The sequence below is a fragment of the Pan troglodytes genome, chromosome 1 (genome assembly GCF_028858775.2).
Source record: "Pan troglodytes isolate AG18354 chromosome 1, NHGRI_mPanTro3-v2.0_pri, whole genome shotgun sequence".
NCBI lineage: Eukaryota > Metazoa > Chordata > Mammalia > Primates > Hominidae > Pan > Pan troglodytes.
Window position 1 is genome coordinate 18,351,592 of NC_072398.2, and position 102,893 is coordinate 18,454,484.

The following is a 102,893-nucleotide window of genomic DNA, read 5'->3' on the forward strand; positions in this document are numbered from 1 at the left end:
GTGGGCAACCCTGGATATAAGATAAACTTTAAAAATTAAGAGCAGGGCATTGGTTTGCTAGGGAGGCATAACAAAATGCCTCAGGCTGGGTGGCTTCAACAGAAGCTTATTTTCTCACAGTTCTGGAGGCTGGAAGTTCCAGATCAAAATGTCAGCAGGGTTGGTTTCTGAGGCCCCTCTTCCTGCTGTGTCCTCACCAAGGTCATTCCTCAGTCTGTGCTGTCTGTGTCCAAACCTCTTCTTATCAGGACATCAGTCGTATTGGGTTAGGACCCACCCTAGCCACCCCATTGTAACTTAATTACTATTCTAATGGCCCAGCCTCCAAGTAGTCACATTCTGAGATACTGGGGGTTAGGACTTCAACATAAAGGAATCTGGGGTGGAGGTGGGACAATTCAGCTCCTAACAAGCAGTAATTTGAACTAGAAACAAAAAAATACCCCTCATAATGGCAGGCACAAATACAGTGTCCAGGAATCAACGTAAATGCACAGACTTCTTTAAGGAAAACCCTAAAAGTTAAATAGAAAAATTAGAAGAAGATTTGAATAATTCTGGATGGGAAAACAATATAAAAAAAGTTACTTCTTCCCAAATAATTTCATAAAGTTAGTGCAACTTTTTTTTTTTTGTTCGAGGTGGAGTCTCGCTCTGTCGCTCAGGCTGGAGTGCAGTGGCGCGATCTCAGCTCACTGCAAGCTCCGCCTCCCGGGTTCACGCTATTCTCCTTCCTCAGCCTCCCGAGAGTTAGTGCAACTTTAATAAAAATTCCAGTTGGATAATTTGAGAAATCTGATAAATTACTCTAAGTTATAAACAGAGAAATAGTTCACTAAAGAAGTGAGGTAGGGGTGGCTTGCTGTGTTATGAAAACATGTTACAGGGCCATGGAATTACAGTTTGTGGGTATTGGTACAAGGACAGACAACTAGAGGAATGAAACAGGATGGAGAGCTCAGGGACAAAGCCATGTATCTTTGGGAACCTAATTTACAATCAAAATGGCACCACAAACTGGCAGGGAAAAGGAAGGATTCTCACTATACGGGTGGATGCATTTGCACAGAGAAATGTAATGTGAATTCCTACCCAACACTATGTAGAAGGTGAGTTCTATGGATTAAAGACCAGATTGTAATAGGTAAAAGTGTAAAGCTAATAGAGGAAAATAGCTTGTGACTTAGGGCAAGAAAAGTCCTTAATAAAACTTCAAAAGCACAAACCATAAAGCAAAATAACCTGATTACATAAAAGTTTAGATTTCTGTCAGTGAAGATGGATAGAGTTAATTAGCTGAGAGAATGGAGAAGATGTTTGCTATGTCAACTCCAATAAAGCACAAGCATCAAGAATATAGAGGGCACTCCAGTAAATTAACAAAAGGAGGTCAGTGATCTCAATAGAAAATTAACAGAGAAAATCCTAAAAACCATCAGTCTATGAAAAGGTGCTAAAAATAACTGGTAGAGAAAAAAAAATAGAGAACTGGATCATGCCAAGTGTTGGCAAAAATGGGATAAAGCAGTGGTTCTCAGCTGCAGAGACTCCCCCCACCCCAGGGGATATTTGGCAGTGTCAGGGGACATTTTTTATTGTTACAACTGGGGAGGGAGGTGCTACTGGCATTTGGTGGATAGAAGCCAGGTATGCTGCTAGATGTCCTACAGTGCACAAGGTACTTCCCCACAACCAAGAATTATCCAGCTCCAAAGGGTAACAGGGTCAAGGCTGAGAAATCCTGAGGTGGAGGAACTGTGCAGCCAACGTGTCAAGAGTAATCTGGTACTATTTTGCCAAATTATTTATACGTATATCCTGTGACCCCGTAATTTCCCTCCAGCATATATATATATATATATATATATATCCCTTAGAAGTTCTCACACAGCTACTTAAGGGACCTGTTCATTGTACAGGGCTGTTCACTACAGTGCTGTTTGCTTGTGGGAGTTGGAAGCAAGCTGGATATCTATCATTGGAAGGAGGGCTAGGTGCAGCCACACCATGGAGTATTATGTAGCAATTAACAGCAATGAATTAGATGTATACGTAGAAATATGGATGGATCTGGACAAGCATATTATTGGAAAAAGGAAAACACAAAATGGAATATTGTCTTAGTCCCTTTTCTGTTGTTTATAACAGAAGAGCTGAAATGGGGTAATTTATAAAAGAAAGGTATTTATTTCATACAGGTATGGAGGCTGTGAGGTACAAGGTTGAGGGGCTGCATCTGGTGAGGGCCTTCTTGCTGGTGGGGACTCTCTGAGAGTCTCAAGGTGGTGCAGGCTATCACATTGTGAGGGGACTGAGTGTGCTACTGTGCTAGCTCAGGTCTCTTCCTCTTCTTATAAAGCCACGAGTCCCACTCTCATGGTAACTCATTAAATTAATCAATTAATCTGTTAATCCATGAGATTAATCCACCATAAGGACAGTGCCCTCATGATCCAATCACCCTTTAAAGGCCTCACCTCTCAATATAGCCACACTGGGGATTAAATTTCAGCATGAGTTTTGGCGGGGGGGACATTAAAATCATAGTATATATAACAACACCACTTGCGTAATTTTAAATATATGCAAATAAGGTATATTTAACAGAATAGAATGGTAGCCTATGGAAGGAATAGGGGTGGAAATAAAGGTGACAGGAAAGAAATATAACAGAGGAGTCTTAAGTGGACCAATGGTAATCACGTGCCAGTAGGTGCCCACTTGCAAAGAAATTTGATATTGTGCGTCACCTAAGTCTGTTACTGAGCTCTCACATCAGACAGGAGTCTCATTTATTTAGCTGGCTTCTTAGATCAGAGGTGGTCCTTGGCCAACATCGATTCACCGTTTTGTGACTCGGTTGTTTGGCTGCAGTTGGTGTCACTCTCGATAGTTGTGTGACTCTATAGTTCATCAGCTGACATGTATAAACCTTCTGGATCAATGCAAGTGGGTGAACGCGCAGGTTGGGAGGAGAGTGAGAGTAGGAATTAGGGACACCTGGTGCCCTATTCCTTGGAGACAGAAGTCACACAGGCTGTGTGAGGTTGGGGAGGGCACTCTGCAAAGGAAGAAATGATTTCATCCATTGGCCAATGGCTTCAGCAACCTGAAGTTTACTCCAACGAAGTTTGTCATGCAATAAAATCATAGACAATAATGTGTGAGGATTTCTAAAATTATTTTAAGTTTCCTAACTACATCACAGAAAGTGTTGGAAAATATAGTCGAGTGCTTTAACACAATACCAGCATTTTAAAGCATATTTACTTCCAATCTTTTATTATGAAAATAGTCAAGTCCAAGTGGAAGGCCTGTATCTTACAGGGACAGCCCAGATTGGAAATGAGATCCAAATGCAAATCCGGAAACCACATGGGCCCTGGCAGTTCTCTTTGTGTCATACTCTCTGTTTCCGTCCCTCCACCCCCTCATTTTGTTCTCCTTCCCTGATTCATGCCAACATTCAGTCCCAGAGCTATAATATTGTAATGTATTTTTTCTTCATAGTTCTTACTATGTTGCAGCCTGGTGCTGGGCACTGGGGATTCAGCACTGTATAATACAGACATAGCTGCTACCCTCATGGGGCTTATATTCTAGTGGAGGAGACAGACTAAATATATGACTACACAAACAATTTTATAGTTGGAAGTTCTTAAAAGAGGATTTCTGCTTCTGGCAATGATAGAGCAACTGGGACAAGGCTTACCCTCTTGTTATAAACAGCTAGAAGAGTGTACAAAGTATGTGAAACAACTGTTTATAGACTTTGGACAACAGGCAATGTCGAACTGTGACCCTTGGGAGAGAGGACATGAATGAGATAAGCTTTATGATTATCATGGCTTTCTGGCTTGAGGCATTTTCTAGATTGTGTTGTAGGAGGTGGGGATTCTAAGCACAGCACGCAAATTTCTCTGAGCTGAGGAGAATGAGTTTGGAGACAAAAAGGCTGGAATTTGCATGAGGGAACTGTGCAGAGAAAGAGCTCCAGAAATATGCATTGGAGTCTCCTTGAGAGTGTTGGCAGTAATTTCTGGACTATAGCACAGAGGTGGGGGAGAAGTACAGATAGAGCCTGGCAGTTTTGCTTTGCTAAGGAGGATGAGTTTGAAGTTGGGGAGGCCAAAGGGACTAGAACTGACAGGGCAGAGTTCCAGAAAGGAAGGTTTCCAGAAATCTGCATAGAGATTGCCTTAAATCTTTGGCCAAAGACCAGTCTGTACGTGTGTGAAACTTTAGTGTCTGGACAAGATCAACTTCCAAAGAAACAGCAGTTATCAGGGAGCTACAAAAATGAATAATTCCCAGAGTTTACATGAGGCCAAGAATCACTCAACTTTCCTCCAGCCACAGTGCAAACCAGGTTGCATATGTGGAGCTCTCACCAGAGATGCTAGAAGGGCCATGCATTAGAAGTGGGGTTAACTTTGCCTTAGAATAAAGAGTAGTCTAGGTCTGCCCTCAAACAATTTTAAAACAAGGCATGAAAGGATCAAACCGACTCATAAATGACGTAGCTGCTACCAGAATAGGCCCAACGCTATAAAAATATCACAAAGGGCCGGGCACGGTGGCTCGCGCCTGTAATCCCAGCACTTTGGGAGGCCAAGGCGGGTGGATTGTTTCAGGTCAGGAGTTTGAGACCAGCCTTACCAACACGGTGAAATCCTGTCTCTACTAAAATACAGAAAAATATTAGCTGGGCATGGTAGTGGGCGCATGTAATCCCAGCTACTAGGGAGGCTGAGGCAGGATAATTGCTTGAACCCAGGAGGTGGAGGTTGCAGTGAGCCGAGATTGTGCCACTGCACTCCAGCCTGGGCAACAGAGTAAGACTCTGTCCCCCCGCCAAAAAAAAAAAAAAAATCACAAAATCTAGCACTAAACAACATTAAATTCACAATGTTCAACAACCAATCAAAAATTACTTACTAAGCAAGAAAATGTGACTCATACACAGGAGAAAAATCAGCCGATAGACCAACCCAGAAGTGACAGAGATGATGGAATCAGCACACAGGAGATTAAAACAACTGTGATAAACATTATGCAAATGCTCAAGGATGTGAAGTAAAATGTGAAGATGATGAAGAGGGTAATGGAAGCTAAAAGGACAAAACAATATATAAAATAAAAATTTCCTGTATCAGATTAAAATTAGATGACACACTGCAGAAATTATTGAACTAAAAGACATAGCAGTAGAATCTGTCCAAAGTGAAGGAAAGAAACAAAAAGATTGGGAAAAAAAGGAATAAAGCCTCATTGTCATGTGGGGAAATGTTATAAGATCTAATGTATGAGTAATGAGAGTCCCAGAAAGAAAAGAGAGAGAGGAAGGGATCAAAAATTTGAAGAAATAATGGCCAAACATTTTCAAAATGTGATAAAATTATAAACTTACAGATGAAGTTCAATGAACCTGAGGTAGGGTAAACACACACACACACACACACACACACACCCCACACCAGAGCATTCCACAAATGACTGAAAATCAATAATAAAGAAAATCTATAGAATAGCTAAAGAAAAAAAAGACATGAAATACAGAGAAGGAAAAAAAAATACAAAAATGACTACAGATGTTTCATCCCCAAATATACAAGCTTGAAGTAAGTGAAACATTTCACTCTGTCACCCAGCCTGATGTGCAGTGGTGTGATCATGGCTCACTGTAGCTTTGACCTCCCTGGACTTAGGTGATCCTCCCACCTCAACATCCTAAGTAGCTGGGACTACAGGTACAAACCACCATGCCTGGCGAATTTTCTTTTCTTTCTTTTTTTTTTTTTTGAGATGGGGTTTCACCATGTTGCCCAGGCTGGTCTCAAACGCCTTGGCTCAAGCAATCTCCCACCTCAGCCTCCCAAAGTGCTGGGGTTACAGGCATGAGCTATGGTGCCTGGCCTGGAACATTTTTAAAGTGCTGAAAAGGAAAATAGAAATGCCCACCTAGAATTTAATGTCCAACAAAAAATATCATTCAAAACTGAAAGCAAGCTAGGCACAGTGGTGCATACCTGTAGCCCCAGCTACTTGGGAGGCTAAGATGGGAGGTCACTTGAGGTCAGGAGCTAGAGGCTGTAGTGTGCTATGATCGCTCCTGTGAATAGCTACTGGACTCCAGCCGGGCAACATAGAGAGACTCCCTCTCTAAAACAAAAACAACAACAAAAATTGAAGGTAAAATAGAAACTTTAGATACACAAAAGCTGAGAAAACTTGTCACCAGCTGACCTGAATTACAAAAAAAAAAAAAAAAAAAAAAAATTAAAGGAAGTTCTTTAGGCAAAATGAAAATAATACTACACAGAAGGTTGGGTATCCACAAAGGAAGGTAGACTGAAAAAACGATAAATATGTGGGTAAATATAAAAGCCTTTTTTCAGATTTTAAGATGTTTAGTAAGATAATCAACTGTTTAAAGCAAAAATAATAACAATGTTTCATGCTGTCCATACCATGTGTTGGAAAGAGATCAAACTAGAGCTCTCTAGCTGAAGGGGTCAGACTTTGACAAAATCCAAATCCGATGCATAGCATCTGTAGAAGTAAAATGTATGAGAATATTACAAAGATGTGGGGGCGAAGTGGAAGTATATTGTTTGAAAGATTTTATCCATGAAGTGGTATTATTATTATTTAAAGTCAGACTGTTACAAGTAAACATATGAATTATTAACTGTACAGCAACTATTAAAATCATAGCAAAGACATCTAGGTAATAAGTCCGTTGTGAAAATAAAATGTAAGCTAAAATTTAATCAACAAGAGAACAGGAAGAGAGGAAAAATAGAAACAAAGAAGAAATGGGACAAGTGTAAAGCAAACAGCAAGGTAATAGCTTTATGCATAACTACTGCATATCGATAATTACATCAGATGCAAATAGCCTAAACACTCCAATTAAAAAGCAGAAATTGTCAGGATGAAAAGCTGAGCACGGTGGCTCACGTCTATAATCCCAACACTTTGGGAGGCCAAGGTGGGTGGATCACGAGGTCAGGAGTTCGAGACCAGCCTGGCCAACATGGTGAAACCCTGTCTCTACTAAAAATACAAAAATTAGCCAGGTGTGGTGGTGCACACATGTAATCCCAGCTACTGGGGAGGCTGAGGCAGGAGAATTGCTTTTACCCAGGAGGCGGAGGTTGCAGTGAGCCGAGATCGTGCCGCTGCACTACAGCCTGGGTGACAGAGCAAGACTCTGTCAAAAAAATAAAAATAAAAAATAAATAAATAATTTTTTAAAAGCCCTACTATTTGATGTCTATAAGAAAAACACTTAAAATTTCTAGTGGGAGCTTTGGGGGACAGCTTGGAGAGGCCTGTTGGCTGGTCTGAGCCCTTCCACTGGAGAGCTCTGGGTTCATTTGTTTCCTACATTGAGGGTTTGCATCCAATTAAGGTTCTGGTGAAAAGACATAAATAAAGGTGGAAGACCCCTGGGCAGTGAAAGTGTTCGAGTTGCTTCCACTGTTCTTGTTCTTTGTCCCTGAGCAGTTCTCCAGCTCCTTCGAGTCGGCCTTGTGGATCCTCCTAGCTGCCCTAGCTTAGGAGTAGCTTGGCAGGAGGTACCTGCCCTGCCATTTGTTTCTTTTTACACTTTAAATGTGGTTGCACATAAGTGACAAAAATCACATTATGTGACTTGCATTTATTTCTGCTGGACAGCACTGCACAGAGCTTCACCCCCTTTCGGAAGGCCTTCTGTACATTCTTTCATTTGACTTGTATCACGGCTCTATGTTAGGGTTAAGGTATGTATTGTATGAAAATGAGTCACGTAGGCAGAAGACTAAGGTCTTGTCCCCACTTATTTCTGTGACTTTGAATAGGTCTGTTTTCTTCTCTGTAACACAGATATAATCATCCCTTCCCTGCCAGCCCCACTGAGTTCTCAGGAGACCAAGTTAGGAGACTGTCAGGGAGTAGAGTTGGTGTTCTTATTCTCATGAGGAGGAAGGGAGAGCCTATGCCCCAAGAAGTGAACCGGCCTGTCCAGGCTGGGCACAAGGCACATCCCCCCTGGGCCAGCATCATTTCTCTCCAGCAGGGATTCCACTGCTAACCTTACGGGGCCATGTTCTCTTCCACCCACTGCTCCATCAAGCCATCAGATTAATTTGACAGGAGAGGCCCCTGCAAAGGGCAGGTTTGCCTTTTGGCCCACCCCAACCTTTGGGGATTGTGAGCCAGGAAAATAAACAAGATTGACCTCAAAGAAGCGTACAAAATGGGCCTTGGGTCAAGCAGCTTATTTATGCAGCAACTTTTCTTCCAAATAGCCGATGGGTTTTGAATCTTCACCAGGCTATTCCTTCCAATGACTCCTTTACCCCTTGAAAAAAAATGATGACCATATTTCTCTCTGTTTTCCAGTTGAAGAAATAGAAGAACATAGAGGCTGAATGTTCTATTCAGAGGCATCCAGCCAAACAGCTGCAGAGCCAAGAGCAGCATCCCAGGGCCAGAGGAGCGGGGCCAGTGAGGTGAAAAGGCAGGGCTATACACAGGAGGAGAGACGGAACAGCTGGCCGAGAGCAGCCCGTGGGGAGGGGGTGGACAGGCTGGCTGCTGCCCAGACCCAGGGGCCTCTTCAGAGACATGGTGCACAGATGAGTGGCCGTGACTTTCACATGAATGAGTTCAATGAATGAGTTCTTATTCAATGAATGAGTTGTCTCCTAACCACAGATAGGTTGGGCACATTCTCTGCTTTGGGGGTCAGAAGTCCTTTTCCTGGGTGAGATGGCTTCCCTGTGGTAGGTTCAGGCCTTATGCTGTACTCAGCTTCTCCCATGTCTAATGGCAGTGCTGGCCGCTGACTGTGCCAGTGTCAGGGCCTGGAGGACCACGTGGCCTTGCCAGAGCGTGATGTGGGTTTGATTGTTGTTGGATAGCAGGTTGAAGCCATCCAGAAAACAGCCACATTCTGTGTAGTGTGGTTTCTAAAAGAGCATCACTGACTGCTCACAGTTGGGGTAGGAGTGGGGCCGTGGATGGGGAAGACTCAGGGAGTGGCAGGAGGGGTGACCCAGCCTCAGTGACCAAAGAGTGCCTGGGCCCTACACATCTTGAATCTTAGATCTGAGCTCCAGGGGCCTTGGCACGGTGTATGCCTCCTCCACACTCAGCTCTCATTCCTTCTGGAGCACAAGATTAAGAACACAGGGGTCTCTGATCTTCAGTTGCTTGTGGGACCCTCCTGGATAGCACCTCTAGTCTTGGCTTGGGGAGCTTCAGGTGAGGGTGTGCAGGAGGGTTGGGGATTAAGAATGGACTTTGAGTTGCACAGACTGAGATTCCTTCCCAGCCATATGATGTGATGGATTCTATTATCTCTCTCAACCACACAGGGTTGCTGAGAGGATTGAATAAAACAGCTGTTAACATAATGCCTGGCACGCAATAAGCATGCCATCAATGACAGCCATTATTTTATCAGCAGTTGCACAATGAATCAGGGGCAGCTGGAGGTGAGGGGGCAGAAGGTGGCTCCCTGTCCCGGTGCCCCAAAATGCTTCTACACAGCTAGCCAGACTCCTGTCCTCCTTCCTTGCCACCACCTCTGAGGCCATGCCCGTCCACTGAAGAGGGTGCCGTGCCTTTGATGACTTTGCTCCCATTTCCAGGCCCCTCTTGCTGTGCTCTTTCTCCTGCTTCCTCCTGCATGCCACCTGACTCTGCCATCTCCCTGCAGTGGGATTTGCTACCTCTGTTTTTCTGACTCCCCGAGGGCTGACTCCATAGAGGGGGTGTCGAGTGCCTGGACCTAAGTCATACTCAACTTCCCTCCAACATGCAGCTCCCACCCTCCAGCTCTCGTTCTACTCAGTTCTTCCTCCAGGTGCATTCTGTGCCTGGCAGCACCAGAGCAGGAGTAGTGGATGAGGACAGTGGTTGAGAAGCTCTCCTGGCCTCGGGCAGCTGGAGAAGCAGGTGCCCAATGTTGCTTCTGGCAGACCAGCCCTGCGTACACTGGTTTCTGTCTTCCAGCCCTTGCATATCCAGCTCTGCTCTCCCCGGGGCCTTTGCCCTCCCTCCTCCAACATGGGCTCTTGCACTGGTAGTGCACTGAGGCAGACGGTGCAGTTTTAGGGCCCCATGGGAGGCAGGCAGAACAGCTGATTTCTCCCGGAATCACTCACCGTCCTTGCATCAGCCTGCATCCCAGACTCAGTCAGCACTGATGCAGGGTTTCTGTGATCAATAAATAGCCTGCACTTTGGACAGTTTCTCTCCACTTCTCCTCATTGCCAGAATCCCAAATCCCTTGGGATTCTAGCCACAGCCACTTTTGTAATGCCATTTAGGAAAATGTGCTATTACATGAAAGACCTGCTTTCTAGAACTGGACCACTCACGAAAATCCTCCCCTACCCATTGGTTATGTCCCGTCAGGGGCACAATTACAAATTGCTTCAATTACCCCCAGGAAAGAGTTTCCGTTTCTAAGTGCCTTCTTATTAGTAAGTCACATAAGACATGTTACTTAACTTTTCTCTTTCCCAAGTTCCTCATCTGTAATATGAGTAAAACAATAGTTTTATGTCATACGGTTGGTATGAGGACAAAAGGAATAACACTGGCAAGCACAGTCAACAGAGACTGGCACATAGCAGAAACCTAACCTGTGTTGTTTGTCATTATCAGGGAACTCATTATCAAAGCAGCCCGAAAGCAAACTCTGGTGCCCTTTCCTTCCCCTGAAACTCGGTGACAGCTGCATCCTATAGCTTGGAGAGTTGCTTACAGTTTTGTTGTATCAGTGTCTGTCTCATGTAGCAAATGCGAATCAGAAGCAGGGATAGAGGTTTAGTGCCCTCCAGGCACTAGGGTTACAACATGTCCTTTCTCCCCATAGCCTCCTGGTTCTTTGCTCAGCAAACTGCCATCTACCCTGAAACACATCTCCTGACTGGTGACTCATGTAGCTATTTTTAGATTTTCTAGATTAAACTGTAATAAAAATCGACATATATAACCGTCTCTGCTCTCTATGATCTTAATAATTGAGTCATTTTACAAAGCACATTCACCTTCTTGCTGCCAGATGAAAGCATCCTTCACTTGCATGTCCATTAGACTACGAGCTCCTTGAGAGTCAAGGCTCTGCCAGGCTTGCAGAATGTCTGGTCTCTGGAGCAGCGTCTGGCACCTGGTAGGCATCACTTCTGCTGGCTTCACCGCTTCCAGGTGGCTCTGGCAATGTATGTCCTCCCTCTGCACATCCTTGAAAACCCCTTATGATGTGGGGGGCTATCTGGGGCTGTCTCCATGGCAGGGCAGCAAGAGAGACCATGGTGGGAGCCCCTGGCCCGTCCACCGCCTGGAGTGCAAACTGGACACCCAGAAGCTAGCTGGGCCTGAGCTGGACATTTAGTGCCAGAAGGTGAGTCATTGCCCTTAAGAAGAAGGCCTTAGGGAATGGTGGAGATACTGTCCAAAGAAGGGAAGAGGAATTTCATAGGTAGTATAGTTGGAGAAAAAAGAACATTATTCCCCCAGTGAATACAGTTGACCTAATAAGCCGGTTTCATTAGTTTAGTTCAGGCTATAATTTGGGCCTGAAAAATACCCCTTCTGTTTACTATGCGACTTTTTTGGGACCCTGTGGCCTGGTGGAGATGAGACCTTGAGGATGAGACCTGCTGCTCTGTCTCCAAGCTCAGTGCTTTCGTGGAGGCAGCAGTTCCTAGACAAGTCTGTTGGCATCCAATACCTGGCTGACCCTGAGCCACCCTCCCAGGGGCATGGGACTTCAAGCCATGAATGCAAGTCTTAAAAGTGTGAGGGGGGGCAGGGGGCCTCACTGGGGTTATTGATTCAGGGTTGGATGAAGTCCAGGTTAGAATCAACACAGGGAAGTTTCCATTCTCCAAGGCTCTCCAAAGGCTCTGAAATCTGTCAGGCAGATGGAGGCCGTGGGAGAGAGATAAAAAGGCTCTGGGTTTGGAGTTCTGAAGTCCAGTCCTGCTCTGAACACTATTAGCCATGTGTCACCTGCTCCAGGGAGACAGAGGAGACAGGAACTAACCTGCAGTCCACAGGCAGTCAGGGAGTCTGCCCACGCTCTGAAATGACACACATGTTCTTCTGTGTCTGTGCATGTTCTGGAGGAACAGACTCATAACTTTTTTTCACCAGATTCTCAAAGGGGTCCCTGATTCAGAAAAATAAGAACCACTCCACAGAGGGACTGCTGAGATTCTGAGCGTCGCAAGCCTTCTGGAGTTCTAAATAGTGCTCCTGGCAGTCCCCTCTGTGGGTCTCTATGCTGCAGAGGCAAAGCCATGTGTCCTCATCCCGCCCTGCACCTGGCAGTGTGACTGAGAGGGGAAGCCAGGATGGGGTTCCTGTTGGATCCCACATGTGTTTCCTCCCTGGCTTGTGGAAGAAAATGTGTTCTCCAAAGTGCTGTGCTCTTCCTAATTGGAGGCAGATGCTCTGTTAGAACCGTTTCCTTTGGCTCGCTGTCCAGAGGCTCTGGGTGTCTCCGAGGATGGATGCTAGCTGGCTCAACATCTCCAGCATCCCGTTACTGGGGCATCTGGTCCGACTTTGGCACCACATCAGGGGTGGTGGCTGCCCGAGCCTCAGGGCCCATTTGCTGGAGGAAAAAGACACCACCTGTGACCTTTCACAGCCCATGACACTATCTGTCTTCTGGATACACAGAGACAGTTTTGTCAGCTTTCTCTCCGATACCTTATTGTCTTTAGGTCAGGTCAGAAATTCATAAATGGGCAGTTTGGGTCCTGGGGAATTCAGTCAAATGAACTGGGCGAGGTAGGCAACAAATCTCTGGTGATGGAACCCTTTGACTTCTTGCCCTCTTGCCCCAGCCACCTCCAAACTTTTCGGGGGAAAACCCTGACCAGGCTACCAAGTCAGCCACCAGGATATGGAGATAGAAAAAGAAATGCTTAAATCTCCAGAGGCAGGCGAGCTGAAGCATGTGGTCCCCCGGCTTTTCCTGAGATAAAGGTCCCTGTGGGCAGACCTCACTATAGGCTATTTCTGGAAATCCAGGCCAAATCCGTCCTCGGTCCACCGGGCTGGACTGCACCACTGCCACGGCTTCTGCTGCTCCGAAGGGTTCACGCTCTTGGACAGCTCATTTTTTGGTATATACTTTGCTTCTTCCGGGCCTCTTCTCCCCTCTTTTAAAAAAGGCCTGCTTATTTATTTAGAGATGGAGTCTTACTCTTTTTGCCCAGGCTGTAGTGTGGTAGGGCGATCTCGGCTCACTGCAACTTCTGGGTCCTGGGTTCAAGTGATTCTCCTGCCTCAGCCTCCTGAGTAGCTGGGATTGCAGGCCCGCGCCACTACGCCTGGCTAATTTTGTATTTTTAGTAGAGATGGGGTTTCACCATGTTGGCCAGGCTGGTCTCTAACTGAACTCCTGACCTCAAGTGATTCACCTGCCTCGGCGTCCCAAAGTATTGGGATTACAGGGGTGAGCCACAGTGCCCGGCCACCACGCCTGGCCCCAATTTAAATATTCATTTGGCAGGACAGGTGGGAAGTTTTAATTTCCCACCCAAAGGCATCAGAGTTAATACCCTGTCAGCTGCAAGTGGCCTCCCCAGCTGCCGGAACCCAGCTCTTCCTGTGGACAGAGGCAATATTTTCCCTGGACAAGATGAACGAGCAGGGTTCTCCCAGAACATCCAGGCCCCTAAGCCCTGTGCCATGAACGACCTCCGCATCACTGACACTGGCTTTTCCATCCGCCTGGCCCGGCCCTGGCTGAGTCACGGAAGGAGGAGTCAAGTTTCAGAGGAAAATAAATGGAATGAGTGCTTTTCCACCACATGGACGTAATTATGTCTTGGATGGATTTTCCCATTTCCATCATTGCAAAAGATCTTGCAACGATCTTGAAAAGACAAATTGCCAGTGTCTTGATGCCTGCCGTCACCTGGTCCCGGGAGTGGGATGCTGGGGAGTCATTATCCCTGGTATTTGTAGACAGCTGTACAGTTTGCCATGACAAGCCTCCTGTGACTTGGACAGTATAGGTAGTGGGCAGGGGCCTTATAAGCGTCCCGTGGTGCAGAAGTCCCCTCTGCCCACATCCTCCTTGTTCAAGACTTCATCCCCTCCCCCACACCCACTTGGCTCTTCTGAGACCCTTGGTTCACCTTCTTTCAATTGCCAGGCCCTCCACCCTCTCCTGGATTTCCTGGTTTCTTTCCTTCCCCATCTATGTCTTTCCTCCCATCTGAAATCCCTTGGCTGCCGGGGTCTCCTGCTAAAGCTTAGTGTGAACATTTCACACCCTGACTCTCCTACTGTCCGCCTGCTCCTGCCTCCTGGCTGCTGAGCAGAGCTGGAGAGAGGTGTGGCCCTGATCTGTTTCTTAGGAAAGCCTAGCCTCACTTTCCATGGCAGGTGGTCACTCGTGTCCTTCCTAAGCCCCCATACCACCCTCAGCAACCCCTCTCTAGGACTTTCCTCTCACCTTTCCTCTAGAAATGGAGGCTCCAGACCGGCCTGGGCCCTCCTCTCCTGCTCTGGTGCTCTCTGTCATGCCTGCACCGGGTGACTTGGGCAAGCTGCCTTGCTTCTCATGGTACACTTTCTTCATCTGCAACGTGGGTGTGATGATGCTTCCGACTCTTGGGCTCTTGGGAGGGTCACACAGGAAGCAGGAGAAAGGCCTGGCTCCAAGAACAACAGCTGCTTTATTGGGGCCACCTTTGGACACAGTGCTATCTGTTCAAAGCTGGTCCTCCATGCAGCCTCTTCAGCTTCTCTCTCCCATCCACGAGGATGGCTTCTCCCCATTAACCCCAAAAAGCCACCCACCTGCCAGCCTCATGCCTGAGCTCCCCTACTCTACCTCCTGCCCTGCCTTACATGCTATATACTCTTTTCCTTATTTATGCAAATGTCTGGGGGCTCTGCTGCCCCAGGTTCTTCCTTGTGTAGCCTTGAATCCCTTCTCTTTTGTTTTTTTACTCTTTTTTTTGTCATCCCCAACACCCCAAAGTAAACTGAAACAATGCTCCCTTCTCTTCAAATAGTGTATCAGTTATCTATTGCCACACAACCCTGCCTCAAAACAACATCAGAATTCCATGGCTTAGAACAATAGGCATCTATTTAGCTCCTAGGTCCATGGGCCAAGGACTGGGGGTCTCAGCAGAACTGTTCTGGACTCAGACTCGGTCATGTGTCTGCAATCAGCTGGCACAGGGCCATCAGGGTGAATGAACTGTGTGTCCCTCTTGTACTCTGGTCAAGTTAGACTGCTGTGTTCTCATGGAAGTGGTTGAGAATGAGAACGAGGTTTTTCAATCCTCTAGTTGTGTCCCATTGGCCGACACAAAGCAAATCCCAAGGCTGGTCCCAGAGTCAGAGGGGAGGCACTCCAAAGTGATAGGACAGGGACTATGGCACAGGCCAGGAGAAGGGTAGGGCCACATGCAATCAATCTGCCACAGATGGCACCAGGAGCACTCACTCCTCTATCACAGAGGTCTGTTCCTGCAGCTGCCTCATTCCACCTCCACCACGCTGCAGCTCCTAGTAGCAGGAACTGCATCAAACTCATGGCTGTGTCTCCAGCATTTAATTTATCACCGTGCCTGGCTCATAGGAGACCCTCAATGGTAGTGGACTTAATTGAATGTTTCCTCTCATCTTAAACTCAGTCTCAAGGAGCTCATTATGCATTTTTTTAAAGCCTACAGCATCCAGTATTCCCATGTGGTCTCCCATCCTAGTACTAACCAGGCCAGACCCTGCGTAGCTGACAAGATCGGGTGCATTCAAGGTGGTATGGCCGTAGACTGTGCTCCACTTTTAAACAGCTGTCTTTGTGCCTCTGTAATCAAATGCCTTGCCTCATTCCAGGGCCCACTTAGCCCCCAATAGACCAAGCTCATGCTCCCTGTGGTCAAGATGCTTGATGGAGCCATTTATAACAGCTGTTCTCCCCTACAACCTTACCCGTCCATATCTGTACTTTTGAAAGCCACTGTTAACCTTTGGGCACATCCAAACCATTCATCAGCATCTGAAGCCTCTCTGACTTTTCAGTAACAAGCAGGTATCTCTTCTTCAGAACATTCTCTTCCCAGCAGTATAGGACCATGGATAGAACTTGGCCTTCAGTCTCAGAGAGACCCAGGTTGCATCACCTTTCAGTGGTGTGGCTCTAGGCCAGGGTATCTGCTTCACTCCACTGCAGAGTTGGCTTCTCTCTGGGTCTTAGCTATCGGCCCTCTCCATCTCCTCTCTGTAGCCTTGAATCAAACTCCTTTTCTGAAGACCTAGAAGAAAACTGCACTTCTGGAAGCCTTTGGAGCCCAAGAAGAGGGAGGGTTTGGGTTGAGGGGATGTGTTTTTGTTTTAGAAGTAGTGGTGGGAAAAGCATGGACTTCAGATTCAAACAGGCCAGAGTTCAAATCACTCTCTAGTCCATGCCAACAAAACTCTGGGCCACGTGATACATCTGATAACATCTCTGACATCTCCTTTATTTTACTATTATTATTACCATTTTTTTGGAGTTGCATGTTACTTTTTTATTATTATTTTTAAAAATTCTTCATTTTTCTCTGTCCTAATGCCGGGCTCCTGTAAGGCTCTATACCTTTAGGTGTTCTCTTTTCACACTTGCTTTCTTATGAAAGCTTGGCTTTTAAATGACTTACCTGAATTGGCACCTTTTAAATTCAAATCACCAGCTCCAAAATCTCACGAAGAATCCACTCCCACACTCTAATTTTCTGTCAGGATGTTTTTATGTTGATATTCCACAACGATCTCAAATCTCAAACTAAAATATACTCCTCGTCACAATGACCGATTTTGTTTTTGGTTTTGAGACAAGGTCTCACAATGTTGCCCAGGCTGGTCTTCAGCTCCTGGACTCACATGATCCTCCCAGCCTCCGGAGTAGCTGGGGTTACAGGCTTGTGCCACCACGCCTGCCTCCAGTTTACTCACTTGTGTTAGTGGGACTGTTTTCTCTCTCTGTCCCACGGTCACATCAGCCATCTTTGCTTCATCCTTCCTTTTCATGGCTCCTACCATTCTTTCTCTTCTATCGGGCTTTAGGCTGGCCCGCCACTGTTCCTCCAGAAGGTTGTATGGACATGAGTAAGTATTCCTCTCTCTGCGCCTGTTCTACCTTCTTTCAAAGACAACATTAGAATTCCTGAATTTATAAAGTGAGGAAATGAAGCACTGATTGGTTTTCATTTGTCTGGGCCACATGTTCCCGGGCACAATTAAGGGCAGTGTCTAGATACTTCAGACACGAGAAGAGGGTGAGAGAGGCAGACTGAGAAACAAAATTCTCTGTGCTTCTCTTTCATCCTCTCTGAGAACCAAAAGTAGTATCAACCCCACACCCCTGGTGAATGCATGTGAGAAGCCTTGGCCTCTGGCCTCTTCACATCCTCAGATGCAAAGGCATGAACAAGGATGGTGGGATTTCTTCCATGCCTGGCTGAGTTCTTTCCAAGAAGATGATCTCATTTGTCTTGGTGAAAGGCTTATTTTTAAAATGCACATTCCATTTTCCATTATTTAATAGGCACATAATGTCTTGCAGCTTCCTTCGAAGTGATTTCATGCATGGTGATTCCATATGTTTCTCCAGTTCCTATATGCACCTCAATGAATCTCTATATATTTCTTTCCACACTATGGTAATAAAAACACATTGGGCAGTGTGTGGCTGTGGTTTCATTTCAGAAAAACTTTAGTCTAGAACATCAATGCCCTGTGACTTAGGAGCAGGGGCTGAGAGGGAGACTGTATGGCAGATGATCCTGTACTGCCTCTTCCAAAAAGAGTTAGACAGGGGAGACTCTGGGGTGTAAGTGTGTGTAGGGTGGGAGGGGCAGGAATAGAAAATAATGTTAAATAAACAAAAATCATGACATTTATTAAAGATGGCAAGGGAGGCCAGGCTCGGTGGTTCATGCCTGTAATCCCAGCACTTTGGGAGGCCGAGGCGGGCAGATCGCAAGGTTAAGAGATGGAGACCATCCTGCCCAACATGGTGAAACCCCGTCTTTCCTAAAAATACAAAAATTAGCTGGACATGGTGGCACGAACCTGTAATCCCAGCTACTTGGGAGGCTGAGGCAGGGGAATCACTTGAACCTGGGAGGAGGAGGTTGCAGTTAGCCGAGATTACGCCACTGCACTCCAGCTGGCGACAGAGCGAGACTCCATCTCAAAAAAAGAAAAAAAAGAAAAAGAAAAAAAAGATGGTAAGGGAGACTTTATTCAGGATCATCAACATAGGTGTAAGGATCACAGCAGTGGTGTTCTGCAGTTGGGGAGAGAGACTGGGCTCAACTTTGAATACAACAAGGAAAAGTGAGAATTTATAGCCAAGGAGTAGAGTGGAGGGAGTGGTCACTGGATGGAAAATTAGTAAGAGGAAACATTAGGGCTGAGGGGGATTCTGGCTAAACCAACCCAATAGGATTCTTGCTGAAGGCAGGCCAAGGTGATCAGACATCACCTGGCAAATGGTGGAAGATGAGGAACCTGATCAGATATCAATGGCGATCAGATATTGAGTGTGGACAATCTAGTTAAACTGACTTAGCAGTGTTCTTGATAAAACTGGACAATGCAGACATGAACATGGAAGTCCAAAAGTTGTGTCCATTTAAAAATTTATGTTTGCAAGAGCTTTCAGAACCATGTTGTAAAAATCATAGACAAACATGAAACCGGGAAGCTTTCAAAACCCAGGATTCAGAGAACACTGACAACTCTTTGCAGGAGGTTGCAAATTCAACCTCAGAGATGTCTGGAAAAATATTCTACTCAAGCTTGGTCTTGATTTCCAAATATCTACAAATCTAGTGAAGTTCTTGCTGAAGTGAAAATAGCCACCAGCCAACTGCAGCTAGAGGTTGAAGCAAAGGAACTTTGAAGGCTGATGGCTCCTCAGTCTCAGAAACCACCCTGTGATGAGCACACCCACCAGTGATGAACACGCCCACCTTCATGAACAAAGGGAGGCATGAGCTGTCTGGACAGTCCTGATCAAGGGGCCATGATAAGAAGTCAAAGGCACGAGAAAACAGTGATAGTGATTTTTAAGGAAATGGATTTCAATTTAAAAGTAATCAGAACAAAGTTACAGTTTTAGTTGTACAGAAAAATTGAACAGCAAGCAGAGATGGGTCTCATATATCCCATTTTCTCCTCTCTTCCTCCACAGTTTCTCCTATCACTAACACACACACACTCATGCAAGCACACACACACACACACACACACACATATTAACACTGATGTGGTACATTTATTGCAATTGATGAACCAATATTGACACATTACTATCAACTGAAATCCATCATTTACATTTGAGCTCACTCTTTGTGTTGTACAGTTCCAAAAGAACCTTCTGATTTTTGTGGAAAAATGCAGAAGTTAATTTAGAGAAAAAAAACTTTATAGTTAGAAAAAATGGCTAAGGCGATTGACTACTCATTAATCTGAATTATATATTCTTTAGAAAGATTTATTCTGTGCAGCGTGTAAGTATAAAATTTGCATTACCTCTGGTCTTTCCTATAAGAGTTGTATCAAGAATTTCATCATTACAATTAATTGCATGCATATATACTTTTCTATGGGAAATAACTTTTTACTAAAAACACATTACATGTTACCTCTAGACAACCTATAGTCATGGCACAAATTGCATCTTTGCTTTCTCAGATTCCAAAAGTCTTTGTGTAACCACTGTCCTCAGCAATTGTCACCATTACTTGGCCCAGTGCCATTGTGCAAGGGAAGGAAGGTTTTGTCTTGGCTCAGTGGTAGAAGGACTAACACACCCTCTTCCCACATGGAGACATACTAGAGAGGATATTCTGGCCTCTCTGCAGCCTCAAGTTCTCTCCTCCATGGGAGAATAGCTACTCCACAGATCTGTATCTACATGGAGAGGTCATGCATGTGTTCTATGCACTTTCAGCACCACCTAGGTACAGAGTTTGTGAGTCTTAGGTGCTAACCTCTCAGCTCCACACTCACCCACATATACCCTGCACTGTAGCACTGAGGCTGGTTCTATGCAAAACCCATTTCTGTTTTATAGCTGCTCTTTGTGAGGCCATGACAGTAAGAGGCTTAAAAGGAGACTGAGAGGCTTGAGGAGGAAGAGGAGACTTGCTCCTTCTTGTCTGCCTTCTGTCCACTTACTGTTGCTATGAGCATCACCCTGAATTCTCCACCCCAGCAGCAGTAGAACCTTCCTATAGCTGCAGCAAAAGCCAGTCTGCAGTTTTTCTAACCCTTGTGGAGCCAGCCTAAAGGCACTCTCTTCAGAGCTGCCACATTGCCCTCAGGACTAACCCATTCTCCACAATCCAGATTTAAGCAGCACTTCGGAGGAGTTTGCCCAGTAATGAATACATCTGATTCTTTGTTCAGCATCTGGCTATTGCTATTTGTGCATTGACTCCACTGGTCAGAACCAAAGACAGCAGGAGAGGTAAGTGCAGCCAAATTCATCTAGCCTCACAGTGACCTTCCTATAATCCATACTGCCAAGTGAGGTATCTGCAAACTACAGATACTTTGCCAACTGGCTTACTGTTAGGTACTGTGAATAGGAGAGAGGGCCTGGGAGAAAATCAGAACACAGAAAGAAGAGAGAATCTTCTATTTCTGGTTTGACAGTGGGGTAGTTTCTGGCAGTTGTAACACCAGCAAGAACAGGGTAACACCTGAGCAGAAGTAGGATTGATCTAGACTCTTGGATCCTGGACAAAGGTAGTATCTTTTTGACAATTTCCAATCTCTGTGGTGCCTTCAACCATGCAGCAGTACAAACTCAGGAGCACCACTCTTTTGTGTATGGAACAGACATGAATATTACAGGGGGGAGGGAGCTTGAGGGTGAACTGTGTAAGGCCTACTAATGGCCCCCTAAATTATTCATGCCCTAATCCCACTGTGAGTGCATTATGTTATCTGGAAAAAGGGATTTTGATATGTAATTAAGATTATAGACCTTAAAATAGGCAGATTTTCTGAATTTCTGAATTTTCCGGGTGAGTCCAGTTGTGGGGAAAATGAAAACTACTAAAATGCTGCTGTGGTCCCACCTAACAAAACTTAAAAGCAAGGCTCAAAAAGATCAAACTAATTTCAAATAACTGTGTGCCTGAACAAAGTTTGATGATATTTATAGGAATACAAAATATCCAGCAACCATTGTCTGGCATTCAATCACAAATCACCAGTCATGCAAACAAGCATGAAAACACAACCCATAATGAGGGGGAAAATCAGTCAGTTGAAACTGACCCAGAACTGACACAGACAATATATTTAATAGACAAAGACATGAAAATGGTTATTACAACTGTATTCCATGTGTTCAAGAAGCTAGAAAAAAGACTGAACGTGTTGTTAAGAAATGGAAGAGATAGGCTTGTGTGGTGCCTCATGCCTATAATCCCTCCCTTTGGGAGGCCGAGGCAGGTGGATCACCTGAGGTCAGGAGATTGAGACCAGCCTGGCCAACATGTTGAAACCTTGTCTCTACTAAAAATACAAAAATCAGCTAAGCGTGGTGCATGCCTGTAATCTCAGCTACTTGGGAGGCTGAGGCAGGAGAATTGCTTGAACCTGGGAGGCAGAGGTTGCAGTGAGCTGACTGCACTCCAGCCTGGGCAATAGAGAGAGACTCCATCTCAAAAAAAAAAAAAAAAAGAAAAAGAAAAAGAAAAGAAAAAAGTAATGGAAGAGATTGAAAAACCCAAATTGAACTTCTAGAGATGAAAACCACAAGGGCTTAGATAAAAGATACAGAAAATGTGATTAACAGCGGAGTAGACATTAGAGATAAAATTTAGTAAATCTGAAGACAAACTAGCCTATCAAACACAGAAGGAAAAAAGACTGAAAAATAAATGAAGAGAGCATGTTAGCTATGGAATAACTTCAAGTGGCCTAATATACATGTAATTAAATTGCCCAAAGCAGAAAGCAGAAGCAGGGGAACAAAAATATTTGAATGAATAATGACAGAGCATTTTCCAAATTTAATGAAAACTATAAACTCACAAGTCCAAGAAACTCAGTGGACACCAAGCACAAGAAACACAAAGTACAAAGGCACATTATAATCACATTGCTAACTACCAGGAATAAAGTAAAACTCTTAAAAGAAGCCAGAAAAAAAGACCCATTATATACAAAGGAACAAAAATAAGAATGGCAATGGATTTCTCATAAAAAATATTGTAAGTTAAAAGAAAGTGGAGCAATGTCTTTAAAATATTGAGAGAAAAAAGAACAGTCAATCTAGAAACCTATACTCTATATCAAAGATACTATAACAAAGAAAAATAATCTCAAAAAAATTGGAAAATACACTGAGGTAAATGAAAACAAAAACACAACATAATAAAACTGATGAGATGCAGTGAAAGCAGCACTATAAGGGAAATTTAGAGCTATAAATGCAAACATTAAAAAATAAGAACGATTTCAAATCAATAACTGAACTATACACCTCAAGGAACCAAAAAAGGGAAAAACAAAATCCAAAGATAGCAGAAGGAATAAAATAATAAATATTAGGACATTAATAAACAAAACAGAGATATAAAAACAATACAGAAAAACAACAAAGCCAAAAGGCAGTTTTTTGAAAACATCAATGAAATTGACAAGCCTTTAGCTAGACTGACCAAGGGAAAAAAGAGAGAAGATTCAATTTACTAAAATCAGAAATGAAAGGGGGGATTATAATCAATTTTATATCACCTATACAAAATAAATGAGTGCCTAGAAACACACAATCTACCAAAACTAACTCTTGAGGAAGTAGAAAATCTGAACAGACCTCTACTCAACGAGGAGAGTGACTCAATAACGAAACAAATAAAAAATCCAGTACCAGATGTCATCTCTTGTGAATTCTACCAAACATTTGAGTAAGACTTAGCATCAATCACTCTCAAACTCCTCAAAAAATTGAAGAGAGAACACTTCCTAACTCATGAGGCAAGCATTAACTTTGTAACAAAGCCAGATAAAGATACTAAAAGAAAACTACGCTCCCATATCTCTGATGAATATTGATGTAAAAATCTTCAGCACAATACTAGAAAACTGAATTTAGCAGCATAACAAAAGGATTATATATCATGATCAAGTGAGGTCTACTCCTGGAATGCAAGGATAGTTCAACATACGAAAACCAATCAATGTAACACACCATATAAATAGAACGAAGATACAACCTACATTATAATAGCAATTGATGCAGAAAAACCATTTGAAAAAATTCAATACTATTTCATAGTAAAAATACCCACCAAACTAAACATAGAAGAAGCTACCTCAACATGATAAAGGCCATATATAAAAAAACTCAAGGCTAACTTCATATTCCATGTCAAAGGCTGAAACTTTTCTCCTAATATCAGAAATAAGATAAGAACACCTGTTATCACCACTTCTATTTAACACAGTGCTGGGAAGTCCTAGTCAGAGGACTTAGGCAAGAAAAAGAAATAAAAGGCATCCAAATGGGCAGGAAGAAGTAAAATTATCTCTGTTTGCAGATGGCATGATCTTATATGCAGGAAACCAGAATGATTCCACAAAAATCTGTCAAAAAATGAATTCAGCAAACTTGCAGGGTATAAAATCAACGCATGAATATCAATTGCATTTCTACACACTAGTAATGAACAATTCAAAAAGAAAATTTAAAAAATTTAATTTACAAGCACATAAAAAACCCTTAGAAATAAATTTAACCAAAAAGGCAAAGACTTGTACACCAAAAACTATAAAACATTGCTGAATGAAATTAAAGAAGGCATAACTGGAAAGACATCCTATGTTAATGATTGAAAGACATTAAGATATCAATATTTCCCAAAGTGATCTACAGATTCAATGCAATCCTATTAAAATCTAGGTGCTGTTTTTTTGCAGAGCTAGAAAAGCTTACCCTAAAGTTTATATGAAATCTCCAAGAATTCCATATAAAACAATAAAGTCAAAACAACCCTGAAAATGAAGAACAAAGTTGGAGGACTCATACTTCCTGATTTCATAACTTACTATAAAGTTACAGTAATCAAAACAGTGTAGAACTGGCATGAAGACTGAACTATAGACCAGCGGAATGGAATAAAGAGCCCAGAAAAACAAAAAAACTCACGTATACAGTCATTTGATTTTGATGACTACCAAAACCATTCATTGGGGGAAAAGACAGTCTTTTCAACAAATAGTACTGGGCTAATTGGATTATTCACATGCAAAAGAATGAAATTGGATCCTTACTGAACACCGTATACAAAAATGAACTCAAAATGGATCAAAGGCCTAAATTTAATGACTAGAACTATAAAACTCCTAGACAAAAACATAGGAGAAAATCTTCATGACACTGGTTTTAGCAATGGTTTTTTGGTTATAACTCCAAAACCATAGGCAATAAAAGAAAAAAAATAGATGAACTTCATCAAAATTAAAAAATTTGTGCAACAAAAGACACTATTAAGAGAATAAAAAGACAATCCATGGAATGAGAGTAGAGTTGTAAATCATATATCTGCTAAGGGATCACTATTCAGAATATAGGAACTACAATTCAACAATAAAAAACAAGCCAATTCCAAAATGGGCAAAAGACTTGAGTAGACATTTCTCTAAAGAAAACATACAAATGCACAATAAGTGCATGAAAAGTGCTTAACATTATTTGTCATTAGGGAAATATAAATCTAAACCACAACAAGATGCCACTTCACACCCATTAGGATAGCTGTTATTGTTAAAAAATAACAAGTGTTGGTGAGGGTATGAAGAAATTGGAGCCCTGTGCATTTCCAGTAGGAATGTAAAATGGCACAGCTGAAGTGGAAAAAAGTTTGGTGATTCCTCGAAAAGTTAAAAAATTATAATATGATCCAACAGTTCCTCTGCTGGGTATGTACCGAAAAGAAAACAGGACCTTAAACAGCTATTTGTACACCAATGTTTATAGCAACATTATTCACAATAGCCAAAGGGTGGAAATAACCTAAATTCCATAAACAGATGAATGGATAAACAAAACGTGGGATACCTGTACAGTGGAATATTATTTCGCCTGAAAAAGGAAGAAAATATTGATACATGCCACAACACGATGAAACTTGAAAACATTATTCTAAGTGAAATAAGCTAGATACAAAAGGATGAATATTGTATGAGTCCACTTATTTCAGATACCTGGAATAGACAAATTCATAGAGATAGAAAGTGGAATAGAGGTTGCCAGAGGCTGGATGGAGGAGGGACTGGGAAGTTATTGTTTAATGATTACATAGTTTCTGTTGGCTTGTTGAAAACATACTGAAAATGGATGATGGTGATGGTTGTGCAACATGGAGAATGTACTTAATAACACCAAACTGTACATCTATAAATGGTTTAAATGGTATATTTTGTTGTACATATTTTATCACGATAAGATTTACAAAATGATTGTTGAAACTGATGATGATATTTGGGAAGATTTTGAAGTGTTTTCCTTATATTTTTATGACTTAAACTCGTTATAATAAATATATCACAAAACACCCCACTGTTTATAAAGCAGTTTAGAAATAGCAGGGCTGATAATTGGTGGATAGAGTTCAATGAGGACTTCATGGGTTATTATTGTGCACATTCCCATGAAATGCCATCCAAAGTAATATATAGCTCTGTGATTTCAGCTAAGGAAAGTTCTGTTTCTGCAAATACAGTGACCAATTCCTAGCAAAAAAAAAAAAATCAGCTTTGTAAATAACTGATTTGTTTTATATTTCTAGCAAATGAAATAATAGATCATGGTAAACATCATATAGGGTTTATGTGGGAATCTCAACCCCACATTCTCTAACATTTCCAGAGACTTTACACCAACTGAGTGCAGCTTGGGTTGGTGATGTTTTTAAAGTTGTAATAATTGTGTACAGCAGGCACGTTCTATGAATTGCACTGATTCTTTTGCTTAGCAAAAGGGTGTGCACCTGTTTTCTCTCACAGGTTTTAACCATAATGTTCATGGCTCCTATGAGGGCCACCCTGTGTGCTTGCAATTTCTATCTGGAAGGCATAATGCCACCTCCAGAGCCAAACACCCTGGATGCTTTTGGAGCAGTGACAGAGCCAGTTTCATCTGCCAGCAAATGGCTGTTGAGTAAGCAACCCTTCACAGAGCCACAAAACACAAGCCTATTCTGACCATTCAAAGGGACTGAAGGGGACAGGAATATATTCTGAATCCAAGATTTGCTTTCATCCACACTTTTGTTCCACAAACATTAATCAACACCTCCTGTGGGTCGGAAGCTGTGCTGGGCACCTAGGATACATGACAATGAATGTGGCTTGACCTCGCCCCTGCTGTTGAGCTGCTCCTCGTCCCTGGGGGAGACCTGCAGTGGGCGAGCATTGAGAGGCCAAAGGCAGTGCTGTGACCCAGCAAGGCTAAGGGCCTCGGTTCCAAATGGGAGACCTGTCAGTCCCAGTCCAGGGCTGCATCCTGAAGGGCTTGTCTAACCACGCTAGAGGTAACCAGGGCTTTGCTGGCTTTCTTGGCATTTTTCTGGGAGCAATGGGGAGGCAGGAACTATTGTAGGCAACAGAGTTACTCAACAGGCTTCCTGCGCTGGCAGAATGGGTATCCAGTATCCACAGAGTGCAGAAGCAGAGGCCCCTGGGGAAGACCTGGTGGAGCTGAGAGTGAGAGCAGACCCATCTCTCCTCTACCATGCGTTGTCAAGAAGCCCAAGGAGGCCAGGGTGAAGACACAGACATGGGAGGAAGTGACATAGAGATGGAGACATAAAGTCTCCATGCTTCCTCCCATGCCTGTGACTGCAAGGAGACGTCCGGGTGGGTGACTCTCTTTTTAGAATGTAGAAGGTAGACTGGGAAGGACAAGAGAGAACGCTAAACCCATATGGACAAGTGGACAAGCCAGGTTCTTGTATGTGTGTATAATGGAGGAGTTGAGTGTGTTGAGATGTTGAAAGGCAGGAGGAGTACAGCTTTATACTCCTTTATACATGCTTTATACTCCTTTATACATGCTTTATACTGCAAGCTGATTCACAAGGAGACTAGAACAGCAAATGTGAACCAGGAGCAGTGTATAGAGTGAGATGAGAAGAACACCAATAATTAGGTATAAACCCAGGGAGAAAGCATGATGAGACTATGAAAGAGCAGCCAGGGAGGCAGGGGAATGCCAGGGCAGGGTCAGGCCTAGAGCAGGAATCAGTCTTATGGGGGAAGGCGTGGTCCATGGCATCTCACATTGCAGACACTCCACACAGGATGCCCTCTGATGCTGTCCCCTGAATTGGGCCATTTTCAGGGGGCTGTTGAAACTGTGCCCCAAATAAAGAAACCAATGACTAACAGAAACTTGAGTTCGCAGCATTGCAGGTAAAAAAATAACTTGCTGAAACACTGAAACTCCCTCTGCCTATGAGATTTTTAAAAAACTGGCTGAAATCAGTTGTAACCAACACGGCCAATTGGAGTCTGTGCAGGACGAGCTTGCTGATGACACAGCCTGAATTTCCACCGCATGTTTCATATTAATTCTCCTGAAATTTGCATAGGGGACCCATGAGGAGGCATGGAGAGATAAAAACGCATGCCCAAGGACTTTCTAGACCTCCTCTTTCCTCCACCAATCACCTACTGATCTCAGAATACAGCCTCTGAATCTTTTCTAATAAAAATACTGCTTTGGAGCCAGCACAAGAAGACAGATTTGAGCTCGATGTTCTAGTCTCCTTGTGAAGCAGCTTGCAGTATAAAGCTTTTCTTTTCTCAGAAACACAGTGTCATAGCATTGGCTTCTAGCACATTGGGCAGTGAGCCCCTTTTGTTTGAAAACACACTGTTCACTGTTCCAACTAAGGAAGCTGTTCTGGTGCATTGAAAAGTGACTGCAAGGAGATCGTCTGGATGGGAGACTCTCTTTTTAGAATGTAGAGGGTAGACTGGGAAGGACAAGAGAGAATGCTAAACCCATACAGACAAGCTGGGTTCAGGTAAGTGTGTATAATGGAGGAGCTGAGTGTGTTAAGATGTTGAAAGGCAGGAGGAGTACAGCTTTCCAAGAAGCCTGGTCCTGATGTGGCCTACAGAGAGTCTTCTGTGTGACCACATTCTTCTCAGAACTCTGAGCTCTGTCAGGGAGTAAGATGAATTCTCAGGCTTGCTGGGCCCACCTCTGCTACCTTCTCTCCATCCATCCAATTAGACCAGGACTGAGCCACACTGACCTGGCCTTCTAGTTCCCAGAGTGAGAGAAGGAATCACATAATTTCAAGGTGCAAGGCAGCCCAGAGAGGTAAAGTGATATGGTTAAGTCCACACAGCTAGCTGGAGGTAAGTTCTAGACTAGAATACAGGACTCAAACTCTAAGTTCAATGCTGCTTCTATTACATGATCCTGCAGTTGCTCCATATGGTTCAGCTGTTCCCTTTCCTTGGAGAGTCCTACTGATAATGAACCAATAAACCTCCTTGGGAATATCACTGAGCTACGTTCTTCCATCAGAGGCACTGTTCAGGCACCAAGGAGAGTCTCACCCTCTGCTTCTCCTTCTCCCACTTCAGAAAAGCACTGTGGGGCTGGGAAAATGCCCCAGGCTGGCATCAGTAGCAAGCACAGCCTACTCTTGATTCACAGCTGTGGTGACGAGGCAGCCTTCGCACTGGTACTTGGCAGGCGGTCTTGGCTCTCAGTAGAATGGTGCTTTGTTTCTACTAATGATCCAGTACACTGAATTGGGCTGGCACCAATGACCCTGGTACCTCTGCCAACCAGGTCACATGCTCTGGGCTTTCTGAAGCCCTGGCCCCTCAGCGCACTGCGTAGCTCTGCACAGGACAGGGTGGAGAGGAGTCTGGAGGTAGGCTCTGTATTCCAGATAAACATGACTGTGGCCTGAGGCTCTCTCCAGGCACTGTCCAAAGGATTTGGTCTCAGGACCAAAATATTATAGGTTGATATGGTATGATATGTTTCATGTTGTAGGTTGATATGGTTTGGCTCTGTGTCCCCACCCAAATCTCACTTTGAATTTAATCCTTATACTCCTCATATGTCAAGGGCAGGACCAAGTGGAGGTTAATTGAATCTTGGGGGCAGTCTCCCCCATGCTGTTGTCATGAAAATGAATGAGTCTTATGAGATCTGATGGTTTTATAAGTGTCTTGTATTTCCCCTGCTGGCACTTCTCCTTCCTGCCGCTTTGTGAAGAGGGTACCTTGCTTCCCCTTCACCTTCCGCCATGATTATATGTTTCCTGAGGCCTCCCCAGCCATACTGAACTGTAAGTCAACTAAATCTCTTTCCTTTATCAATTACCCAGTCTCAGGTATGTCTTTATTAGACTGTGACAGTGGACTAATGCATAGGTCTATTCAGATTTTCAGTATTCTCTGAAGGTAGTTTTGGTAATTTATCTTTTTCTAGGATTTTTTCCATTCCATCTAAGTTGTCTGATTTGTTGACATAAAGTTGTTTAAAATATTCACTTATCATTCTTTTAATTTCTGATGGGTCAGCAGTGACGGCTGCTCTTAGATTCTTGATTGTTAATTTGTGTTTTCTGTCTTTTTTCTTGGTCAGTTTAGCTAAAAGTTTATCAATTTTGCAATCTTTTTAAAGAATCACCTTTTTGTTTCTTTGATGTTCTCTATTATTTTTCTCTTTGCTAGTCAATTGATTTCTGCTTTAGTCTTTCTTTCTTTCCTTTTAAGGTTTAATTTGCCTCTCTCTCTAATTTCTTAAGATGGAAGCTTAAATTATTGTTTTGAGAACATTCTACTTTTCTAGGTCCTGCTTTAGCTTAATCCTGTTAATGTGGATGTGTACAGACATGTGTAAATACATAGTTTATTTTTGTTTCATTCAGTTCAAAATCTTTCTAATTTCCATTGTAATTTTTCTCTTCAACTCGTAGTTATTTAGAAATGTGTTAATTTCTAAAATTTGAGGATTTCCCAAACTTATTTTTGTTTCTAATTTAATTCCTTTGTGGCTGGAGAACATACTCTGAGTGATTCAAATTCTTTTAAATATATTAAAAATTAGTTTTATGGTCTAGTATATGGTCTAACCTGGAGAATGTTCTATGTGCTTTTGAAAAAATGTGTATTCATTACTTGAGGGTAAAGTATTCTATAAATGTCAGTTAGTCAAGTTGGTTGATAGTGTTGTTCATGTCTTCTATTTCCTTGTTAATTTTCTGAATAGTTGTCCTATCAGTTATTAAAAATGGGTTATTGAACTCTCTAACTGTAATTGTTAAGTCTGAATAATCTGTTTCTTCTTTCAATTATATCAATTTTTGCTTCATAATTTTGAGACTCTACTATTAGGTACCATCACACTTGTAATTATTATATATTCCTAATGTATTGACCCTTTATGATACTGTAATGTCATTTCTTCTCTCTAATAATATTTCTTGTCTTAAATTTTATTTTCTCAGATATTGATGTAGGCACTCAAGCTCTCTTATTGCCAGTATTTGCATGGTACTCTCTTATTCATCCTTTTACTTCCAACTTTTGTCTTTTTGTATGAAGTATCTCTTGTAGATAGTGTACAATTGAATCTTGCTTTTTTATCCATTTTGACAATCACTGCCTTTTGATTGTAGTGTTTATTCATATTTAATATTATTATCAGCATGGCTGGATTAAGGTATGCCATTTTGTTTCTATGTCTTATTTTTAAAATCTGTTCTTCCCTTATGGCTTTTGTGCTAAACATTTTTTTTAAGTATTCTACTTTGATTCCTCTGCTATCATACTGTATTTTTGAGTTATTTTCTTAGTGGTTGCTCTGTAGATTATAATCTGCATCTTAATTTATAACCATCTAATATTTAATATCTAATATCATTACCTGAGGTAATACTGACTTAATTCTAAGAAAATATAGAAATATTGCTACAATACTTTGTTTCTTCCTCTCTCCTTTATAATATATCTCTCTATTGTTATAAATCCAACAACATAGTACAATAATTAATGCTTTATATAATCTAATGTCTTCAAACAAAATTAGAATGGAAGATAACATGTTTATATAGTCTTTTACATTTACCCACAGATATCCTTTTGAGTGCTCTTCATTTCTTTCTACAGATCCACAGTCTCATCTAGTTTTATTTCCTTTCACCCTGAAATACATCCTTTAATATTTTTCCAGTGGCAGGTCAGCTAATAATGAATTCTCTCAGTCTTTGTTTAACTGGGAATATCTTTATTGTGCTTTCATTTTTGCAGTTCTAGTGGAAAAACAGAATTCTTGATTGAAAGATTTTTCCTTTGGCACTTGGAATGTCATTCTACTGCCTTCTGTCGTCTGTCATTTCTGATGAGAAGTCAGTTGCTAATTGCATTGTTCCCTGTTCATGATGAGTCATTTTTCTCAAGCTGCTTTTCAGATTTTCTCTTTTTTTCCCAACAGTTTGACTTTGATGTGTCTAGGTGTGTATCTCTTTGTATTTCATGTGATTTTGGTGTGAAGCAGTAGCGTTAGATAGCTCGTGTATACTATTGTTTAATTAATTAATTTTTATTTTTATTTTTGAGAGAGTCTCGTTCTGTCACCCAGACTGGAGTGCAGTGGCACGATCTCGGCTCACTGCAACCTCCGCCTCCTGGGTTCAAGCAATTATCCTGCTTCAGCCTCCCTAGTAGCTGTGATTACAGGCATGCACCACCACACCCAGTTAATTTTGTTTTCTCTCTCTCTTTTTTTTTTTTGTATTTTTTATTTTTTTGAGATGGAGTCTTGCTCTGTCCCCCAGGCTGGAGAGCAGTGGCACGATCTTGGCTCACTGCAACCTCCACCTCCTGGGTTCAAGCGATTCTTCTGCCTCAGCCTCCTGAGTAGCTGGGATTACAGGCACGCACCACTACACCCAGCTGATTTTTGTATTTTTAGCAGAGATGGGGTTTCACCACATTGACCAGGCTGGTCACGAACTCCTGACCTCGTGATCTGCTCGCCTTGACCTCTGAAAGTGCTGGGATTACAGGCGTGAGCCACCATGCCCAGCCACTGTTTAATTTAAAGGTAGTAGGGCAGGAATATTTTGGTGCCAAGACCTAAAGCATATATTATGCAGGTGGTGATAGACATAATGTGAATGGCTATAAATCGCAATTTTCCTAGGACAGCTCCAGTTTACATCTATTGTCCTGGTGTAATAACTAATATTATTCCTTTCACACTCAAAAGCTGTTGGTTTGAATTATAAGCTACAAAATCACTTTAATTATAGTTAATCAAACTCATGCATGTGAAACATCTTCCTTTGTTTCTGGGTGTCAGTATCAGACCATGTAATTCAGAAACAAATAGAAGCTAAATTCATACACTTTTTTTTGTTCTCAACTCATGATCGTATAATAGTCTGTAGAGCTCTATTGAACTCTCCTTCAAGACTGGTTCTATAATTCTTGGATTCTTGCAATGAAGAACAGAGGTAAACCGAAAGCATGTGATAGTATCTAACTCTTTTAGACATTTAAGAAAACACTGGTTCACAACAGTGGGCCTTAGTTACACTGAGGGCCTGTTATGTGTCAAGTACTGTGCCTGGCACCTTCTACTTACAATTTCATTTATTCATCATAAGATCTCAGTGAGGCAGAAATTACCATCCTTGTGAGTGGAGGAAACTAAGTCTCAGAGAGGTTAATAACTTTCCCAGGGACATATGGATGGAAAGAAAACAGGACGCCCAGTTCATAAACTTCATTTCCTGGGTACCTTTCAAGCAGAGGAAAAATCAGTGAGAGACAGTTATGTGCTCCTGGACATAAAGGCCTAAAGGCACCCTGTGGGAGTGACACTAGACAAAGGAGCTCATATGGTGAGTCCCCTTCCAAGTTTTACCTGTGAGCAGGGCTAGTGTTCATGACATCTAACAAACAATATGGCAGCAGTGTGCATCGATGAGAGTGGGCACAGGCCGAGCACAGGAGATGGCATGTCTGGGGTTGTACTGGCGTGCCCCAGCACAGAGCCTTGGTCCTAAGCCTGCTCCTGAGAGAGGGCTCTTGTCCTGCATCCACTGCTGCGTGAACCCAGGGAAGGGCTGGAAGGTAAAGGAGAAGATCATGGTACCTTGGCCACGATCAGGGACAGGGTTCTGATGAAGCTCCACTTCTTTTTTTTTTGAGACTGAGTCTCGCTCTTGTCGCCCAGGCTGCAACCTCTGCCTCCTGGGTTCAAGTGATTCTCCTGCCTCGGCGTCCTGAGTAGCTGGGATTACAGGCACCTGCCACCACGCCCAGCTAATTTTTGTATTTTTAGTAGAGATTGGGTTTTGCCATGTTGGCCAGGCTGGTCTTGAACTCCTGACCTCAGGTGATCCTCCCACCTTGGCCTCACAAAGTGCTGGGATTACAGGTGTAAGCCACCATGCTCAGCCTCCACTTCTAACTTGATCTTCATCCCAACCATTCTCCCTCTTTCCCTCTCGGTATCTCCCGCTCCCATCCTCCACCTCATCTGCCACAAGTGTACCAGTAAGAATGTGGGGCTTGGCATGTATTGAGCCAGTATCTTCTCATGTTACCTCCCATTATTCCAGTTCAGTGGATACTCCTGTTCAGCACTAGTGAGCTATAATGAGGATTCTCTGGTCTGTTTTCCCCCATGATGTTGGGGATGAGTAAGATCAAACCTCACCAGAATCTGAATCTGGACTCCTTGAGAAGAAATAATATCATTCAGCTTTTCTGACCCAAAGTCTTCAGACACAAAGAAAGTCTGGACTGGATAGTGACTGTTTTAGTTACCACCTCTCGTAGGAGGAGGTAGAGATTGTCACCTTGATCCACTCTTATCGGAGATGCACTCTTGTCCAATTATCGGAACTACCTGAAGTCTTCCCCGATAAGGAAGCACACTTATGATGCAGAAATGCTAAATTATGACCTCACTCCTTTTCCTCCTCATCTTATTCCACATACACATTTATAAAAACATGTTTTATAAAGGATGTCTGATCACAATGACTGGAGCTACATGGAAGTCAGGATTCTGTGCGTTAGAACTCTGAGTAATTCTTAATGGAAGGAAATAAGGAAAGTAGAGTGTGGGAAAGCTAGTGATGCCTGAACCTGGATGTAAGGCACAGGTGGCGCCATCAGCCCCCTTAAGGCAGTGACTTTACAAAGGAGTAGCACAAAATCAGAGAGTGTAGCTGAGTTCATTTCATTCTTCCCAGATCAAGATGAAGGGAGAAGGCCGGACGATGAGAGGGGAGTGAACCCTGGGCGTAATGGTTTCACACCAAGAGAAGTTCTGAAGGTCAAGGTCCAGAAGCCAAGATTCAGCTGGGCAGGCTGCATCTCTACAAGGCAGCCTCAGATGTTCATTGTCAAATGGATGAACTGGGAAGAGAGAGAGAGAGATGAAGGGTCGTTGTCCTTCCATGTCCCTTCCAGCCTCAGCCTCAGGAGTGGCCCCAGTTTGCTGATATCACAGGAGATCTGCTATTTGATCATTTTGCCTGCCAACTTGGATGTCTGTCTCAGCAGGAAACCATTTAAAGAAAATAAATGAATTCTCAGCACTTGACATTTTCTGGAGGACCTGAGTCCTTTCCAAGTGAGCTCATATCAAGCACAGTTGGTAAGACAGAGACGGGAAAATGTGCTTTCTCCCTGTTAAGAGGACAGCCTCGCTGAAGCATCTTGGGCAGGGCAGTATTAAGTGACTTTTCCTTGTTGATGAGGGGTCTTCTCACTTTTGGGAGAGAGGTGACCCTCCACCATGGAGGGGCTGCAGGAAGTGGAAGCAGGTTCCATAGCTGGGGGGTGTTAAAAGTGAGCTGAAGGAGAAGTAGCATGGAATTCCTCCTCATTTTCTCTCCCGAGTCCACCCTGCCTCCTCCTTCCCAACAGCTTGTTTATTACAGCATGGTGACTTGGGGCAACGTGATTATATGAGATGGTTTTTTTCTCCCTTCTCTGTCCTCCTTCCTGGGCACAGTGTATATAGTATGAGAGCTACTGTAATGAAAGGTGCACAGGCCCTTTTAGGAAAGTGATTGCGGGTGAGGCCAACTCAGCCAGGAAAATCTCCTGTTGCTTCCTAGGATGGGTCACGGGAAAAGGAGAGGGACTTTAAAACATGGATACTTCAGACCTGGCTGCACACTGGACTCACCAAGGGGATTAAAGAAAAACAATGCTTGGGCCTCACCTCCAGAGATTCAGATTTAATTGATCTGGGGAGTGGCTGGGGTATCAGGATTTTTAAATCTCCCCAGGTGATGCTAACATGCAGCCAGATGTAAAGATGGTAGGTTTAGAGGGAGAGAATGCAATGGTTTTCACTGTTGTACTGCAGGGTGACGATATGGGGCAGGGCAGGAGCCTATTCCAGCTCCTACACCTGTGGACACTTGCGTTAGAGGTGTCCACACTTCTACCTTGAAGCTGCAGCACTGGAATACTTCCTCCACACTGCTGGTGCTCTGGAGCCTTTGACTAGCCAGGGGGCCGCTGAGTAACAAACCTTCCCACTGTCTCCTTCCACCATGGACCAGGGGCAGCCATCACACTTCCTCATGTTTTTCAGTGACATTACTTATCATTTACCTTAAAGTAAATGACAAATAAAGGTGGACCTAGGGGTCTCTCTTGTTTTCTTTCTTTCTTTCTTTCTTTCTTTCTTTCTTTCTTTCTTTCTTTCTTTCTTTCTTTTTTCTTTCTTTCTTTCTTCTTTATTTTTCTTTCTTTTCTTTCTTTTCCTTCTTTCCTTCTTTCTTTTGATGGAGTCTCACTCTGTCGCCCAGGCTGGAGTGCAGTGGCACAATCTTGGCTCACTGTAAGCTCCACCTCCCGGGTTCATGCCATTCTCCTGCCTCAGCCTCCCGAGTAGCTGGGACTACAGGCGCCCGCCACCATGCCAGGCTAATTTTTTGTATTTTTAGTAGAGATGGGGTTTCACCGTGTTAGCCAGGATGGTCTCGATCTCCTGACCTCGTGATTCACCCGCCTCAGCCTCCCAAAGTGCTGGGATTACAAATTCCTTTCTTTTTTAAGAGACAGGGTCTTTCTATCACTCTCATCCAGGCTGGAGTGCAGTGGCGAGATCATAGCTCACTGCATGCTCAAACCCCTGGCCTCAAGCAATCCTCCCGCCTAGGCCTCCCAAATAGCTGGGACTGCAGGTGCACACCACCATGCCCAGCTTCCTCTTATTTTCATAAAAGAATAATTTGTGTGTGCACATCTTTCTTTGGAATCTTGGATTGATCAAAGGAGGTATAGTTATTACATGTGTCCTACATGCTGAAGTTGAAAGACAAAACTAGAGAAGAAAAATGCCCAGTTTCTGTGGGAGTGATTATAACAAAATAGCTAATATTTTTGAGATACTATTTATCAAGTAATCAATTAAGCCATTACAATAATTCTGTGAGCTAAGTACTAATAGTATCTCCATTTGACTCACCGTAATAATACGTAATTGGCTCAATGAAATAATAATGCGTCCAGGGATCTGAGATACACACTTGAGAAAATTAGTGGTGAGTCAACATAATTGCCAAATTATATGATATTATTATAAAGCAAAGCTTTTGGTGTAATATTAAGGCCTATGTCTCTTTCTGTAAATGGTTAAACTGAGGCACCGAGCAGCCTGCTTAATCGAAATCAGAGCACAAAAGAGGGGAGGAGGTACAATCCTCTAAAACACATACTGTCATCAACCTCTTCATCTTGAAATATTCAATTAAGTGTTATCCAAACCCAAAGTTACTAATGAATTTGGAAATGAGCTGGCTGTGACTGTGAGTATGGAAATTGGTGGAGAGGAGAAACTCCAGAGACTGGGGAGGAGCCACAGGCTGCCTGGCTTTAGAGTTGTTAGGTAAAAGAGAAAGCAGACCTGGAAAGAAAGATATAGGGAGGGAAAGAAGGAAAAGGGAGATAAAAATTACAGAAACCATTGAAGGAAACTGCTCCACAGTTTCCCCTCTGCCTTTGGGCAGGAGAATGTCTCAAGAGCGTTCCCAAGCTTCATGTGCACAGGAATCAGTGGGGTCCTGTGAAAGACGACTTCCATTCAGCAGGTCTGGGGCAGGGCCTGGCACTCTGCATTTCCAACGCTCTCTCCTTAGTGATGCCTATGCTGCTGCTGGCCCATGGACCTCCCTGTGAGCAGATGGGGTCCACTGGGATCCTCTGGGGAGAGGGTGATTGAAACCCCCTGGAATCCTTCTCCCATACCTCTGACACTCAGACCCATGGTCTCCCACCCCCGTCATTGCTACAATGGCCCCGGTAACTGGCCAGTTTTGTACTTATTGGAGTCTGGGGGAGCGTCATGGGAACCACGGGACAACATGAGCAAGGGAGAGTGAGCAAACTGGCAGCTGGAAGGCAGGCAGGCTAAGTTACCCAAATGACAGAAGGAAGAGAAGGACAAGAAGGCAGAGTCTGCTCACTCACTCAAGTCAAGGTGATTAATCTCTCTATGCCTCAGTTTCCACCCTGCAAAATGGGGATACTATTGGTACTTAGCTCACAGAATTATTGTAATGGCTTAATTGATTACTTGATAAATAGTATCTCAAAAATATTAGCTATTTTGTTATAATCACTCCCACAGCTAGATGTCAGCCCTTGCATGAAATCAGGCATTCGGCAAACATCTATGCAGCGTGGACTCTGCCGGGCCCCAGCTGGGTCCCTGAGCAGAGGGTCTGGATTGGCCATACCTCATTTATATTGAGATGAATGAACTCCTTGTTCTTTGTACTGAGAGCCTGGAACACCCCTGATAGGAGAGAAGGGGGAAAGGCATCCTTTTAAAGACAATTCCTTTACCAAGTTTGTTTCCCAGCGACCGAAGGGCCTTCCAGTGGAGCCTGTGGGGAAGCTGCTCCATCTGGTGGTAAACAAGGACTTTCATCAAGGGCGGCGATGGGACTCGGGCCGGCTGAAGGGGAACTTCTCTGAACGGATGGAGGCATCCAGTCCTGTAGCAAGCCAGTGGTCACCTAAGCCAGTCAGCCGGCCAGCAGCTCCTGGAGCCAAAGCAACGCCCCTATCTTAACCTTCTGGGGGGTACAGGGCCCTTGAAATCCATGGGCCCCAGAAAAAAAACACATGTACGTAAAGTTTTGCATGAATCTGAAAGTTGTTAGTCTCGCCCTTGTAGGAAGGTGCCGTGGGTGCTGTCAGAGGACAGAGCAGCACAGGAGAGCATGCCAGCACTGAGCTGGGGGCTGGGTCTACCGCATGGTGTAGTGACGTGAGTGCACCTGAGCAAGTCACTGCCCTCTTGGGGCCTCAGCCTCCTCACCTTCAGAAGACGAGGTCAAGCCAATCAGCCCTGGCTTCACTTGAGAATCTCACGGGTAGCTTTAATAATACAACCCAAAGTGGGGTGGGGGACCATCACTGGACACAAGAAATGGAAGAGACCCAACAACCAAACATGATGACTGGGTCTTGTGTGGATCCTGAGTCAACCAAGCAACTGTAAAAAGGTAGCCTGGAAGACTTGGGCATGAACCGGGCACTAGAGAATGTTGAGGGTTTGCTGAGAATTTCGTTAGGTGTGCAAATGGTATGAAGATGATGCTAAAAACAAGTCTATCAGCTGGAGATACTCAGATGAATGGACAGAGTTTCTGAGATCTGCTATTAAATTATTTAGGGGGAAAATGTATGTGTTGCGGGAGCACAAGGGAAAAGTTAGCAAGATGGTAATTGTTGAGGTTGGGTGTAAAGGTCTGGAAACACCTGGCGAATTTGCATAACTCCCAATGCTGTGTGCCACCCCTGAGATTCTAACAGAATTGGTCAACTGTGCAGCCTGGTCATCAGCATTTCTTTAGGCACCCCTGGAGATTGTAATGTACAGCGAAGTTTGAGAAGTGCCGATGTGGAGTGCACGGGAACCTATTATGATTCTTTATATCTAACTGGAGGGTTGACATTCTTACAATAAAAAGTTAAAATAATACTGCAGCAAAGCTCCATCCTTGGTAATTCTAAAAGCTCTCCAGGCAAATCTAATGTGAGGATCCCAGAGTGGATGGTGTTAAGCCTAAAGGGTCTTCACCCTAATATTCCTCTATTATAAGAAAAGCTGAGGCACTCCCACCCCCCGTGCTGGGAAGGATTACACCTGGGTGGTTTAGAAAGGGAAAGAGCAATGGAGAGAAGAGAAACTAGCAAATCTCATTATTTCTAGGGTCAGCTCTGACCACCCTGTAAGTCTAATAATGGATTCTGTTTCAGGAGGGGTCTTTCTAGAATGCACCTCTCACTAGCTACCAGTAATCCCCTAGGGAAAGCCGGCTTCCTGGCTTGATATACTAGACCGTTTGGGGCCTGCTGGTCTGTCTCTGATTTTCTCTCATCATTCCTTAATCAACACATACTCATTGATTGTCCAGAAATTACGGCTCTCCTGGAGCTTAGAGTCTAGAGGGGCTGTGCTTCAGGCAAGTAATTAGTGTTCTGTTACCAAAGAAGCAGAGGGAGCTGTCATGCTGATAACCGAGGGTCACAGCCCTCACCTTTTTAATTTAATTTAATTTAATTTTATTATTTATTTATTTATTTATTTACTTACTTATATTTTTGAGATGGAGTCTCCCACTGTTGCCCAGGCTGGAGTGCAGTGGCAAATCTCAGCTCACTGCAACCTCCACCTCCCAGGTTCAAGGGGTTCTCCTGCCTCAGCCTCCCGAGTAGCTGGGATTACAGGTGCATACCACCACACTTGACTAATTTTTTGTATTTTTAGTAGAGACAAAGTTTTGCTATGAGCTGGTCTCGAGCTCCTGACGTCACGATCCAACTGCCTCAGCCTCCCAAAGTGCTGGGATTACAGGCGTGAGCCACTGTGCCCAGCCCCCTGCCTTTTTTTTTTTTAAATCAAGTATTCATACCTCGAAGTGGCCTATGGAACATAGATTAGAAAATACCAAGCAGGACAAAATGGAAATGCGGGGCCCCCTGCTCCTAAGTTGTGAAGACTTTCAAGATGGAAACGCCAGAACATTAAACCAAGCACGAGGCACCCTTGAGGGCACGGGTCCTTTGGCACCTGCACACAGGGCATGTCCTGGTAGCCACTCCAGTACTGAGTTACAGGCCCTGGACATGCTTTACTCAGCCTCACCTTCAAAACCACCTTTGAGGGGCAGGATGGCTATGACAATAAACTGCAAACACTGAAGCGCACGGGCACATAATCCCTCTCTATTTGTGGTGTAACAAATCTTATTTGAGATAACTGGGTCAATGTCTAGGGCTTACAGGGCGGGGAAGGGGGGAGGAAGGGGGACTGAGACTCTCCTGTTTCTATATGCTATGATGGGATTTGACCTGCAATTGAACCTTTCCTCAAACACAAGGCACAAACCTGCCCCAGCCCATCATCCTCCCACACAGGCACTGTGAATGTATAAAGAAAGGCGATGCTAAGAAACGCGCTGCAGGGGAGGCTGGCACATTCTGCTCCTTAGCTAACCGCACAGGCCCACGGGTCCACACACATCAGACCATGGCTCTCTGTGGTCTATCTTTGCCATTACTTTAACCAGGCTGTTTCTCATGCGCTCATGGAGGGTGACTGAAGATGCCACCCCGAGGTGCACCCTCAGCCTCGCTGGACACTTACGGCTCGCATTCTCCAGCCGGACCAGGCAGTTGAGGAAGTCATCGAAGTCCAGCTGGAGCTCCTCATCTGCATACCTGAGCACAATCAGCTGCAGGAGGTGGCTGCTCAGCTGAAAGCCTGTGGGGACGAAGGAGGAGACCCAGGACTCGCTGTATCCGAGCCCCGAGGTGAGTCTGCACCTTTGAGGGAGCTCCCAGGCAGCTGAGGAGAGGGCTCAGAAGAGGAAGCCACTGTTTCACTCCTCAAAGCTGGGGTCCCCAGACCCAGTGGGACTGCTGCCCTTGGTGTGAATGCAGCGTGAGAGTGTGAATCTGTGGTGCAGGGGCGAGTGTGCGGGGGACTCTCAGGCGTGCTTTCTGTGTTTAATGGCTTCTGAGTTTAGCGAGTCTGTGATCTTAATTTTGATGCTAACATCACCCATAGGGTCTCGCTGACTTTACAGGAAGCTTCGTTTGGGGGAACTTAACACTGGGTGGTGTCTGAGCCCCAAGTTCATTCCTACACCAGCCTCCCCTCGCGTTCTATGTCTCAGGTCACTTCCAGCTGTGGCCCTAGAAAGTTTCTTGGAGGGGATGCTGCTGTCCACGGAGAATGATACTCTGCCAGGGCCCATTCCTACGCATCCACGATGGGGGAAGAATGACAGGCTATAGCCAGGAGGCTTGGATCTGAGCCCTGGCACTGCTCCAGCCGTGGCATATGGGTTCAGTTCTCTGGGCTTTGGTTTCCTCATTGTCAAATGAGGAGTTTAGACAAAGTGAACTTCCTTCTGGATTTGATATTTAGATTTTTTTTTTGAGATGGAGTTTCACTCTTGTTGCCCAGGCTGGAGTGCAGTGGTGCAATCTCGGCTCAGTGCAACTTCTGCCTTCTGATTTCAAGTGATTCTCCTGCTGCAGCCTCCTGAGTAGCTGGGACTACAGGCGCCTGCAACCACAACTGGTTAATTTTTGTATTTTTAGTAGAGGCGGGGTTTCATCATGTTGGCCAGGCTGATCTCAAACTCCTGACCTCATGATCCACCCACCTAGGCCTCCCAAAGTGCTAGCATTACAGGTGTGAGCCACCACACCTGGCCAGTGCTTTGATTTCTAATTAGTGCCCGTAGAAGTGATTTCTTTCCGCCTTTCATTTTTGTCTACATGTTCACTTTCTAGGAGGTGTTCACAGGATTGTTCAGAAATCCACCCAGGGTCTTTCTGCTTCTTCCTAATTCCAGCAGAGGAGCAGGCAGGTCAGACGCAGAGCACAGAGTCTCCGGAGCCTGCACGGCAGTGCTGGCTGCCAGCCTTGGCCAGAATCCTGATGTTTGGGGCTAGAGGAGAGGGATGAGGGGCGATTCCCCCCACACCACGTCAGGGTAGGAAAGACACAGCCATGCCCCTCCTCTCTGAGTGCTCCCTTTGTCCCCTGCTCAGTTCCTCCTCCTACCATGGAAACAGAGTCATCATCCCCTAAGAAAATCAGGCGCCCCTTCTCAGCCTGGCACTTTGCTCATTTATAAATCATCTGATTTTCTTCTCCCTCACATAGGACCCGAGATGGTCCTGGCTGTGTATACTTCATCCTTTTATCAGGCCTGAGCCTGGACATGTTTCCAGATTTTGCTTTTCCTGGGAGGGAACCACTTTAAAAGGTTCAGGAGGCCCCTATCTGTGAGGTGTGCTTGGTGAGAAGCGCAGGCAGCCCGGCGGGCGGGAGGTCTGCAGAGCGCTCGTGGAAACTACGGTTGTGTGTGCAGGACATGGGACCACAGAGAGGCCGACAGCCATCCAGCACCGGACAAGAGTGGGAAATGCCACCTGGAGCCCAGCCTTTGGGTAAGGGAGCAGGGTATAAACTATGACGCAGTCATCCATTTTGGATTCAGAGTCTGATGCTGATAAAACCCGGGACAGGGCCACAGGTGGCAGAGGGACGTGCGGCCCCCAAACCATGGGTGCTGCATGCTCTGTCTCATCCACGATAACAACCATCTGAGAGCAGAAATGAGAAGTTTGGAGTCACTGCAGCTTGCCACCAAAGAGCCATGTGTTAAGTACTGGGCCAGAAAACATGGTCAGAGGCTATGAGGCCTCCAGAGGGCAGGCCAAGTTCATTTTTAGCAGATACATTTAAAAAGTTTCTACCAATGTTCACAGTGGTTTAAAATGAGGGCCCTGGTGTCAGGAAGTGAGTCCTGGGTCTGAACCCTGGTGCCACCACTCCAAGGGCCGTGACCTTAAGAATCACCCACTGGGCTCAGAGGCCCACCTCCTGGGCAGCAGAGAGAAGACCTGCCATCTGCTCAGGTTGCCCACAGGCAGTACCTGGCATGCAGTCAGCCACCTGTACTCCAGTCTTTTCTTTACCTGCAGCTTTCAGTGCAGTCCGCAGTTCATAGGTAGACATGGTGCCGGACTTGTCAGCATCAAACCGAAGGAAAAGGTTCTAAAGGGTGGAGAGCAGAAGCATTGAGAAGGAGCGTGCCTGAAAGGCATCGCTGATGGCAGTAAATGGGTGACAGCCAGCCTGGGGGAGCTACCCTCTAGGGGCCGCAGAGGCCACAGTTGGACTGGGCCTTCCAAAAGAAGTCGGTCTCCCTTTTGTCTTCCTTTTCGTCTTGGGTGGAAGCACGGTGGTACTCCCGTAAGCATCGGAATAGCATGATGCTGTTTTCCCTTCTCCCCTGTCCGAATACAATTCCTCTAGCCTATAGCCTGCAGCCTGCTGCACCATTTTAAATCCCCTCTTCTCTAGGCTCACTGGGTCCCCCAGAGGCCAAGCCCTGCTCCAGGTTACATACAATCCACTGCTTCAGCTTGTCCCAGAACACTTTGAATTCATCAAACTCCAGCTTCCCATTGCCGCTGGTCTGTGCCATGTGGGTTAAGGGAGACATGAGCAGTGTTTCAACCTGAGGCTCCTCGTGGGACCTCAGCTCTGGGACTGCAGAGGGGGAGGGCCGATGGGCTGGCCTGGGTGCACAGGTTTGGGGCCCTGGGGAAGTGGTTTTCATGATTAAACCACAAATCTCTGAAGAGGGGAAACGGCAGAAGTGGAATGGGGGTGGTCCCGGAAAGTTCACAAAAACAGAACTCTGTTCCCTTGGATGGGATCCCAAAGTGGCAAGAAGACCCCCAAGTCCCTTCAAAAGCTCCCCAGCCCCACCACTGGGCAGTCTTGTGCATCTTGATTCTGATCCAATTTCAGCATGGGGGTCCCCCAGCTTTGGGTTATTTTCTGTGAAGAAGACTATTCTGCTGGCTAAGGATGTCATGTTCTTGGAGAGTCTGCACTATTGAAGATTACTCTACTGTGCTTAAAGCCCAGGATCCATGTCTATTTCTGCTCAAATATTTGGAAGGATACGTCCATCAGGGAAATGATGTTTTTACAGGAGATCAGGCTTAGCTTCTTGAATTTGATGTCCTTTTCTGAAATTGCACATGAAAGCTGAATTCAGTTGACCCGATAAGATAAACCTATGTACCCATCTGCTGAAAGCCGAATAATGTGGCTAAATCCAGGGCTGTTGGGGGCTGTGATGTGGCTACTCTCTTATGATGCTGGTAGGAGTAGAAGTTAACATGACCTTTCAGAAGGAAAATTGGCTAAATGTGAAAAAAGCAATAAAAGTGGGAATACGCCTTCATCCATTTATTCTAGTTCTAAGAACCCCGAGCAAAGAATTACATATGAAGATTTTTGTCATCACATTATTTATAGTGGCAAAAATTTGGAAGTGAAATAATGACCAATAGAAAGGCATGGTCAATACCTTAGGCTATGTCTATATAATGAAGTATTATAGACCCTTAGGAATCATGTTTTTGTAGCATATTTAATGGCAGGATTTAAATTTGTTGGAGAAATTTGTACTCCTATACTGCTGCTGGTGAAAATGTGAAATAGTCACTTTAGAAAACAGTTGGATAGTTTTTAAAAACATTAAACATAGAGTTAAGCAATCCTCTTAACTAAACATATAATTAAGAGGATGGTTATGCCACCATGTAACCATAGACTGTTGCATTGTGATGGAACCATCCTCATAACTATATACCCAGGAGAAGTGAAAACACATGCCCACCCAAAAAACTTGTATAGGAGTGTTTACAGTTGCATTATTCATAATGACCAAAAACCGGTAACAACCCACGTGGCCACCAATAGATGAATGAATAAACAGAACGGGGCCCATCCATACGATGGAATGTCTGGCTGTAAGAAGGAATGAGACACTGATACATGCTACAGCACGGATGGACCTGGAAAACATCACGCCATGTGAAAAAAGCCAGTCAGAAAGGACCACATATTGTATGATTCCTTTTTTTCCCCCTGAAATGGAGTATTGCTCTGTTGCCCAGCCTGGAGTGCAATGGTGTGATCTTGGTTCACTGCAACCTCCACCTCCCAGGTTTAAGCAATTCTCCTGCCACAGCCTCCTGAGCAGCTGGGATTACAGGTGCCCACAACTACACCTGGCTGATTTTGTGTGTGTGTGTGTGTATTTTTAGTAGAGATGGTGTTTCACCATGTTGACCAGGCTGGTCTTGAACTCCTGACCTAGGTGATCCGCCTGTCTCGGCCTCCCAAAGTGCTGGGATTACAGGCGTGAGCCACCGCACCCGGCCTATGATTCCTTTTATATAAAATATTCAGAATATGTAAATAGAATCTATAGAGAAAGAAAGTAGATGAGTGGTTGCCTGGGGCTGGGGGAAATGGGTACAGGGTTAACACTGTTAATGGGTAAAGGGTTTCTTGTTGGAGTGATGAAACATTCTAACATTATATGTCTACGCATATGACACACATGTATATACATGCAGATACACATATGTTAAGAGTGGTTATTTATGGTGGTGAGATCATTTGTGACTATCTTTGTCATTAGGCTTTTCTGCATTTTTAAGAATTTTCTACTATAAACCTGCATCGTTTTTGGAATCAGGAAAACAAACAATGAAAGCTATTTTTAAAGTCTACCTACAAATCAGCCCTGGGAAGCAGATCTGCGGCTCGGAGGAGCAGGGAGGGGACCCAGGCAGTGTGGTCGCTTGTCCCTCCATAGGCGCCCCAGGACCCCGATGGGGTCGGCACTTACTCTTTTGCAGCACAGCATTTAAAACATACTCAAGTTCCTCTGCTGTCACCTCCATGTCCTGTTGGAGTGGAGACAATTGTTTGTTATAGCCCTTGGCACCTTCTTTTATAGTTTTTTTTTGTTTTAAATCAGTTCTGAGCTTGATTTGGCTCCAGTGACAGACCAGCCTTCAGGACCCTGCTGTGGGCAGATGTACCTATCTCCTGTGTAGCTGCAGCTATGTGTCTCATATGTCACATGTTTTAGGGACATGCCAGCCCAACTAGGAGAGAGCCTAACTTGAGAGACATCCCAATCCAGGAAAGCGCATGGAAAGCTGGGCAGGGCAAGGCAGTGGTTTCCCAGCTTCCCTGAGGGTCAGAACCACTCCTGGAATTGTCCTAAGCTCCTCAGATGATTCCTATGTTGGAGGCAGTTTGGGAAAACCAGACTGAGTCTTCCTCTGCACAGTAGAACCACCTGCAGAGCTTTAAAATAGTCCCGCATCTGGGGCTTACCCCAGGGAATCTTGAAATCAGAGGACCTGAGAATATGGTCCTATTTTTAAGACCTAGGAGTTGATTTAGAATTAAGAATAAGGGTGAATTTCAGAATCATGGATCGAAGGCGCTCCAGGAAATCTCAGCAGCCCCCACCCCAGAAGCTGGTTAGAAATGGAGAGTCTCAGACCTTGCCCTGAGACTCAGGCTTTTTTTTTGTTTGTTTGTTTGATACAGGGTCTTGCTCTGTCATCCAGATTGGAGTATAGTGGTGTGACCACAGCTGACTGCAGCCTCAATTTCCCATGCTCAAGCAATCCTCCTACCTCAGCCTCCCAAGTAGCTGGGACTATAGGCATGCACCACCATGCTGGGCTGATTATTTTTGCAGAGATGGGCTCTCCCTATGTTGCCCAGGATGCTCTTGACCTATTGATGAGGAATCTGTGTTTTTTTCCCAGGATGCCCAGGTGACTTTATGCACATGTGTGTTTGAGTAGCACTGACATAGACCTCATTTTGGTCAGGGTTTTGCGCTAGCCGTGTGTTATGCTGTGGAGTGCTTCTAACACATGTCCGTCCTGAAGCCTCTGGGCCTGGGGAATGGGGGTTTGGGATGTTTGGTGTTGGTAAGAAAGCACTGCCCCAGCCAGGCCCCCACTGAAACAGGAGGAAAGAGAAATGGAGCCATGTGCCCAAGTCATCCAACTACTTGGAAGAAAAGCAGGACATGAGTCAAGGAGGGCTGAACTCTAGAGGTACTTTTTTGGTTGTTAATAAAGGTCGACTGAAACTCCTGCAACATTCACCGCTTCCCTTCCAAACTCTGGATCTCCATCTGACAACTTCTGCCCACCCACATGAACCTCTTTAACTCCTCTGAGCCTGTCTTGCTGGGTCTGACCCAGCATGCTCCAGATAGCGCCTGGAGCAGGGAGGTCACCACTGCCTTCCCCCCTCACCATGCTCTGTCCCGCCCAGGGCTGCGCTCAGCCACCTTCCTGCTGTGCTTTAAGCAGTCACATGAGCCCCCCTTTTCTCCATCCGATCCTGTGGTCCCCTAATCTCCCTGCCTTGCCTGTTTATTGCAGTGCCTAATATACTACCATCAGACAGCCCCTAGGTTTAGATATCACCCCTCCAGGTGACCCCTTTCATAATTCAGGAACCCCAGTTTGGGGAAACACATGAAGCTAATAGAGTCATTAGCACCTTGACATGAATTAGTTCATCAGCTCATTGTATTTATGGCTCCAAGAGAGCACCTCTGGGGCAGTTTCTAGAAAGACTTCCCTCCCCTGACCCCAGCAGGTGGAGGAAGAGCCTGGATCTGTGTGAGGCTCCATCCAGTGTCCCCAAAAAGGAAGCTGAGCAGTGGAAAGAGCTAGGATAGGGTGGGGGACAGGAATTTGCAATTGAATAGGGACCTCCTTGAACATGATCCCCTTTACTACAGCAGACAGAGTATTCTAATGGCAGTGATTTTCAGGCAGAGTTCAAAGGAGCCACCTCTTCAAGGCTTGCTCTAGCCTCCCAAAGAAAGCACCTGGGGCCAGGTGTGGTAGCTCATGACTGTAATCCCAGCACTTTGGGAGGCTGAGGCCAGAGGATTGCTTGAGCCTAGGAGTTTGAGACCAGCCTGGGCGACATAGCAACACTCTTTATTATTTATTTTTTTAATTAGCTAAGCATGATGGCATGTGCCTATAGTCCCGGCTACTCAGGAAGCTGAGGTGATAGGATCTCTTGAGCCCATGAGTTTGAGGCTGCAGTGAGCTAGGCTTATACCACTGCACTCCAGCCAGGGTAAAAGAGTGAGACTCTGTCTAAAGCAAAACAGAACTAAAAAACAAAGTGTCTGGGCCCATTCCGAGCTTCTTTGGGTTCACTGGCCCCATCCACAGCCGCAGACTGTGTAAGTAAGAGATGTTGTAAACAGGGTGGTCTTTGGGCCTTGAATGATCAGTGCTGGTCTTACTTTGCAACAAGCTCCATCATGCCTCAGGATGACGTTGCTGACCAACCCCACGACTGCAACCCTTTGCTAGGAAGCCAGGTCCAGGCCCTCAGCCTGGTGGGGAGATGGAAGTGGGGCGTGTCCTACCTCACCAGCGACTTGTTCAAACAGAGCTCGAAACCGCTGCTCCTCCTCTGTCTCCTGGTCAGGTGGAGTTGGCTTTGGAGGCTAAAAAACAGCCAAAGAAACTTGCACAAAATGATCCACAAAAACGAAACATGACAAAAATAGCAGGAAAGAAGCCAGGACCCTCTGTGCCCAGCCCCATGTCACACTTCTGAGTCGGTGTGCACAAACTGCGTCCTGTAGCGTGAGGAACATTTTCTCATGAAGGCTGTTTTAGAAGGTGAGACTAGAAGGACTTTATTAGCTGGACCTGTGGAGTCCTTCTGCCTTACAGACGAGGAGGCCAAAGGACCTTGACCCGTGCCTAAGTTAGGTCTTGGCCATTGGATTTTCATGCTTCCTGCCCTTCCTCTGGCTTACTTCTTACCACCCTGGACTGGAATGACTTACTTCATCATCTGTTTTGATAGCTGGTAAAATCGTTGAAGGCAAGAGTCTGTTTCTCCCACTAAGCTCTGGGCTTGGTATATAGAAAGAGCTCAGTAAATGTTTTGGGTGATATTTGGTTTCTTTGGTTTTTTAGCACCATTAATAAGCTGTGCCCCAGCATGGAACAGCAAATTCCCTCCTAAAAGCAGATCTCTGCTGTCCCTGGACGTGTCAGACTATTTCCAGCTATAGTATCTCAGGGCCTCTTGAGAGTCCTCCAGCCCTTGGACGAGGATAAAGCCACCCCCATGTCACCCCTTCCACACCACATAACATAGGGGAGATGTAATGTGTTCCCCTGAGTCCACAGTAAAAAACATCTCCCTGCCTCTCTGGTTTTCTTTTCATTGATTAGATTTCTTAAAATACAATTAAAAGATAGTCTACCCCCTTCAGAAGCGGCAGCCTTCTCTCAGGTGGAGTTGGTAGTGTGAAAGTTATTGAGTCAAAATGAAGTCACTAATGTTAAGAAAACCCTGACAAATAGAGCTCGGGAAGGCCAGAAGGTTCTCATGCTTATTTGCCTGATAACAAAAATATCACAAAAGGCTGCAAAAACCACAACCTTTCACAGAGGCCCTCGCAACCATACACAAAAATACTTCTACCTCTGCCTAGCAACTGCCTGTCCAACATCAGACTGGCTTCACTTTTGTTATTGATCTTTGTAGCCAAGGATAATTACTTCAAAACAATTATGTAATCCTTCTCATTTTTTCTTTAAAAACCTTTGTCCTCCTTTACCTCCCCAAATATGTGCATAGTTTACTATGGCATGCACCTTCCCATTGCAGTGCTTTATCCCTAAATAAATAGCTTTTCTTTTAGAGAGTGTCTCTGTGTTTGTTATTTCAGTTGACAGTAGCACAGAGGAAGATGACATCGAACAGAACTTTATACCAAGCACCCACCTCACTCCCATGCCAGGTCCTTGTGGACTAGAAGAGCACAGACTAGAACACACACATCTTGGTATCCAGGAGGTTAGAATCATAGATGCTTACTTGATTGCATGTAACCATCCCTGAACTGCAGAGTTTTACATGATGCTATGATTAGAAGGAAGGTTTCCAGAACCATCACCTGAATCCCATACTCCATAGCAACATCAGAAGACTCACCTCAGGAAGGTCAATGTCTACATTTCCATCCATATCCCTGTAGGGGCAGAAAAACACACTGCCTCAATTGTGGATTAACTTCCCATTGGGATCTGCAGAGCTGAAGAGCCCAGAGCCTGGGAAGGTTCTGTCCCTTTGAATCCCTTATTGTTCAGTGCTGTTTACATTTCACAGAGTTTGCAGACCCCATGCATTGACACCCCCACCCTTAGTCACTCAGACCTTGCTCAGAATGTAAATAAGAAGGACAGCCATTGTGTTAGACCATTCTTGCATGGCTATAGAGAAATAACAGAGACTAGGTAATTTATAAAGAAAAGAGATTTGATTGGCTCATGGTTCTACAGGCTTTACAGGAGCACAGTGCTGGCATCCGTTCTGCTTCTAAGGAGGCCTCAGGAAACTTACAATTATTGCAGAAGGTGAAGGGGGAGCAGGCAAGTCACATGGAAAAAGCAGGAGCAGGGTGGTGTGGGGGAGTTGCCAAATACCCTTAAACAACCAGATCTCGTGCAAACTCACTATCGTGAAGACAGCACCAAGCCATGAGAGATCTGCCCCCATGACCCAAACACCTCCCATCAAGCCCCACCCCTAACACTGGGGATTACAATTTAACATCAGATTTGGTGGGGACACATATTCAAACTCTATCATTCTGCTATGGGCCCTCAAATCTCATGTCCTTCTCACACTGCAAAATATAATTATGCCTTCCCAATAACCCCCAAAGTCTTAAGTCATTCCAGCATTAACTCAAAAGTCCAAAGTCCAAAGTCTCACCTGAGATAAGGCAAGTCCCATCACCTATGAGCCTGTCAAATCAAAATCAAGTTGCAAGATATACAAATTCCATTTTATACTTCCAAAATACAATGGGAGTATAGGCATTGGGTAAACATTCCCATTCCAAAAGGCCAAAAGAAAGGGGGTACAGGCCCCATGCAAGTTTGAAACCCAGCAGGGCAGTCATTAAATCTTAAAGCTCCAAAATGATCTCCTTTGACTCCATGTCCTACATCCAGGGAACACTGGTACAAAGGGTGGGATCCCAAGGCCTTGGGAAGCTCTGTCCCTGTGACTTTGGCTGCTGTCATGGGTTGTTGAGTGCCTGTGACTTTTCCAGGCTCAAGGTGCAAGCTGCCAGTGGATCCACCATTCTTGGGTCTGGAGGATGATGGTTGCCTTCCCGCAGTTCCGCTAGGCAGTACCCCAGTGGGGACTCTGTGCGAGACCTTGAACCTCACATTTCCCCATCTGCATAGTCCTAGTAGAAGTTCTCTGTGAGGGCTCTGTCCCTGCAGCAGGCTTTTGCCTGGGCATGCAGGCTTTTCCATACATCCTCTGAAATCTAGGTGGAGGCTGCCAAGCCTCATTCAGTCTTGCACTCTGTGTGCCTGCAGGCTTAACACCATATGGAAGCTGTCAAGGCTTATGGCTTGCACTCTTGCACCCTCTGAAGCAGTAGCCCAAACTGTATCTGGTGCCTTTGAGCAGAGACTGGAGCTGGAGCAGCTGGGATGCAGGTAACAGTGTCCTGAGGCTGCATAGAGCAGTGGGGCCCTAGGCCTGGCCCATGAAGCCATTTTTTTCCTCTTAGGCCTCTTGGCCTGTGATGGGAGGAGGTGCTGCTGCAAAGGTCTCTAAAATGCCTTTGAGGCCTTTTCCCCATTGTCTTGGTTATAGCACTTGGCTCTTTTTAGTTATGTAAATATCTCTAGCAAGTGGTTGCTCCATAGCCTGCTTGAATTCCTCTCTCGAAAAAGCTTTTTCTTTCTCTGCTATATAGCCAGGCTGCAAATTTTCCAAATTTTTATGCCCTGCTTCCCTTTCAAATGTATATATTCCAGCTTTAAGTCATATCTTTGCTCCCATATCTGAGTATAGGTTGTTAGAAGCAGCCAGGTCACATCCTGAATGCTTTGCTGCTTAGAAATTTCTTCTTCCAGATACCCTAAATCATCACTATGACGTTCAAACTTCCACATATCCCTAGGGCATGGACACAATTCAGCCAAGTTCTTTGCTAGGGCATAACACACATAACCTTTGCTTCAGTTCCCAATGAGTTCCTCCTTTCCATCTGAGACCTCGGCAGCCTGAACTTCACTGTTCATATCACTGTCAACAGTTAGGCCATAACTATTTAACCAGCCTCTAAGAAGTTATAAACTTTTCCTCATCTTCCTGTCTTCTTCTGAGGCCTTCAAACTCTTCCAACCTCTGCCTGTTATCTAGTTCCAAAGTCACTTCCACATTTTCAGTTATCTTTATAACAATGCCCCACTCTTCTGTACCAATTTTCTGTATTAGGCTGTTCTTGTACTGCTATAAAGAAATACCTAAGACTAATTTACAAAGAAAAGAGGTTCAATTGGCTTTACAAAGAAGCATGGTGTATTCCCTAGAAGTTAACTTAACTCCTTGACTTCTAGGGAGACCTAGGAAACTACAATCATGGCAGAAGGGGGAAGAGTCATGTCACATGGCAAAAGCAGGAGCAGGGGTGGGGCAGGTGCCACATACTATTAACCACATCTCACAAGAATTCAGTCAGTATCACGAGGATAGCACCAAGCCATGAGGGATCCACACCCATGACCCAAACATCTCCCACCAGGCTCCACCTCCAACATTGGGGATTACAATTCAACTTCAGATTTGATGGGGACACATATTCAAACTAAATCAGCCATCACCAAGAACTTGTGAATTCTGGATTTATGAAACTAAAAGAAGTTAGGCCAGCAGTCACTCCTTATTTCTTTAATGTACTTTAACAAGGGCAACTGATAAAGTGTTTTGTAGAATAGCAGCACCTCCAAAGACGCATAAACAGTGCAGTTGCATTACACATTCACTCTCCATGAACTTTGCATCTTCAAAGGAGTTACATATCTGTTGGAGACCATTCAGCCTATTGAGTGGTAGGCACTGGGGAGGGGGTGCATTTTAAAAGATTACAAAGTTGAATCAGAACCAAAAAAACCACCTTTTTTTTAGACGGAGTCTCACTCTGTGGCACAGGCTGGAGTGCAATGGCATGATCTCGGCTCACTGCAACCTCTGCCTCCTGGGTTTTAAGTGATTCTCCTGCCTCAGCCTCCCGATTAGCTGGGATTACAGGCACGTGCCACCATGCCCAGCTAATTTTGTATTTTTAGTAGAGATAGGGTTTCTCTGTGTTGGCCAGGCTGGTCTCAAACTCCTGACTTCAGGTGATCCTCCTGCCTCGGCCTCCCAAAGTGCTGGGATTACAGGCATGAGCCACCGTGCCTGGCCTAAAGACCACCTTTTGAAGCTGCATCCCTAACTCCTGCCTCTCATCACAGATGTAAATTCCTGATTCCACTGGTGGGGTTGGGGAGGGATGGGTGTCTCTGTGCTTATGTTAGGGAAAAAGAGGAAAAATGATGCAATCATGTTTTTTTGCTATTCACATATTTAGGGGGACTTGTAATATTTGGATAGTAGTAATATTAAGAGGAGGAGCAGGCTTCAGCTTTTGATGATGCTAAAAACATTTGGAAGAATACAGTCTCATAGACTAAAACTTGAAGGGCTCTCAAAGAAAAACTGATACAAAGTCAAAGGGAATACAAATAAACATTAACATCAAATGGGGGTAGTCCTCCCTTTCCTCCTCATCCCCTGGGCATCCATAACATAACCCTTTCAGAACTTCTGTTTGTTTAATCAGGAGTCTGTCTGAGAGCTAGACCAATGCAAACACAGCTCAGTGTGAATTTTTGTTACCAAGCTACAGAGCTGATTCTTATACTCAATATCATAGCAGATTAAAGAATCTTGTTCAGAGCAAGACTGAGTATGGAGTTTTTTGCCATGTACAAGTCACCTTATGCATGTCAGTGACTCTGAGCTCACCCCACTAATGAGATAGAGAACAAGAGGCATGGCATTGGCATAACTTGGGTCTCTCTTGTTCTTGCCACCCATAAGAGATGTCAGTCTGCATGGATCTCATACAGGGTACTTTTGTGTGAACAGATACTAGGATATTCATCCCCATCTTGTACTAGTATCTGGGAGAAGGCTGGAGAAAAATTCTCCGGTAGAGTGTTTAAAAATTAAAGACTTTTCTGCATCTATTTAGCCAAGAGAAAGAACCATGCCTTTTGTAATCAGCTTGGGAAACCCCACTAGACTTCATAATTGAGAGTCTTTTCAATGCATGCCACCAATCTAATTCTCTCTCACTAAATGAAAGATGAAACTAGAGTGAGTCATGTATTCACAGCTGTCTCTCTTGTTAACTCTGTGCAGATTGATCTTTTGTTGGAGACTTATCTAGCTTAAATACAGAATTAGCAGATTTTAGCGTTCTCCTTAATCTTTAGAATATTGTCATCGGGAAAAGAAATGGATTCCTCTATCTTGAACCATTTTTCCCCCTGTGCCACAGAGCAACCAATGGTGAATGGGCAGTAATGGGAAACATTTTCCATAGAAGTAACTGATATAAAGTAATTTCGCTAAGACACTGTGAGGAAAATGTGGTGGAATATTGGGTATGTAAAATGAGAGGCAGATTTGCCAACATTTATTTAAATTGGAGCTGAAAGAACATGTCATTCTTGAAATTTGCAATAGACACCCCCTTCATCATGCCCAGAAATGTCTAGCATCCCTGCATGTGGCTCTTATCCAAGAAGTTTCTTGGTAATAGGGTCTGAAAAATGAAGGTCTCCACCCAAGAATGTCTTGTGAGCATGACTCTGGGACCAGTAGAAAACAGCAACTTTTCAATGGTTTGCTTGAGGGAGGGAGGAGCAGAGCTAGAAGGGATATGTGCCTTGCCTTGCAGATAAGCTAAGAAAGTGTCCTGCAGCCTGGCGTGGTGGCTAACTCCTGTAATCCCAGCACTTTGGGAGGCTGAGGCGGGTGGATCACCTAAGGTCAGGAGTTCGAGACCAGCCTGGCTAACATGGTGAAACCCCGTCTCTACTAAAAATACAAAAAAAATTAGCCGGGTGTGGTGGTGGGTGCCTGTAATCCTTGCTACTCGGGAGGATGAGCCAGGAGAATTGCTTGAACCTGGGAGGTGGAGGTTGCAGTGAGCTGAGATGGCGCCATTGCACTCCAGCCTGGGCAACAAGAGTGAAACTTCATTTCAAAAAAAAAAATTAATAATAAATAAAAGAAAAGAAAGAAACCATCCTGCCTTGTTTCTCAGGTACACATGGGAAAGGGAAGAATGGAGTCTTGGCTCCAGCAGTTCCCAGGTGACTTCTGTGTGAATAAACCACTAAAAGAAGTGGGATTCTGGAAGTTGTTCCTCTGACTCACCGGGTAATGGCTTTTTTCTCTGAAAAGATTCTCAGACAGAAATCAGCTTCCTGGTGGGGCTCAAAAGTGCTGGGAATCAGGATGTACTCCCCAGGGGGCAGCTTGAACCGGTCGGAGACTTCTCTCAGGTTGATGAACGTCTTGCTTCTGGCCCGAGAAGCGTGGTATCTGAAGAAGTCTTTGTTCAGGTGTTCGTCTTTGTCAGGGCACTGCAATGGGCAAGAAAGGGAGGGGTTTCCTAGGGAAGTTCCTCTCGGCTTTTCGGACACAATTCATGGACTCTTGGTTGAGTCTCAGGTGTGAGACCGAGGAGGAGCCGCGAATTTAGAACTCAGATGGAGAACTCTGAAACGCAGTGTGGTTCCCACCTACCTCATAAATGGCATAGCCGATTGTCAGCACATTGGCACCAAATCTCTTGAGTTTCCTTCTATCTTTCTGCATCAGGGCTACAAGGAAACTACACTCCTCCTGCCCCTCATCTTTCTCAGTCAGAGACAATTTTATTTGTGGATTGGTCCAAAAGGTATCTGTCATTTGGGAGAGGTAGATTATTTTCCCCTTTTAAAAAACAACCCACAAAGACCACACACACACACACACACACACACATACACACACACACGCACATACACCTATCTGCCCTCATTATATATCCTACCAAACATGAGAAAGTAATACCTTCTCTCCCGGTTCAATAAGTCCTCCTACCCTACTTTTGATAATCCCCAACGGGAATGCAAAGTATCCTCTCTTTCATTTCCACCTTCTCTTCAACCATTTCCTATGCAGTTTCTTAAGGACATTCTTCTGGGTCTAGTCTGCTAAAGCTTGTTCTATCAGTTTTTTTTTCCACTTAGTATTTCAAAGGAGAGTGCAGTGGACTTCTGGTTGTCCCCCTGGCATCTACTTGATGGTGGGCTGTTTGAGTAGGATTGACCTCGAGCACTGCTCCAGCATGAATTCTGATTGGTCTGTGCCAGTCCTTTTTGCCACCGAGGATTGGACAAAGCCAATCAATGCATAGCATTCACTGGACAATATTAGTTCAAGGAATTTCCAATTAGAGGGAAGTTGAGGGCTTTTTTTTGATACCCCCAGGAGCTCTTGCTGTTCGTGTGAATGAGGGCTCAGGAAGCCCTGGATACTGCTGCCACCCCTCCTGTGATTATAAAGAAAGCCAGACAGAGAAATACATCAACACAGAAAAGAGGGCAGAACAGTGAATTACAAGCAAATGGAACCAGGGCCCTGATAGAACTGTGCCTGAAGCCCACCCTACTTTTCCTCTGAGCTCTTCAATTATGTGAGATAACAAATCCTTTCTATTGCTAAACTGGCATGAGTCATGCTTTCCATTCCTTGTAATGGAAAATAACCTAAGTGGTAAAACAAAGGAGGTTTCCCCAAACAATTCTTATCCAACTAAATCTTTGCAGCCTTTTTTTCCCAGTCACTTTTGAAATCTTACTATGTTTCAGGCTTTCTCTGAGGACCCGGCCCTTATCCTTTGGTGTCCTGGGTTGGAAGGGACACTTGGGAGTGGCAGAGAGAGTGACAGGCAGCCTACCTACCCAGGAAATTGCGGCAGCCCCCAGCCGTGGAGCCGCGAACCCAGCTTCCCTGATGGACCGTCACCTCCCATTTGTGGATCGCGTCTTCCTCCAGGGCATCGGGAGTGAGGTTGCAGATCTCCACTTTATCAAAGTGGGCCTTGAAGTCCTTAAATGCCATCCTGCAGCAAAGTGGAGAGATACGATGCACAGGAGGGCGATGGTGAGGGCATCATCCATTCACTCATTCATTAAATCATTCACTTATTCATTAAATCATCTCGTTCCTGTCCGCAAGGAGTGGGGGACTGCAAAGTGTGGGGAGATGGAAAATTTTTAAAAAGTAAAATAAAGGTTAAAAAGGTAAAAACCAGGGTAAAAATATAGATTGATTGTAGATGTTAAGTGCTACAGAGAAAAACCAAATTGGGCTGAAGGATGGGAGTGTAGGGGTGAGATGCTATTTTAAACAGGGAGGTAAGGGAAGGCCTTACTGATGGGGCACATTCTGAGTGGAGACCTGAACTACCAGGTCCTGGGCAGGGCAGCTCTCTGGGGGTCTAGGCAGATGGACAGCAAGGCCCCGAGGCAGAGAGGTGCTTGAGGTGCTCACAGAACACCAGGAAGGCACGAGGTGTCTGTAAGGAATAAGATCAAGAGATCATAGTATGTCAAATAGGTATAGGGATTTTGGCTTTGACTCTGAGAAGATGGAGAGCCTTTGGAAGGCAGTAAACAGAGGAGTCACATGCTCCATGGCTGCTGTGTTGAGAACAGACTTTGGGGACACAGGTGGAAGCAGAGAGGCAGCTAGGAAGTTAGTGCCGGTGTCCAAGTGAGAGACAAGGGTGGCTTGGTCCAGGCTGATGGTATGGGAGGTGATGAACAGTGGCCAGATTTGAGACACATTCCAAAGGTAAATTTTATAGGATTTGCTAATGGACTGGATGTGGGGAAGGAGCGAATGAAAGGAATCAGGATGTTTGATTTGAGTGACTGGAAGGATGGAGATGGGGAAGGCTGTGGTGGGGCAGTTTGAGAGAGAAGCTCAGGAGGTCAGATTTGGGCACGTGAATCTGAGATGTCTATTATACATTCAAGGAGAGATGTTAAGTAGGCCATTGAATATGTGAATCTGGAATCCTGGGGAAAGGAGCTGAAGATAGAAACCTGAGAATTAGTGTAAAGATAGTTTTTAAAGTCAAGAGACCAGACGAGACGCCTAAAGAGTGGGAATAGACAGCCAGGAGGGGGACCATGGATGGGGTCCTGGAACACCTCAGTGCTAACAGGTTAGGGAGATGAGAGGGGGCCAGGACAGGATGTTGAGAAGGAGCTCAGGTAGGAGGAGGACCACCAGGGCGCGTGGTCCCCCGCAGTCCAGTACGTCAAGGACTCCTGATGGATCAAGATAATCCGATCGAGCAAAGTGAGAGTCGGTGGCGTCCCTGGCAAGATCAGGGTGAGTGGGGTGGTGGGGCACACTCATAGCTGAGTGGAGTCGAGAGAGTAAGGAAGAAGAGGAACTGGCGGGCTTGCTGTAGAGGACAGGAGAGAGCTGGGTTGGTCACTTGAGTGGGTCAAGAGAGGCTTTTTTTTTCTTTGCAGGTAGGAGAAATGGTAGTGTTGGAGTGCTAAGGGGAATGATTCAGAAGAAGGGGGGAATTCATACGTAAGGGGAGAGAAGAGAGTTGCAGGAGGTACATCCTAGAGCCGGTGAAGAATGGAAAGAGGCTACACAGGGCTTCAGAGTCAGGATTCCAGGAGGAAGGGCTCCACGCACAGAGTGCATGATTTAACACCACCCATCACCTTGGGCAGGCTCAGCCCAGGTGTCGGGGCTGCTCCTTCAAGAGGGGCAGGGCAATGGATCACTCACACGGACGCTCTTCTTTGTGGAGCCTCCTGCTGTGAATTTCCGAGTTTCCTCTGCCCGGCTTCTCCCACCGTCTGCACCAGACCTTCCTTCCACTAGCCTGACCTCAGGTAGCCTCTCAAACTCTGGTTTCTACCTCCTGCTCATATGCAGCAATTACTGTGATGGTACTAATTCCAGAACTCAGCTTTCTTCCTGCAGTTTTTGCTCCTCTCTTGTAACCCCCTAACTCAAAGTCCCCTGTACTTCAAAATTCAAAGTTTTTCTGTAATTTCTAATTTGACAGCTTGGGAATCTCTCAAGCACCCTGCATGTGTTCCACAAATCTGGGGAACCTAAACCCTCATGGTTCCCGAGGCAGAGATGGCTGGCAGTCATCAGCACAGGACCAAGACTGCACCCCACTCCTTCCATTTGGGAGTAGAATGTGAGCCGTGACGCATTTACTTCTGAGTCAAGATTTTTAGAAAGTGAGAGTGTCTTTTTCAATGTTTTATTTTATTCTTCTCTTCTGCTGGCTATGTGCAGATGATGACATGACCCTAGAAGATGGCAGAGCCACACAATAGAAGGCGTTTGGGTTCCTGAATCACTGTATGAACAGAGACACCCACAGAATATGAACATCCTCCCTGGACTGTCATAATGAGTGAGGAAAAAACTTTACTGTGTTTGAGCCTTTATATATTTGGGGTCTATTCACTACTGCAGCTAGTGTTACCTTGAGTCATTGGTGCCTTGAATTACAGAACTGCCACAACGAAATTCTAAAATATGTTAGCAGTTGAGCAAGAGGGAACATGGAACTGTTGGAGCTGGAAAATGGTTATCTATGTTATGCAGTGGCAAAACATTGGGTAAATCTGTTGCATGTTTTTATGGACTGAATGCTTGTGGTCTCCCCTAAATTCATATGTTGAATCCTAACCCTTGAAGTAGTAGTGTCAGGAGGTGGGGCCTTTGGGAGGTGACTAGGTTGTGAGGGTGGAGCCCTCATGGATGGGGTTAGTGCCATTATAAAAGAGGCCCCAGAGAGCTGCCTTGCCCTCTTTCTACCATGTGAGGACAGAGTGAGAAGGATCCATCTATAAATCAGAAACAGGGCCCTCCACAGACATAGGTACTGCCTGTGTCATCTTCTTGGACTTCCTGGTATCTAGAACTGTGAGAAATAAATTCCTGTTCTTTGTAAGCCACTCAGTCTATGGTATTTTTTTATAGCCACCCAAATAGACTAAGACAACTATAAAAATACAGAAGGCAGAACAAATCACTACTGAGGCTGTGTTCTATGGGAAAAGAATGAAAAAGGCTGGAATAGTCATGGTTTTGGGTTGTAGCATTTTTTTTTTTTTTTGAGATGGAGTCTCACTCTGTTGTCCAGGCTAGAGTGCAGTGGCGCAATCTCGGCTCACTGCAAGCTCCACCTCCTGGGTTCACGCCATTCTCCTGCCTCAGCCTCCCAAGTAGCTGGGACTATAGGCACTCACCACCACCCCTGGCTAATTTTTTGTATTTTTAGCAGGGGTGGGGTTTCACTGTGTTAGCCAGGATGGTTTCAATCTCCTGACCTCGTGATCCACCCACCTTGGCCTCCCAAAGTGCTGGGATTACAGGCGTGAGCCACCGCGCCCTGCCGTTGTATTTTAAAAGCTGTTACAAGAAAGAGATGAGCTCAGGCAAGACTTGATTGGTTGGAGCACATGAAAGGGAATAGAGCCAGAAACCAGAAATTTGGTCTCGCAGGGTTAGAAGGGCCAACTTCTAGAACCCAAACAGGAAGAAATAAGACTGAAAAAGATTCTAGAGATGAAGGCCCAATACAAATATTCAATTAAACAAAGAGATTCAGGCCAAGGGAAAGTCCAGAGTAGAAATGTTTACTTCCTACGTAGGTCGATATCTTTAGATGCTCTCAGGGCAGCTGCCTTCAAAGGTACCTCTCACCAAGATGGGTGTGGAGGGAATAGACCCTGTGAGCAGTAGGGCTGCCTGTCTTCAAATTCACTGTGTAAACCTCGATGACAAAGAGTGCCAAGGAGGTGTGTCAGGCTAGAGACCAGAGGCTCTTCCTCTATTGGATTGCAGGAACCCCCTGAAGACTCTTCAACAAACCGAGAGCTGGGGTGAGCCCCCACCAAGACAGGAGGGAGATTAAATTTCCCTCTAATCTGGGTGTATATGAGGAGTCTGAGACAGATGAATTTGATTTGCCAAAAATGGAGAGAGAAGGCTGGGTGTGGTGGCTCATACCTGTAATTCCAGCACTTTGGGAGGCCGAGGTGGGTGGTTTCTCTGAGGTCAGGGGTTCGAGACTAGCCTGGCCAACACGGTGAAACCCCATCTCTACTAAAGATACAAAATGAGTCGGGCGTGGTGGCGCATGCCTGTACTCTCAGCTATTTGGGAGGCTGAGGCAGGAGTATCACTTGAACCTGGGAGGCAGAGGTTGCAGTGAGATGAGATCGCACCACTGCACTCCAGCCTGGGCAATAAGAACAAAACTCCATCTCAAAAAAAAAAAAAAAGAAAGAAAGAAAAAGGAAAGCGAGAGAGAAGCACAGTGCTCCTTACGCCCCAGGGCCATGGGACTTGCTCGTATCTGCAGTTAACACAGGAACAAGCACGGTACCAGAATTCCCCATCATCCAGAGCAGTGTGACACAGACGCTTCTGCTCAGCTGGACCAACAGAACGCCACTCCGGAGAACTAGGAGTAAACAAAATTGGTGTTCAGGCAGAGGTCATGATGAAGAGCAACAATGGCCTTGATGTGGAACCCACAGTGTGCGGTTATGGAGGAAATAAGACCTGCTTAGTAACTACTCACTGGGTCCCAAAAATGCACCCAGGGATGTAGCGGCAGGTGAGCCACTGGCCCCCAAATAAGAGGGCTGGTCAGAAAGTACATCTCCAAGTGTTGCTGATGGATAAAATACCCCTGAGGATGATCTGAACCACCGACATGGAAGATTATCTTGGGATAGTCACAAGGCATTGCATGCCCGTGGGGTAGCAGAAGAGCCCGGCTGGAAGCCACAAGTCTGCTGACTTTCGTGCTTGGCCTCCAACTTGCCATGTGACCTGGAGCAGTACTTGGCCCTTTCTTAATGGACAAGCTGACACTTGGAAAGGTGATAATGCCTTACACCTGCCCATGCTTGATGTTGTCTGTACCCGGCACCTTTTGTATGTGACCTCGCTAGCAAGCCAGGTGGGGTTCTGTGAGCTAGGTGTGCCCGTCCTGCAGGTAAGAGGGCTCAGGTAGGCCCATGGAAACACTCTCAGGGAAGAGTAGGGGTAGGAATGGCTGCCTGTCACTCTCCAAACTCAGGATTTGTGACTCCAAGTTCATTGCATTTTCTGTGACTCCCACAGCCGCCTCCAAATAGTTCAAAGTAGGTCACCACTGTTGCGGTGCTACAGCCAATGTGGCAGCTCCCTCTCATCCTGTGATCTCAACTCAACCTCAGGGGAGTGCTCAGGTGATCCAAGGGGAGGATCAGCCGGGACCTGTCTCCAGGTGCTCGAGCCAGGGTCAGAAGAGTGGAACTGGCAGCCATTATTTTCTTTTGGAGCCATTATCCTAAGTGGCTCACACCCAGATAATTGGCCTGACAGGCTGGCCATGCGGTGCCTTCAACCCTACTCACATGTCACCAGCAGCACAGCGAAGTCAGGGAGTCGGGATGGCGCCTGCCCCTCCCATCACCCATGGAGGCTGCATGAGTGGAAGACAAATTTTATTCCAGCCTTGGCTCTCAGTCACTTTCTTGATTTCTACCTCTGTGAGTCCCAGAAAATGGGAGACAATGGCCCATTTTCCCTTTATAGGCTACGATCTCAAAGTTGAGGGGCACTGCACATCTTACAACGTGACGCAGTCTCACTAATTTTGATTTCAGTAGTTCTCTGTGCTTTCCATTTCTGCCAGGAGAGGGAGGCCAATCTCTTTCCTCCTCAACCCATCTCAGCTCATCTCTGCCAATGCTTCTTGGTTCTCAGAAGGCGGCAGCCAAGGCCAGAGCAGAGGATGGTGGGACGAGAGCCTCCATGGGGACAATGACAGCCTGGAAAGCACAGGCCTGTGTGCTCTGCCCTCACGCTGGGGTCTGGCTAATACAGCAGCGGCTGCACCATGTCTGGTGACCTGGTAGCTGTGTCTGGACTGAAGACAAACACTGGCTCAGTTTTAACCAAGTTCTAGACTAGCTTCAGATTTCCCCAGAAGCTCAGGGGCCATGGATGTGGCAGGAAAGGGCTTCAGGAGCCCAACAAGCAGAGGACGAGCAACAGCTTCAGGCAGGCCCTGCCACGCACCCACACAAACATCCCTGGTTCTTAGTCACCTGGGCCACTTCCCAAGGGACCAGAGCTGGAGGAGTTGTGGGGACACACACAGAAAAGGCAGACCTTTCTTGATAACTGGGGGCCAAAACTCTGGTTAACAGCTCTGTAAAAGATAAAATTCTAATTCCATGTCCTCTATTTTCTTTCCTTTTTAAAAAAAAAAAAAGAGATGGGGTCAACATGCTCTGTTGCCCAGGCTGGAATGCAGTGGCACAATCATAGCTCCCTGCAGCCTCAATCTCTCATACTCAAGTGATCCTCCCACCTCGGCTTGCTGACGTGTTGGAATTATAGGCATGAGCCACCATGCTCAGCCTCACTTCTATTTCTCTGCTGGGCTATTGGGCCTCTGCCATGGTCAGTGACCATCAGAGAGAATCCTATAGTTACATGCTAGGTAATATTTCAGGGATTCCGACACTCCAAATACACATACACACACACAAACACACATGCACTTATGCATATGCACACTGCTTACTGGAGTTACTCACAACTACAGATAAAGCTTTTCACCATATCACTGGGTTATAAACATCACCATGGGAGGTAACACATTTATGTATTGACATAAATACAATTCGTGAAAGTTAGAGTGCTGTTGTAAAAGTCTTTCTTGAGAATCAAACTTGATGCAAGGTGGGCCTGAGGGCTGAAAGGGGAGGAAGAAGGGGCACCTCAGAATCGGGACAGGATCCTGAGTCAGAGCCCGGGAGGATAGTAGACAGGCCACTCCTTCACATGTCTGCACAAGCCAGCTCTGGCCCCACACGCCCCGGGAACCAGCCAGAGAGGCAGGATAGGGTGACTGACCTGTCGCTCCACGACCCGTTCCACTCAACCTGGCCCCAAGGGTTCCGGATTCGGATGAGCTCGATTCTCTGGCCTCGGAAGCTTACCTAGAAGGGAAAAGCGTGAGGGAAGTGTGAAATGATAAATATGGTGGAGGTTTGGCCACATTCATCTATGAGCTCCAGGTGGACCAGCTTCACCCAGAACTGGTTCTGTTGAAAGTCTCTTGCCTAAAATGCTGCTGAAGGTATGTAGAAGTTCGCCAGTTCTTAACCAGCCCTTGGAACCTTCTAATTCCTATTGAATAATTGCTACTATTGCCAATGATATTATATTAAGCACCAAAATGCTTATGCCACATCTGGGAAGTAAAGTAGAATTGCAATTAACAAGAAATTAGTCCATATGAATGTAAAAATGGGTTTCTCTCTAGACTTGGATCTCCCTAGAGGCAGGAGCCAAGTCTTAGGCATCTTCAGCATCTAGCAGAGTGAATGGTAAAGAGTAGTCCTCAAAGGTGCTCATGGAACTATTACTGAACTTTCTTCATCCTAGCATCCCATGCACAGATGAATGATAAGAAAATAAGCACATGTTGGGAATTTAAACACAACAATAAACAAAAACAGCTTTTACGTCTTCTAGACCCAATATTCTCCTTATTTCAGGTGTCTGTGAGGATTCCTGCTGTTCACCTCAATCACCCTTGAGCCTGTGTGCCCTCAGGCTCTGCCTGGGAGCAGGGACAAGGGCCAATGCATTTGAGAAGGGTTTTGGAGGAGAGAGAGTGAAAGTAAAAGACTTCTAGTTATCGACTAACCAGAAACTGTAGCAGTCAGAATGTTTTATCCTCATGCATTTGGCATAAATTATATTTTGGATGTGTGAAAATTCAAGTAACATCAACTCTTCAGAGTCCAAGATGTGGCTTGTGGCTCACCATTAAAGGGGCTCATTTAATTTGAAAGGTTCAGGGCAGGTGAGTTCCTTGTAGGGGGAGAGGAAGCAAAATCAAGCAAACCAAGATGATGAGAGGTTTCTGTTGTTACGTGGAATACGTAGAAGATCTAACCTAGAAACATCACATGCCCGCTTGAGTGAGCAATCTGCAAGTCATCTATGGATGGTGAAGGAGGACAAAGGAACCAACACAAATAGCTAACATTCTAAAGAATCCCAAAGAGTCCAACGGCGTCTCACACCTTGGCTCCAGTGAGGAGGAAGGGCAGGGTCTCCCTTCTGTGTTCTTTACTCCCCACGCATTCAGAGGATGTCACTCAAAAGGTGGGTGGCTACAGAAGACCAGGTGCATCTGCACCTTCTAAGTACGGGGCTTGAGACTGGTCCAGGGAGGCATGGAGTGGGCAAGGCAGGCTGCTGGGCTTTGCTGAGCTTGAGTCTGGCAGAGTGATACCTTTGGCTTCTTGTCCTCCTCTTTCATTCAATTCTTTCTTTCTCTTCCCCTTGTGCCCCTCAAGGATCTCTCCTCCTAACCAACAGCTCCCTTGAAGTCAGGGTGGTGCTGTGTGGAGTCTGGGTGTACCCCAGGATCAGTTCCACCCTGGGCTACAGCTACAAGAATGGGACTCGTGGTGATTAATTTTATGTGTCAACTTGACTGGGCCATGGGGTGCCCAGATATTTGCTTTAAGGTTATTCTGGTTGTGTCTGCAAGGGTGCTTCTGGGTGACATGAAATTTAAGTTGATTGAGTAAAACAGATTGCCCTCCCCAGTGTAGGTGGGCCTCATCTCATCTGTGAAGACCTGACCAGAACAAAAAGGCAGAGGAAGGGGGAATTCACTCTCTCTTCCTGGGTGCCTGAGCTGGGACATCCGTCTCTCCTGCCCTCAGACTGGGACTTTTACCATTGGTGTTCCTGGTGGCTAGGCCTTCCTTTCAGACTCAGACCAGAACTACACCACTGGCTTTCTTGGGCCTCCAGTTTGCAGACAGCAGATCGTGGGACTTCTTACTCTTCACAATTGCATGAGCCAATGCCTTACAATAAATCGTATTACAGGTGATCCTGGAACAATGTCAGGGGTTGGGGTGCCAACCCTCCTGCATTGTCAAAAAATCTTGTATTCCCTAAAGCTGAACTCCGAATAGCCTACCATTGACCAGAAGTCTTATCGATAACATAAAGAACCAATTAACATGTTTTATAATTATTTATATTATATACTGTATTCTTACAATAAATAAGCCAGAGAAAAGAAATGTTATCAAGAAAATCATAGGGAAGAGGAAATACATTTACTATTTATTAAGTGGAACTGGATCATTGTAAAGGTCTTCATCCTTATTATCTTCATGTTGAGTAGGCTGAGAAGGAGGAGGAGGAGTTGGTCTTGCTGTCTCAGGGGTGGTAGAGATGGAAGAAAATCCCCATATAAGTTCAAGCCTGTGTTGCTCAAGGGTCAACTGTGTGATGTAGATAGATAGATAGATAGATAGATAGATAGATAGATAGATAGATAGATATGTGTGTGTGTGTTTAATTGTATGTATATATATTTGGTTCCCTAGTGATTCTATTTCTCTGAAGAATCCTGACTAACACAGGACTGAAGGAGAATTGGGAAAGAAAGGAAATTAGAAATAAACAAAGACCAGGCGCTTACAGCTGCTAAACGAGTTTTGTGCTGCGGTGGAATCACGTGGTTTCTCTCTTTCCTGGCTTGCCGTTTTGAATTCCAGCCTGCCTCTTTAGGTGACATAATCTCTGAAATGCCTGAAAGGCAGACATTTAAACTGCAATGCACTGAATAAATGCCTAAGGGATTAGCATTGTCACATGTCTCCCCATACCCTGCAGTTGGAGTTCAAGTCGCCTACCTGGTCAATTCCCGTTACACTGTAGGCATGACCCTTAATAAGACCAAACGGCGTCCGGGCCTCAGATTCTGCAGCACTTCTGGTCTAAGACATGGAAAGAGCAGAGTCACACCCACCGTCTAAGTCAAGCCTCCCCTGCTGGATCAGACCCAGCTACATGCCTGGCCCGGTCACAACCTCCAGCCCCTTCTGCTGCCCCAGGTGCAGGCCATGTGCGTGGGCTATGCACGGGGCTCCCCTAGGATGTTTAGCAGTGACATGCAGCAAGTTCCAGTCTCTTCCCAGGATGGGGAGGCGCTCGCTTCCAGTGTGGACTCCAAAGAACAGTTCACTATTTTGTCCCCAAACAGAACAACTTGTCACCTTCATGTAGTATAGTGTGAGAGAGAAGACACAATCACATACATCCCAGAGACGAAAAGAAGAATATAACAACAGGACACACAGCTCTGCGTCACAAACCTGAAAGTGCAGAGGAACTGGCTAATTCATTAGCAAAAAACAGACCCCAAGGCTAATCTAAGAGGAAACAGAAAACTAGAATTGATTAAAAAAAAATAGTGTCATAGCAGTCCATAAAAAACAACAAAAAGTTTTAAAAAGATGAGATAAAATTATAAATGTGTGTGTTTGTATGCATAGAGAAAATTTTAAAAAATATCACTAGACTTCTATCTGCTATTTTTTTCATAGTACATGAAATGAAAAAAAAAAAACAAACAAATTTCAGAAAACTAGATAGAAAGATCCCATTTCAGTAAAATCAAACCAACTGACCTTGATGTTTGTGTGTGGAAGTGTGTGCCTGTTTGTACAAGCAGATAGAGAGCTGGGAAGGATACAGGCCAGGTGATCCCAGTCCCAGGGTGGAGCTGGAGAACAGAGGCAGCTGAGAAACCGGTGGGAGGGAGGTAAAAATGCGCCTGTATGGGCCTCAAGATTGTTCCATCTGATACAGCAAGTACACTTACCTTTGTTATTTGACGACTATTAAATAAAAACTTGTGTTTTATTTGTTATTTATTTATTAGAGACAGGGTCTTGCTCTGTCACCCAGCCTGGAGAGCAGTGACACGATCATAGTTCACTGCGGCCTCAAACTCCTGGGCTCAAGGGATCCTCCTGCCTCAGACTCCAGACACACACCACCATGCTTGGTTAAAACTTGTGTTTTATTTATTTATTTTTATTTTATTTTATTTTAATTAATTAATTAATTAATTAATTTATTTATTATACTTTAAGTTTTAGGGTACATGTGCACAACGTGCAGGTTTGTTACATATGTATACCTGTGCCATGTTGGTGTGCTGCACCCATTAACTCGTCATTTAGCACTAGGTATATCTCCTAATGCTATCCCTCCCCCCTCCCCCCAAAACTTGTGTTTTAATTAGCAGGAATAAACACTGCCCCCAAGAGTTATGCCCCTCCTTGGGTGTGGCTGGGGTACCTGGTACAGCCCCAGCATAGTGCCTGGAATGCACTATGCAGCCCCAGCATAGTGCCTGGAATGGGAGACCATGAGCAACTTACATCAATGAAGCAGCCCAGCAGGGAGCCTCTCTTCAAAGCCTTCTCTAGAATCTCATAGAAGTTCTCGGGGGCCTCTCTAGTTTGGAAGGTCTCTGCCACACCCCCGGTGAAGTCTTCCATGGCCTCGATGGCGCTGCCTCCCTTCAGAGCTTCATAGCTCCCATTTAGCCTGCAAGGGTGGCAGGAGAGAGAGGAGAGAGTCAGGGACCCAGGGAGGCCACCAGGGGCACCCTGCTTTCAGAGCTTTTCTAACTAAGCCTGAAGCATCTCCCAGGGCTTGCCCTGGCTGGGTGGTGTGGAAGGAAGACGGGAAGCAAGTTATCAGGGTTTGTTTGGAGCTTCGAGGAAGCCAAAGATCCTGACCTTCCTGCAAGGGAGGCAGTGTGGTGTGGTGGTACAGAGCAGCAGCTCTGGTGCCTGAGTGGCCGCAGGTTCAAATCCTGGTTCTACGACTTACCATCTGAATGACCAAGTCGCTAGTGCCTTCGTTTTCTTATATGCAAAATGGGGGAGAGAGTTGTGCTCTCCCTTCTAGGACTGCTGTGAGGTTCAAATCGTGTGTCTCACTCTCTAACCTCCCATGGAACGGGGCCTGGCTATGTGGATAGAGAGAGGCCCTTTCCCTTCTTCTCTGGTCTCACATACTCCTAACCATTTTTGTCATAGTCATCTCTTTTATTCATATGCATTTTACATATATGTGCTCTGCTTGATTTTTAAATAAGCTTTTCAATTTAGAATTTTAGAATCTGGTGGGAGGTGACTGAATTATGGAGGCGGGTCTTTCCTGCACTGTTCTTGTGATAGTGAATGAGTCTCATCAGATCTGATGGTTTTAAAAATGGGAATTTCCCTGCCCAAGCCCTCTTTGCCTGCCACCATCCACGTAAGATGTGACTTGCTCCTCCTTGTCTTCTGCCATTATTGTGAATCCTTCCCAGCCACGTGGAACTGTGAGTCCAATTGAATGTCTTTCTTTTGTAAATTGCCCAGTCTTGGGTATGTTTTTATCAGCAGCGTGAAAACAGACTTAATACAATAGCTTATTTGGGCTTCTTTAGTTTTTACCTAATGTCCTTTTTCTGTTCCAGAATCCCACCCAGGACCCCACACTGCACTGAGTCCTCACATATCCTTAGGCTTTTTGTGGCTGTGACAGTTTATAAGACTGTCCTTGTTTTTGATGACCTTGACGGTTTTGAGGAGTCCTGGGCAGGCATACTGCAGGATTAGAATTTGTCTAATGTTTTTTCCCCTGGTAAGACTAGGGCTATTAAAGAAATGATAAATGCTTGAGGTGATAAGTATCTCAATTACCCTGATTTGATCATCGCACATTGTGCGCTTGTAATCAGAATATCAAATGTGCCCCATCAATATGTATACTATTATGCACTATTATGCATCCATAAAAATAAAAAATGAAACATTTTTTAAAAATTAAAAAAATAGCTGGGTGTGGTGGTTGGTGCCTGTAATCCCAGCATTTCGGGAGGCTGAGGCAGGAGAATCACTTGAGCCCAGGAGTTGCAGGCTGCAGTGAGCTATTACGGTGCCACTGCACTCTAGTCTGGGTGAGAGAGCAAGACCCTGTCTCTAAAAAAAAGTAAATAATAATAAAAAAAAGAGTGGGGCTATTGGTTAGTGGAAGGAAGACCGGAGAGGTAAAGCTCCCCTCTCATCTCATCATATCAAGAGTACCTGCCGTCCACATGCCTTACCACAGCTGATGCTGGCCTTGATCACCTGGCTAAGGTAGTGTTAGTCAGGTGTCTCCACTGGAAAGTTGCTCCTTCTCTCCCCTTTCCATGCTGAACTCTTTGGAAGGAATCATTATATGAAGGCCGCATGAAAAAATCAGGGAGTTACACTCCACCTCCTCAAGGATGGAATATAAACATAATTTATTTGGAATTATTCTACACAGGATATTTGTTCCTTCTTCCACATTTATTTATACAATCATTTATTCAAATTAGTATGAACCCATTGATATTTATTTTCTACTTGGGTTTATTTTGTGTTTTTTTGTTTTGTTTTTGAGATGGAGTCTTGCTCTGTTGCCCAGGCTGGAGTGCAGTGGCATGATCTCGGCTTACTGCAACCTCCACCTCCTGGGTTCAAGTGGTTCTGCTGCCTTAGCCTCCCGAGTAGTTGGGATTACAAGCATGCACCACCATGCCTGGCTAATTTGTGTATTTTTAGTAGAGACTGAGTTTCATCATGTTGGCCAGGCTGGTCTCGAACTCCTGACCTCAGGTGATCCACCTACTTCGGCCTCCCAAAGTGCTGGGATTACAGGTGTGAGCCACTGCACCCAGCTTCTACTTGGGTTCATAATCCAGTACTGCTTTGTCTATTTCGTTGGTTGAATTCTTCTAGCTTTGGCTGTTTGGAGCTCCTTCAGTATGCTCTTGTGTCCTTTTGGCATAACCTCATTTGTGTGTGTGTGTGTGTGTGTGTGTGTGTGTCTTGCATGTGTTCTCATTTTCTGGCACTATAAGATGATCTAGGCTCATTTTATGTATGTATGTATATATGTATGTGTATATATATGTATGTATGTGTGTATGCCCCAGTCCTAGAATCAGCCTTATCTCCAAGAAGCCCTAGTTCCTTTGATTGAAGAATGATCTTAGAAACCAAGACTTGAGACATAGGTGTGCTTGTTGCTACAGGATTGTCATTGCTTCTAGTTCCTCTTACTGACAAAGCAAGGAAATACATATGTGTATGATAACCCAAGTATAGATCAATATATATATGTGTATGATAACCCATGTTACAGATCCATGTATCTCTACATAACCATCTCTGTTAAGCTAAATCTAAGTTCATTCTGGAATCTCCAACTCTAATCTGCATGGATCATTCTGGCCTCCTCCCCTTGCCTATCTGTAACCTCTCAATCCAACAGTGAGAAACTCGGCTCCTGCCATCCACCATCCATTCACTCGATTGTTCAACTCAATATACATGTATAATTAGATCAATTTTTCATTTGTACTCCTTCAAGAAACAATTTTAGCAACTAGAGCATAGCACTCACGTACAGTTTCTTTTGCCTTTAATCTTACAGACTCCACTGATTTCCAAAGTTACTTAGGTCAGCACCTTTCTCTCCAACCCCTTCAATGAGGTTATTTCATACGTTTGAAATTGGCTCTCATAGTTAGGGACGCCAAGAAATCTCACAATCTGCCATTTGCAAACTGGAGAACCAGGAAAGCTGGTGGTATCATTCAGTTTGAGTCCAAAGGCCTGAGAATTGGGGGGTTGATGATGTAAGTCCAAGTTTGAGTCCAAAGGTTTGAGAACGAGGAGCTCCAATGTCCAAGAGCAGGGGAATATGGATGTCCCAGTTCAAGTAGGGAAAGGGAATTCACCCTTCCTTTGTCATTTTCTTTTATTTGGATCTTTAACAAACTGAATAATGCTCGTCCACATTGGTGGCAGCAATCCTCTTTACTCAGTCTACTGATTCAAAAGCTATTTTCTCCAGAAACACTCTCACAGACACACCCAGAAATAATGCTTCACCAGCTATCTGGGCATCCCTTGGCCCAATCAAGTTGACACATAAAACTAACCATAACACCATCTATACATTTTTTTTTTTGGTGAGCTGTTCTGCCAACCATTTTTGGCCTTTTTAAATGACCCCAATAAATCTTTTTTATGTTTAGAAACTAGATGGCACACAGTTTCTGTTGCCTTGCTTGCATCCTGATGTGGGGGGCACTCACCAAGGGGCAGAGGTGGGCTTGGGTCCCACCCACTGGACTTGGAAACAGTGCCCTTTGTCCCCTTAAGCCTGTCTGGTGGCACTGATGGTGTTTGCACAGACCTGGGTGGGACAGAGGGCAAGCGTGGGCATCTTTGGTTCTTATTTGATGGCTTTAATTCTGTCCTGCTGATTTCAGGATTAATTTAACCACAGTATGCCTCCCCTCTATTTTGCCACTTTTATGTCCCACTTGGAGGTAGAAGCAAGACCATCCTTGCTTCTGTCTCTGGGGATAGTATTCTCATGGCTTGAAGATCCAGGCTGAACCTGAAAGTGGCTCCCAGGAGCTCTGCCATCATCTGTGGATCGAATTCAGGCTGTTATGGCCTTTCACTAACGAGCTAGTGGGCTGGAAATTGAGACCCTGAGGAAACTGAGGCCATTTGGCTGGTGATTAAAAATGAATTTCTTGGTTCCACTTATATGAGGTTCCTAGACTAGATAAATCATAAAAACAGAAAGTAGAGTGGTGTTGCCAGGGGCTGGGGGAAGGGAGGAATAGGAAGTTATTTGTTAATAGGGAAAGAATTTCAGTTTTGCAAGATGAAAAAGTGCTGGAGATAGATTGTGGTGATAGCTGCACAACAACATGGATGTACTTAATGCCACTCAACTGCACACTTAAAAATGGTAAAATGTATGTCATATACATTTTATCATATACGATTATTTATCGATATGTCATATACGATTTTTTAAAAATAAAAAAGAAGCATCCCGTAGGACGGACAATTGATGTCTCTATATCCACGTGCGTAATAGCCCAGATGTTTGAGCCATGGCAGTGTCTGAGGGAAGTGTGAAGCACTAAGTGCGGTCGGCACAGCCAGAATTCCCCTCCGCTTGCCTTCCCAGCTCTTCCAAAGGCCAGATTCATGGCCCAGGGAGAAAAAGGGTCATGAATGTAGCCACTGCTCCCAAAGATGGGCACATCTAGGCTACGACAGGAAAACCACCTCCAACCCTGCTTGAGCCCTGAGAGGGTTGGGTCCTGCTGAGCCTCACCTGCAAACCCAGAGCCCTGATTTTTTCCCAGCCCTTAGATGCTCACTACAAAGACTAGTGTAGAGACTCCTGTCGGGAGGCTGCCTGAGCTGGGGAAGCTGTCACTCACTTGGCGTAGGCTTTTTCCAGCAAGGCGCTCCAGAACTCATTGTGGTCGGCAGAGTGGAGGAAAACCAAGCGGTCCCTGAAGGTAGGCAGGCGGTCATCGATCACCACGTCCAGCCACTCACTGTGCTGCCAGAACTGTTGCCCAGGAAAAAGACAGAAATGATGCGAGTCAGCTACATGGGAGCTCCAGGCCCTGTTTGTAAATGTTGGTCCTGTTGCTTTTTTCCCCTCTGACCAAGCTACCCATAGACAGCTTTGAAAATCACACACGGGTTCCACGGTAGGGCACCTGGGCTTTGTCCACCAAGTTACAAGCTGAGTATTCTACCCAGCTCTAACCATTGACATCAGCTGAAAGACTCAGGGTCAACCCATCAAAGCCGCAGGCGATGCAGGGGGCAGGACAGGACTCACAAGTAGACACTCTACGGTGCTCTGAATTAGTTTTTCTTCTTCACAAGAAAGTTGTTTTTGTGGGGGAGGGAGAATGGTAACGTGGGGTTTGGGTTTGCTGTTTTGTAGCCCAGTTCTCTGTTATTCTCTCCCATCCAGTTTCAGGGTCTAGCTCCAATTTTCCTTAACCTTGCTCCCTCCTCGCCCATAAGTGGAGCCCCTAAGACTGATTTGTTGGCCATTCACATAGGAGGCAGGTGGACTCAGTAATCCCTGCGTGCCAGTGAGGAGACATGAGTGGAGTGTGGGTGTGTGTGAATGCATGTGCACACACATGTGTATACACGTGCATACAGGCAGGCATGACAGGTATGTGCACTGTTTGTGGTTTATTTATACATTGCATGTGTGAAAGCATGTGTTTGCTCACATGTGTGCACGTGTGTGCATGTATGTATGCACGCATGTGTTTGCAAGTGCTTCTACACACGTGTGTGTTTGAGCACATGTATGCATGTGTATGAGCTTGTGTGTGGTCTGCTGGGAACAGGAAGGGAGGTTGGAACGAGTCAAGGACCATGGTAGTTTCTCTGTGTATCCTGCAGTGACCCACCTCCTACCTGTTCCTTCTGGTTCAGTTGGCCTGAGAGCGATCCTAAGGTAACCTCTAAGAGTAAGAAGAAAAGGGTTGAAAGAGGAGGGTAGGCACAGTGGTTTTGGGAGCCATTTATTTACAGCTTTGCTGTGTCATCCTGAGCATCTTGCTGCATCAGTGATTCAATCCCAATCAGAAGAGTTGGCCACGATGTGGCTGAGGGTGTCTGTGTGTGTGTGTGTGTGTGTGTTTTAAGGAAGATTCTAGTCACCTGCTCCAGCTGGACCTCCCCTCCAGGGCTTCCCGCTTTTGGGGCTATCCACAGCTTCAGGTGGGACTGAGGCACAGTTGGGTTAGGTGTTTAAAGTTTGGGCCTGGGCCTTGGGCTTCCTGAGCAGGGGAGCAGTGGGGAGGAGCCTCAGGGCTGGCTTTCCTTGCAGAGGGGCTGGCTCAGGGGGCCTGTGAGTCAGGAGAGATTATCTGCCAGCCCAGAGAGCTCTGCTAACTTCCTAGCATGCACACCTGTACTGTGGCTGAGGAGTGGAAGAGGAGTGTGAAGGAGGTGGATTTATTTCCAAAGCTCTGCTTCCTAGGAGGCCAAGGAGGGGAGCGGGCGGAGTATTGTTATCGCAGGACTGACAGGCATCAACAGGGTCACTCCCCACCCCCACCTGATCCCTGGCAGCACAAAAGGATGCTGGATCCAGAACTCCTGAGTTCTAGGTCTGGCTTGGCTACTTATTGTTTTGTGACCCTGGATCAACCACTTCCACTCCCTGGGACTCAGTGTCCTCGGGAGTTAATGAGAGGACTGGGTCAGGGGATTGCCAAGGCTCCTCCCAGCTGTGACATTCAAGGGACAAGAACACTGTTCCTTTTGGGAGCCCAAGAGGTGGTGGTTCTGGTTCTGGTTTAGAGGCGGTAGTTCTGCTGGTTCTGGTTCTGGTTTAGAGGCAGTAGTTCTGCTGGATTTTCTGAGCTTAACCACCCCCAACACTGCCACCCTGGTGTGTTTAAGAGGACTGGGGAAAGACCGGCTCCTGGGGGCGCCATCAAACCAAGACTGTGGTCTCAGCAGAAGTCACAGGATGGGAAGGGAGACAGCCAGGTGGTGGCAGGTCTGTGAGAGAGCAGGGGTAGAGTTTCCCTGGGACCCAAAGTGACTCTGTTCCCAGCCGGTGCAGGAGGCCTGACCCCTGGGAATTGCATGCTCCCTGAGCTACATGTGACCTGCTCACTCTCTTTGCCTTTGAAACACTTCTGTGCTATTGGTGACAGGGATTGAGAGTACCTCTGCTTATCAGATTGCAGGCCTCAGGGACAGAAGAAATGGGCTGGCCCTGAGTGGTGGCCTGTGAGTCAGGAGAAGGTGACACTGTCTGGGGTGGAAGGTCAAGGAATGCCTACTCGGTGCCTGGCTCTGTGCCGGCTCCTGTGTGTGATGCCATTTAGCTCTACGGGAAGCCTGCAGGGAACTGTCAGTCTCTCCTTTTTTCAGATGAGTGTAGAAAGGTTTAATGTCACTAAGAAAATTGCCTGAGGTCACCCACCTAAGTAAGAACAAGGGGCAAGTTTCAGTATCTGGTCGAACCCTATATAAGGACAGGGGTGGAGGAGAGAGTGGAGGGATAGAAAGTGAGGTGAAGCAGCAGGAAACCATCTCCTGGGGGCAAGCCTCTCCCGATGTGCACCTCGGCTGAGGGTCTGCGGGTCACACGGGACTCCAGCAGATGTTGTCTGTATTTTTCTCAGTTTTTATTTTTTAAAATCCCTCAAGATCTCCAAATTTACAATTCTTCCATAAAGAGAACCTCTCTGTTTATGAGAAATCAACCAGTTTCCTGGAGGTATAATCGGTTTAGTCAATTTGTGCTTAAAGCACAAGAAATTCCAAATAATAAAACCCTTAACAGATGGACCTCCAGATTTGCCAAAACATCACTTATAGTTTTAAATGTATGCTCCATAAGGATTCACCGTGCAATGCCGTTAATGTTCTTCTGAGGCATTTAGCTGTTATTCCATGATAAAATGTGGCTTTAGCATGGTTTAGGACCATATGTCACACAGATCTGATGACATTTTTTTCTAGGGTTACCAGGCAGTGTGGAAATGCACCTGCCCTCATGCCGGGCCCCAGAGAGGTAAACCCACTGGCCCAGGGCTCCCTCTTACCTGGAAATGGAATATCCCGGCATAACCAGGGCCAAAGCTTTGGTCCTGGGGGATGACTCTGGCCAGTGCTTTTTGATTAAGCGTAAGGGAGGCGATGGCGGCTAATAGCCAGCAGTCTCCTGCAAAATGAAAGCCATAAATCACAATTTTCATTGCTATTTCACAGCAAATAGGAAAACTCTGTGTCAGAAGCGGATGTGGGGAGTTTCAGATGTGGCCACATCTTTTCTACCTGTTTAAAAACAGACAGGACACCAACAAATACCTTTCTCCTCCCCTTCTGCCTCCCTTGCCTGCTCTTCTCTGCCCGTCTATCATAAACAGCTGTTGCCTTCTTGGCACTGTTATAGGACATGCTTACTTGGGTTTCAGACATATGGCTGCCTGATGCATCAGCTCTGTGAATTCCAGCAACTCCCTTTCCAGAGGACCAAGACTGCATACATCAGTGTCAGCATGGGCTGGGCGAGCAGACATTTCATAGCTGCCACCCAAGTGGTTCGGCAGTACTTGGGAGGGTGGTTAGAAATCTCCCTGCAGCCCCAACCCAGACTCAGCTTAATTACAGATAATGGTATCTCCGTGGTGGCTCCATTTGCTTTAAATTATCTTGCATTTTCAAGATTTATTGACTGACCTACTGAACTTCCCAGCTGTGTCTTCATGTTAACACACATCTGGAGGAAAACTAAAAAGTGAAGTCAAACATCAAACACAATTTTATCTGTGCTATCTGTGCCGTTCCAGACTCCTGGAGGCATTCCTTTGCCCACACTGAGCGTGGGCTGTGTCTGGTGTGTGCCTCACAGTGTCTCAGATGCTGCCTGTGTAAGCAGATATCTGGGAGGATCCATTTATCCGAATCAGCTTTATCCAGATTCACTTGTTTTCAGTAGACAACATCAACGTCATCAGAACCTAAGAGCCCATCACACTCAGCTTGGCAGTTTCTGAGTTCACATTTCTGGAAAGCACCATATGTCACTGGGCTTGGGACATTGTAATATGGCCCTTTCTGGCTGTTTGACACAGGCAAGAGAGACTCGCCAGGGCCGAACATCGGGAAAGCTACTTCCGAATCGCCCTGGTTCTGGCTTTCTGAGAGGTGTCACCAGCAGAGTACAAGCCACCCCTAGCCTTAGCTGGAGCACAGAAGGATTGGTTTCTAATGCATCTGCTGGTCTTTGGGAGCCTCGGGTCAGCTTTGGGAGATGCTACTAGGAAGTGACATGGCTGGAACCTGCAGTATCGTTTGTTCAGCAAACTTTACCAAGTGCCTCTAGGGTGGCAGACCTTGTGCCATGCAGAAGATGCAAAGATAAGGAGAGACTTGGTGTCTGCTTTCAGCTTCAGGGCGGCCAGGCCAACAGGAGTCTAATAGAGTGACCTCTGCTGTGGGCTGACCTTTCCCAGCTCTCCTCCAAGTTTCAACTTTGCCCAATTGAGGAAAATGAGTGTTTCCCGACCTGAGAACTCAACGCCTCACGTGTATTCAGCCAGAAATGCTCTGAGCTTTTGGCGGGGAGATTGAGAAGCCAAAACAAGATTGCTTTTCTCTCTCTTGGGCCTGGGCAGATGGATGGGGCTGGCCACCCAGCTGTGCCTGGAAGAAGTGCCCTCTGCGGGTCAGAGTGTTGCTTGGCTATCTGGGTGGTGCAGAGCAGAGGGCACTATGGGAGGAGCAGGCTGGAGTGAAGTGGCACCATCTTGGCTCACTGCAGGGGGAACGATGTGCCTCTTGGGTTCTCAGGGACCCCATACTGCAGTCGCTCTCCTGATCCAGCAACCCAACCTCCCTCTCGCCATGCTCCATCCCCTCACACTCACCCAGCTCCGCCCCTACCCCCACCCCCTGCAGATAACAGCAGGCCTTGATGCTGTTCCAAGTGTGTTCTAGTTTTTCTTGATAGAGATGTGGTCTTGCTATGTTGCCCAGGCTAGTCTAAAACTCCTGGGCTCAAGAGATCTTTCCACCTCCCCCTCCCAAAGCGCTGCAATTACAGGTGTGAGCACTCTACACGACCAGATGTTCTAGTTCTTATTGTGGGTGGCAACAGATCACGGCTGTTCATTTTCTTGTTATTCTTTATAACATATATATGCCATGTACAGTACTTTGGTGTAGTAAAAGTGTTACAAAATAATCTTTAGAATCAACCATCCACTAAGGTAAAATATAAGGTTGTAACTCCAAATATATGTTTATGCCAATGTGACAAACCAAAACTTTGAAAAACAAAGGAGCCAGTAGAATGATTTCCTATTGGATAGCAATGGAGGACTATGGGGTCGAGGGGAAGGGAGGCAGAGGAAGAGGGGGAGAGGTGGGCAGTGGCAGGGAGGATCTTGTGGAGAAGGACCACCTGAATGTAAACCTTTTGAAAAGTCTACATTGTATCTAGAATATGGCATACATGGGGGATTGGTTCCAGGACCCCTGTGTATACCAAAATCTGTGCATACTCAAGTCCCACAGTAAGCCCTGTGGAATCTGCCTATACCGAGTCAGCCCTCTGTATATGCGGGTTTCAAATCCTGGAATAGTATATTTACCCCCTTCCTTCCTTCCTTCCTTCCTCCCTCCCTCCCTCCCTCCGTTCCTCCCTCTCTCCCTTCCTTCTTTCCTTCCTTTTTTTCCTTTTTGTTTGTTTGAGACAGTGTCTTACTCTGTTGTCCAGGCTGGAGTGCAGTGGCACGATCTCAGCTCACTGCAGCCTCAACTTCCCAGGCTCAAGCAATCCTCCCATCTCAGCCTACCAAGTAGCTGGAACTATGGTCACGCACCACCAAGCCTGGCTAATTTTTCAATTTTAATTTTTAGTAGAGGCGAGCCCTCACTATGTTGCCCAGACTGGTCTTGAACTCCTCGGCTCAAGCGATTCTCCTGCCTCGGCCTCCCAAAGTGCTGGGATTACAAGTGTGAGCCATCACACTCAGCCTGGAACACGGTATTTTCTGTCTGTGTTTGGTTGAAAAAAATCCACTTAGAAGTGGTCCTGCACTGTTCAAACTCATGTTGTTAAAGGGTCAACTTTAATTCCGTCTATCATCCATCATCTATCTATACCCATCCATCCATGTATTTACCCACCTACCTTCCTATCTTTATTTACTACCATCTATCTATTATTATATATTTATTTTGTATGGTCTATCAGTCAATCAATCAACCTATCAACCTATTTATCTATCTAATTATGCATCCATTTTCTACCTATCATCTATTACTTATTATCTATGTTTCTATCTATCTATCCATCTGCTTCTCTCTCTCTCTCAATTGTCTCTCTGTCTAGCTAATTAACTAACATCAGTCTAGGTTTGTGACTTTGGATCTTGTGTTTAGGATAGCTCAGTTGCTCAGCAGGGAGGTTCCAGCATGGCCTTTCTTAACCAATAGACCACAGTGACAACCTCAGCTAGAAATAAGTCAGGATCCACACAAGCTTGCAGTGGTTTGTTCTCTCGGCTGATTTCACTGGTGTTTTTTAAAAGAAAGTCTCTCGCTCTCTCACTCTCTCTGTCTTTCTTAGATAGAACAAAGGTAAACCCAGCCCAGTTGGATTAAGTCCTAAAATGCAGGACCCAATTTGAGTGACTTGAGGTGCACTCAGGTTCATCGCAGGAGGGAGACTGGATTGCTGGGGAGCGGCTCCCCAGGGTGTGTATAATGGTTAGCAGTAAGGGCTCTGCTGCTGGAGTGTCTGGGTTCAAATCCTGATTGCCTGTCTACCACCTCTGTGACCTTGGACAAGTTATTTAGCCTTCCTCAGCCTCCATTTCCTCATCTGTGACGTTAGGAGGGTGGGTTGTGAAGATGGAATGAGGCAATGTGTGCTGGGGAGAGTATCTCGCAAGTGACTGAGTTCATGTGTGCAGGTGTTAGCTACTGTGGTGGTGTAGGAGAGCCCGACCGACGCTGCTGGGTGTCACTTTCCTCTGTAAACTCCGGGGCTGTGAGCCCCACATCACAGGCATGTCTGACTCTAGAGGAACAGAGGTGCAGGGGCTTGAGGCCACTGGACTCCATTCAGAGGGAGTGAGGAAGCAGAGGCCGAAGCAGTGTTGTTCCCCCAGCCCCGTGCCTCTTGGGTCCTCAGGGACCCCATGCTGCAGTTGCTTGCCTGTCCCAGCGACTCAACCTCCCTCTCGCCATGCTCCATCCACTTACACTCACCCAGCTCTCCCTGGCAGATATCAGTCCTGGTGGCCCCTCCAAGAATGAATTCTGGGTTTTTCACGATTTCCTGGAGGAATGAGAGTGTTATTAGGCTGAGACCTGCCATGCTGCAAACCACCATGAAAAGGTGGGCTCAGGGTCTCTCTGCTTTCTTGGGGCAGAGGGCTTTCCCTGTGCTTGATTCTTTTCCCTGAGGAGGGCCACGTGGATGTAAAAGGCTGCCACCTCTCTATGCTCTGGACAAGCCTGGGCTCATCTTTGGTAAATCTCCTCCGCTGGGGAGAGGTCCTGCCTCCTGAGCTGCACTCAGCACCAATCTCTGGCCAGAAACACAGGCCACACCCGGCCACAAAGCTGGACATCAGCCACACACTGAGGATTCCTGTGCTCACTCAGGCACTGGGCTAGGAGTCCAGGCTATCCCAGCTGTGAGCTCTGTCACCTCTGTGGGCTTCAACGAGCTGAGTAATGCATGTACCACAGGCTGGGGCCTTGGCCTTGGACTAAACATACTCCCTACCCAGCCAGCTTCTCCATTTCTTTCTTTACATAATCCTTCCCCTACAAAGTGGATTCCAAATATATATAGGTTTAGAGACAGAATCTTGCTGTGTCACCCAGGCTGGAGTGCAGTGACATGATCATAGCTCACTACAGCCTTGACCTTCTGGGCTCAAGCAATCCTCCCACCTCAGCCTCCCAAGTAACTGGGACTACAGACGTGAGTCACCACGCCCAGCCATTTTTTAATTTTTTTTTTTTTTTTTGTGGAGATGGGGGTCTCGCTATGTTGCCCAGGCTGGTCTCAAACTCCTGGCCTCAAGTGATCCTCCCGCCTTGGATTCCCAAGGTATTGAGGTTACAGACACATGCCACCTTGCTCAGTGTTTCTTTTTACAGAGATGCGCTTAGGTAAAATTTCATGTATCTATACCATATAAAGAGAGATATGCACACATCTCTCATATTGTTTCACCGAAGTGCATTATATATATATTATTCTATATTACACATAAGCACATACACTATGTGTATTAATGTAATCATTAATACATATTAATATATACATATACAATATGGAGGGGTATTTATAAAACATGAACAAAAAAGTGTAGAAAGCAATCTTATGATATGCATATATTCTTCCACTCTTTGAGTTGCTGGGCTCCATTCCTGACATTGGACGACAGCAAAGAGAGAGGGAAAGCCCCTGCCCTGGTGGAGCTGCCCTGGACGCGGAGGGCAGTGCTCTCGGAAGCCCCGCCCCTTCCCAGCCTCCTGCCCCGCCCCTCCCCCAGCCTGCCTCAGGCCTGGCCTCACCCACGGCGCCCACTGTGCCTGCAGCTGCCACCACCTCCCAGAAGCTGTTGTTTCGTTCAGGAGAGTTTTGCAAATTGCATTTGAGGAAGAGACAAACCATAAACCAGGAGAGAAAAGAGCGAGGATGGAGAGGGAAGGGGTGGGATGGGGCAAGGCTAGCTACAGCAGTCAGCAGGGGAGGCGTCTCTGGGGGAAGCAGAGGAGCACAGACCTAAACAAAGGGAGGGAGGGAGGAAGCGGGGCCGGTCCCGGGAGAGGTAACAGCCAATCCTGTGGCAGCGAGGCACTTTCTGGCTCACCCTGTAGGGGTGGTGAGTTAACTGGGCCAGGGCCTGCAGAGGAGTGAAGGATTTTTCCCACCTCTTCCCACTTTTCCACGCACCAGGACTGAGGAGGGGCCTGGGCTGGAGGTGGAAGGTTCCAGCAGTGTCTGGGCGGACGCCACGTGGGGAGCTCAAGCTGCGCCGCCTTCCCCGAGAGACCTCTGCTTTGAATTGTCTTCCTCAGGCTTCTCAGCACCCTGCTTCTCCTCTCATCTTGTGTCCCAAAGAATCAAAGGCAGGACAGAGATTTCTTTGAAGTCAAGGGGATTATCAGGACCAAGAGCAGAAGCTTCAAATGCTGGTGCTCTCTCTGCATTCCCCAGGATGTGACAACCTGGAGGAGTGACAGACACCAGGGGCGCCTGCCCAGGGAGAGCTATGTGTGGCATTAGTGTCTAAAATACTCAAGAAAGCTTGGCCAGGAGAATTTCTGAAGAACACGGGGTGTTTTTAGATGCGCCAAAACCCCAGGCCCGGCAGAAGTAAGGACCTCCCAAATGCTGGCCTGTCCTCTGCCAGGTCTCACACGTCTTTGCATTCCCACCCCCAGCTCCAGGTAGCTTTGGCGCCATTTCATTAAATGACTCTGATCTCCGTGGTGGCTGGAAAGGGAGTGAAGGTGGGGGGCAGCTGCTCAGTTCTGGGGTCCTGGCTTGGCTTGCCTGTGCGGACCCCTCTCATCTGTAGGAAGCACACTGCTCTTCTTCCTCCTCCACCTTGGCTAGCGCAGGAGTTTGCAGGTGGCTCTGAGCTGAGCCCAGAAGGACAATGCAAACCAGGACCATGTCAGTGGGCCTCAATAGAGTCCCAGGAATAGCCTGCCCCGCTCAGCAGTAGGGTTCAGGGTGGGCCATTTAACTTCTCACGGCTGCATCCTCATCTGTCACCAGCTTAGACATTCTGGGCTTGTTGCAGAATGTGCCTGCCCGAAGGGAAACCCAGGAGTCCCCCAAGCCCTCCCTGTCTTGATTGCCCAGCCCCTGCCAGGGGATAGCCCTGGCAAGCAATGCCCCCACTGCCAATGCTACTCACTCCTCAAGTGGACATAAAATGTACTCCAAAAGCCACAGATCCCTGCCCAGCAGGCTCTGCTAGCTCCTGGGGCAGGGCTGTTCCTGGATGCCCGCCTCCTTCCCATCCTCCCTGCCCCTCCCCTCCCCCAGCCTTCTGCAGGCCTGGCCCCGCCAACCGTACCAACTGTGCCTGCAGCTGCCACCGCCTCCCAGCTCCTATCTTGCAATTGGTTGTTTTGTTCAGGAGAGGTCTGTTTTTGTTTTTGTTTTAAACCAAATCGCACCCAATGAGGAGAAAAATACAAAAGGAGAAAACTCAGAAACTCTCCAAGTAAACACGAATTAGCCATCGGGTATAAATTGGGGAGGTGTCTGGATGTGTGACCGACTCCTCTGTGGGTCAGTGTTTCTGGGAATTGGTGTGCACACGTGCCAGTCACAGGGGGTTTTGCGGACGCATATGTGGAAGGGGCAGCTAGGCGGTGGGCCTGGGTTAGATGCCTGGGAGTGGTGTGTATGCTGACGGCCCACACGCCCACATGTGCAAGGTGCCTGTGACTTGCCTTGTTGTGTGTGCCCAGGTGTGGTACACGTGTGTGCTTGTGCATGCTCCACATGTATGCTGGTTGCATGTGCACTTGGGAGCATTGTCTACGTGTGAGTGTCCTGCATGTGCGTGTCGATCCTGGATGTACATTTGTTCCTGTGAAATGTTGCTTGGGAGGCCATGAGGAAGGGGTTACCTGAAGCTACAGTCCTGTGATAGGACGATCAGAGGTGTCTCAATTGCAGGGGTCTTGACAAACCTGAAGTGAACCTAGACTGCTGCCTGGAGATGCCTGAAGCCCCGAGGGAGGCACGCAGACCCCTCCCCCTCCCCCTCCCCTCCCCCACCCCACAGCCCTACCACCAGGTGGTTTTCCTGGAGCACTAAGGGCCAAGCACCCTGGAATGTTTGCTTTCAGGGACTGTTCTGTTTACCTTGTACATCATCGGGGCTCAGCCGAAGACACACTTTCCTCTACTAAGCACAGTGAATAATTCACAAAGGGAAAAGCCACCCCTTTTCTTTCTTTCTTTCTCTTTCTTTCTTTCTTTGTTTCTTCTTTCTTTCTCTTCTTCCTTTTTTTCTATCTTTCTTTCTCTTTCTCTCCTTCCTTCCTTCTTTCCTTCCTTCCTCCCTTCCTCCCTTCCCTTTCCCTCTCTCTCTTCCTCTCCTTCTCTCTTTTTCTCTGTCTTTCTCTCTTTCTTTTTCATTCATTCTGTCTTTCACATGGCCTTCCAGTGAAGAAAATCCACATTTCTAGCAAGGTCTGGAGATGCCAGACGCTGCTGTTCATGGCTATGTGCTGATCCCTGTCATGTGCCCAGCACTGTGGAGTCCGTGGCGCCTTTGGGGCTGTCCCAGAACAACTGACAACCCCTCCTGGGGGTCAGGGGAGCAGCACAGGGAACGGCAAGCTCACCGTGCAGGAGAGGCTGTGGTCACATGCCACGCTGTGCACAGGTCTGCCACAGGGGTTGTTCACATGGGCTAGAGGGGTGTGGGCACTTTCGGGGAGGTGTCCTGGATTTACACTGAGAATTGGGGGAGGAATTGCCTGGCCAAAAATAAATGGGTACAGGCAGACAAGGAGGGATGGACTGCATGGTGGCTGTTCCCCATCAGGCTGGGAGACCCCACCCGATACTCCCTCCTCCTCTTTCTGTGCACCCACTTCCACTCATGTCCACAGTCCCTTGCATGAGACCTGGGGGTGATCTCACCTTCTCTCCAGGTTGAGCCTATCACCCTCTCTGCCTCCCAGCCCCTCCCAGCCAGTTCCCTGAGTCACCCTCAGCGCACTCCTTGCCCTGGGCTCCCTTGAGGGCAAGACTGGCTGTCCACTGCCCTCCAATGTCCCCTTGGCTTTGTGCTCTGCTCACCCTCCCCAAGCACAGCTGTGTTTGACAAGAAGGTGGTGCTGAGGAGGAGGGCCGTCCAGCCCCACGGTCCCACGGGCTGCTGAGACGTGCACCGTGTAATGCTGAGTCCCACTGCAAATGATGCCCAAGCCACAGAGGTCTGCAGGGAACCTGGCAATGCTTGTGATTTCCCTATGGCCCGCTACCCCCTGGCTCCCTGCGACTCCATGCTGCAAAAAGAGTCTCCATGCTCATCCTCAGCCCTTTTGTTCCTGATTTTACAGAAATCTGTAAGATATGATGTAAAGCTCCTAACTCCCCTAAATAAGAAACAGATAGGGGTACGGGAATGAGGACCAGACCAAAGGGACAATCTTCAGTTGCAGACAAAGGAAAAGGCAGAACAGATTCTGAAAATGAGTCTGTGGGAACGACAGCAACACAGTAGACCTGGGTTAAGATCAATAAAGGGTCTGCCCTAGGTGGAGACAGTGGGATGAAGAAGGGACAGAGGGCTGGTACAGGGGCATGGGCTGGGTGGCAGGTCGGGGTGCATCTTGGCAGGGGCTTGTGTGTATCAAGGGCCCTGGCCTGTGGATGAAGGCCTCACCCAGCGTTTGGGGCAATGCCAGAGGAGATAATACTAAGGAAGACAGCCCCTTGGAGCAGAGATCTGGGACTCTAGAGTCGCTGGGCAGGCCTTGGTGGCCCTGGTCCCAGGAGGGGAGACTTCTGAAGGGGGAGACAAAGATGCCCTCCATGCTGGTTTGTGCGTCCAGCTTTTATCTTGGAGAATTCTAACTTTGACAAAAAGTAAGTGAGTTGTAGAGTACAGATTACACTTTAAACTAGATGATGTCAATATTGACTGCACGGATGGGGGCCCTCCTAGAGTCAGGAGACGATGGTGTTAGGTTACAATGACAGCAGTAGAAATAACAAGGACTGGCACTGATTCTTTACACACCAGGCTCTTTGCTAAGTGCTCTACTCGTGGTAACGCAGCTGACCCTCATGAGGACCCCATAAGTTGCATTATTGTCCCCGTTTTAAGGAAGAGAAAAAGTGCTTCCAACCTTTTCATATCAAGTGCCTATAGAGAACATGAGCATTTGTATGAAACCCTGGATCAAACAGAAAGAGCCGCTGCTTCCGGCCAGGGGCTCTGCTCACCAGGGGCCCAGGGAATCAATTTCTCTAACTCTATTTCCCAGGGCTCCTGACATCAACTGCAGGGAAATCTCTGCCCACAGTTAAAAATGCACCCACAGCCTGCAGCCTGGGCAGCTGCCCACGCGCCCATTTGTTCGTGCGCTGAGGCCGGAAATAAGCCCAGGGAGACCTAACGGTCGTGGGCAGTGCCCCTCAGAGGGTTACTCTTTTATGTCTTGTAACTTCTGCTTTTTTAGTTTGGAAATGTCCTTTTTCTTACTTAGCAGAGCATGACCTACTAATCCTGTCTGTAAAGTGCAACCCCACGTGATCTGCCAGTGCCGTGATCTCACACTGCAATTGGCCATATGCAGAGAACCAAAACCAATCACAGCGTGGCTTTGGTGAGGAAGGTGCCTGGGAGCTTTCACCCCAACTCCAATAGGGCCACTGAATGCTCACTGTGATTTCCCCATGAGCATGGGACCTTGTGGGATCAATTACCTGGCAGGTGAAGATCAAAGCACCTGTGTGCCTATGCATGCAGTCACCCACCCCCCACATACACGCCTATGCATATCCACACACATGTGCACACAGTCACACACATGCACATACACAAATTCCTACACACACAAGTGCGTGCACACACATACACCCCACACTGCCTACTGCAGGAAACAGCAATAAAACCCTTACCACTTTGGAAACACCCGCTTAGGTTCACTTTGGTCCTGCCCCTGAAGAGCCCAGAGGTTTTGTGAATGTGCGTTAAAAAAAAATTGTTTTTAATCATCAACATTATTTTAATGTTGGGAGATAGTGAGGAGGTAGTTATGATGAGTCCTTTGCTACTCATATGTAAGATGAGACTCAGAGCTAATAATCATTGTAATGATCATAATAATAGTATCAGTAATAGTAATAATGTGACAATAGCTGTAATGTACTGGAAACCTTCTGTGTGCTAGACATTGGCCTTCGTTAGCCATTATTGTTCCCATTTTACAGGTGAGGAGACTGAGGCTCAGGGAAATGAAGTGATATGACTATATGCATGAGACAAATTGTCAGGATAAGATGGGCACTCAGGATCTCACTTGTAGGACCAGCATCCCTTGTACTGCCCCTCCTTGCCCAAAAGCAACTGGACCCCACAGGAGCCACTCCCAGGCCCGTACCCACCTGGAGGGAATGGAAGCCAGCCCAGCTGGCGCCGGGTCAGAGGTAGAGCCCTGACTAATCCAGCACCGCAAATATTGACATGGCGTCCCAGGCACAAGCTAGCACCTCTTGGGACCCAGTGACCAGCTGGTGCCTCTTGGGACGACACCTCCAGACTGTCAGAGGTGGGGCACTGTTCACCCTGATCTCTGGGAATGGAGGGTGCATGGTTCTGGGGAGAAGATTCCTGCTTCCCTTGTATTCCATCTGTCACCCCGTTGCTGAGACCTTGCTGAGCCAAACATCCATCCACACTGAGTACCCTCAGCTCTGGGTCAGAAGCCACAGAACACTGTACATAACGTGATCTCAGTGTTACCACACACAGGGTGGGGGCCTGTCCTTGTGGATAAGGTTTTGATTCGTGCCTATCACCTGCTGACAAGACCCGCCCTGACTCCAGGTCCTCAGCCTCGGTGGAAGTCAGACAGCTTGGAGCCGGGGAGCTGGTACAACCAGATGCCCCGGGTCCCCACCGCAGAGCATCCCAGGCCTGTACATTATTTTCTGCCTCCAAACTGCAAAGCTTTCCACGGTAGACTGGGATGATGCACCTCAGTTGCACTGAGCGTAGCCGGCCCCTCCCCAGCGCCCCTGTTTCCACTTCCTGCGGGGGCTGCTGAGCCTCGGCCTCATCTGTGCTCCTTCCCCTGCTCGCCCCACTCACCCCTGGTCGTTTCCACACAAAGGGGATCTGCGGCCTCTCACTGTAGAACAGGGAGGAATTGCTGGCTGGGAAGTCTGCATCCTCAAACAGGGTGCCTCTCTGCAGGCACTCCTGCCTCATTTGCTCAAAGCTCTGGCCTGAGGAGTGGGTGATCCGGGCGTCCTTGGGAACCGGGTGTGCCTGAGGCCCTGGGGCCCGGTAGAGGTAAGGCATGGCTGCTCCCTGGAAGGCTGGCTTGGGTCCGGCAGTGGATGGAAAAGAAAGTGAAGAAGCGAGCTGTGTGTGCCGGTCAAGAAGGAACAGCTCAGAGGGCCACTGGGCTGAGTGGCCCTCACCTCCACCTATTTTCTGGGCACCTCCCTGTTAGACTGAGATGGGACACGCCCTGATGGAAAACAGCAGAGAGAGCCCTCTGCCCACTCTGCACTCCTGCAGACTCAGAGGCAGCTCTGGGGCCTGGCACATTCCACTCAGAGGCGGCACCTCTGCTTAGTGCACTCAGGGGGCCTAATGGGAGAGAGAGGATTGCTTCAGAAGGAAAAGGAGCAAGAAACCCAACTGGTCCAGGAGGTGGCTTTACGGAGAAGTGCACGGTGTGGCCTTGAGTCCCATCTCCTGCATCAGAGAATGGCAGAGTTTTGTAGTCGGAAGGGAGCTTGGTGAATGAAAGCAGGATGTATTATGTGAACACAGCTGGCACAGCTCCTGCACAGGCAATCCCATAGTGATTCAGCACTGGGGTCAGCAAACCTTTTCTGTAAAGGCCCAGACCATGAATATTTTCAGCTTTGTGGGCCACGCAAAGTCTGTGCTGCAACTACTCAACTTTGCTGTTGTAGTGACAAAGCAGCCGTAGATGTGACACAGATGAATGGGTGTGGCTGTGTTCCAATAAAACTTTATTTACAAAGGCAGGTGGGGGTCAGATTTCATCCAACCTGACCCCTGATAAAGGAGAACTCACAGAGGACATCGGCTCTTCCTCTAGGGCACATGTGCCTCTTTCGTTCTTTAGACATCATATTAATAAAGTTCCTTGTTGTTATAGTCCTACAAATAGGATCTCACGTCTGAGAAAAAACAAATGTTAGAGGATGGAGGTGGTTTGATAAATGTGTTTGCCCATAGAAATGATTATACAGGCTGGGTGTGGTGGCTCACACCTGTAATCCCAGCACTTTGGGAGGCCGAGGAGGGTTGATCACCCGAGGTCAGGAGATCAAGACCAGTCTGGCCAACATCATGAAACCCTGTCTCTACTAAAAATACAAAAAATTAGTCCGGTGTGGTGGCGGACGCTTGTAATCCCAGCTACTTGGGAGGCTGAGGCAGGAGAATCCCTTGAACCTGGGAGGTGGAGGTTGCAGTGAACTGAGGTCGTGCCACTGCCCTCTAGCCTGGGTGACAGAGAGACTCTGTCAAAAAAAAAAAAAAAAGAAAAAAGAGAGAGAGAGAGAAAAGAGAGAGAGAGAAGGAAAAAAGAAAAGAAATGATAAATACTGGAGGGGATAGATAGCCTAAATACCCCAACTCGATATCACACATTCTGCACATGTAACAAAATAGCACATGTACCCCATCAATACGTACAAATATTATGTATCAATAAAAATAAGTCAATAAAAGTATTAGTCACCACGTGAAAACTCTGATGTTCTAAGCACTTTATAATGATTTCTGTGTGATTCTCTAACTAGTCAAAGTTGGGGTTTGGAGACAAGGGGTCTTGAGTTAATGGGTGCAGTTAAAAGGCCATGATGTGAATTTTTATATAAGCTCACAGTTCCCAGGAGTGTGCACTCAGTCTGACACACGTTCTGTCTAGTAGATCCTGCATATGGTTTTACAGGGGAGGTCTAGACATTAGAGTTGGGGATATTTGGGTTTTACTCTGCTATGGCCTGATTGCTTGTATTCCGCGCCTCCCCCTCCCCGCCAAAATTTGTATGTTGAACCCATACCCTGCAAGGTAATGGTATTAGAAAGTGGGGCCTCTAAGGGGTGATTAGGTCAGAAGAGTGGAGCCCTCATGAATGGGATTGGTGCCATTATGAAAGATTAGGTCACAGAGAGCCCCCTCCTCCCTTCCACCATGTGAGGACACAGGAACCAGAAAGTAGACCCTCAACCAGGCATGGAATCTGCCAGTGCCTTGATCTTGGACTTCCAGCTTCCAGAACTGTGAACAACACATTTCTGTTGTTTATAAGCCACCCTGTCTGTGCTGTTTTGTTATAGAAGCCTGAATGAACTAAGACAAATTCCCAGTTTTGCCTGGGGCGATCTTGGGCGAGTTATCCATGCTGTCTGTACCTGCTTCCAAGCTGTGAATCAGGACAATCGGTGCTGCCTCCTAGAGGCATGGCGGGTTTGTGGAAACAAAGCCACTTGCAGAGTGCGGCACATGGAGGGCATCAGGAGCTGCTGATTCCTCCCTTTCCCCTATCCTCTCTGCACCCCCTGCCCCTCCCACAGATGCTGCTGAATTTCATGGTCTCCTTCTGAGCCTGACTTGTCTCAACTTGCAAGGCATCTCTTTTGTCTCTTTGTTTGCACAATGAAGGACTTTGGAACTGGGGTCCTCTGGCTGGGACCAGAGTGCAGTTCTGGCCAGTCCAAATGATTCTTGGCTAGAGATGATGGAGCTGCCCAGGAGTGTCCCATTGCCCACTGCCCTGGCAGACGGCTCTGTTTCGAAGTGATTAAGGAGGGCAACCTAGGGAGACAGGTGTGGCAATGTGAGGGCCATCCATTTCTGGTGACACCTCAGCAGGGAAATGATTACCAGCCCAGATCTCTGGGAGCATCCCCTTCAAATGCCCCAGCAACTGAGAAAGGACCTTGAAGTAAATTTCAGCACTGACCAGAACTGTAAAGGGTTTGCTCAGCACCAGACCCACTCCCAGCTTCAGGGATTTACGTTCTCATTCTCCTTCCGATACAAACACCTCTCCAGGCTGGGGTCTTGTCCTTCCACCTGGGACTTATCTATGTATTGGAAGAACGTGCCTTTTTCTTTAGAGTCTTAGTATAGTTGCTAGGTAATTGGAGAATTGCATCGTCATTGTGAGTAAAACAAACATGCCTCAGAGTAGGAAACACACCAAAAAGGTTTAACAATCCTCCAGAACCACAGCTGGAATTCCTCCTGCCCCCTAACACTCTGGGACTCTGAGAATGTCTGCGGGAGGGAGTGCATTCTCAGGATTTACAGCCTCATCATTCTTCCTGCCCAAAGTCTGCCCACAGAGCCCTGGGTCCATCTTTCCTGCAGAGCTCATGGCACCGGAGTTCTCCATGACTTTGTCTTAGCGTCTAATCCTGCTCCCAGCTCAGCCCAGTGCAGGGCAGGAGCACGATGCACATTTGCTGAGTAAACATTGAACCAATGCCTCAAGAAAGCAGATGGCATTCTTGGGTGTCTTCATTTAGTTTTCCAAACCTTCACTTCTCAGGATGAACAATAGTTACAGAAACTGCAGCCACGCAGTCTAAGGTCTACCAGGCCTTGCACACTTCCTCACCCACACTGGGAAATGCCCTGAGTGGCTCAGAGGGAAAGAGCTCTGAGCTTGGGCAGAGAATCATGTGCACTGTTTTTAATAAGCTCTGCCCGCTTGTCGCTAGCCTAGAGATGCAATCAGCTTTGAGCCAAGCGGGGGCCATGCATCATGTTAAGTGTATTTTCTTCTCTTTAGCAGAGCAATCTGCTGAAGTGATTTCTACATGAAGTGAACCTGACCTGGCATCTGGGGCCTTCCTGGCCTCTCTTTTCTGTGCTGTTCTTTCTCTATCTCCTCCACACTCAGGCCTGTGGCGAACTCCCTTTGTTTCTCTTCTTCTTGTTCATCTTGAAGGGCAGCAGGAGGTGAACATAGTGCCTGGGTGGCTCTGGGATGCCATGGGGCAAAACCCCAAGGACAAATGCTCGGAAGCTTCACATGGGTGCAGGGAGATGACCTCTAGGACCCCACCCAGTCCAGGCCTTACAGCAGGGCCTGGGTTTTGAGGGATATGCCAAACAGCCTGGATCCTGCAGAGGGATCTCAGCCCTATGATGGGCTGAGAGTGAGCCCACCCGGCTGCGACATTTGTAGCCCCTTGGCTTGCAGTGTGGAGGATGGGGTGGGCTGGCGAGGAGGGTGGAGAGTGGAGAGGCAGGGGACCTGCACAGGTGTCCAGGTGAGAGGGGCTGAGGCTAACTCCAGATGTAACCGGAGTGAAGGCAGGAAGGGGACAGATTCTTCTAGGAGAAGTACTGTCAGGGCGTTCTGCTGGGGTGCAAGGGTGGAGGTGTAAAGGTGGCGTCCTGCCTTCAGACTTGAGCAAATGGGTGATGGTGGTGACAGAAGGAGGAGAGGCAGACTTGGAAGAAAAGTTGAACACTTTGGGTATGTTAAGAGTAAGACGACTGCGTGCAATGGCTCACACCTGTAATCCCAGCACTTTGGGAGGCTGAGACAGATGGGTCACCTGAAGTCAGGAGTTCAAGACCAGCCTGGCCAACATGGTAAAACCTTGACTCTACTAAAAATACAAAAAATGAGTCAGGCGTGGTGGGGGTGCCTGTAATCCCAGCTACTTGGGAGGCTGAGGCAGGAGAATTGCTTGAACCCGGGAGTCAGAGGCTGCAGTGGGCCGAGATCGAGCCATAGCACTCCAGCCTGGGCGAGGAGCGAGACTCCATCTCAAAAAGAAAAAGTAAAACACCCCCTACTTGCTGAAGGGAGTGTAAATTGGTGTCTCCTTTTTGGAGAACTATTTATGAATACCTCTCAGAGCTACCAATGCACCCACTCTGATCCAGCTGTTTCCCTTCTAGAAATTTATCTTTATCCTGATGATAGAGCCGCACCCCGAAAAGTGAAAGGTATACCAGCTTGTTCATTTCATGGTGGCATTGTTTACATTAAAAAAAGTTGGAAAGCACTTAGTGCCCTCTGTTGGGGGAATGGTAAAGAAAATTATGGTCCAGCTAATCATGAAGTGGAACAGTGTACAGCCATAAAACGGAACAAGGAAACTCTGCATACACTGATGTGGGAAGGTCCCTGGGATACAGTGTTCAACTGAAAAGTCAAAGTGGCCGGGTGCAGTGGCTCACGCCTGTAATCCCAGCCCTTTGGGAGGCTAAGGCAGGCGGATCATGAGGTCAGGAGTTCAAGACCAGCCTTGCCAACATAGTGAAACCCTGTCTCTATTAGAAATACAAAAAATTAGCCAGGCATAGTGGTGGGCACCTGTAATCCCAGCTACTTGGGAGGCAGAGGTAGGAGAATTGGTTGAACCCGGGAGGTGGAGGTTGCAGTGAGCCGAGATGGTGCCACTGCACTCCAGCCTGGGCGACAGTGCGAGACTCTGTCTCAAAAAGAAAAAGAAAAAAGAAAAAAGAAAATTCAAAGTGCAGAATGGCATGTAGAGTATGCCAGCATTTGTGGAGAAAGAAGGCAAAAAATATTTATTTATATCTGCATAAAAATCTCTCGGAAACTACACAAAGATCTACTCATAATAGTGGTTCTGTTTTCTGGGGGTAGGTGGAGTAGATGGGGGTAGAGGAATGTGGGGAGACTTTTCTATATGCCTTTTATATTTTTTTAGCTTTAACCCTATAGATTTACCTGGTTGAATTTTTTAAAATTTTATTTTAGAGTCGGAGTCTTGCTCTGTCACTCAGGCTGGAGTGCAGTGACATGATCATAGCTCACTGAAGGCTTGAACTCCTGGGCTCAAGAGATCCTCCTACCTCAGCCTCCCCAGTGGCTGGGACTACAGGTGTACACCACAACACTAGCCTTAACTGTTGTCGACTTTTAAAAGCCTAGTTTGAAACTTAAAGCCCACAATGATGTTTTGGCCTCGGTGGGCTCTGCCTTCCCTCCCCCGTGTATCTGTCCTCGCAAGATGTCTGTACATTTGCAAAGGAGCTTATCTGTCCTGAGGGCCACCCCCATTTTCTAGAAGATGAGAACTAGATCTTCACCCAGACCTTGCTTCCCTATCCATCCCCTCCCAAGGTCATTGGTAAGCCTGACATCAGGTGAGGGTCTCACTTTCTTCATCCAGGGACTTGTCCATCCCTGGAACACTCCTAGTTTCACCCCTGTCCTAGTGGGCACTCATTCATGAACCATAACAAAGCTTTTCTTCAGTGGGAATGAGCCGTGCTCAGGCATCACACCATAGGGTGAGAGCCATCTCCTGAAAGGCAACAGAGCACCCAGCCCAAATCTCCCCCACACTCGCTGCTCCACAGGGTGATGCCAGTCTTTGGCCTCAGCTGTCTGACTCAAGAGATCCCAGCTTGGAGGCACATAGGCTCGTGGACGACCTGGTGGTTCCCCTGGTTTCCCAGGGCTGCACAAGCTGCCTATAGCTTCTCTCAGCTCTGGCCTTGCTTTCTGGCTTGATTGTGGAATATAGTTTCCTCCAAGGCCTAATCTCCCTAAGTAAGCTCTAGATCACTGCCCCTACGGCCTAAGGTGACACCGTTGAAATTGTACTTCCATCCCTGAGAAGTAGTTTCGCTCCTTAAACATTCATTGTTGAAGAATGATGAATATCCCTGTCTGCCTTCTGTTAACTCTCTGGGATTTCTTTCCCTGGAGTTTGACCTCAGCCCAAGACGATTTCCTTTCTCCTTCTCATCTAGGAGCTGGAGGTTGATGCTATGCACAGATCTTAGGATGACTTGAATCACAGGTGCAGCAGGATAGGAATTTACTCTCCGCAGTTTAGGGCACAAAAAAATCCTAATTTTTGAGACAGAGTCTCCTCTGTTGCCAGGCTAGAGTGCAGTGGTGCGATCTTGGCTCACCGTAACCCACCTCCCGGGTTCAAGCTATTCTCCTGCCTCAGCCTCCCGAGTAGCTAGGACTACAGGCGTGTGCCACCACATCCAGCTAATTTTTGTATTTTTAGTAGAGATGGGGTTTCACCATGTTGGCCAGGATGGTCTTGATCTCTTGACCTCATGATCCACTCACCTCAGCCTCCCAAAGTGCTGGGATTACAGGCGTGAGCCACCGCATCTGGCCAAAAATCCTAATTAAAAAAAATATTATCTCTTCTTGCCCTCTGGAGTCCCCAGTTACCACCTCGCACCAAAACTTGTATTTAGATTTTGTTGTGTGACACTCTTATTCATTTTAAAATGGTCTCTCTTACTCTATCTATCTTCTTCTGTCTCTGTAAACTAGCAGTTACTTCAAAGTTCAAATATCCTGTAAGGTTTGTCAGAGGTGTTTGAGCCAGAATGTCTCCAACTTGAATAGGGGTTGGGTAAAATAAGGCTGAGACCTCCTGGCTGCTTTCCCAGGAGGTTAGGCGTTCTTAGTCACAGGATGACATAGGAGGTCGGCAGGTCACAAAGACACAGGTCACAAAGAACCCACTGATAAATAAAACAAGATGCAGTAAAGAAGCTGCCAAAACCCACTAAAACCAAGATGGCGATGAAAGTGACCTCTGTTCGTCGTCACTGCTCATTATACACTAATTATAATGCATTAGCATACTAAAAGACACTCCCACCTGCATCATGACAGTTTACAAATGCCATGGCAATGTCAGGAAGTCATCCTCTATAGTCTAAAAAGGAGAGGAAGCCTTGTTTCAGGGAAGCCTCTGCCCCTTTCCTGGTAAACTCATGAATAGTCCACCCTTTGTTTAGCATATGACCAAGAAATAACCCTAAGTATACTCAGTTGAGCAGCCCATACTGCTGCTCTACCTACGGAGTGGCCATTCTTTCTTTACGTCTTTATAAACTTGCTTTTGATCTATAGAATTCGATCCTGAATTCTTTCTTGCGTGAGGTCCAAGAACCCTCTCCTGGGGTCTGGATCAGGACCCCTTTCCAGTAACAGGTCCACTTTTCCCCAAATAAGTGATCTTCCTCCTCCTTCCTCCTTCTGATAGTGGCATCTAGGTCAGGGTGAATCTTACCAAACCTGCCACTGGAGCAGGGACCTCTGGCTCTCTGGGATCTCTTGGTTGAGGTGTCTCTGGGAACCAGCTTCTTTCCTTACGGTATTTGCTGTGGAGGGGTCACAGCTAGCATAACTTGTGTTTCATTTTCCTATCGGGGGCAATGCACCGTAATTACCCCGGAAGCTCAGCCTGGCTCCAACATTTCCCGTTAATGATGAGCCCTCCACCTGGTTTCTCTGTGCTTGCCGAACCTCAGAAACTCATTTGCTCTTCTCAGTGGTCCCCAGCTTTGGGCTCTCAGCTCTGCAGACTTTGCCACACCATCTCGTGCCCTGCTCAGGGCAACACCCTGGTGGACAAGGTGACTCTTAATTCCCAGCCACCCCCCACCCCATAGTGGAAATTGTGATTGGACATTTATTATTATTATTTTATTTTAGAGACACTGCTGGAGTGCAGTGGCACGATCATAGCTCACTGTGGCTTCCAACTCCTGGGCTCCAGCCATCCTTCTGCCTCAGCCTCCTGAGCAGCTGGGACTATAGTCATACCCAGCTAATTAAAAAAAAACAAAACTTGTAGAGGAGGGAGTCTCAGTATGTTGCCCACACTGGTCTTGAACTCCTAGCTTCAAATGATTCTCCTGCCTTGGCCTCCCAAAGTGCTGGGGTTACAGATGTGAGCCACTGCACCTGGCCTTATTATGTTTAATTGGAGGGAACATTGATAAAGTCTGTTACATAGTAGCAAGAGTATCCCTAACATGCCTTACCACTGAGAAATAAGATTCTTTGCTGCTGGAGGTGTGTGAAGTTTTTCTATAGCAGAAGGAGATGTAATTTTTTTTAAAAGTCCTTTGACTACAGAGATTTTTATATTGTCTGTGTACAATATTACTGGGTTTATTAAAATAATTTAATTTAAAATATCTCATTTGATTTATCACCTACATCTACAGTTGTGTATTTAGTTATGGGACATACATCTAATTGAATTCCCATCTTTTTGTGGTAAAGGTTTATTTTCAGCATCTCTTTATGTGTCTCATCCTTTCCCACTCTCCATTTTCTCTTTTTAATGCACTATTTTCTGATTCTTATAAATGATGTATCCTCCCCCTTTGGCAAGGTAGCATTAGCCAGCAAGCATACCTAATATTTGTGTGGATGGAAGGCTCAGGAAGAGAACTATTTGTCTCTTTCGAGCTTATGGCTTTCACAAAGTGTCATGGCAATTTTTATGATTCAACTTTCAAAAGAGATTTATTAGCTTGGGTCTCTAGGAAAAAATAATTTATAAGGCCACTGACAATCATAGCTGCGAAGACATAAAGTAACATGATAAGCACTTATTTTTTATAGCACTTTTTACATATGAGACTACCATGGTATGAAGTTCAATTATGATGACTGATTTATAAACATCATTTCTTGTTTAACGTGGGTAATTTTTAAAAGTATGAACTGGTGAGAATGTCAAATGGTGCAGCCAATTTGGAAAAGTGTGACAGGTCCTCAAACAACTAGACATAGAGTTACCGTAGGAGCCAGCAATTTCACTCCTGGGTATCTGTCAAGAGAACTGAAAACAGATGTCCACACAAAAGTTATTCATGAATGCTTACAACAGCCTTATTCATAACAGCCAGAAGGTGCAAGCAACTAATTGTCCATCAGCTGATGAATGGATAAATAATGTGTGGTATATCCACATAGTGGAACATTATTCAGCCATAAAAAGGAATGAAGTACTAATGCTACACCTTGGATGAACCTTGAAAACATTACGCTAACTGAAAGAAGCAAGTCACAAAGGACAACAGACTATGGAAATCTATGGAGACAGGAAGTCATTAGTGGTTGCTTAGGGCTGGGGGTGGGGTGAAGTGGGAGGGGTGGGGGTGATGGCTAAAGGCTTTCTTTTTGAGATGATGAAATCTTCTAAAATTGACTGTGGTGGTGGTTGCACAACTCTAAATATGCTAAAAATCATTGAATTGTACACTTTAAATAGGTGAATTGTATGTACAGTATATGAATTACATCTCAAAGCTATCTTAAAAAGATAAATAAGCTCTGTGCCTCATTTTGCCTCCTACAGTGTTTCGTAAAGTTGTAGTACTAAAAGGGAGATTTGATAGCAATAATGATAATAGTAATAAACAGGCTGGGCGCAGTGGCTCAAGCCTGTAATCTCAGCACTTTGGGAGGCTGAGGCAGGTGGATCACCTCAGGTCAGGAGTTCAAGACCAGCCTGGCCAACATGGTAAAACCCCATCTCTACTAAAAATACAAAAATTAGCCAGGTGTGGTGGTGGGCACCTGTATTCTCAGCTACTCAGGAAGCTGGGGCCAGGGAATCGCTTGAACCTGGGAGGCAGAGGTTGCAGTGAGCTGAGATCACATCATGGCACTCCAGCCTTGGTGACAAAAGTGAAACTCCATCTCAAAATAATAATAATAATAATAAACAATTTCTAAGTATTATTCTTAGCAGTTACCTACGCATGGCACTTTGTGCAGATGATTCCTGCATGTGTCAGGGTTTTTCTTGCGGGCAGTGCAGTCTGATCAGTATAAATTAGGCAGAGAGGTATTTGATGAAGGGTTTGGGGAGCTCAGAAAACGGACTGGGAAGCTAAGAACCAGGCATGGAAATGAGCAAGAACTAGGGGAGATCGGGGAGCAGGAGCAGAAATGCTCTTGCACCAGGGTCAGAAATGCCTGTGGTTGAAAGTCAGCTGTCTTCAGCGTTCGAACCTCTGTGCTCCAGATTCCAGCTCCAGGGTGGTTGGCTTAGTGGGTACCTGCCTCTCAGCCCAAGGAGAACAGAGCTTTCGATTCACAGAGCTTCCGATTCACAGAATTTCCAGCCTCTACTCAAGAACAACAGGGATCCAGGTGCTGAAAAGGGATAGATGCCTCCCACAGACTCCAGGGAAGCATTCAGTTGTGACCACCTCTACCCTTTTAAGGGATCGAAGCCCAGCCTAGCAGGAAACTGAGCTTTGGGGCTTTGAAATTTTGCCCCAAAGTGCTGCTAGAAGAATTGGATTAGATAGGATACCACCATGTCACTGACTACTTAGGGGGAAAAGAAAGCTGAGGTAGTGAAAACATTTAATGAAATCCTGAACACCCAGAGTAACCTATTTCTTCCTTGCTCAGTTCCCGTTTATATCTGAGAACTGTGTTCATGCCCCAGATGTTGCAAGAATACTGCGGAAACAAAAGTGTTCGAAATAATTCTTTTTTTTCGAGATGGAGTCTCGCTCTGTCACCCAGGCTGGAGTGCAGTGGAGTGATCTCAACTCACTGCAAGCTCTGCCTCCTGGGTTCACTCCATTCTCCTCCCTCAGCCTCCTGAGTAGCTGGGACTACAGGTGCCCGCCACCATGCCCGGCTTTTTGTATTTTTAGTAGAGACGGGGTTTCACCGTGTTAGCCAGGATGGTCTCAATCTCCTGACCTCATGATCTGCCCACCTCAGCCTCCCAAAGTGCTGGGATTACAGGTGTGAGCCACCGCGCCCAGCTGAAATAATTCTTATGCTCAGGATCAAAATGATAAGGGGTCAATTGTGTTAAACACACACACACACACACACACACAAACTTTGCCTTAAACATAAATGTGTTTCACAAGCTTGGAAGCAGAAAATAATTTTAGGAGCTGAGTATTATTAATCAGCCTATGTGTTTTCAACTGCACCAAGAAATATAGCAAAGATATGCAAACTCTTTGGATTTAAGACATCACCTTTGTGTTTGGACACTCTTTCCCAAACCCCGCCTAAATGACAGGTGGGACTGTTTTCTTTTAAACAGTAAAGTCAGGGTCCTGAGAAGACACTTGAATGGGGCAATTGGAGGAGTGTTTAATCGATGAACTATTTACAAAGATGTGGGCAGGAAGACCATGATAGACTGAGCAGTTGGGGGGCTGGAAGCAGCAGGGCACCCCTAGAATCTACAGCTCTGAGGGGGTGAAGGAGAAGCAGTTTCAGGAAGGAGGGCGGGATGGAAGCTGATGGGGGAGGATGCAGTCACCTGAGGCCAACCTAAGGGGAAGGAGAAGCTGTGGAGTGGAAGCCAGGGAAGGAAGGGAGCCCTGTGACACCATCTGTGTAATCAGCCTCCCAGGAGGTGGAGCAGGGTGACAAGTGCACTCCGAGGGAGGGGCCACCAGGTGAGTCAGCCCAGGGCCCAGCTGCTAAGACCAGGGGCAGGCCTCCTCCAAGTGGGGTTGGGCAGGGGGGCAAAGGAGAACAAAAAAGCCACTTTACATACTTCTGTATCGAGTTTTTAAAAAAGACTGTATTAATTTACATTGTAATTTTAAAATAAAAATGTAAAAATATTAAACATGACTCGGAAATCATTGAGTTTGAGGATCTCATGAGAAGTTGATGACCCTTCTTGAGGTAACTAATGACACTTTGGAAGGTGAAACCAGGTTGCTCGCCCACTCTAAGAAGGAGCGAGAAGGAAGAAGGAGAAACAGCACTGTGCCCCCTTCTCCCGCTGCAGTTGGGGCAAGATTTCCATGCTCTGGGAGGTAGTGGAAGGAAGCGTTCAGTGAGGCCCTTAAAGACAATGGCCCTGCCAGCCAGTTGTGATGTTGACAATGTTCTCCTGCAGGAGGGCGGGAGGCCGATAAAGTACCAAGCACAGTCCTCCATGAGCAACGGGGAGGTGATGAGCGACCCTCTCCTCCAGGGATAGACACAGACCCTCTCCTCCAGGGATAAACACAGCCAGTTATGGCCGGGCGCGATGGCTCACACCTGTAATCCCAGCACTTTGGGAGGCCAAGGTGGGCAGATCACGAGGTCAGGAGATCGAGACCATCCTGGCCAACATGGTGAAACCCTGTCTCTACTAAACACACACACAAAAAAGTTAGCCAGGCGTGGTGGCAGGCGCCTGTAGTCCCAGCTACTTGGGAGGCTGAGGCAGGAGAGTGGCATGAACTCGGGAGGTGGAGCTTGCAGTGAGCCGAGATTGCGCCACTGCACTCCAGCCTGGGCGACAGAGCGAGACTCCATCTCAAAAAAAAGAAAAACAAAAAAACCAGCCAGTTATATTTACCAGCTATTAATTAAATTTTTCACTGGAAGCAGTCTTGCCTTGTACATAGGGATGAAACACACACACACACACACACACACACACACACACACACACACCATATATATATTTATAAATGCATATGTAAAAATTATGGTAAAATACATGTAACGTAAAATTTACAACCTTAACCATTTCTAAGTGCTCAGTTCATTGGCATCAAGTATATTTGCATTGTTGTGGACTCATCACACCATCCATCTCCACAATTCTTTTTATCTTCCCCAACTGAAATTCTGTGCCCATTAAGCAAAATCTCCCCATTCTCCCCTCCCCCAGCCCCTGGAAATCACCATTCTATTTTCTGTCTCTATGAATCTGACTATTCTAAGAACCTCGTAAAAGTGGAATCATATAGCATTTGTCTTGTTGTGACTGGTTTATGTTACTCAGCATAATGTCTTCAAGGTCCATCCATGATGTAGCATATGTCAGAATGTCCTTTCTATTTTGCTTGAATAATATTCCATCGTATGGATATGTCATATTTTGTCTTTCTATTTATCTGTTGGTGGACACTTGAGTTGCATTCACCTTTTGTAAACATAACACATACACAATGACACACAAACTCCAGTATGTGCCAGGGACCCGCACTTGTTAAAGGGTCATCTATAAAAGAGAAAGAGAAAATACATGTGCCAACCTAAGAGAGAAGATGAGAAGCTTCAAGAAGCTTGAGTTGGGCTTCTGTGCATCACAAAGTTGGAGCCTGGACTGTCATCTGGGCCTGGCCTCTTGGGCAGTGGTCCCTGAATGACTGGCAGAACAAGAACATGAAATGGTCTCCACACAGAAGACAGCCACGTGAAAGTGGCTGACTGGTAGACCAGCTGAGATGAAGACTACTCCAGTCCTCACAGTGGTGCTCAAATGGCCCCATCAAATCAAATGTAATGACCAGGCAGAGACTAGGGTGAAAACAGTTGTGGAAATCCATTTGTATGTCTCCTGTAATATATGATTGGATTAGCTCATCCCAACTCAATGAACTTCATTGCCAAGTTCTCCAGAGGAAAAGTCTGTCCTTCAGGTGCCTTCTGTTTTCACACAATAAGCAAGGATGACATTTTGGCGTGACTTGTTAAATTGTAGCAAATGAGACAACTGTCAGGGTGTAGACAAAGGCAAACAAATCACTTAGTGATTTGTCGTAGTGATTTGTCGAGTGAAAATCGACCTCAACTAAAGGCGCTCACTGGAGTCTCCTTGTGGCATTTCTCATGGGCACTTGCTTTCATAAGCATCGCCCTTTGATGTTATTTTGCTAGGAGAATGTGGAAAAGTGTATTTGGAAACACTGAGTTTCAGAGCTGATAGTAATGCTGTATCATTTCAATCAGAAAGGAATTTTGCAAAAAGGAACTGACTTTTTTGTTTGTTTGTTTTTGAGACGGAGTTTAGATCTTGTTGCCCACGCTGGAGTGCAATGGCGCAATCTCGGCTCACTGCAACCTCTGCCTCCCAGGTTTAAGTGATTCTCCTGCCTCAGCCTCCTGAGTAGCTGGGATTACAGGCATGCGCCACCATGCCTGGCTAATTTTTTGTATCTTTAGTAGAGATGAGGTTTCTCCATGTTGGTTGGGCTGATCTTGAACGCCCGACCTCAGATGATCCACCTGCCTTGGCCTCCCAAAGTGCTGGGATTACAGGTGTGAGCCACCGAGACCAGCAGGGACTGACTTTTAACAGATCAGTTATTTAAGCTTGTCCTCTGTGCCTGGGATGGTTTTAGGTACCTGTCTG

The 102,893-nt window shown here is 46.1% G+C and overlaps 1 protein-coding gene and 1 long non-coding RNA gene across 3 annotated transcripts; one reads left to right on the forward strand and one right to left on the reverse strand.

Moving 5' to 3' along the window:
- The first annotated feature begins 28,829 nt into the window (after positions 1-28,829).
- On the forward strand, positions 28,830-34,648 carry LOC104004781 (uncharacterized). Its single transcript, XR_677820.4, has 2 exons — positions 28,830-28,946; positions 34,296-34,648. It is a non-coding gene; the product is annotated as an uncharacterized LOC104004781 (long non-coding RNA).
- CAPN9 (calpain 9) lies at positions 34,042-88,410 on the reverse strand. 2 transcript variants are annotated; one of them, XM_016940679.3, is made up of 20 exons: positions 88,089-88,410; positions 80,482-80,551; positions 76,305-76,423; positions 73,143-73,276; positions 68,242-68,410; positions 66,706-66,789; positions 63,887-63,972; positions 61,356-61,433; positions 56,869-57,029; positions 55,667-55,824; positions 55,295-55,503; positions 49,988-50,024; positions 48,399-48,479; positions 45,816-45,873; positions 44,075-44,139; positions 43,509-43,577; positions 43,075-43,153; positions 40,724-40,840; positions 37,803-37,861; positions 34,042-34,461 (listed from the first exon to the last, which is right to left on the reverse strand). In XM_016940679.3, the coding sequence occupies exons 1-20, from the start codon at positions 88,299-88,301 to the stop codon at positions 34,435-34,437; spliced, it is 2,073 nt and encodes a 690-aa protein (XP_016796168.2). In that variant the 5' UTR covers positions 88,302-88,410; the 3' UTR covers positions 34,042-34,434. The 2 variants fall into 2 exon arrangements, with proteins under 2 accessions (XP_016796168.2, XP_016796178.1); XM_016940689.3 differs by lacking the exon at positions 61,356-61,433.
- Positions 88,411-102,893: the final 14,483 nt, after the last annotated feature.

Bases quoted from the DNA above. Each gene is read 5' to 3' on its own strand.
- CAPN9 (XM_016940679.3), bottom strand. From the start codon at position 88,301: ATGCCTTACCTCTACCGGGCCCCAGGGCCTCAGGCACACCCGGTTCCC. The intron at 66,790-68,241 runs GTAAGTTGCTCA...TCCATGTCTTAG, and splicing joins TGCTGGGCTGCTTCATTGAT to ACCAGAAGTGCTGCAGAATC. The intron at 48,480-49,987 runs GTGAGTCTTCTG...GCTGTTTTTTAG, and splicing joins TAGACATTGACCTTCCTGAG to CCTCCAAAGCCAACTCCACC.